At 37.4% G+C, this 144,179-nt stretch overlaps 8 protein-coding genes, 2 long non-coding RNA genes and 1 pseudogene across 16 annotated transcripts in view; 4 read left to right on the top strand and 7 right to left on the bottom strand.

The window, feature by feature from the left end:
• Positions 1 to 4,660, top strand: part of LOC131154877 (filament-like plant protein 7) — a 12,325-nt gene extending 7,665 nt beyond the window's left edge. For all 6 annotated transcript variants that reach the window (XM_058107682.1, XM_058107676.1, XM_058107678.1 and 3 more), the window contains 4 exons: positions 607 to 742; positions 889 to 3,415; positions 3,517 to 3,577; positions 3,989 to 4,660. In XM_058107682.1, the coding sequence (XP_057963665.1) occupies positions 607 to 742; positions 889 to 3,415; positions 3,517 to 3,577; positions 3,989 to 4,477 (3,213 nt within the window). In that variant the 3' untranslated portion in view covers positions 4,478 to 4,660. The remainder of the gene's footprint in view (positions 1 to 606; positions 743 to 888; positions 3,416 to 3,516; positions 3,578 to 3,988) is intronic.
• Positions 4,661 to 33,236: 28,576 nt separating this feature from the next.
• On the top strand, positions 33,237 to 36,251 carry LOC131155866 (NADPH-dependent aldehyde reductase-like protein, chloroplastic; annotated as a pseudogene).
• A 2,595-nt stretch (positions 36,252 to 38,846) lies between these two features.
• LOC131154875 (NADPH-dependent aldehyde reductase-like protein, chloroplastic) lies at positions 38,847 to 39,966 on the top strand. Its single transcript, XM_058107675.1, has one exon. The coding sequence runs from the start codon at positions 38,991 to 38,993 to the stop codon at positions 39,816 to 39,818; it is 828 nt and encodes a 275-aa protein (XP_057963658.1). The 5' UTR covers positions 38,847 to 38,990; the 3' UTR covers positions 39,819 to 39,966.
• Positions 39,967 to 46,552: 6,586 nt separating this feature from the next.
• Positions 46,553 to 47,355, bottom strand: LOC131154874 (small ribosomal subunit protein uS9-like). The gene has a single exon (XM_058107674.1). It carries the CDS (start codon positions 47,216 to 47,218, stop codon positions 46,784 to 46,786), a length of 435 nt encoding a protein of 144 aa, XP_057963657.1. The 5' UTR covers positions 47,219 to 47,355; the 3' UTR covers positions 46,553 to 46,783.
• A 13,301-nt stretch (positions 47,356 to 60,656) lies between these two features.
• On the top strand, positions 60,657 to 63,366 carry LOC131154873 (pentatricopeptide repeat-containing protein ELI1, chloroplastic-like). Of its 2 annotated transcripts, none has more exons than XM_058107673.1 (2): positions 60,657 to 61,338; positions 61,636 to 63,366. In XM_058107673.1, exons 1-2 carry the CDS (start codon positions 61,330 to 61,332, stop codon positions 62,734 to 62,736), a joined length of 1,110 nt encoding a protein of 369 aa, XP_057963656.1. In that variant the 5' UTR covers positions 60,657 to 61,329; the 3' UTR covers positions 62,737 to 63,366. The 2 variants fall into 2 exon arrangements, with proteins under 2 accessions (XP_057963656.1, XP_057963655.1); XM_058107672.1 differs by having other exon boundaries at positions 61,011 to 61,343.
• Positions 63,367 to 64,994: 1,628 nt separating this feature from the next.
• LOC131154872 (caffeoyl-CoA O-methyltransferase) lies at positions 64,995 to 66,911 on the bottom strand. Its single transcript, XM_058107671.1, has 5 exons — positions 66,427 to 66,911; positions 66,263 to 66,342; positions 65,988 to 66,132; positions 65,761 to 65,892; positions 64,995 to 65,633 (listed from the first exon to the last, which is right to left on the bottom strand). Exons 1-5 carry the CDS (start codon positions 66,508 to 66,510, stop codon positions 65,340 to 65,342), a joined length of 735 nt encoding a protein of 244 aa, XP_057963654.1. The 5' UTR covers positions 66,511 to 66,911; the 3' UTR covers positions 64,995 to 65,339.
• Positions 66,912 to 89,234: 22,323 nt separating this feature from the next.
• On the bottom strand, positions 89,235 to 90,707 carry LOC131155865 (uncharacterized). The gene is made up of 3 exons (XM_058109315.1): positions 90,459 to 90,707; positions 89,715 to 90,026; positions 89,235 to 89,666 (listed from the first exon to the last, which is right to left on the bottom strand). The coding sequence occupies exons 1-3, from the start codon at positions 90,705 to 90,707 to the stop codon at positions 89,235 to 89,237; spliced, it is 993 nt and encodes a 330-aa protein (XP_057965298.1).
• Positions 90,708 to 103,622: 12,915 nt separating this feature from the next.
• LOC131154871 (uncharacterized) lies at positions 103,623 to 110,507 on the bottom strand. The gene is made up of 3 exons (XR_009136683.1): positions 110,390 to 110,507; positions 110,167 to 110,279; positions 103,623 to 103,709 (listed from the first exon to the last, which is right to left on the bottom strand). It is a non-coding gene; the product is annotated as an uncharacterized LOC131154871 (long non-coding RNA).
• A 401-nt stretch (positions 110,508 to 110,908) lies between these two features.
• Positions 110,909 to 111,424, bottom strand: LOC131154870 (uncharacterized). The gene is made up of 3 exons (XR_009136682.1): positions 111,364 to 111,424; positions 111,086 to 111,187; positions 110,909 to 110,959 (listed from the first exon to the last, which is right to left on the bottom strand). It is a non-coding gene; the product is annotated as an uncharacterized LOC131154870 (long non-coding RNA).
• Positions 111,425 to 116,194: 4,770 nt separating this feature from the next.
• LOC131154869 (protein ALP1-like) lies at positions 116,195 to 118,004 on the bottom strand. Its single transcript, XM_058107670.1, has one exon. The coding sequence runs from the start codon at positions 117,954 to 117,956 to the stop codon at positions 116,583 to 116,585; it is 1,374 nt and encodes a 457-aa protein (XP_057963653.1). The 5' UTR covers positions 117,957 to 118,004; the 3' UTR covers positions 116,195 to 116,582.
• Positions 118,005 to 124,324: 6,320 nt separating this feature from the next.
• LOC131154868 (wax ester synthase/diacylglycerol acyltransferase 11-like) lies at positions 124,325 to 128,033 on the bottom strand. The gene is made up of 6 exons (XM_058107668.1): positions 127,072 to 128,033; positions 125,737 to 125,809; positions 125,545 to 125,612; positions 125,139 to 125,351; positions 124,802 to 124,939; positions 124,325 to 124,715 (listed from the first exon to the last, which is right to left on the bottom strand). Exons 1-6 carry the CDS (start codon positions 127,816 to 127,818, stop codon positions 124,548 to 124,550), a joined length of 1,407 nt encoding a protein of 468 aa, XP_057963651.1. The 5' UTR covers positions 127,819 to 128,033; the 3' UTR covers positions 124,325 to 124,547.
• Between the last annotated feature and the right edge of the window lie 16,146 nt (positions 128,034 to 144,179).

Raw genomic sequence — 144,179 nt, 5'->3', positions numbered from 1 at the left:
GCTGTATTGGAGTTGTGCCTACCACAATGAAGCATTGCAAATATTTTACTATATAAAATGTTTATCTATCCATATATTCAATGCATTCCTATGCATCAAGTTGTAGGAATGCAAAAGGCACCAATCCCAATGCTGAAATGGCAAAAAATATGTAATCATGTGTGTTGCCCAAGGTGTGACAGCAATTTGGCTGCATGGTAGAGGCTCAGGTATAGGTTAACTTACAATGGGAATGTGATGCTTGGGCTGCTGTAAGGTATAAAGGATTTGTGTAGCGCACTCATGATTTGCTATAGCTTTTGGTATGGTGGTAGGAGCTCAGTCCTAAATGTAGTCTACATTATAAGCTCCTTGCTTGATCCCCATCCCTTCAATTTTGTGCCTGTGTATTTGAAAAAATTAGCATTGACTATAAAACTATATCTCAGCTCATTGAGAAATGTAAAACTGTCCTAGTGAGGTTTTGTCCCAACTCATTATACATGCATTTTCTTGAAAGTTTATGCTACATGTATAAAATTGCTGATTTTCTCCATATGAACATTTAATTAATATTGGATTTGTTAAATCCGAATTGTTGCATTGATATTTTTTTATTAAACACAGGGGCTTCCAACTGTGAAAGCACCAGAGAGGTCTGTAAAAAATCTAAATGAGAAGCTGGCATCTGTTATTTGTGATTGTAATGCAAAAGACGAACTTGTCACAAAACATGCAAAAATGGCTCAGGAAGCCATTGGAGGTAATTTTCTCTTAACTTCTTTCTTTCATGATTTTTCTATTTAGGCTAAACATTCTGATATCTGCAGATTGTCCTTTTATAATTCCTATTTTTTGGAATGGTGCTCATGACTTTTCTGATCCCATAAATGAATAAATTTCTTCTAGGTCGGGAGAGAGCAGAAGCAGATGCAGTTTATCTAAACCAAGAGCTACATAAAGCTTTACAGGAGGGAGAAGCTGCAGAAGAAAGATTAACTCACTTGGATGCTGCACTAAAAAAATGTATGCAACAATTAAGCTCTGTTCAGGAAAAACAGGAGGCAAGGATCCATGATGCTGTTATGGAGAGAACAAGAGAATTTGAACAGGCACAGAAGAAGTTGGAGGAGAACTTAGCAGAAACAAGTAAAAGGCTAGCTAATTTGGCTGTTGAGAATACTCATATGAGTAAGGCTCTCCTTGTCAAAGAGAAATTGATTGAAGATCTAATTAAATGCAAGTCTCAGAGAGACGCAGAGTTCAATGCATTGATGTCTAGATTAGATTCCTCAGAAAAAGAAAATGCTTTTCTAAGATATGAGTTTCACATGCTAGAGAAGGAGCTAGAAATTCGGAATGAAGAGAGAGAATTCACCCGGCGATCTATGGAAGCATCACATCTGCAACACTTGGAGAGTGTGAAGACAATCGCAAAGTTAGAAGCAGAGTGTCAGAGATTACGCGTCCTGTTGCGAAAGCGGCTACCTGGTCCAGGTGCTTTGGCCAAGATGAAGGGTGAAACTGAAATGCTGGGAAGGGATCAGACAGAGATGAGAAGGAGAAAGCTGAATCCTTTAACAGGTGGCTTGATTGTAAGAGACCCCATGATAGAAAAATCTCCTGAAATTCCCAGCAAGAAAATCAGTTACCTTATTGAGCGTCTATGTGATGTGGAGGAAGAAAACAAGGCTCTCAAAGAAATCATAACCAGGAAAAATGATGAAATTCGTTCTTCAAGAATCATGTGTGCTCAAACAAATTCCAAATTGGCACTCATTGAGGCTCAGCTTGGGGAGCTTTCAAAGGGACAGAAGTATATGGAGTTGACAAGGTGTAGTCCTATATCCAATGAACTCTCTCTAACATCAGGTTACGATATTGGCAGTGGGGATGATATTAGCTGCTCTGGATCTTGGGCTTCTGCCTTAATGACAGAATTAGAGCATTTCAGGAATGGGAAAACTAGGAACCCATCAAATATTGAAGTGTCTGATATAAGATTAATGGATGATTTTGTTGAGATGGAGAAATTAGCAATAGTTTCTGTGGATACACCTTTTGCAAGTTCTCACGTTTCCTCAGATGCATGTAGTGCACTCAGAAATACTCCAAAAAAGGAGGCCTCTAGCTATCACCCTGAGTTGACAGGTAAGGAGCTAGTTCCAGTTGCACAAAGTCATTCTGGATTAAGTGACACAAAGCAGTGTATTCAACCAAAAGATGAACCAAATGCAAGACCTTATGATTGGATTCAGCATGTTCTGAAGGCAATCTTGGAAGAAAATCGTGTCTCAAAAAGAAGCCTTGATGAACTTCTTGAGGAGATTAGAATTGCTGTGGCTTATATAAACCATCCAAGCACCACTGAAACAGATGTGGCAGCAATCTCGGGGCATCCTAGGGAGTCTGACACTCTCGATAGTAGTGGCTACATCACTTGGAGGTCTCCAAATACTTCTCCAATGGTAAATCCTCTCAATAAAGCATCTAGCATTCACAGGTCATCTGAAGAAACGAGCAGCCAACACATTCAATCTAATTTGTGCAAGTCAATTTGTAGAATTATTGAGCTTATTGAAGGGATTTGCCTGACATCTTCAGAAGAGAATAATAATAAACAAACATGGCTGGATAGGGATCAGAACGCCTTCCCATATAAGAATTCAATGACTGCAGATTACTTGGTTCGTGTTTTCCAATGGAGAAGCTCTGAAATAAGTGTTGTTCTGCAGCAGTTCATTCAGACTTGTAATGATCTGCTGAAAGGAGAGGCTAACCTGGAAAAATTTATTGAGGAATTGACATCTGCATTGGACTGGGTTATGACCAAATGCATCACCTGTCAAGATGTTACTAGCACGAGCGATAAGATCAAGAAGCATTTTGGTTGGGAAAAATCGCTGAGTGACAATGAATTTGGAGCACGAGTATGCAACAATACACCTTTGGAATCTGATAAGACTAATCTGTCAGAAGAACATTCATCATCTCTGCCTCCAGTTGCTTCCTCAAATGGGCAAAACAGAATGATTTTAAGGGAGAAGATTCAGCCTAATCTGCAAGAAGAAAATAGGGAATTAGAGGATAAGTTGAAGGCTATGGAATCTGAGAAGAAAGATTTAGAGGCAAGGCTGCAGTTGGCTAATGATAAGAATGAGGTCTTGACTATTCAGCTTCAGGAATCTGAACAAAGCACTGGAAGCCTGCGAAGAGAACTTGAAACTTTGAAAGCATCAAGGGTTCTTATTGAGGATCAGATTGAAAATCAAAAGTTGATTAATGAAGATCTTGATACCCAGCTCTCAGTTGCAAAAGTTAAACTGAATGAGGTTCTCCAAAAGCTTTCTTCTTTGGAAGTGGAGTTGGAGGATAAGAGTAACTGCTGCGAAGAATTGGAGGCAATGTGTCTTGAGCTTCAGCTCCAGCTAGAAAGGTAAGTCATTGATCATGGTTTTTTGCTTTTTTCCTTGTATAGAAACTGAAAATGAATTTTACTGTAATAAGGGACTGATGTCTTGAATATTTAATTCCCAGCATTGCAAAGAAGGAAATCCCAAAGTACAATGTAGATCAAGAGGGAAAGCAACTTCAATCTGTAAGTTTTATGTTTTCCCTTCAAAACAATACTCTTTTGTTGACTGCCAATTCCAATATAAAACAATTGCATTCCATTGGATGAACTGAAATGTCAAAAGTATTTTGTGGTACTAATTTGTTGAGCTACGTTCTCTAAATCTGTAGCTGGATTATTGAAACCAACAATGTGTGTGCGTGTGTGTCTGTGTGCGTGTGTTTTGTTTAATACAAGTCACTTTTGGCATTGGTATTTATAACATTGCAAAACTTTTAAGAAACTGTAAAACCGAAGAAATATATTACAATTTGTTATTTAAGCTTACATAATTATATTGATTTATTCTTAGTTGTAAATAAAGAATAAAAGCATGATCGCAGAGAACAAGAACTTATAACTGCTAAACTAAGGCCAACCTTTTGATATTTGCAGGGTTTAGAGATAACAGCAGCTTCTGTAAAGTTGGCAGAGTGCCAAGAAACAATCCTTAACCTGGGGAAGCAGCTGAAGGCACTGGCCTCACCAAGGGAAGCGGCACTTTTTGACAAGGTGCTCTCAACCTCTGACACTACCAAATATAAGAACTTGAGCCATCGCTCCTCCCTGCGCGATCGGATGAAGGCTGATGATGGTAATGAGGTTCTGAAATCTTCAAAGATTATAGAAATTATAAGCACCATAGAGACGCAGAAACCACCTGGTATTGAATATGATAGCTGCCATATGGTGCCCACTTCCATTGCCCCTGAAAGACCTCCAGATGCATCCCTTGGCATAAAGCAAAGAATAGGTACACCTGCAGTTGGGACTCTAGCTGTTGTGCCAAATAAGAAACTGAGAGGAGGAGTGGGTGGGTTTGTAAGGAAGCTACTGCTAAGAAGGAAAAGAAGCAAGAAGACATCTATATCCCTTGCCCATTAGTGCTTGCAGAGTGAAGCAGCAAAGCCTGGCTGTGTTCATGGTTTGAGAGTTTCAGTGTTCGTGATTTGAGAGGGAGCGAGCTTGTATGGGATTGCAAGTAACAGTGATGTAAATATAGTTATGTGGGTGCAAAGACATTTAGAAATCTATAATAACATGAATAATTGATCAGTGAGATGCCAATTCCCGGAGCTGGTAACGAGTAGGGATCAGGGTTCATTTTGGGTAAAATACTCAAATTCAATTTAATTAAAAAATATTAAGTACAAAAATTGACTCGAACTCAATTTATTACAAAATTGTTAAATTCAAAGTTAATTCAGCTATAAATTCTTAAAATTCAAGCTTGATTCGATTATAAATTAATATTAAATATATATCATGTACATATAATATTAGATATTTTTATATAATATATTATATATATGAAAAAATAAAATTAAAAAGCTAGATTAGACTTGAATCTCCATATTTGACTTGTTAAAATATTCAAATAACTCAAATTTGACTCAAGCTTAACATCATTGACTTGTACTATAAATGGAACTATTTTAAAATATGAAACTAGTGCATTTGATTTTGTTCTATACTAATTTTAGAAATTTTGTTAAGAGGAATAGTAAGAAAATTGAGGTTTGTTATTTTTTATCTTCATTAATTTCACGATTTCTTTAATACTAGAAATTTTACACTTTTTCTTAACTAGTTCTTTGTTCATATTGCACATTTGCACTATATATATATGATACAACAACATAAAAAAAAATATAAATGTGATGTTTGGATGATAAGTATAGTACTTTTACTTTATAAGGATAAAAAAATTAAGGCTTATTATTTAGAGTGGTGGAGACCATTGGTATCAGGAGATTATTTCCTAAAACAATTACTTATTTTTAGACAATTTAAAAAATTTTAAAATTATTTGGTAGATTTAAAAATAAAATATTTTATAAAATAATTCTAAGAAGAACTTGTAAAAAAATTATAAAAATAAAATAAAAGTAGTACTATTTTTCAAAATTGAATGGACCTAATTTTTTCTCTAATAGCACGAGTCATTTTAAGCATTGTTCGTAATTTCTCTATTGAAAAATAAGGTGATATTTTTATAATTATTTTAAAAAGTTTAAAATAAAAAAAAATTATTTTACCAAAAGTCATAAAAATAAAAAATATTAACTATTTTTTATAATTTAAATAAAAATAAAAATAATATTTCAAAACTATGTAGCCCTTAATGTTTGAGTTGAACAAAATGTTATAAAACCCACATCTATAGGAGCCCACACAACTAGGATATTTTTGTTTAGCCAAGAAGTGCAATGCAGATTTTTTCTCCACACTCAGAGATTATAGCGTAAAGACGAGAAGATGGAGAACTACACTTTTGCAGTTTTGTTGACCAACAGCTTTCCCCTTCTTCATCCCCGTCATGAGTCGAGCTTATTTAAGACATTATACTTGCCTGTGATCACTTGTCTTGTGCGTTTGGGATATGTTTCTATCATGTAAATACTAGTGTAGGTTTATTTTCTACTAGTTGTTTCTCCCTATGCCAAATAAGGCATTATGACTCCTCGATCACTTTGATGTTTCATAGTGCTATGATGAGAATTGCATGTAAAGCTCTTTAGGGGAGGGTGGGTGTTCATCAATCTTGTAAAACTCACTAGTTATTGTCAACGTGTTTAGTCTGCTTGCCTTTCTTGTTAAACACACAATATTAACAAAAGTGTTGTTAATGAATTACGTTGCTTCTGTGACAACCTGCTTAATTTCCACATATTTATTTATTTTAATAAAATCAATATCACAAAACTCAGCAGGTCATAATTCACCTGAACTCGTGGGTACCAAGGATACATCAGAAACACAATGCGGAAGCCTAAGTAGCAGGAAACATACAATCATATACATCTCATTATACCATACATCACAATACCAGAGTTACTACAACCACTGTATTTATATACACACAGTACACAACCCAAAATGTATCTTAGGGCCATCCCACAATATACATCTGACCCTATCAAAACACTTACCCTTCTGGAAAGGCAGATCAACAGTACTAGATCAGCGGGGCTTTACCCGCTCTCCTATCAGGGGCTCCTGAAATGTTTATGAAATTCGAGGTGAGACACCTCTCAGTAGGGAAATAAACTAACACTAGTATGTGGCAACATGAGTATTTCTGTGGTAAACATATAATCATAATCATAACCAGTAAAACTATATATATATATATATATATATATCATTTATGGGAAAACATGTATAATCAAAACATGGTAGAACATAATGGTTTCCATAGCATAATTCATCTTATATAATAGTGATACCATCCCTGGAAGGTTAGTTGGCTATTGTCATGTATTACCCCCGCATGACTGGGTTATGTGGCCCGAAGGTGGGACCTGACAATGGCTGGCCAACCACTGCCAAGTCAAAAGTATAGTCTGTAAGTCTGATGGGTTTGCCAAACTTGGTCTGTACACCAGGGGCGCTCACACACTTCTTAAAAACCACATCGACCATCCAATCTCACACCACTCCGTACAGCGACATTAACACAAATATCATGATCATGATGACCATGGACACATAGCAACGGTACCGTGCAAGTGCTAGCCTAGACCAAGCCAACCAGGTTCTGATATCATATAACATATATTGAAACTGTGATACATGAATATCTCATATCATTAATTATCAAATTAATCATATCATTTTGCATATATACGTATATCATGAAAATCATCAGCCCGTACGCCGGTATTTCACATTTTACCATAACTCGGCCCGTACATCGGCAAATCATATCCATAGCACAGCCTGTACGTTGGAAAATCATTTCCATAGCTTGGCCCGTACGCCGGCAAATGAACTAAAAAATCACGCTTAACCCTATTTATACTGCGGGATTCATCGACGAGCCACATCATCTCGTCAACGAGGTCATGAAGACAACTCGTCAACGAGCCCTCTCTCATCGTCGACGAAATTCAGAATCCCCAAACCCCCGCTTGGTATTTTCTTGTTGACGAATCTTGTCCTCGTCGACAGCTCCTCTTATACCCTCGTCAACGAACACAAGGGATTCATTGACGAGGAGCTGAAAAATTCTCGAGGTTATTACATTCTCCCCTCCTTATAAAAATTTCTTCCTCGAAATTTACTGTTCACGTAACTCATCGTCCCTAAAAGAAAAAGGGTCTACTCATTTTATTACTTACCCTCACTTGTGGAGGAGGAATACCGTGGTTACATTCCGAGTCCTGGGAGATTACATATACAAAAGAAAAATTCTCCTAAAACTAAAATGCTACACTAATTAAACCATTACATGTACTTACAAAAGAAATATTACCTAACTACTTAAGTTTCTTGAAATAGTTGTGGGTACTTTTGCTTCATCTGCTCCTCGGTCTCCCAAGAAGTCTCTTCTATTACATGATTCCTCCACAAAATTTTTACCTGAGGAATCTCCTTGTTACGCATCTCTTGTACTTTCCTATCCTGAATCTGTACTAGCACCTCCTCATAAACCAATGAATCATTGAGTTCTAATTCACCATAACTGATGACATGAGAAGGATCTGAGACGTATTTCCTTAACATAGCAACATAGAATACGTCGTGGATCCTGGACAACACAGGTGGCAAAGCTAGCCTGTAGGCTATTGGTCCCACTTTATCTAGAATCTCAAATGGACTGATAAACCTAGGATTAAGTTTACCCTTCTTCCCAAATCGCATAACCCCTTTCAACGGAGCTATCTTCAAAAACACATGATTACCCACATCAAATTCCAGATTCCTGCGGCGATTATCAGCATAACTTTTCTGTCGGCTCTGATTTGTACTGATTCTATCTCTGATAAGTCGAACTTTATCACACGCTTTTTGTACTAGTTTAGGTCCCAAAACTCGCCGCTCACCCATCTCATCCCAAAACAAAGGAGAACAACATCTCCTACCATATAGAGCCTCAAATGGTGCCATGCCAATGCTGGTTTGATAACTGTTATTATACGCAAACTCTACCAATGACATGAACTGAGTCCAACTACCCCTAAAATCCAGTACGCACGCTCGAAGCATATCCTCCAATATCTATATCGTCCTCTCAGTCTGCCCATTTGATTGAGGATGAAATGCCGTGCTAAACGATAACTGAGACCCTAGAGTTTTGTGCAAGCTCCTCCAAAAACGTGACATAAAACGCAGGTTTCGATCTGACACAATCGATACCGACACCCCATGAGAACGAACTATCTCCTGAATGTAGAGCTCCACCAAACAGTTAAGGGAGTAACTGATCTTGATAGGTAAAAAGTGGGCGGTTTTAGTCAAACGGTCAACAATCACCCAGATGGCATTCTGACCGTGTAACACCGTCGACAGTCCTGTCACAAAATCCATAAATATATGATCCTACTTCCATTCTGGGATATATAACGACTGTAACTGCCCTGCCGGCCTCTGGTGCTCAGCCTTAACCTGCTACATCAAACACTGGATTACATACTCAACGATCTCTCTCTTCATACCTCTCCACCAGTACGACTCTCGCAGATCTCTGTACATCTTCGTACTACTTGGATGAACTGTATACAAAGATATATGAGCCTCCTCGAGAATGGTCCTACTAATATCCATATCGGCAGGAACATATAATTTGGAATGGAATAGCAAAGCGCCATCATTTGCAATGCTGAATTCCTACCCTTGACCATTTTGTACTCTATCCATCACCTCTGTTAACTCTAGGTCTTCCTACTGAGCAGTTTTAATTCTTTCTTGCAGAGTAGGCTGCACCACTAAACTGGCAATGTGAGCCTAAGAACTACTTTCAACTACCTCAATGCCCAATCTCTCCAGATCCATCATGATCGGATACTAGATCTCCATAGTTGCCAACGTAGATTCCCTGGACTTCCTACTCAACGCATCAGCTACCACATTTGCTTTTCCTGAGTGATAACTGATGGTACAATCAAAATCCTTAATTAGTTCCAACCACCTTCTTTGCCTCATTTTTAATTCCTTTTGTATGAAAAAGTGCTTCAAACTCTTGTGGTCAGAGAAGATCTCACACCGCTCACCATACAGGTAATGCCTCCAAATCTTCAATGCATGTACAACTGCAACCAACTCAAGATCATGAGTAGGGTAGTTCTTTTCATATTCTTTTAACTATCTGGAAGCATACGCCACCACCTTACCATGCTGTATTAATATACAGCCAAGTCCCCTTATGGACGCAACACTGTAGATAGTATAACCCTCACCCCCTGACAGGATGATCAACACCGGCGTTGTGACTAGCCTTTGCTTAAACTCTTAAAAACTCTACTCGCAGTTGTCGTTCCACTCAAATCTAACATTCTTCTTAGTCAGTGGTGTCAAGGGCCTTGACAAAGCTGAGAATCCCTCAACGAAACAGCGGTAATACCCAACTAGCCCCAAGATACTCTTGATCTCCTAGACATTCATCGGTTTAGCTCAATTCACTACAGCCTCAACCTTACTAGGATCCACAGAAATATCGTCTCTAGATACAACATGCCCCAAGAACACGACCATCTCAAGCCAGAACTCACATTTACTGAACTTGGCGTACAACTTCTTTTCCCGAAGCATCTATAGAACCTACCTCAAGTGTGTCTCATGCTCCTCATAGCTCCTCGAATAGACCAGTACATCATCAATAAAAATAACAACAAATTGGTCTAGGTATTGGTGGAAGACTCTATTCAACAAGTCCATAAATACCGCAAGAGCATTCGTTAGACCAAACGGCATAACAAGAAACTCGTAATGCCCGTACCTAGTCCTGAAGGCCGTCTTTGAGACGTCTTCTGCTTTTACTTTCACTTGATGACAGCTAGAGCTAAGGTCAATCTTCGAATACACCTGTGTACCCTGGAGCTGGTCAAACAAATCATCAATACGGGGTAAATGATATTTATTCTTGATTGTCACTTTATTAATCTCCCTATAGTCTATACACATCCTCATAGACCCATCTTTGTTCTTCACAAATAAAACTAAAGCTCCCCACGGAGATACACTAGGTTGTATGAAACCCTTATCAAGCAAATCTTGCAACTGATCCTTCAATTCTACCAATTCTATTGGCGCCATTCGTTAAGGTGCTTTAGAAATCGGCGTTGTACCTGGAAGTAGATTAATAGGGAAATCTACCTCACGATCAGGTGGCAAGCCTGGTATGCCATATGGGAAAACACCTGTAAATTCCTTCACTACAGGCGTGCTAGCAAGTTTCAATTCATTCTCTGACATCTCCTTTACAACTGCCATAAACCCCTGACAACCACTTAGCAATAGTCTCCTGGCCTGGATAGCTGAAACTAGCTGAGGCGAGGATTGCACCTGCGATCCTACAAACCTGAATTTCGCTTTCCTCGGAGGTCTGAATATCACTTCTCGTACTCGGCAATCTATGCTAGCAAAATTAGCTGCTGACCAATCCATGCCAAATATAACATCAAACCCGTGCATGTTTAGCACTATCATATCAACAGACAAAATTTTCCGTTGAATATCAACCGAACAACCCCAGAGTACTTTACTACATCTCACTATAGATCCAATCGGTGTAGACACTAATAGTTCAGTATTCAACAACTGTGTTTCTACCCCACATAGTTTAAAACACTCCGAAGACACGAACGAGTGTGTAGCACCAGAATCAAAGAATGCAATAACTTTAAATGAAAGCATAACAACCATACATGTCACCACGTCACCTGCCGTCTCAGCCTCACCCTGCGTCAGAGCAAACACTCTAGCTGGAGCCGTATTCCTCTGCTGGCCCCCACGTGGCACCTGATAACCTCCCTAGTATGGTCTAAGAGTTGGAACTGCATCTGGTGGGGTAGGGCAATCCTGCACCCTGTGCCCCGGTCTACCATAGTAATAGCAGACCACACCACCAACTCGACACTCTCCCTAGTACCTCCTACCACAAGTCTGACAAACTGGAGACCCTGTATTGCCTGAACCTCGCATCCTCTAGTCTCCTGCCTCCATTCTCTGCCATGATTACCTCTCCTCCACTGATTTTGTCTAGGACCTTGCTGGTAGCCCGTAGATGCAGATCTTTTCCTCTATCCCTGCTCCTCTACATTGAGACACTCACCAATCTTTGCCAAGGCTGCCCTTTTGACTAACTTAGCAAAGTCCTGGATCCGTAGCACCATCACCTGCTTAAATATACTCTGCCTTAAGCCCCTCTCAAACTTCCTCGCTTTCTTCACCTCATCAGGAACAATATACGGGGTGAAATGAGAGAGCTCGATGAAACGCGCTGCATACTGCTGGACGGATAGTTGTCCCTGCTTCAGACTCAGGAACTTTTCTACTTTAGCCTCACTGACAGTAGCTGGAAAATATCTATCAAAGAACAATTCTTTAAACCGGTCTCATGTCATGGCTATTAGAGTCACCTTCTCCTACTCCAATAGTATCACCGCAGTCCACCACCTCTCGGTCTCTCCTGTCAGTCTATAGGTGGCGAAGAGAACCTTCTGTTCTTCCGTACACTATAGTAATGCCAAAACTCTCTTAATTTCTTGTATCCAGTTCTCAGCGGCTGCAGGATCAACTCCCCCTGAGAATGTCGGAGGATTCATCTTCGTAAACTTCTTCATGGTGCACCTATGGCTAACTGACAGACCACCCTACTCCCTCGAGCTCTTAACGATCTCAGCCATAACCTGCTAAGCCACGCTACGTAATATCGCGTCAGAGTCGATCCTAACTGTGCTTGATGGCCTTACTCCATTACTGCCACTCGTATGGACACTACTTCCTCCTGGATCCATCCTGAAAACAACAAACGCAACTTAGAAATTCCATCCTTATAACTTACCCACCTAATCTCACCACTTATCTTAACATTCCTAATTTATTTCTAATCTCCAATCCTACATTCTAGGAACACAACCCGACAATAGCTTACTATGGTTTTCCTGAAATCGTCACTCCAGGAAAATTACAGAAACTACCACAGAAATCCTACCTCTAGACTGTAGAACAACCTTAGATCATTTCCTATACCCTGGTATTGTTTTCGTTGCATTTTAAAGTCTACAAAACCTAGCAACCTAGGCACTGATACCAAACTGTAACGACTTGCTTAATTTCCACATATATATATTTTTTATTAAAATCAATATTTCAAAACTCAGTAGATCATAATCTACCTGGATCCGTGGGTACCAAGGATACATCAGAAACACAATGCGGAAGACTAAGCAGCAGGAAACATACAATCATATACATCTCATTATACCATACATCACAATACCAGAGTTACTACAACCACTGTATTTATATACACACAGTACAAAACCCAAAAGGTATCTTAGGGTCATCCCACAAAATACATTTGACCCTATAAAAACACTTACCCTTCTAGAAGGGCAGATCAATAGTACTAGATTAGCGGGGCTTTACCCGCTCTCCTATCAAGGGCTTCTGAAATGTTTATGAAATTTGGGGTGAGACACCTCTCAGTAAGGGAAATAAACTAATAGTAGTGTGTGGCAACATAAGTATTTTTGTGGTAAATATAAAATCATAATCATAACCAGTAAAACTGTATATATATAATTTCTGGGAAAACATGTATAATCAAAACATGGAAGAATATAATGGTTTCCATAGCATAATTCATCTCATATAATAGTAATACCAAAAACAAACATCCCTGGAAGGTTAGTTGGCTATTGTCATGTATTACCCCTACATGACTAGGTTGTGTGGCCCGAAGGCGGGACCTGACAATGGTTGACCAACCACTGCCAAGTCAAAAGTACTGTCTGTAAGTCTGATGAGTTTGCCAGACCTGGTCAGTACACCAGGGGCGCTCACACACTTCTTAAAAACCACATCGACCATCCAATATCACACCACTTTGTACAGCGGCATTAACACAAATATCATGATCATGATAACTATGGACACATAGCAACGGTATCGTGCAAGTGCTAGCCTAGACCAAGCCAGCCGTGTGATGACCCAAAAATATATATATATGATTAAAGTACAATAATAATAAAATAATAAAAATAGTCATTAAGTTAATATCAATACAGAAGTGTTTTTCTGTAGGATCCTTGATTCCATGTTTGATGCCTAAGAAAGACCTTGTCTTAGCGAGTGCTCAGAGACCATTGCGGCTCAGTCGCTCCCTGGAGGTCAGCCTGGTCAAAATGGAATTTCATAGGATAAACAGGATAGACACTATTTGTACACGTAAATAAGTATATATACATAAAATAGTGTTTTGACAGACATAATTTGTAAAAATACATAATAAGATAATATAATATAGGTATCATATGTGGGGCCCACAAGACTATGTGGGGTCCACATGAGTCCCGGAGCCACAAGACACTGTTATATACGTAAATAAGTACATAAAATATGTTTTAACTGATAATATTTGTAGAAATATATGATAAAATAATAATAATATAGGTATCCTATGCGGGGCCCACAAGACTGTGTGGGGCCCACATGAGTCCCGAAGCCGTATGGAGGTTTTCACAAGTCTCAAAGTTATGTAGGATGCATAAAATCGTACAAGAGTTATTCGAGTTACGTAGGATCCATTCGGGTCTCGAAGTTGTGTGGGGCCCACAAGACCATGTGGGGCCCACATGAGTTTTCAAAATTCAAATTTTATTCTTATTCAAAAAATAAATAATAAAATAAATAAATACTAAAAGTAGTTTAAAATTAATAACAATGATAATAATAATGATAATAATGATTAGAAAAAAAATAATAATTAATTAACTAATTGATTATTAATTAGGTAAGTGATTAATTAAAAATTTATTTAATGGGAATGGTGGCAAGCACTCCCACATGGCCTCCATCCCCATCCCATACTCAACCCATACCTTGCCCATCCCTTGCCCATTCTTTAATTTAAAAAATTATAATTTCACCCATCTCCCCACACTTTTATAAATTCCATTTCTTCCCCAAAATTTTCCTATAAATAGGGAGCTCTCAACCTTCATTTTTCACAACAATTTTCTAAGGAAGAGAAGGATTAGTGAGTGAAAGAATTTGTGGTGGAGTGAGAATTTTGAGTAAGTTCTCAATCACCCACTTTTTCCGATCTCATTTCTTAAAGATAATTATTGTGTTCGTAGCTCACGGTAAAAGAAGAAGGTAAGTAAATTTTGATTATGTTAGTTTCTTTTTATTTTAAATTCATACCCGAGTTTATTTTGTAGGTAAATTTTAATTATCTTACTTAGTTCCACAAAATTTCCATGAGTTTATTTTTACGCATATTTAATTATACCAGTTCTATGTTTAATATACTTGCATCTATTTTTGGGTTAAGAAATGTTCCAATCACCTCGGGTAAATTTTCAGCATTTCTTTCTATTCAAAAATAAAATTATATATATTTTTAACACAAAAATTGTGTGGCATGAGTTTATTTCTACGTTGCATTTTTATGAAAATATGAGTAAAGATGAGATTTTCATGATATTATTTTTAAATTGCATAAATTATAATAAGATGATTTTAAAACCCCTTATGGCAACGAAAGTTCAAAGTTACAGATGCTCGGTACCGCAGCTTAAAGTTTATACGGATCAGAGTGCACCCACACTGTTTACAGAGTGGTTATTTATGTTAGTGGATTTCTCCTGAGTGCACACCTGGTTTAAGTCCAGGACTTAATAAGGAAAATCTCACTTAAAGTTTACGTACGTTGATTTAGTTTGGTCGGCCAGCCAGCTAAGTCCAGTCTTCGGACCGCACAACCCAGTCATGGGGGTAAACATGACTTACGGCAAACAGGCCTAAGGGTGGTTTTTACAATATATGTTTATACATATTTAATTACGTGTACAAAGTTACTGATAATTTGAAGGAAAAGTGTAAGTTTACGTGAAAAGGATCATTTTGGTGCTTATATGACGATCTAAGGAAAACGTATAAGGAAAAGTATATGTATGTTTATCATTAAATATTTTTACAGTTTTAAAGTTAAAAGTTAATAGCAGTTATAGTATATGATTTAAAAATTTACTGTTGAAATTGATGACAAAAGTTTTATGCAGAAATTATTAAATTTATGTTTATTCTAAAAGAAATCTTGAAGTTATAGTATTCATTATTGTTTTACGAAATTCTTTAAAAACTCATTTTGGCCACACACTAATAATAATCTTATTTACTTACTGAGCGTCGTCTCACCCCAATCATATTTTATTTCAGATAACTCTGAAGGACATGTCGGAAATCAGGCTTAGCAGGCATGCGGGTGGGGATTAGAAAAATAAAGATTTATTTAGAAACATTAGTATGGTTTCAGATATTTACGTTTGTGTAATTTTCTTCATTTGAAATAAGTGATTGTAACATGAATAATTAGCGCTCTGGTTTGAATAAAATTTGAGTTTATTTGCTTCCGCTGTAAATCAGTAGTAAAAAGTTAATATCCCAGGCCCCTCGGGGTCGGGGTGTTACATTTGGTATCAGAGAAATAGGTTATAGGTTCTGTAGACTTTAAAGAAATAATTTTACCAGAGCATAGGATATAGGTTCTGTATAATCTAATATATAAATTTTATCAGAGCATAGGTATAAAATATGATTTGGGTAGGATTGGGTAGTTTAGAATATTTATTGTAGTTTGTTATATTATTATACGTTAATAATAGATTTATGATTTTGAAATAACATTTGATTATTATTTAAGAATTGATCCTAAAGATAGTAGCATTGGAGGAGATGAGATTTACGTGAAGGCTCCCAAGGATAAGTAATAATTATAAATTCTCTGAGAAAAATAGTAGTATTATTGAAGACACGTTAATTAATTTAAATATATTATTTATGTTTGTAGAAACACGTACCCATATTGATAATTCATAATTAATTGTCAAATGCAATTAATAATTTAAATTTTTTTTTATATATAAATATAATAATAATATCTGAGATTTAATTATTTTTACTGTTGTTATTTTCACTAAATTTATAAGAAATAACCTATTAGACCCTACTGAATTTAGAAGTGCTACACATACAAATAGATATGAACAAACGGTTTATTATGAAATCTGAATTTACCCAAAATTTCTTTGCATGTATAAGTTGGATATGAATATGTATTTTACATTACATATTCAGTTATCAACAAAACATTCAAGCTTAATTTAGGAATATATATTTTGACAAAATCTTTAATTTTTATTTTGTATTAGTATATAAGGAATTAAATATCATTTAAATATTACTTATTATATTTAAATTCAATATATATATAATCCCTTAGCATGTGCAAGTTAAATATGTATATCTATTTTTTTTTCCCATTACATATTCAATTTCCATCAAGTATCCAAGTTTAATTTAGGAGTACAAATTTTGATGAAATTTTTAATTTTGTATAACTTTATAAAAGTTAATACAACTTAAAATTTTCTATATAAAAAAAAAATATATATATATATATATTTTTAATGAAAGCAATATAAAAATTTACTAATTTCCTTCAAATAACTAACCAATGTCAAATCATCAATCGGCTAAACATGCCCAACATTTATTTGATCTAATAATAATAATAATAATAATAATACTAATGTTAATGGAATATATATATATATATAAGGGGTACTCTTGTAGTTATAAAAAAAAAAAAAAAGGGGGCCTCATGGGTGGAAATCATCGGCTATAGCTCACTTACCCCCGAAGCAAAGTCAGGGCATGAGACCACTTGGGCGTAGTGGGGACTCGAACCCGCGATCACATGGATGCACGGCCGGTTCCTTACCACTAGGCCACCCACCCAAGTGGTGATCTAAGGATGAAATTAATTATAGTTAAAGCATTAATAAAGATGTAAAAACATAAAAAGAACCTAGAGTTTGCAAATTTTGCAATACGTGTCACTCGCTCAATTTTCGCGACACATGTCGCTATCTCTCGATTTGTGCAAAACGCGTTGCTCAATATCTGTGACACGCGTCGCTCTCTCTCGATTCTTGTGACACACGTCGTTCTCCCTCGATTTGTACAAAACGCGTTAATCGATATCTGTGACACGCGTCACCCCCTCTCGGTTCTCACGACACTCATCGTTATCCCTTGATTTGCGCAAAATGCGTTGATTGATATCCATGACACGTGTCGCCCTCTCTTGATTCTCGTGACACATATCGTTCTCTCTCGATTTGTGCAAAATGCGTTGCTCGATATCCGTGACACACGTCGCTCTCTCTCGATTTCCACAACACGCGGTCATCCCCTTATAAAAAGGGTACGCCCTCCTCGAACTCTAAGCATCACAGTTTTCTATCATCTTGAACAATCACATTTCGGTTTGTAGTGATTAGCTCTTCCCAACTTGTCTCTTAGTTGTCTCATTACTCGAAAATGTTGCCAAATCACCCAACTCCCGAAGTTGCTGAGAGCAGCACTAGATCGTTGATTCAAAGATGGAAACCCGGTAAGGCACAGCTGGAGATTCTAGAGGAGGTCTTCCACAACAGTCAAGGGGAACTCCCTTCAGTGGAGCAGACTATCTTGCTTGCAGCACAACTCCGACGGTATGGTCCAATCGAGCCGAAAAATATACGCTTTTGGTTTGAGAACCGTAGGCGTAGGCGGGGATCAGTTGGAGAAGCCACTATCTCAACTACTGCCCCAACAATTCTCCATATTACCTCCTCCGCCACTACCGACCCAAGTAGTGCCCCTGCCATTCTTCCAACCCTCTTCCCTATCGAGAATATTCCGGCTGTGAAACTTACAACTAATATCTCACCAATGAGCCATATCCCTTACAATGGCAATATCGCAGTCACCACACTAAGGGTTTCGGATAATGCTGGCCTACTTCACCATTTCAAGCAAACCCGATTCGCAATGAGACTCATATATGGGCCACCAATAACTCGGGAAGAGAGCAGCTCTTCCTCCTTCGCCGAACAAATGGGCGTCCTCTCCCTTTTTCCGACCCAAGCCGGCGACATTATAAGAGGTCAACTCTGCCAAGAAAGAACCCAAGCGGTTAGCAGTGACACCGCTAGTACTGCGATAGATGTTGACGTTGATCTAAGGCTCTAAAGGCCAGATCTCGTATATTTTTTATTTATTTATAGGACATGTATAATATATATACATATATATAATTATCCTTTTCCACATCTTCTGAATTTCTTTTCCATTTCAACCACTATTAGACCGATGATTCACACTTCAATTCCCAAAATAAAATACTTCGTCAAATTGACTCTTAATCTATTCTAAGACTTAATTAAATCATTAATCGATTTACTCTTTCTTATAGCGCAAACCAATTATACAGTACTCATTTTAAATTAGCAAATTTCGAGGACGAAATTTTTATAAGGAGGGGAGATTGTGATGACCCAAAAATATATATATATGATTAAAGTACAATAATAATAAAATAATAAAAATAGTCATTAAGTTAATATCAATACAGAAGTGTTTTTCTGTAGGATCCTTGATTCCATGTTTGATGCCTAAGAAAGACCTTGTCTTAGCGAGTGCTCAGAGACCATTGCGGCTCAGTCGCTCCCTGGAGGTCAGCCTGGTCAAAATGGAATTTCATAGGATAAACAGGATAGACACTATTTGTACACGTAAATAAGTATATATACATAAAATAGTGTTTTGACAGACATAATTTGTAGAAATATATAATAAGATAATAATAATATAGGTATCATATGTGGGGCCCACAAGACTATGTGGGGTCCACATGAGTCCCGGAGCCACAAGACACTGTTTATATACGTAAATAAGTACATAAAATAATATTTTAACTGATATAATTTGTAGAAATATATGATAAAATAATAATAATATAGGTATCCTATGCGGGGCCCACAAGACTGTGTGGGGCCCACATGAGTCCCGAAGCCGTATGGAGGTTTTCACAAGTCTCAAAGTTATGTAGGATGCATAAAATCGTACAAGAGTTATTCGAGTTACGTAGGATCCATTCGGGTCTCGAAGTTGTGTGGGGCCCACAAGACCATGTGGGGCCCACATGAGTTTTCAAAATTCAAATTTTATTCTTATTCAAAAAATAAATAATAAATAAATAAATACTAAAAGTAGTTTAAAATTAATAACAATGATAATAATAATGATAATAATGATTAGAAAAAAAAATAATAATTAATTAACTAATTGATTAATTAATTAGGTAAGTGATTAATTAAAAATTTATTTAATGGGAATGGTGGCAAGCACTCCCACATGGCCTCCATCCCCATCCCATACTCAACCCATACCTTGCCCATCCCTTGCCCATTCTTTAATTTTAAAAAAATTATAATTTCACCCATCTCCCCACACTTTTATAAATTCCATTTCTTCCCCAAAATTTTCCTATAAATAGGGAGCTCTCAACCTTCATTTTTCACAACAATTTTCTAAGGAAGAGAAGGATTAGTGAGTGAAAGAATTGTGGTGGAGTGAGAATTTTGAGTAAGTTCTCAATCACCCACTTTTTCCGATCTCATTTCTTAAAGATAATTATTGTGTTCGTAGCTCACGGTAAAAGAAGAAGGTAAGTAAATTTTGATTATGTTAGTTTCTTTTTATTTTAAATTCATACCCGAGTTTATTTTGTAGGTAAATTTTAATTATCTTACTTAGTTCCACAAAATTTCCATGAGTTTATTTTTACGCATATTTAATTATACCAGTTCTATGTTTAATATACTTGCATCTATTTTTGGGTTAAGAAATGTTCCAATCACCTCGGGTAAATTTTCAGCATTTCTTTCTATTCAAAAATAAAATTATATATATTTTTAACACAAAAATTGTGTGGCATGAGTTTATTTCTACGTTGCATTTTTATGAAAATATGAGTAAAGATGAGATTTTCATGATATTATTTTTAAATTGCATAAATTATAATAAGATGATTTTAAAACCCCTTATGGCAACGAAAGTTCAAAGTTACAGATGCTCGGTACCGCAGCTTAAAGTTTATACGGATCAGAGTGCACCCACACTGTTTACAGAGTGGTTATTTATGTTAGTGGATTTCTCCTGAGTGCACACCTGGTTAAGTCCAGGACTTAATAAGGAAAATCTCTCTTAAAGTTTACGTACGTTGATTTAGTTTGGTCGGCCAGCCAGCTAAGTCCAGTCTTCGGACCGCACAACCCAGTCATGGGGGTAACATGACTTACGGCAAACAGGCCTAAGGGTGGTTTTTACAATATATGTTTATACATATTTAATTACGTGTACAAAGTTACTGATAATTTGAAGGAAAAGTGTAAGTTTACGTGAAAAGGATCATTTTGGTGCTTATATGACGATCTAAGGAAAACGTATAAGGAAAAGTATATGTATGTTTATCATTAAATATTTTTACAGTTTTAAAGTTAAAAGTTTAATAGCAGTTATAGTATATGATTTAAAAATTTACTGTTGAAATTGATGAAAAAAGTTTTATGCAAGAAATTATTAAATTTATGTTTATTCTAAAAGAAATTTTGAAGTTATAGTATTCATTATTGTTTTACGAAATTCTTTAAAAACTCATTTTGGCCACACACTAATAATAATCTTATTTACTTACTGAGCGTCGTCTCACCCCAATCATATTTTATTTCAGATAACTCTGAAGGACATGTCGGAAATCAGGCTTAGCAGGCATGCGGGTGGGGATTAGAAAAATAAAGATTTATTTAGAAACATTAGTATGGTTTCAGATATTTACGTTTGTGTAATTTTCTTCATTTGAAATAAGTGATTGTAACATGAATAATTAGCGCTCTGGTTTGAATAAAATTTGAGTTTATTTGCTTCCGCTGTAAATCAGTAGTAAAAAGTTAATATCCCAGGCCCCTCGGGGTCGGGGTGTTACAAGCCGAGTTCTGATATCATATAACATATACTGAAATTGTGATACATGGATATCTCATATCATTAACTATCAAAATCAATCATATCATTTTGCATATATATGTATATCATGAAAATCATCAGCCTCTACGCCGGTATTTCACATTTTACCATAGCTCGGCTTGTACGCTGGCAAATAATATCCATAGCACAGCCTGTATGCTGGCAAATCATTTCCATAGCTCATCCTGTACACCGAAAAATTATATCCATAGCATAGCCCATACACTAGCAAATCATTTCCATAGCTCAGCCCATATGCTGAAAAATCATACACATAGCTCGGCCCGTACGCTGGCAAACATATATAAAAATCTTGGCCCGTACATTGGTTTTTCATTATAAAAATTTGCATCATTAACACATTCCCAGAAAACAGTATTTCATAACAATTTCTACTCATGCCACACTAAACAGGTTTTTCGTATATTTAACATACCATTATTTTCAACAGTATTTTGCCAAATATAAACATATATAAATATATTTATTTCTCTGAAATCAAATGCTATAATATTATACATACTCTTCATAAAATACTAACTTAATTTATCCCCTTACCTGATTCTTGAAAAACCCCTAAGAAAAATTGTCCTGCACCCGCAAGGTTCCCCATTCAACACCTTGAAAACGGCGTTTCCCAGAACTAAAGTTCAATATTTCTACTCATACAACACTTCCAACAACTATCAAATAGGCAAATACTGAGTAGAAAGGCTTATCCTAGAATTGGAATGTTTTCCAACTCAGCCTCGCCGACGATTCACTTCTGCAGACTTGTAGAGAACTTTCCCAGGAGCATCGTGGTGGCTTCAGATCAACGAATCAGCGGAAATCCGGGGCAAAAACTTAGAGAGAAGGGTAGGGAACCGAAGGATGAAGGAGAGAGAGATTCTACGCAGAAAATGAACTAAAAAATCACGCTTAACTCTACTTATACTGCGGGATTCGTCAACGAGCCATGTCATCTCGTAAACAAGGTCATGAAGACAACTCGTCGACGAGCCCTCTCTCTTCGTCGAAGAAATTCAGAATCCCCAAACCCCCGCTCGGTATTTTCTCGTCAACAAATCTTGTCCTCATCGATGAGCTCCTCTTATACCCTCGTCGACGAATCCCCTATGTTCGTTGACAAGGAACTGAAAAATTCCCCGGGTTATTACATTAATGTTTATTGCTTCCGTTGATATTTAAATGAATGATAATGAAAGTGTTTCATGGATGAATTGTGGTAAATGAAAGGTTGGATAGTTTAGCAAGGGTATTTTAGTTAGTGCCGCGCGGTCCTTTCACAAAGGTGTAAAAATAGTCGGCGTGCGACACCTGGTATCAGAGCTTGGTTAGTGGCAATGTGAATTCAGTTACGTTTGTTGTGGGATTGGGATAGCTTTGGTAAATAACCATGGCAACAACCAATGTTGAGAGAATTAGTATGCTAGAAGCACAGGCTGAGACAAAAGTTAACAATGTGGCTATGGAGATGGCCCAACTGAGGGGGCTTGTTGATGAAGTGATGGACGACTCAGTCTAAAAATAAGCAGCTCAGAAGTTATCCCAAGTATAGGAATTCAGCCGCGTAATAGTTAGCTCAAGGGTTAGATTGTCTCCTTAGGGAATGCAATTTAATTCTAAATTTTTTATAATTCTAAAAGAAATTAAGAAAAGACAAATTACTGAACACAGTTCAGATTCAGGTTTTAAGATGTTGATATTTTTTTTAACGACTTAAAATATCGTGAAATTTAAATTATGAATCCTAACACACACTAAATTTAACAACAAGAACTAGAAAAAGGCACAATGAAATGGACGATGACAAAATTAACTATCAAACACAACCCTATGTTTAATCAGCCAGGCAAGAAATAAATCCCACGTTTGAACTTCAGACAAAAGACTAAAGACGATAACTTTACTACGTAACTTAAGCATCCAACTCTAAAAACCTCAATCAAACACAAAAAGATAAACTTTAATACAATCAAGAACTTAAAAATTGACTCCTTAACAATAAACTAAAACATAATAAAAACTCTGACTTTAATTAATCAGAAATTAGAATAAATAGAGCCCAACAAAATTTAAATCCCAAAGAAGATTTTTTCTAAGAGACCAAATCAACCTTTAACAATGAAAAATAAAACAACCAAATATTAACTCTAACAATAATATTAAATAAGAAGAGAAAGAAAATAAATTGACTTTAATAATAATAACCTAACAAAGATTTAAAAGTTTAAAACTTTAATTGAACTTCAACTGAAAATTAACAATATTCAACCAACTATTTAAAAGAAAGAAGAGAGAGAGAGAGAGAGAGAGAGAGAGAGAGAGAGTAAGCAAGCCATCGGGTTCTCGAGTCTGGCCATAGCAGATTGAAGCTATAGCACGGCAAGGCTGTAGTTGCAGAAGGAATAGGGGGAATTCGAGAGAGAGGGAGGGAGAGCAGTAGCACTTCGGGCAGGCAGAGCAATAGCAAAACATGTGCTCAGGTCTTCCTCCAACAACAACAGTAGCTCTCGGGTCAAGAGGGGTAGTAGGATAGTTAAGAGAGGCAACAAGAGCCTCAGGTTACAACAGACAATGGAAGTGACAAGCAGCATTAAGAGAGGACTAAGAGACTGTTAGAGAGAGGGAGAGTTGAGGCCGAGAGAAAAAAAAGAAGGAAGAAGAAAGTTGAGGTGCTTAAAAAAATATAAATAGAAGAGAGAAGAGGGGGAGAGAGGAGAGCTGAAATAGGAGAGACAAAGAGGAGAGGGAGAACCGAATGAGAGAGAGCATGAGAGGAAGAGAATGAGGGGGTGAGAACTGAAAAGGGAAGGGAGGCTTGTTGAAAACAAAAAGAACCTAGCCACTAAAAGCCCTACACGGCCTAGCACACACACACACACACACACACACTGCATGGTTGGGTCACATTAACCCGGCCCAGCTCACTCACACATGCATGGAGGCCCAAAAAGGTATCTATATCTATTTATCTATCTATATATATATTCTCTCTTGTTCTTTTTTTTTTTTATTTCCCAACGCACAAGCCCTATTTTGACCTTCCTACAGCCTGTAGCTCTCAAAACTCAAAACACGAAAGTTATAGAGCATTTTCTCGGCTTTCCACAACATTTTGAATCAGCTCAATCGGACGGATGGGAGAATTATGCCCAAATTACGAAGTAATGTCGGCTTTAATATCCATAAATTACCCTACAATAATAAAATACCAAAAATTCATAAATTATTGAATAAAGCCCAAATATTATAAATAGAGCGCAATTTTAAAATATTGGGCATAATTAGGTATTTAATTAAAATGATAATCCTTAATGCATGAATTTAAATGCGTAATTACGCAGCTTTGACGCGTAATCACACCCCTAACTAAAGTTTTACTAGTCTCTAGCAAATAACGTGAATGAAATCTAGGGCAGTACCTTCAAACACCAATTTCAAAGAATATTAGATGAGTGCACATGCAATACAAATATATCATTTCACATACATGAATATCACTAGATTACACACAAGCCCATACAATTCACGTAATTCCGAAGCAAGTCATTCATGCAAGTTTCATCATTATATAGCTGATGAGAATAGTATACTCACATAAAGTGGACCAGCAATTACAATTCAAAGTTAATGTAGTCATATAAATTCGAGTATAAACAGGCGAATTCTCAAGGTATGTGTAATGTGTATGGCTTGTTACACCTAGGATACTAGTGGACACCTACATAACGGTTGTTTTGACTCGGCCTAACTGGTATACCCTTAAAAACACTCAAAAAGGATGGGTTCACTCGTCATATGTGAGGAGGAGTGTCGCGATCAAACATCCCACATATTGTAAGGAACAAACACTAAATGCATGGAGTGGACTATTCTGAAAAGGATCCAGCCTATTTGTGAGGTGTCGGGTCCTTCACCCTAGCATCTTCTCACCCACTCGCCATATCCAACCAAGACCACCCAAATCAACTTATTCACAAACCAGGCGTAATATATCTGAATCATTAAGCGGTTGAAGAGTCTTCATATGTGGAGAACATGTGTCATGTCCCTAAATTTTTGTGATAGTTATGTGGAGCAGGTATTAATCTTTCACCCCATTTTGGTGCATTTTTCGTGAACTAAGTCATCTCTAGGGGTGGCTCAGCCTTCACATCTTGAGTAGGCAACAAGACCTAGGTTTTTATCTCCTTACTAGATGTCACCTCTGGCTAGTAAGTCAAAAACAAAGACTAGTGTACAAAGAAACGTCCAGAAGAAAAGAGAACCGAGTTTTATGAATTCTGATTTTATGTTAACACTCAAAAGGATGATAAATAGCTCAAGAATACCTTACAAGGTGTCATAGTCACCACGAGTGTTCTCTCAGTGCTCACAAAGAACCCTAAGTGTTACGAATCACGTGAATATGTATATTTAGCCTCATGAGATACCATGTAAATACAAGAGTTTATATAGCCAGATTAACACGAATGAACTACCAACCAACCTTCACAGAGTTACAAAGTCATATAAAGAGAAACTACACATAAATAACTCGAGTGTGTAACTCTTAGGTTATATGCAAGTATGTGAAGGGTATAAGTCAGTGTTCATCATGACATAATCATCATCTTCAATACTTTTTTTTAATAAATAAAAAACTCATCAAGTATATGTGCACAACGTCACATGCAAAGTCTCACCCCCCCCCCCCCCAAAAAAAACTAAAGTAGAACATTGTCCTCAATGTGAAAGCATAGGGGAAATAGAAAAATTGTGCACGGGGGAAACAAGCTAATAGAAAAAACATAGAAAATCACTACCAGCTAATGCAATAGAAAAAGAAAAGAAAATTGCAAATAAATAAACAAATAAAACAAAAAGAAAAAGAAAAGTAGTAAGAGAGAAAGGTCAGAAAACTCCCCTAGGGTCTTGCAGAAGTAAGACCTCTTCATTTGGATCGAAGGGAGTCATGAAAGGTTTGAGCCGCTGTCCATTGACCATGAAGCCGTTACCATTCTTTGGATCCACAATGTCCACTGCGTTGTGAGGGTGAACATGTTTAACAATGTATGGGCCACCCCATCGAGACTTCAGCTTCCCAGGAAACATATATAATCTGGACTCGTAGAGAAGAACTTGCTAATTCGGGAAAAGGTGTTTGTCCTTGATTTTTCTGTTATGCAGCAACTTCATTTGTTCCTTCGCTAAGTGAGCATTGTCATAGGCATCCGTCCTAGATTCTTCAAGCTCACACACCTGCAAGTGAAAAGTTAATCTATTTAATAGACTATAATGTACGATGTTGAATCTCAACAGGTAAATGACATGCCTTACCGTAAACTAACCTGTAGGGAGACATCCCTAAATTTGTCTTAAAATCAGTTCGGTAGGCTCAAAGGGCATTAACCAGCTTTTCTGACCAGTCTTTTTGATTAGGACGAACCATTTTCTCAAGTATGATCTTGATCTCTCTGTTGGCTAGCTCGACTTGACCATTAGTTTGAAGGTGGTATAGAGCAGAGGTCGTATGGGTAACTCCATATTTTTGCATTAATTTTTCAAACGGTTTGTTACAAAAGTGCAACCCACCATCACTAACGATCGCTTTGGGCATGCCAAAACTTGCAAATAACTCCTTGAGAAACCTAATGACAACCTTATGATCATTTGTATTACAAGGTATAACTTCCACCCATTTTGAAACATGATCCACAACAACTAGAATATAAGAATTTCCAAAAGAGTATGGGAAAGGTCTCATAAAGTCAATTCCCCAATAGCCTTAATAGCCAACAATTTCAAGAGTCAAAATAGGAGACATAGACATTTCATTCTTTGCTGTGATTTTTCCTAGTTTCTGACAAGCCTCACAAGTTTTACAAAAAATTTCAACATCTTTGAACATAGTAGGCCAGTAGAGTCCACTTTGAAAAATTTTTAAAATAGTTTTCTTTGCAGCAAAGTGGCCTCTACATGCTCCACTATGACAAAAATACATCACATAAGTGAATTCATTATCAGACACACATTTATGAACCAACTGATCAGAGCAGTATTTAAACAAATATAGGTTATCAAAATAATAATGTCGTACTACCGTAAGGAACTTACGTTTATCTTGAGTTAACTAATGTTCTAACATTCGGTCGGTGACAAGGTAGTTCACAGTATCAGCAAACCACGAAGCGTATGACATTGCAAAAAGATGTTCATAAATAAAATCATCATTTAAAAAAGAAAGAGATACAAACACATCAGGTAGCAACAAAAAAAAAGAGATGGTCAGTTACAATATTTTCTACTCCCCTTTTATCTTGAATGGTGATGTCAAATTCCTGAAGAAGTAGAATCCATTTGATCAACCTAAGTTTAGCATCCTTCTTTGCCAACAAATATTTCAAAGCAGAGTGATTAGTAAAAATAATGACAGGTGATCCAATGATATAAGAACGAAATTTTTCTAAAGCAAATACAACAGCCAACAATTCCTTCTGAGTGGTGGTATAACTTTTCTGAGCACCATTCAAAGTACGATTCACATAATAGATGACATACGACTTGTTATTGACTCTTTGACCCAGAACGGCACCAAGAGCGAAGTCACTAGCATCAATCATGATTTCAAATGGCAAGTCCCACCGAGGAGGTTGCATAATAGGTGCAATAGTCAAATGTTTCTTCAGTTTCTCAAAAGCCTGTTGGCATTCATCAATCCACAAAAATTCAATCTCATTTTGCAATAAAGTACACAGTGGTTTAGCAATACTACTAAAGTCCTGAATGAAAGGCCTATAGAAGCCGGCATGACCAAGGAAAGAATATGTAACGACCTTCTTATCTTATCATATAATAAAGCATAAGAAGTAAAATAGTCATTCCCAAACCCGTGGATAACGGGGACACCTGTCACACATAGAGGAACCTAGGCAGCAGTAAATGTAAATCATCATTCTCATAACCACAAAATACATAACTAGAGTCAAATATAATCCAAAACACTGCGTTTATATTAAATCTCTCAAAAATACAAAAATATCTCTAGGATCCCACATCAAAATCTCCTGATCCTAGTTCAAACTTACCCTCCTAGCGGGGTAGCACAACTGACTCAACAACAGCCTCAATCTGCCGGTCTTTCTAGGTTTCTTGAAAATTATTTAAGTTCGGGGGTGAGACACTTCTCAGTTAGGAAAAATAAACTAAATACAGTTGCGTGACTACATGAATATTTGATACTATAATACATATACAGTACATTTCATATTCTGGAAAGCATTTATGATAACATATCTGTGTAATCATAGACTTTCATATTTTCTAATAAAACATACTAATCATGAAATGTCTGTTATAACTGATAATACTAAAATTTTACCTAGGATGTATAACTAGATAATGTCATGTATTACCCCCCATAACGGTTTGTGCAGCCCGAAGGCGGGATCCGACAATGGTTGGTTGACCACTACCGAGTCAAAAATGTCTGTAAGTATGATGGACCCACCACACCCTGGTCTAAACTGCCAGGTGGACGTCTACAACTCTATACTGAAAGTCACATCGACTATCCATCTCCCACCCCCTCTACTAGTAGGGGCAGTTAGCACAAGTCTAAACATAATAATCTGATCTGTATAGCTACGGTACCGTGCTCGTGGAACTGAATTGAACTAACATTCGGGTTCTGATAACATATAATACATGATAATATACTTGTCTAACATATATAGATTGATAGCATTTTCTGTAATAACATACATACATACATACATACATACATACATATTGCCTTGCGCCGATTTCTTTCATATCTGCGGCCTTGCGCTGAATATCTCTTAAAAACGGCCTTGTGCTACAATCATACATATAACATCGCCTTGCATTGGTTATCAATCATGGTCTTGCGCCAAACATTTCATACATATCATTCTGAATAAATAATTCATTTATCATGTATTTTGAAACCATAATGTACTGCATTATTTCATAATTTCTGAAAACATACTTTACTTATAAAATTGTCATAACATAATATTTTTCACATTAAATAATATTCATGTCACACAATACTGAATAAAATCATACATTCTATTCTAAAATCATATTTTATGGCATTTCATAATATATAAACATTTCAACATAATAGTAGTATTTTTCCAAATATGCATTTTTACTATATATATACACACACATAATACATGCTTCCTGAAAATTAATTTCCTAATAAATAATAATAATTTGCATGGAAAATGTCTGTTTTAGTTTATTCCCTTACTTGATTTCTGAAAAGAAACCCCCTGAAATCTATTAGTTTTGCACTCGCAAGGTTTCCCGTTCAACACCCTGAAAATGACAACTCCCAGAACTAAATTTCAGTATTTATTTATGAATAACATTTCCTATAATTATGGGAAGACCAAATTCTAAATAAATAGTCTTACCATGAATCAGGGATGAATTTCAAACTAGCCCCACCGACGATCCACTATAGTAGATATGCAGAGAACTTCCCCAGAAGTGTCATGGTGGCTTCAGATCATTGAAATGGCGTAAATCCGACCCACAAACTTAGAGAGAAGGGGGAAAGGACAAAAACCTAGAGAGAGAAGGAATTTCTCGTGTGATTTCTGCTGAAAAATCTGATTTTAGCATACTTATGCGCTGGCCTTCGTCGACGAACATTTGCTTCTCGTCGATGAAATTTAGAGATGGGCAAATAGTCTCTTGGTATTTTCTCGTCGACGAAGCACACCCTTGTCGACAAGCCCAATGTGTCACATCGTCGACGAACGCTTTGTGTTCGTCGACGAGCGTTCGTCGACGAGGACTTGTTGTGCCCCCCTTTTTAATTTCCTCTTTTCTCTTTCTTTATTATTTAAATACCATTATTTTTTGGGCCATTACAGAACATATATCCCTAACTGTCTTAAGGATAGGTAACTGGGAAATCAGCTCTACCTTGGTCCTGTCGACCTCTATACCACGCTCAGAAACCAAATGACCAAGTACTAAACCACTACTTACCATAAATTGACATTTTTACCAATTCAAAAGTAAATTATTTTCTTCACATCTTTTCAAAATAGCAGTCAAATTTTTCAGACAAATATCAAAGGACTTACCAAGCACAAAAAAGTCATCCATGAAAATTTCACACATATCATTTAACATATCAAAGAAAATACTCATTATGCAGCGCTAGAAAGTAGCAGGTGCATTGCATAATCTGAATGACATTCTGCGAAAGGCGAAAGAACCGAAGGGACAAGTGAAGGTAGTCTTCTCTTGATCCTCAAGTGGTACAACAATTGGATAATAACTAGAAAAATCCATCCAAGAAATAGTAAAAGGAATTACCAACTACTTTTTAGAGTATCTGATCAAGGAAGGGTAATGTGAAGTGATCTTTTTAGCTAATCGAATTCAATTTACAATAATCAATGCACATTCTCTAACCCATTACTTTCCTAGATGGGATCAACTCTCCATTAGCATTTTCAATGATAGCCAAACCAAATTTTTTTACAACTACCTGTGTCGGGCTTACCCACTTACTGTCGGAGATTTGATAGATGATGTCGATAGCTAATAATTTCAGCACTTCGTTTTTTACCACCTCCTTCATGGTTGGATTCAGCCTCCGCTATGCATCACAAACTAGTCTAGCGTCTCCTTCTAGGAAGATGTTGTGAGTACAAATCGAAGGGTTGATACCCTTGATATTTGCAATGGTCCATCCTATCGCTCCTCGATGCTTCCTTAGTACCTACAATAACTCAGTTTCTTGTTTAAGAGTAAGGCGAGAAGAGATTACCACCGGAAATGTGCCCTCTGCTAGACCTAGGAAAACATACTTCAGCTCTTCAGGTAATGGCTTCAACTCAAGTGTCAAAATTTCTTCTTCTGATGACTTCATAACTTCTGGCAGGTCAATAGCTTCAAATGTTGGCTAACGACAATTACTCACGTAACTCACATCCAACAAGTGAGGGGAACTATCTATCTCTGAGAACTACCCCTATGATTCTGGAAATTCTCTAATCAAAGGAGCTTTTTCATCAAATACCTCAAGTTGTTCAAAAGAATCATTTTCAAATGCACCATCAACATCAAGTACAGACAACAACTCTGAAATATTCAAATCATCTATTATATCAACTGTATATGCTTCTGCATCATTGCACCCACTCGACATCTTGTGAGCATTGAACACGTTCATCTCCAATGTCATATTTCTGAATGTGATCTTAAGCACTCCACTTTGACAATTAATCAAGGCATTCAAAGTAGCAAGGAATGGTCGCCCAAGAATAACAATGGCCTGGTATATGGTGGAGACAGGTTGCTGCATGTCTAAAACAACAAAGTCCATTGGGTAGTAAAATTTGTCAACTTGAACCAATACATCTTCAATAATGTCTCGTGGAACTTTTACTGATTTGTCAGCTAACTGTAGCATCAAGGAAGTTTTCTTCAGTTCACCTAAACCCAACTGCTCATATATAAAAAATGGGAGCAAGTTCACACTACTCCCCAAATCAAGTAAAGCTCTCCCGATATGAGATTCACCAATTATGATAGAAATAGTGGGAGAACCAGGATCTCTGAGTTTCTGAGGAGTCTGACTCAATATCAACACACTAACTTGTTCAATCAAGAAAGTATTATTATTTACGTTTAGTTTTCTCTTCACTATGCATAGGTCCTTTTGAAATTTTACATATGTAGGAACTTGCTGCATGGCATCCAAAAGCGGGATATTGATCTTCATTTGCTTGAAGCTTTCTTGAATCTCAGTGTGATACTTATTCTTCTGACCAGATGTCAACCTCTGAGGATGGGGTACCACAAGTTGATACTCCTTAATAGTCTCATCCTCCTTATTACCTGACTTCTTTGAATCTGAGCTCGCTTCATCTGATTTTTCTTTTGCCTCATCTGTCTCAGTTGCAACTTCAAGTGTTGGAGCAACTGTTTATTGATCAATAGGCATTTCAAGTCGAGAAACTTCTTTTCCTCTCCTCAAGTTAATGACTTCCTTTGTTGACTCAAAAGAATCTCCTGAAACATTATGCACTGGTTGCTATTGTTGTCAATATACTTGGGATTAGACTAAGGCTGTGCTAGAAATTTTTCTTTTTCTAAAGCATTCAATTATATACTCAACTTATTAATAGTGCCTCATAACTCATTTATGGTCTGATTGTTATTCTACATGAATTTTTGAAGAGTGTTTGCTATCTATGCCACGTCATCATCAGAAGGTTTCTTTGATGGAATAGGAGCTAAATTAGGTTGAAATCCTAGTGGTGCATAGCTCTGAGAGATATGTTGCGGCTGATACTGCTATTGAGTAACTACAACTGGATGATATAGTAGCTACGGAGGTGGTGCATAAGATTGAGGAAGTTGCTGAAATTGTGAGGAAGATGGACCAGACTGATCATTCCTCCATGAGAAGTTTGGGTGATTCCTCCATCCCAGATTATATGTGATGCCCCGAGCCCACCAGGTGGGACTCGAGTGCTATGATGTTCAATCCTCCATCTCTGATACCATAACTAACAAACACACAGTAGAACATAAATAAATTACCTTAAATAAATACCAGAGTTCTATATAACATCCCAAAAATGAAAACTACAACATCTAGATATTCGTATGTACAACCAACATTCAATGTAATACTATTTTTGGGGAGATGCTTATGTAATAATGATGATGGTTTTAGTACTCTGGTATGGTATTTGAGGTTTATTGTGTTTTCGCTGCTTGTTTTAATTTAGTTATGGAAAAGCGTATCTTGGACCCCACTGGGGTCCGGGTCGCTACAGTTGTGGTATCAGAGGTGTGTATGTTTCCGGGAGTTACAATGAAACCACTTGCTAAAGGGCCATATCGAATGGCGCCTCCAGAGCTAGCAGAATTGCGGAAACAACTTGATGAGTTGTTGGAAGCGAGATATGTTCATCCTTCCAAAGCACTGTTTGGAGCACCAGTGTTATTTCAAATGAAACATGAAGAGCATCTATGGAATGTGTTGGACAAGCTAAGGGGGAACAGTCTGTATGTGAAGAAAGCGAAGTGCTCTTTCGCTCAGTGGAACATCAAATTCCTTGGTAATGTGATTGAGTAAGGTCATATCCAAAGGGATATGAAGAAGGTAAGGGCGATTCAAGAATAGAAGATCCCCATGACAGTGAAGGAGTTGCGTTCCTTTCTTAGCCTTGCCAACTATTACAGGAAGTTCATAGAGGAGTATTCACGGAGAACGGCTCCAATGATAGAACTACTGAAGCAAATCTATTATTGGCCACACATGCGTGATGATGTGGTTCATTATACCCAAACTTGTCTCACTTGCCAACAACACAAGATGGAGCGGAGGAAGATTGCAGGGTTGCTGGAGCCCTTACCAATATCATCCAAATAGTGGGAAATGTCCCACTGAACTTCATCACCAACCTACCCCGAGTGGGAGATGTAGGGTCTATACTTGTGGTTATAGATAGGTTTTCAAAGTATGGTATGTTCATAGCCGCACCAAAGTACTGTTCGACAGAGGAGACGACACAATTGTTCTTCAAGAAAATTATGAAATATTGGGGTATTTCCTAAGACATTGTTAGTGACCGAGACTCAAGATTCACTGACAACTTCAACACAGAACTTTTTAGAATCTTCAGTTCACAATTTGAAATCTCTTCGAGTTACCATCCATAGACAGAAAGACAAACGAAGAGATTTAATGGGCTACTGGAAGAGTACTTGGCTATTTCGTCAATGCCAACTAGAAGAATTGGGTGCAACTACTTGATGTGACTTAGTTTTGTTTCAATGCCCAAAGGAGCTCAACAACCAACAAGAGCCCTTTTGAGCTTGTTATAGACCAGCAGCCGTTGTTACCTCACATAGTGGATGATTCGTACAGAGGAAAGAGTCTCAGGGCATACACCTTTAACAGACAATGAAGACAGAATGCAGAGATTGCCTGAGCCTATATAAAGAAAGCTTATAAGCAGATAAAGAAGTGTGCAAATCAAAGGAGAAGACCGCAACACTTCAACGTAGGTGACTGGGCGCCTGTTAAGATCAATCTTGAACAGATCAGGTCACTACGAGGATGAGATAGGAGACTACTTTGCAAATATGAAGGACCAGTCCCTATGTTGGCCAGAGTCGCGAAGGCCTTTTACAGAATTGACCCTCCAACTTGGATGAAAGTGCATCCTGTGTTTCACATCAGTTGCCTTAAGCCGTTCAACGCCGACACTGACAATTTAAGCAAAAATCAGTAAAACAGAGCAAAGTTGAAGACAGTGCAACATGACAATTGTGAAGCTAGAGATATCCTTGAATACAGAGAGTTCATATCCTCAGGAAAGAAGCAGCAAAAGTTCTTAGTGAAGTGGAAAGGCCTTGGTGATGAAGAAATCATTTGGATTTCTGCAGAAGATATGCAACCTTTCGTGGAAAAAGTTGAAGTGTACATAGCATCAAAGTCTCAAGGACGTCGACCGCATAAGTGGGGGACGCTAGCCGAGTTTGTTCAGGGCATTATGCTTGCCTGTAACTGCTTGTCTCGTGCGTTTGGAATAGGTTTCCATAATGTAAATATTAGTGTAGGTTTATTTTCTACTAGTTGTTTCTCCCTATGCCAAATAAGAAAGTATGGCTCCTCGTTCACTTTGATGTTTCCTACTAATAGGATGAGAGTTGCATGTAAAGCTCTTTAAGGAAGGGTGAGTGTTTATCAATCTTGTAAAACTCACTAGCTATTATCAACATATTTAGCCTACTTGCCTCCCTTGTTAAATACAAAATGTTAACGGAGGTGTTGTTAATGAATTACGTTGCCTCAATGTTTATTGCTTGTTTGCCATTGCTTTCATAATTGTTTACTGCTTCTGCTCATATTTGATTGAATGATAATAAAAGTATTTCATGGATGAACAGTGATAAATGATAAACTGGTTAGTTAAATAAGAGTGTTTTAGCTAGCATCGCACGATCCTTTCACAAAGGTGTGAAAATAGTCTGCCCATGACACTTTGCACATGGTCATGGCTCCGGAAACGCCACTGATGCGCTACTCCATGCCCCACCCACTCCTCTCCCACTCCGACATTGAGTTTCCATTGTCACCGGTGCCTCCTACGGGATAGGCCGCGCCATTGCCCTCCAACTGACCTTTCTTGGTGCCAAGCTACTCATCAATTACATTTCGGCCAACGCCACAGCCGACTTAGTCACCGCCCTCATCAACCACTCCTCTACCTCCACGGGCCATCGCCTTCCGTGCCAATGTATCCGACCCAACCCAGGTGGCCTTACGTGCCTTCGACTTGAACCCCACATCCCGGTCAACTCCGCTGGCATCCTCGACCCCAAATGGCCCACCATCGCCCACTTTGTCGTCGATGATTTCGATGGCATTTTCGCCGTAAATGCTAAGGGGTGTTCCTCTACCGCAGAGAGGCGGTGAATTGGCTGAAGCGCGGAGGCGGGGGTTGGATTATACTAGCATCATCGTCCTTGGTGGGCTCTTTGAGGCTGGGGTATGATGTACACGACGTCGAAGGCGGCGGTGGAGTTATGGTGAAAATAGTGGCGAAAGAGCTGAAGGGGATGGGGATCACCACCAACTGCACGGCGACGATGCCGATTGCAGCGGAGATGTTTTACTTAAGAATCTTTGTTCTTGTTGTGTAATGTATCTTTGTAATAATTTTTGAATATTATGTGGTTGCTAAGACATTTAGAAATCTATAATAACATGAACAATTGATCAGTGAGATGCAAATTGTAGGTGCTGGTAACAAATATAGATCAAGGTACATTTTGGGGAGGGTGGGGGGTAGGGATGTATTTGAGTCAAGTCTGACAGTAAAACGTTCAAACTCCATTCGATTCAAAAATATTAACTTTGAAACTTAAGTTGAATTCAATTGATTTCAAAATTATTAACTTCAAATTCAACTAAGCTACAAATTCTTAAAACTCGAATTTGATTTAATTATAAATTAATATTAAATATATGAATGAAGTTATATTGTGTACATATAATATTAGATATATTATATAAATATATAATATATAAATAATAAAGTTTAAAAGGTAGATTAGACTCAAATCTCGACTCGAGTATTATTATCGATCTCAAATTCATCTCATTAAAATATTCAAATAGCTCGAACTCAACTCAAATTCAAGTAGAATTGAATCGAACTAGGAGACAAATCGAATAGGAGTAATTGGCAAGTAGATTTTTAGTTACATCTCTAGTGGGGAGTAAGAAGGGAACATGCTTATGTTAATTTGACGGAAGAATCATTTGATTTTTAAGACCTACAATCATTAGCGGATCTACATTCAGCCCACTATACGCTATAGTTTCCACAAAATTGACAAAAATCTCCCTATATCATATATGTAAGAGGCTTGATAGTTAGTCTTTTGAGAATTACACCCACTTAACTTTTTTAGAATAAGGTTTATTTGTGAAAGGCTAATTTAAAATTGGAAAAAAAAAAATGAAGAAGCAAATCCAATTGAGTATAAATATAGTGAAAGATTGAGTTTACTTTTTATTTTTTATTTTTTACTAAAGCTATAATGTTAGGTCTAAATTGATATTATTATAATTTTTTTATAATTATAAATGATAATTATAGAAAAATAAATTGTTATTATTTAAAAAAAAATGATATAAAACAATAAGTATAAATGTGATGTTTGGAAGATAAGTGTTTCGCTTTTATTTTAATAAGGATAAAGAAAATTGAACTTTATTATTCAAAGGGGTAAACGCCATTGGTCTCAGGAGATCATTTCCTTAAATAATTACTTCCTTTTAGACAATTTAAAAAATTTTAAAATTATTTAGTAATTTGAAAAATAAAATATTTTATAGAACTAGAAGTAATCCATCTCTTATGAATTTATTAATCCCCTTCCATCCCTTCCAAGTAGGCGCCTCACTTAAGTCGAGTTGACATAATAAGATACTTGAACTTGAAAATTTTGAGTTTGAAAATATTTAGATCTCAATCAATCTCAAACTCGTTATTAAATTTTGATTCATCTACAAATTTGTAACACTTAGAGCTTGATTTTGTATAATATAAAAATAATAAAATCACAAAAGTTCGATTGGACTTGTGAGTAACATCACAGAACATAAATTTGATTTATGAAACTACTTGAATAATTAGATTTTGAACTTGATTGTAATTTAGTGGAGTAAGTCAAGCCTAAATAACACTCTTTCATTCATATTTTACATAATGTCACAATTGTTTTAATTCTAAATTTATGACCATTTGACTCAAAAAGCTGTCATGGGCCTCATTGGCCCTAGCCCATTTTTCTTTAAAGCTTAAAAAAAAATTTCCAACCATTATGGTCATCTTCTTATATCTCTATTCAATAAAAAATTGCTTCAAATAATAAGGTTAGGTTCATTGAATTGCATCTGAATATTATCGAACTATATGTAAGCCTTATCATATGGGATTTGACATGAGGACTATATTAGTTTTTCGGAGAATCTAAGGGTCCATTTAGTTTTGAAAAATATATTTTATTTTCAATTTTTACTTGCTCAAATAATTATAAAAAATTTAACTTATTTTTAAATTTTTTAAAGTTTACTTTAAAAAGATAGAAAATAAAGAGTTTATTTAAATGTGTAAAATAGATTTTCAGTCTTTGTTTTTAAATTTCAAGATATTCATAAGAGACAACGTATTTTCCAATTTTCTAAAATTTACATAAGGCAATAAGTAGAAGTTAGAATTATGGAGTTTTGGAATTGAATTTTGGGTATTTGGCGAATTAAGAAAAAAATTTACACATAATATACATAAATTAAAGTCTAAAATCTGAATTTCATGCTCCTATACAAAAAGTGTCATAAATTTTAAAAAATAATTAAAAAAATATTCTTTAATTTTTCAATATAAATTTGTAAAGTTAAAAAATAAGGTAACATTTTTGTAATTATTTAAAAATTTAAAAATATTACTATTTTTAGAAGTAAATAGTGCTAAAATTGTTTGTGGTTGTTTATTTATTTCATATAAATGGTGTAAAAATGAAAATTTAGCTATTTTTTAATTTTTTTGAGAAATAAATAAAAAAACTAAATAGATTCTAATTTTTTTTTCTCTAATGTCATGAGTCATTTTGAGCATTTTTTACTATTTCTCTATTGAAAAATAAGGTGATATTTTTATAATTATTTGAAAATAAAAAATAAAAAATATTTTTACAAGTAAATAATATCAACTCATAAAATAAAATATTAACTAATCTTTTTATAATTTAAATATATATATATATATATATATATATATATATATATATATATATCTCTCAAAACTAAAGAATCCAATTTAACATAAGTATAAGGGTAGTTCGGAAAAGTTGATAATTTTGAAAGATACAGAATCCAATTTATAGTATAAAGAATCAACATCTTTGGGAGCCCACTGCAGTTTTGCTGACCGCGGCAGCCTTCCACTCACTCATTCCTTTGCCCATGGCCATGGCTTCAGAAACCGCCACCGATTCGCTACTCCATGCCCCACCCACTCCTCTCCCACTCCAAGACCGAGTCGCCATCGTCACCGGCGCCTCCCGGGGGATAGGCCGCGCCATCGCCCTCCACCTGGCCTCTCTCGGCGCCAAGCTACTCATCAACTACACCTCTGACTCCGCTGCAGCCGACCAAGTTACCGCCCTCATCAACCACTCCTCCGCCCCAAACCCTCCGCCTCCGCGAGCCATCGCCTTCCAAGCCGACGTCTCCGACCCCGCTCAGGTGGCTTCCCTCTTCGACGCCGCCGAACGCGCCTTCTGCTCGACCCCCCACGTCCTGGTCAACTCCGCCGGCGCCCTCGACCCCAAATACCCCACCATCGCCCACACCGCCGTCGACGATTTCGATCGCATTTTCGCCGTCAACGCCAGGGGAGCGTTCCTCTGCTGCAGAGAGGCGGCAAATCGGCTGAAGCGCGGAGGCGGGGGTCGGATTATACTGGTATCGTCGTCCTTGGTGGGGTTTTCGAGGCCGGGGTACGGCGCGTACACGGCATCTAAGGCGGCGGTGGAGGCGATGGTGAAAATAGTGGCGAAAGAGCTGAAGGGGACGAGGATCACCGCAAACTGCGTGGCGCCGGGGCCAATCGCGACGGAGATGTTTTTCGCTGGAAAAGGGGAGGAGCAGGTGAGGAAGATCGCCGAGGAGTCTCCCATGAACCGACTCGGCGAGACCGAAGATGTTGCTCCGGTCGTTGGGTTTTTGGCCACGGACGCCGCCGAGTGGGTCAACGGTCAGGTCATTCGCGTTAATGGCGGCTACGTGTGAACTCTGAAGCCTCCGCAGTCCACTCTTGTAATCTTTCTTAGTCTGTCTCCATTATTAAGAAATTAGAAATCAATCTCTGTTCTTGTTGTGTATCTTTGTTTTAATTTTTGAATAAAATTGAAGGAGGTCGTGAAATCTTTGATACAAATTTTGGATAGGAAGTGCGGATGAGTTAGTAAGGCTAAAGTTATTTAGATGGCAATTAGGGTTTGTGGTTCATATTTTTTATTTTTCATTATAAAAATTGTAGGTAATTTTTCCACTTAATTCCTTAACATTTAAAAATTGAAGAGCAGAATATTCAATTAGAAATTTGTTGGGTAACAAAAATAGAAAATTTATCTGGCTTTGTTCATTAAATCTTGCTCAATTTTTCCTTTTATAGTGAGAGATTGAAAGTTATCCTTCTTCATGACATGCCATTTATCTATGCTCTCCATTTATCTCATAGTTTAATCAATTAGAAAACTACTAAAATGTAGTTGCCTCAGTGTTCTCCGACACCGACGAGAGACGGTGAAGAAGACAATTAGAAAGAGCTACAACTTCCGTTTTGCTTCAAGGGAACGAGTCAGATGGGAATCAATCTTTCCTCACTGGCCAGATTAAGAAGCCTCAAACAAAATCACTAAAAAAAATAAAAAAGTGGTAGTGTTGTTTCGAATATTTGCTCACAAAGGTCTAACCTTTCTAGCGATGCTGCTCACTTCCAGATGCCGAAACTAACAGATACGAAAAACAAACAGTAAGAACCCTAATTTGTGAGGAAGAAGATGGAAAGACGGGACATAAACCCTGATTTTCTCAGATCGAAGAGGAGGACTGGATCGAGATGGGCGAAGAGGGAATTTTATAGAGGCCGAGGACCGAGAGGCAGATCGGACGGTTGCGATGCTCGTCGCGCATCGGGGTAAAGCCCAAAAGAGTGAGGGCCCAATTGGTTAATTGCGTAGGATCTGTATGGACCGGACCATCTTGCACAAAATTATAGAGTGTTATGCACGTGCAAATCTCATGGTGTCATTTTTAAAAATAAAAAAAATTAATTAAAATTATATATATAAAATAAGTATCCTGTTAACTATGCATTTTTTTTTTTTAATTCCATAAGGCCACAATATTTGAATGCTTTTAGATTTAAGTACTATCCTACCTTAAATTGAATATAATTATTTTTATTTGCAATTAATTATACAGGTGCTCTTATATATAAAATAAAATAAAAAAAAGTATTTATATTTCTTGTTAAATACAAAAATGATATGATAAAAAGGTTCAATAATTACTTATTAATCTTATATTTGAAAATATTTGAATTTGAATTTGCACTGAATTTGAATAAGATGTAAAATAAAATTATATTAAAATTTATTCAAATCTACTCAAGTTTAAATTCAAAATTCGAAATACATGTCTTCAGACATTACCTAAGTCTTTTTTGTTACATTCACATTAACAACAAAGTAATGTAACCTAGTCTTCTGGATGCCTTGACAACTTTAAATTTCTTTTTTTAACAATTTGGAGACCAAAACATTGGACCACAGCTCCCAGCTGCGTCAATTGCAACGTTTCTATTGAACTAATTGATTGATTAAATCAATAAGTCCCACCCCAATTCAAACCTGAAAAAATTGAAAACAAATAAAGATGGGTGTAAGTCTAAATCAATTGAAAGGAACCCTCGAGCATGCAGTCAATTCAGAGATCAAAATTGGCCTCAACCATCCAAGGCCCCTACCATTTGAAAAATATTATCTTCATGAACAAACCAAGCTTAATTTTCGCTAAGTGGGATTGGCTATACCAATCTTTTTCGATCAATTTCTATGATCACACAATTTTCCATTTTACTCTTTAACTCTATCTATCCCATTTTCTTCAATTTTTGCTTCAACTTGCATATTAGATCTAATAACGTATCTAAGATTATGAAATCTACTAGTGCCATGAATTTTAATCTTCTCTCCAATATTTTTCTTACTATGATTGAAATTACATTTCATATATTTTGTCTTATTTTTACTTCTATATTAAAATCTCTTGATTCTAAAGTTTCTCTCTATAATCCTAATTTCAATTCTAGTGTACTTCCTAGTTCGCCAATATCTATCACTAGCAACATGCACCATGAAGATTCATTTTGAATACTCCTAGATGTACTTGGTGATCGGCCTAGCTTGCCCACGGCTGGGGATCGATTCCAACATGTGTCCTGGAATGAAGAATTGAACGAATGGCTAGCCTGGAGGCGAAAAAGCTATAAATTGCATTCGGCTTTAACATGAGGGGCACACTCTTAGGGAGGTCACTCCAGGGGGTTGGTGCCACACCAGGGGGTCCAAAGGGCTCATTAGTGGCTGGAGTCCCCACGTTATAGAAAAAGAATACATAACAAACTCTTTATGTACATGTACTTTTGTAAATCCAAAAATTATAAATCTTGATGGAATGACTCAATTCATTTTCATTTTGCTTTGTATTGTTTTCTATAATTTGGGCAAAAACTTGGTTTGTCAATTGGTTTACTTCATACTAGAAGACTTGCGAAATATTTCAAACCAGTGTACCATCAAAGAAACAAGAGAAAAATAAAACCATGTGACTAAAATTAAATATGAGTAAATTCTAATAACATGACGATGGCCTTATTTGGATAACCTAATATTGAAAACAGTTTTGAAAATCATTGCATTGCACTTATTAATTAATGTGATGCATTATTCCGATTTCAATGTGTTAATGATGCTCATGCTAAGACTATTCAATTTAAGAATTCAAAGAAACTCACTAATTACATATTTAGCACATAATTTCGTATATCTCCTTACAAAATGTGCAAATGGTTTGTCATCCTTGATGGGGAAAATTGAGATGCAATAGTTGCCTCAAGGAGCAAGCATTTGCACTCAACACCTACGTCCCAATTCATAATTGCACCCACCCATATCTCAATTATCTTTGGTAATTAGTTTTTTTTAAAAAGAAATAATTTTAAAATTTTTTATTTTATTTTATTGTTTAAAGGACTTCTTATTCTTCTTTTTGCATAATCTTCCTTATCTAATGAAATCTTCTTCTTTTGTTATCAATAAAAGTTTTTTTTAAAAAAAAGCAAATATAGCAAATTGTGAAAGAATACTTCTGGCTGTTTAAAGATCTAAAGAAATTAACATGGATAACATCTCATGAGACCTTTAGGAGTAACATCTTCTGAGCCCTAGGATTTGACTGTAGGCTTAAAAAGTCACCTACCAAACCATATGTCGGACTTCTTATATTTAAAGCGATTCGTGTTAAATTTATGTGAGATTTTAGACATCTAAGACGGTCAAATGTCATGAAAAACACCCAACCCATAAACAATCTTGTTTAGAATAACTACACATTTGATATGTAAGAATAGATTTGAATTTATCCCTGGACAAAATGTAAGAATAGATTTGAATTTATCCCTTGATTTTGTCCTGCATTCCATTTAAATTTTCATTCCATTCTGTTTTGCAAACCAAACACTACATTAAAAATGCCTAATGGGTTGGGTTGTGCTGCATTTTAGAGGAAATAATGGCTCTGCATCTTCCAATGGAGATCCTATTGCAAAGGCGGTTTTGAATTTGTCTCTGGAGATTGAGAGATTCAGATGTCAAAATTTGAATGTGCAAATTAATGATGCAAATGGAAGGATGTAATAAAAGACTGTCCACTAGCTTTTTAAGTCCAATTGAAAAATAATGATGCAATTTGGAGAGTTTAAAGTATTGTGGGTATTGGTGATGGATTAGAAAGAGAACGAGTTGACCAAGCTGCAGTCCTTCCTTGAACCATCTCCCATTGGGTTTTATGAAGGCAGAGTGGAATGCTCTTCATTTTGTAAAATGAGTTGATTCAATACGCACAAATATACTCTAAACAACCCAACTCTCTGAAATTGTAAGGATTGCAGAAGCAATGTCTTCCAAGGCAATACAATTTTTCTTGCACTTTTTATGATAAGAAAATTTGCAAGGACAGTTTCCTCAAGTCACGCCCGGTTTGTGGAACCGAATGGTTAGGAAAGGGGAAAAAAATATTGAATGTATAGCATTATAAAATAAAGTGATAAATTCAAATCTATTGTATTCATACAGTACTAAATCAACAGCATCCCTTCACATCAGTACACCTATAAAAAGAAAATCTTGTACAAATGTGTTTTTAATGCTTCACCTACTGAGAAGGAAACACAAAATGCACAAGGAACAAGTAATGTTTTTCCTACTTCTCATGCATCTGTGAGACAATTCTTATGTGCAATAAGGTTCTAATCCAAAAAGACATCCACATCCAAATGTTGCAAATATTGCCGACGACTAGTTTGAGATTGAATAGCATCAGTTTCAGACAACGTTGGCAAAAACATCAAGGTTGTGCTTAAAATTTATGCAGGTTTGGATAAAACTCCATACAATTTTCTGCAACATTTTGTCTAAACCCAAGGTCCCAAAACACCAGGGTCAAAATATGAGGAAGTTCATACTTCATATATCACTTCGTTGTTAAATATCAGCTACTGCAACAAACAATAGGGCTTACTATATTGACATTATTCTGGTCAAAACTTTGAACCATGCTAGACTCTCAATAATCAAACTTCGGGTGCTGGCAATTGCCTCCCTTTTGCAGAAATTGGAGAGACAAAGGAGATGAATACAAGAGAATTAAGAAACTAAGCATTCTGACCACTGGTAGGGAGGTGTGGAGAGAGGCCAAAAAGGAAGGGAATGTTGAGGAGACTGGATTGACAAAGAGAGAATTACATGAGAATTGAGAAACTAAGCATTCTTAACACTGTTTGGGAGGAGTGGAAGAGAGATAAGAAAAGGGAATGAAGGGAACTAGAATGAGATAGTAGATTCAACAATTAACCTACCCTAAAACCACCCCCCCCCCCCCCCAAAAAAATAAAAAAAAAACTCTCCTATTACTTTATAAAACAAAAGAGGATGGCAAATGGTATGTATCCCATCCTTCGACTTCTCCACACTATTCCCTTCTATTAAGACCCTTCATTGTAAACAGAAATAACAAATATCAAAGCAATACAGTTGCTGGTATAAATGTCAATCCCATAGCAACCAAAGCACTTAACACTATCATCACAAGAGTCTAGAAAAAACAAATTCCATATGGAATAATAAAAATTTTCACACAAACACCCCCCCAACCAAAATACCACATATCCATCAATATACCTTGGACAATCAACATAAACTTAAAACGTCCAACCACATCACAACACAAAATAACCCAAAACTGGAACAATCAAACACTAAATAGACAAAGACAAGGTACAGACATGGTAAAACAGCAACATCATTAAAACATGGAAAGGCAGTATAGACAACTCAATTATTTAACAAGAGCACGGATTTCAGTCGTTAGATTTGGATGAAATTCAATGCAATTTTGTATTGCAACTTGTCCAAATACACACACAACTAAATCCAAGTTTTGAACTCCAAGGACCAAAGCTCCCAAACAGAAGATAAAAGAGTTTTTTTTTCCTTTTGGATGTAATATATGTTATATATTGATACTACCACACATTATACAATACACAAACACATTTTAATGTAAGTAGCCGCATGATTTAATTTAAAAAATTCATAGTTTGATTGATTATTAAACAAGAAGATGAACAATTCTGCACACATTAAGATTTTTGGACACACAAGAACAGAGACAGACATGTGGAAAGATAAAATAAGATGTCTCCCATTATGGCTCTAAGCTTTGGAGTTGAAAGCATGAAACAAAAGTGATCAAAGGCAAGAGTTTATGTTCAAAGAACAGCCCAACTCAACTCCCCCTATCCCTGTCTTTTCCTTCCCTTCCCTCTTTCCACACCCCGCCCCCCCCCCCCCCCAAAAAAAAAAAAAAAAGAAACCAATCAACAAGAGAAAAGAAAAAACAAAATGCATAAGTTTGAGAAAATAAATTGTCCCAACATGTCTAAGCATGCTCCAAAGAGTCCCACAGGACAGTTGAATATCAGAAAATAAGAATTACAGTTTTATTTTCTTATCAAACACGTAATTAGACATGTGCCCAGATGTTTTGGAGAAGTGTTGATGCTCATGATGTTACCTAAAGGATTTTTGAAGTATGGGCGCTTCTTAGACCTGCTAATCCCCCTACAGTCAGTCACATGCTAAGCCGATCAATCTGGCACGTGGGCTATTAGCACCATTAATAATCCCATCATAACAATGAGATAAGCAATCCCAAGAGGGTGCAACAGCTTGAAAAACAAGATTATGTAAGACAACTAGAGAAGTATGCACAAATATCAACCAAACCAAAACAATTTATTGCAAGCACATTGAAATTAAGCTAGCATCTAAGTCCCAATAGGAAACTCAGATATTAACACAACAGAAAAATGGCTGCTTTAGTCCCCTAACCGTTAACTCCAAAAATACTATATATTCCACAAATCTAAGCCTTTTGGATGACAAAAATCTAAAGCCATACTGGTGAAAATAAATAAATACAATTAAGCTATAAAAAACACAACACGGATTTTGTCAATAATTCTTCCCACATAACCAAGAAAATATGCATACCACGGTAAAGAAAACAATATACTCATTCAGGGAAAACAATATACTCATTCAGGGAACTAATGCACAAAACATATAGCCTAAGCCACAGCAGTACTTCAAGATATATAAAAGCAGATGGTACCCGTATTTCAACTTTCAAGTCTAAAAGCAGGCTTTTCAAATGACTGAAATGAAATCATAATAATAACGGCATCCAAAATCATCTTACTTCCTACAGGAAGCACAACTAAACAGAGCCCTCTTCAAAATCCTAAAAAACACGGACTTGTTTTTCCAAAAAAACAATAACAGAACCGAAATAAAATTAGGCAGAAGCAGAAACAGAAACTCCCCATGTCGCACTTGCCTCTCCTCCGTCTAACGATAGGACTTCTGGAACCTAGCGCGCGCACCACGACCACCGAACTTCTTGGGCTCGCACCGCCGGGGATCGGCGACGAGGAGGGTGCGGTCGTAGCGGATCAAGATGTCCTTGATCTCCTTCTTGGACTGCTCGTCGACGTACTTCTGGTAGAAGGCGACGAGGGCCTTGGCGATGCTCTGGCGAATGGCGTAGATCTGGGAGGTGTGCCCTCCGCCCTTAACGCGGATGCGCATGTCGACGCCATTGAAGCGGTGGCGGCCGAGCAGGAGGATGGGTTCCACCGCCTTGTAGCGGAGAATCTCCGGCTCCACCAGCTCGATCGGACAGCCGTTGATCTTGATCAGGCCTCGGCCGCGCTTGCAGTAGGTCACGGCCACCGCCGTCTTCTTGCGCCCAAAGCACTGCACTGACTCTACCGGGGTAGCCATTGGAATCGGCAGTCGAAGCCTAAACCCTAAGCTCTACAAGTGCCGAAGGCTGAACTGGTTTTTCGGAGAGGCGGAGCGTCGTAAATATTTGGGAGAAATAGAACTAGGGTTTTGGAGGAGAGCCAAAATGGGCTTGGTGAAATGCTAAATTACAAATATGCCCCTTTGGGCTTTTACACGCAATTGGGCCTCTTTTTTCTTCTTTTTTTTCAGGGTTTGGCGTCCATTTGGGTAGTCCTTCCTATTCCATTTGCACAAGATTTTCTTTATCAAAAAAATTTTAAAAATAAAAAAACTAAAATCAAGAATGTTTAGGTTTGAATTTGAGTAAATTTGAATAAAATTTAATATAAATCCAAATTCAAAACTTCTCTCAAATTTAGGATAAGAGCACAATATTTTTAGTAATTGTAATGATTTTATTTTAAAATAATTTATAATATATTTCACTGACAATTTGAATGTGATGTTGGCTATATTTTGTATTTTATTTCATTTTAAGCTGATCGAGTTTTTTTCAATTAAATTATTTTTCATTTTTATTTTGAAATACTCAATAGTGACTAACATAATAAACTTGATAGACAAAGACATAAAAAAATCAAACTTGATATTGAAAGGTAAAGTGTAATCCCAAGAAGATGGTGGATTGAGTATTTTAAATTTTAAGTATGGAAGTTTGATCAATTTTAAACTTTATTTAACACATGGTCTAAATATTTTAACTACCACACAAATATTTTCAGCAAACGACTATACCAATTTTGATATTCCTAAATTTGAAACCAAATCATAAGATTTATAATATTTTTAGCAGATTAGTATTTAAAACACTATATTCGGTCACACAAAGGTTGATGCTAGAATTTGAATAATTAATGAATCAATGCAAACAATTCCAACAAATTAAATTTATTTTAAATTTGTAGCTACAACAGAGTTTAATTAGTGTAAGTATTCAAATCTTTCATGGCATTCACAATCTCAAGGTAAAAACATACATAGCATTCACAGCAGATATATATCAAAAAATACATATGCGTGAAAAGTAATAAGATAAGGGAAAGAACGACATCGGTATTTTTACAAGGTTCGTCAATATGCCTATGTCTTTATCTCAAGCAACTCGCTATAGGATTTTACTATACCCTTCGTTCAATAGGTAAAACACCTCTCTCATTTCACTAGGTGGGGCACCTCTCTCCGTTCAAAATGTGGAGCACTTCTCTCCTTTCGTAGGCTCTCACCTCTTAAGCAAGAACAACTCTCTTGCTTGCCAACAATTCACACTCGAACCGACAGTTCATAAATAGAACAATAGCCAATTTTGTACAAGAAGAATGCTCTCTCAGAAGGCATAACTGTACACAATAAAATTCAATGCACTCTCATAAAGGTATTGCTATGAAGCTCACAGAGACTTACTAGGTTTTCTAGGTCTTTGAAAGCTTAGAACTTAAAAAAATGAACTAGAAAATAATTTCAGCAAGGGAATGGCGCACAAGAGATTTTTCAAAGTAAAATCAATGTAAATCTCTTACCATAACATGATTAGGGTTAGCTATAAATAGTTATGTTTGAATTATTGTCGTTTTGTGCAAGTTTTCGTAACAATTTATTCAAAAATCAAAAAGATTTCAGGCCGTTTGCTAGACTTATCGCACGCTTCGATCAATTGAACCATGTGTTCGGTCACCCGAACCAATTAAAATTGAATTTTCAAAGTGGCAGTAGGCATTCGGTTGCTTGAACTCTAAGTTCGATCCCCTGAACCTCCTAGGAAATTTCAGCTGTAATTTTCCTAAACACGTTTCAGTATTTTAAGCGTAACTTTTTCTAGAAAACTCTAAAATGGGCAATCTAAGTATCAACAGAAATCTAAGAAAAAAATCCCACAACTTTTGTATTGAAGACTTTTGAAGATGAGAAGATAAAAATAAATAAAATCGCACATCAAGACGACTGCTGAAAAAAGAAGGGGATTTGAAGAATCTTGTTTGGGGTTTTTCATTCCAAAAATGATTTTAGCCTTTTGAAATAAATTTTGACCTTGTAAAAATATTTTCCAAGATATTTAAAAATGCCTAAGGTCCAACTAAGTTCCCTAAAATTTTCATAAACAAATACTAATATGAGAAGTACTTACATGAGACCTATTGTACAATATACATGGATCACTATCTAGGTCGTTCATGTGTTATTTAATTTATCAATTCCATTATATGTCCTCAAGATATGCCTGCTAAGTGTCGAGATCTTGCAATTAATCTTTTTTTTTTTTTTTTGTCTACATGAAAATTTCATAATAAATCGTAAAATCCAAATGCATGCATTATAAATCGCCATAATAAAATATTGTGGCACATAGATTATGCTTACTAGTAAGGTAATATATGCTAATTCAAAATTTCTACAATGCGTTCATCATTCCCAATATACATATGACATTATCATCAAAATTTTATTTTTTCCAAACAAATTGGATGGATCTTGATAGTTTATTTTATTTAAAAGGGTCCCTGTTATGGCCAAACTGTTAGGGATTTAGGGACAATAATCACACACACACAAGCAAAATAAGCACACAAAATAAGAACACCAGATTTACGTGGTTCAGTTTAATGTGACCTACATCCATGGAGCACACCGAATATACTATAATTTGGGAAAAAAAAAACAAGAGGATGAGACACACACTCAACTCGACTCTTCTCATACTTTTTTTTTCTCTCTCTCTCTCTCTCTCTCTCACCTTCAGCACTTTCACACTCCTCGCTCACTCACTTGCTTGCACTATTCACATAACACAAATGCTCTTATTTATATATACATAGGATAGATAGAGAAGGAAAGAAGTTATTACATTTTAATGGGATAAATGAGCACGTAATATTTAATGGAATAAATAAGCACGTGGTATTTTCATTCCAGCGCATGAGAGCTAGCTCCTCCGCAATCTACAACTCATCCTCATCAAGCCATTAAATTTCATATTTATTTCTCCTTTTCCATATTTTCTTAACAATCTCTCACTTGGATAAGGAGACACCATATCAACCAGTATATAAATAAATGATGTGCTCAAATCTGTCTTCGAATATGAAGATCAACTAAAATTGAGCACAATTTCAGCTTCTTTCCTTTGTCAACATATCTGCTAGATTCTTGCTACCTTGGATTATTTCCAATGTCAACACTCCATCCTCTGACATAGATTTGACGAAATGATAACGTAATCCAATGTGTTTAGTTCTGGAATGAAATGTTGAGTTTTTTTCCAGATGTATCGCACTCTGATTGTCGCTATGCAAAACATTCCTCTCCTGCTTTATTCTGAATTCTGTCGACAAACCTTGAAGTTAAATCATCTTTTTACTAGCTTCTGTCACTAATACATACCAAGCTTCTATAATGGATAAGACAACAATCTTCTATATTTGCGACATCCAACTAATAGCTGTTGTGCCAACTGTGAACACATATCCAGTGGTGCTTTTGTGTTAATCAATTTCACCAGCAAAATCGGCATCAACATACCCTTGAATTTTCAAGTCTCCTTTTCCGAAACATAGGTACTTATCACGTCACACCCCGAACCCAAAAATGAGACCCATGGGTGAAAATGTAAACCAACCAATCCATGTACCATACAAAACATCCAAAGATACAGGACAATGGACGAGGGTCTGACCCCGTGGGGTTCCTAGGCACCCTATACACATCCAAACATAACATAACATACGCAACGGAATAAGGTCTTACTATATACATACAATACCATACCAGAGTCTATACAAGGACAGAATCAAGGTTCCATCAAACAACATACAACTGGGTGCCCAACATATCTCAAAATGGCAACCCATAAAAAAACAAATCCTAACACTTACCCAAGCGCTACCCGCAGTACACTGGCCACTACGCTCCTGACACCAAGATGCTAGTTCTGGTTACTCGAAGGACCTATAAAAATGTACGTACAGTAGGGGTAAGACACCTCTCAGTAAGGAAGAACATAGGCTATATCGGTATGTGGCATTTGAGTGTTATCATGATGCAACATACGCGCAATTAAATGCAGTTCCAGTACTAATTTCACAACAATGCATACACGCACACACACACATGATCAGGAATCCCGGTGTTGTCACACCCATCTGCTCGAAGTCGGCCCGTGACATACGGCGTTGGCCCAAAACCAACCCGCGAACACGGCGCCATCGGCACATGGCTAGTCCCCGACTCCCATGGCATCGTACTAACGCTAAACTAGTGGATCCACACCCTTCAGCCTGATCTGCCAGAATAGGCTCACGCCCTCGGATATAGAGTCAGACACTCTGCCAATCTATGGCCAGCGATTTCATACGCCCTTGGATATAGAGCCGGACACTCTCAGTACCTGAACAATTCGAAACCGCGTTCCTACTAGCATTTCAACCAATCACACACACATGCATGCTCATATAACCAAACAACCACACAAATTTGGTAATCTAAAATCATGGTTTTTCAAACACATACAATTTAAAACAAGTCAAGGCACAACCATCCCTATAACACAGTATAAATCAACATATACGTTCGGTTTTCAACAAAACTAGGGATGCAGCCCGTCGCCCCCTTTTTCCCAAAATTGTAATCATGAAAAACCCATAGTTTTTTCCATTAGATCCCCCCAAATGAGTATCTAAAACACACATAGGACCGTGAACCACAGTTCTATCGAGTCCGATTTAAAAAATAACCGATATAAACACAATTCCCTTTACCTTTCCTCCGATTAGCAAATCCCGAACTCTAAGGCCCCTAAACACCGAACTGAGTTCCAAAACCTACAATCAATAGTACAGAAGATACTCACAAGAATGTTTCCTACAAAACTATCGGATTAGAACTGAAAACCGAGTCTTACCTTGATTTTACGCCAAAACCCGAAAATCTCTAAAACGGGATTCCGATCCGTAAGCTTTGTAGAGAATCCTTCCACGATCCTCGTGGTAACCTCAGATTAACAATTCTCACAACAAACAACGAAGAAATCTAGAGAGATGATAGGGAGAGTTCTGGAGAGATAGAGAGATAGGATTTAGTTTTCTTAGTTGAGAAGTAATGAAAACTTCTATTTATAGCCCTTTGACTCGAGCGTATTCATCGACGAAATGGTGTCCTTGTAACGACCCAAATTTAGAATGGTATTTAAATAATAAAGATAGGGAAATGGAGACCGGAAACAGAAGGAGGCCGTCGACTTCGTCGACGAAAGCTTAAGAGAATTTGTTAACGAACATAGGGGGCTTGTCGACGAGAAAATACCGAGAGGGATTTTTGAGCCGACTGAATTTCGTCGACGAGGAGTGGATTTCGTCGACGAAGGTCGGGCTCGTCGACGAATTTTGCTGTCCTATAAATATGAAAAGAATCCGGATTTAACTTCCTAATTAAGCTATTCTTCCTCTCTCTCTCTCTCTCTCGCCTTTGCTCCTCTCTATCTCTTTCATTGATTTCGGGCCAGATCTTCGCCGGATCTACAATCCGAAGTCACCACGACGCTCCTGGAGAAGTTCTCTCCAAATCTGTCGGAGCGGATCGTCGGTGAAAGTAAGGTGGAAACCATCCCAAATCCAGGGTAAGACTTTTAACTCAATATTTGGATTTGTGACAGTTGAGAAAAGTGTTATACGCTTAAAAATACTGAACTTTAATGCTAGAAATTTTCATTTTCAGGGGTGTTAGTTGGGAACATTGGGAATCATCCCTAAGTTGAGGTAAGGCTTTTTAAGCCAAATTTGACTTTGTGGTAGTTATAGAAAATATTGTACGTACGAAAATACTGAACTTTAATTCTGCAAGTTTTCATTTTTAGGGGTGTTGAGTTGAGAACCCTGCGGGTGCAGGGAAGATTTTCTTAGGGGCTTTCCAGGATTCAGGTAAGGGGATGAATTAAGCTAGTTCTTTTGAAAATTGTATGAATATATTTATAGCACTCATTTTCAGGAAAATACATATGTTTATATATATGATTTATATTTGAGAAAATCCTATTGAAAATGATGATATGCTAAATACGTGGAAAACTTGTTTAGTGTGGCACGAGTATAAAATGTATGAGAAACTGTTTTCTAGGAATGTGATTATGATATGGGTTTTTATGATAGAAAATCGGCGTACGGGCTGAGATATTTTTATATATATGTGATTTGCCGGTATACAGGTCGTGCTATGTGGATATGTTTGCCGGCGTACGGGCCGTGCTATGTGGATGAGATTTGCTAGCGTACGGGCTGTGCTATGTGATTTGCTGACGTATGGGCCGATCTATGTGATTTGCCAGCGTACGGGCTGTGCTATGTGATTTTCCGGTGTACGGGCCGAGCTATGTGATTTTCTAGCGTACAACCTGTGCTATGTGATTTTCCGGCGTACAGGCTGTGCTATGATAAAATGTGTAATACCGGTGTATGGACCGATGATTTTCATAATACACGTATATATGTGAAATGGTATGATTGATGTGAATATAAATGATATAAGATATCTATGTATCACAATTTTAGTGCATGTTATATGATATCAGAAGCTGGTTGGCTTGGTTTAGGCTAGCACTTGCACGGTACAGTTACTATGTGTCCATGGTTTTCGTGATCATGATATCTGTGTTAACGCTGCTGTACGGAGTGGTGTGAGATTGGATGGTCGATGTGATTATTTTCAAGAAGTGTGCTGTTATCGCCCCTGGTGTACGGACCAGTCTGGGTAGACCCATCGGACTTACAGACTAGACTATTGACTTGGCGGTGGTTGGCCAACCATTGTCAGGTCCCGCCTTCGGGCCACACAACCCAGTCATGTGGGGGTAATTCATGACAACAGCCAGCTAACCTACCAGGATGGTTTTTATGTTATTATTTTTATGATATGAGATGAGAAATGTTTATGAAAATGCAGTATGTTCTGCCATGTTTTGATATACATATGTTTTCCCAGATTTGATAAACAATATTGAATATGTTATGTATGGTATATGTAGAATATGGTATACTCATGTTGCCACACACTGGTATTAGTTTATTTCCCTTACTGAGAGGTGTTTCACCCCTAAATTTTACAAATTTTTCAGGAGTCCCAAATAGGAGAGCGGGAAAAGCCCCGCTGACATAGTGTGGTTTATCTACCCTTTTTGTAAGGTAAGTTTTCGGTAGGGATAGTATAGTTTTGTGGGAATTGTCCCTAGATTGCATTTTTGGGATGTATATACATGGAAGTACAGTGATTGTAGTAACTTTGGTACATTGTGATGTATGATATGATGGTATGAATATGATTGTACATTTTCTGCTGTGTAGGCTTCTACTGTATGTTCTGATATATCCCTGGTACCCATGGGTCCAGGTAGATTGTGACCTGCTGAGCTGAAATGTGAGATATGTGGTATTGATTTTATGATGATATTATTATAAAAAAAAAAATGTGGAAAAATGAGCAAGTTGTGACAGTCCTCGTCGACGAGGTCATATAGACAGCTCATTGACGAGATGGTGGATTCGTCGATGAATCCTGATATCACCTGTTTCTCGAAATCTCTCAGTTTCTTCTCGTCAACGAGCCTCTGAATTTCATCAACGAGACTTACATAGACTTTGTCGATGAATCCTGGTTTTGTCAACGAAATTTGCTAAATTCCTAATTTGCCCCTCTCTTATTTATTTAAACTCATATACCATGGTTCGGGCTCTTACATATCAATAGTGTCACGTAGATATCTCAAGATCCACTTCACTACTTCCTAGTGATTCTTCCTTGGATTTGACATAAACCTACTGACAACTCCCACTACTTGACCAATATCTGGTTTGGTATTAACCATGACATACATGAAACTTCCAATGGCTGGGGTGTAAGGTACGTTAGCCATGAATTCCTTCTCTTCATCTATCTAGGCAGCCTGATCCTTGGAGAGAAAAAAGTAACCGGCCAATGGTGTATTTACTGCTTTGGCATTGCTTATATTGAATCTCTGTAAAACACGGCTAACACACTCTGACTAAGATAGTCGCAGCGTTCCCTGTTTCTTATCTCTAGAGATCTGCATCCCAAGTATCTGTTTGGCTGAACCCAATTCCTTCATGTTAAACTCCTTTGACATTTGCTGCTTCAATTTCCTGATCTCTTCTATATCTGGTTCTGTAACTAACATGTCATCAACATATAGCAATAGAATGATATAACTAGACCGATACATGGGTCCACTTGCCACGTTAGCGTCCATGTCATCCCAAGACCCCACCTGTCATGTCAATGCCACCTCAGCAGCTAGGTAACGACATCAGCAATGGCGTCGAGAATATTCTGTTAAGTGGGAGTATATTCCGTTAAGTTTAACGAAAAATTGATCGATTTTGACTAAAAGGTTTGACTAGGTTTTCGGAGTCATTTTAGGTTTGTTTTTCAAATGAATTGAACCATTTCTAAGGTTTTCAGTTGTTTTGGATTCAACCGTGCTGTCTGTTTGAGCTGATTTCATCTCTAGATTAACGAATCAAGATGTCAAATGAAAAAAGCTCAAAAATTGAGATGTTTAATGACACCAACTTAGGTTTTTGGAAGATGCAGATTGAGAACTACTTGTTTGGTAAGGAGTTGCACTTACCATTGAAGGGAAATCCAGATTCCATGACGAAGTTGCTTGACCGAAAAACTCTCGGAGCTATCAGGATGATGCTGGCAAAGTCTATTGCCTTCAATATCAAACATATGACAACCACTAAGTCACTTATGGATGCGCTCTCTAATATGTATAAGCAACCATTAGCCGCCAATAAGGTGCACTTAATGAAGAAGTTATTTACCATGAACATATCTGCAGGTAAAAGTTTTAGTAGACATCTGAATAATTTCAATAAGTCGTCGGATCAACTCACCTCAGTTGAAATCAAGTTTGACAGTGAGATCCGCTATTTACTAATTCTTAGTCAGTTGCCTAAGAGTTGGAAAGGTGTTATTACTGTGATCAGTAGTTCCGTAGGAAAATCAAAACAGAACTTTGATGAAGTTATCGACATGATTTTTACGAAAGAGATCGGGATGCAGTCAAACAGTGCTTCCACTTCAAGTTCAGCCTTGAACGTGGAAAGCTGAGGGAAAGATTCATGGAAAGGAAGCGGGCATGGATGATCAAACAATCATGGCAGATCTAGGACCAGGCGGTCCAAATCTAGAAATCTTATAGGTTCCCAAGGCACAAAGAACATTGAGTGTTGAAACTGTGGAAAGTTCGGTCATTTTAGAAACCAATGCAAAGGTCCAATAAAGGAATATGAGGCGAAGATAGAAGCAAATATTGCTTTAGAAGAAGGTGATATGTTGATATGCTCTTTTGAGAGCAAGAAGGAGTCTTGAGTCTTTGACTCTGGAGCCTTAATTCATACCACTTGCAGTAAAGATTGCCTAGAGGAGTATATACTAGGTGATTTCGGTAAGGTATACCTTGGAAATAATCAACTTTACGACATAACCAGTAAGGGAATTGTGAAGATCAAGATGAATGGGTTAGCATGGAAGCTAAAAGATGTCAGATATATTCCAGACCTGAGAAAGAACTTGATCTCAGTTGGTCAATTGGAAAATGAGGTTACACTACAATATTCATTGACGATGAATGGAAAATATCAAAGGGTGTATTGACAATTGCACGAGGTAAGAAAAGTGGAACACTTTATGTGACTGCTAATGTCTGTATGTCTATTTTAGTTGCTACAAGAAATGTCGATAGCAACATTTGACATCAACGACTCGGTCACATGAATGAGAAGGGACTCAGGGTGAAGCTCTCAAAGGGAAAGTTGAGTGATCTACGGTCAGTAGAGATTGATTTGTGCGAGGATTGCATACTCGGGAAACAGAAGAGGGTTAGTTTCCAGACATACACCAATACCTCAAAGAAGGAGAGACTTGAACTAGTCCACTCAAATGTATGAGGATGGACTACCATCTCATCCACATGTGGAAGGAATTACTTTGTGACATTTATTGACGATAATTCTTGAAAGGTATGAGTTGGGATGATGAGGGTCAATTTCTGTAGAGATGTGATCTTTAATGAAAATATGATGTATAAAGACAGACACACAATAGAACCAACATAACCCATAGAACTAGTTCAGAATGAAACAACCTATGTAAACTTGGATGATGTCTTAGAAGGTGTCGGGACACAACACATCGAGAATCCTCAGGCAGAGGAGACACAACAACAAAATGTCGAGATTCCTTAAGCGGAGGAACCTGTGGAGCAGATTGTCGCACCACCACCTCCTACTCTAGCTCCGGAGCTTAGGAGATCTTCTCGACTTCATGTACCAAATAAGAGGTATATGAATTATTTACTTCTTATGAATGGAAGAGAACTCGAATGTTGTGATGAAGAATGTCAAACGGGAGATTCGAGCAAGTGGGAGCTTGCAATGAAGGACGAGATGAAATCCCTCAACTCTAACAAAACGTGGGAACTAGCTAAATTACCTAAAGGTAAAAAGACCCTTCATAACAAGTGGGTGTACATGATCAAAGAAAAGCATGATAAATCCAGAAGATAAATAAGCAAGTTTAATAAAATAAATAAGCATGTGGTATTTTCATTCCAGTGCATGAAAGCCGACTCCTCTGCAATCTACAACTCATCCTCATCAAGCTATTAAGTTTTATATTTATTTCTCCGTTTCCATATTTTCTTAATACAAACAGCCTATATTACTTTATTGACCCTATTTATGCACATGTTATGGAAAATTGATCGTCATTCTTAAAGAACTTTTAGCAAACATCTAATAGGCTACTATGCATTAGCATATTTTCCTTGACCACAACAAAGTTTTTGTTTTCATAGGTGTATGTGTGTGTGTATTGGTTGAAGGTGAGGCAGTAAAGCTCAGATGAGTTAAAGGCATATATCCACATTACATTTTTAGGAAGCATATAGAGTGTTCAAACACTAATAATAAAATATGAAAAAGTGAATTCTTCGTGTCTCTCTCTCTCTCTCTTTTATCTAAAATTATTTTTCAAAATCCAAATATGACCTTAAAAAGCCTCATTTTCAATCAAGTAAAAGAGGCGCAAGGCAAAATAAACCCAAGACTTCTCCGAACAATGTCTCCTCCATCTTCAAATGGCATCCCAATGTCTTCTTTAAAGGTCAAATTTCATCAAGAATTTTACTTAAAAAAATAAAAGAAGAAAAATAATAAAATTCATTTTCTACAATATTTTCTCTATATATCAAATACCACCCAAAAAATGAAAATTTGTTCTAATGTGGTTAAAAATTAACAAAAAAACCAAATATCAAGGATGTATAAAATTAAAATATTGTTAATTGATTTGGTACATTAAATATTTTCTTTTTTACTTTTCTTGATAACCAAACATAAAAAATAGAACCTTCCTATTTTCCTTTCATTTTCTCAATATTTTTCAAGTTCCAAGTTAATTTTTTTTTTGTTTCATTTCTTTTTCTTATTTAAAACAACAATGCAATGCATGAGAAAGTTCAATTTTTATGTCAATTTATAATTGTTTTGGGTTGTCTTCTTGGGCTCAAGAGAAGAAGTGTTGATGGAGTTTTTGCCATCCCATCTTAGCTTGTCACAAGGGATATGTATCATAAAATAATAATTTTTGTATTTTTCAAAATATGGCATGACTAACACAAGATAATTTATATTGTGGGTAGGTAAACTATGTTTCGGTCAAGTTTAGCATTAGGATGCCCAATATTTTAAGTTCCGCCTTTTATTTATTTATTTATTTATTTTTATTTTTTAACTTTGTTCAGCTTGTACATTTGTCAAAAACTTTTTAGGTAAAAAATATTTTAGTGCCGAGAGAATGTTTAGTGCTTATTACATATTAGGTGTGTGAAAATAGAGTGGAATTCAACAAAATGAAATTTAATCTATTACTTAACTTCTTCATTTTTTAAATCAATTTTTTTTATTTTTTTTCTTCTCTATATTATTTTATTGTGCAAACTAAACAAGATTTTATATTATAATAGTCATGAAGTACTTCTGAATTTTTAATCTTTTGTTTTAAAATAAGGCTTTCTATATTTTTACTATTATGTTGTATCTCTGTTGCTTTCTTTTTTGAAGTATAGAAGAGTAGCAATTATAGGAATATTTTGAAAATAAAAAATTACCTTAATTAAAAATATATTATATTTTAGCTATTATTTTTTTAGGCAAAAATTGATCTTCTTTAATTATGCCAATATTTTTTGTGTTGAATTCTTTTATTAGTTTGGTGAATCAATAAAATACCTATTGGTTGATACATAATAAATTGTTCTAAATGATAAATAATTAGTAGATATAAATACTAATGCCAACTCACCTTGGGCTTAGTGGTCCTATACTTGCTGTCTTAACCTTAGGTCAAGGGTTCGAGTGGGTACAGAAGCAAAACAATAATTGAGGTATTCTAAAATACCTTTATTTTTTAACCTTAATAAATAGAAAATGCTGTTTCTCATTAATGTCATTACTTTTTTACAAATTTATTTACAACTTCAAATAAACTTAGAACTAAAGTCAAAATAACACCAAAAATAAATTTCATGTCTTACAAATCATAATAGAATTATTAAAATCTAATGCAGAAAATAATCGAATTTCGGCAGACAGTATTTATCATTAACAAACATATTATCAACTCCCAAAAAAATAAAAAATAAAAAGAGCGAAAAGATTAAAAAAAAATTAATCAAATTCTTTTAGAAATTTGCTTAAAGAGTGAATTTCAAAAATCAATTTCATACTTAGAAAATCATTTCTATTACTGATTTTTGCTTGAAATAGTGACTTGAATTTTATCACAAGAAATTCTAATAATGAGCTTTTGAATATTGATTTTATGTCAAACGCTATTATGATATTTGTAGATATAAAGTATTATAATGTTAAAAATAGGATGCAGTATTATTATGTAATATCAATTTTATTATAAAGGTTTTAGTCTTGAGGTAATAACTTTTAATTTTTTAATTTGAGATTGAATTTTGTGGTTAGGTATGGACCAATTATTAAGACTATTACTCAAGTACGTAAAGTCTTTGATGCCATCGCATTAAAAAAAATTTATAATATATTGTACTATAAAATTAATATTTTAGTCGTAAAATAGAAAGTCAATACAAAGCAAAATTAAAATTGTATAATGATAAAAAATATATTCTAAAAATTATTTAAGGTCACTATAATCAAATTCTTTATATTTTTAGAATTAGCAGAATTATAATGTGATAGTTTACCAATATTATATTATATTATATTGCAAGTTATAATATATTTTATTCTATTATATTACAAAATAATATAATAATCTGTTTAAATTTATAAAATAATTCTCAAATGCTATTATTCTCCCCCCTCATACTCTCCAGAAATGTCCAATACTTTCTCTTACCATGCGTCACTCTCTTACAAATATGGAGACTCTGAAGTACCCACTTCTGTGGCTCCTACAAAGATCCAAAACTACCCCACAAATGCTTCAAATCCATGCCCAATTGATCACGACGAACCTCGTTGCTGATCCGTTTTCGGCGAGCCGGTTACTTGATTTTATAGCATCAAAATGTTTAAATCTGGGTTATGCAGAGCTTGTTTACTCTCAAATTCATAAGCCCAATACATTCATTTGCAACACAATGATCATTGGCTATGTGAAATCCTCTGACCCGCGAGCAGCCTTTCATTTTTACAACAAAATTAGACGAGAAGGCCTTCCTGGTGATAATTATACTTACCCATTTGCGCTGAAAGCTTGTGGCATGATGTTGGGGTTGGTGGAAGGGAGACTGATACATGGGGAAGTTATTAAGATGGGGTTTGAGTCTGATTTGTTTGTGGTGAATGGTTTGATTAGTATGTACTGTAGGTGTGGGGAAATGGTTGGGGCTCAATTGTTGTTTGACGGATTTCATGGGAAGGATGTGGTGACTTGGAATTCCATGCTGTTCGGGTATGTTGGTTTTAGGGATATGCAGCAGGCACAGAGGCTGTTCGATGAAATGCCTGAGAAGGATGTGTTTTCTTGGTCCATTATGATTGATGGGTACGGTAAGGTTCGCAATCCAGAATCTATTTAATAGGATTTTGTGTTTGTGTTTCCTGATGGAACTTCAACCTTCCCTGCACTCTCTCAAAAACGCCCTTGTGATTTGTTTTTGTCCTCTCCTTTTCTTCATTTTCAAAGTCCAGAAATTTTTTATACTGGTGAACATATTTTGACCTGTGCATCCGAATGGGTAATTTAGATTGTGAAGAATGCCCATTTTGTTATGTTTTTTTTTTTGTGTTTTTAGGCGGGTGTTGTGTTTGCATCATAGCTAATATTTCCATCTCCTCTATTTTCAGAAAATTGGCGATGTTGTTCATGCTCGCATGCTTTTTGATTGCATGCCAACAAGAGATCTGGTTTCTTGGAATTCTATGATTGATGTGTATGCAAAGGTTGGCGAAATGGGATCTGCTCGTCAATTATTTAATGACATGCCGGAGAAAAATGTGATCTCTTGGAGCATTATGATAGATGGCTATGCTCGGTATGGAAATCCCTTGGAAGCCTTGAATCTTTTCAGGCAGATGCTTTGCCAAGGAATGAAGCCGGATAAGGTGTCTGTGGTGGGTGCAATTTTGGCTTCTGGTCAATTGGGTGCACTTGATCAAGGAAGGTGGTTACATATGTACATGAAGAAAAACAAAATGATTATGGACATAGTTGTTGAAACTACCCTAGTGGATATGTACATGAAATGTGGTAGCCTTGATGAGGCTTGCAAGACATTCAACAACATGTCAGAGAGAAATATCATTTCTTGGAATGTGATGATTTTTGGTCTTGGTATTAATGGTTTCGGAAAGGAAGCACTGGAGTATTTAGCTCAAATGGAGATGGAAGGAGTTTCGATGGATGATTTAATCTTCCTTGGTGTTCTTACAGCTTGCAGTCATGCAGGTCTTGTGACTGAAGGTCTTCATGTATTTGACAGAATGAGAAGAGTTTACGGCATTGAACCCAAGGTTGAACACTATGGTTGTTTGGTAGATCTCTTTGGCCGGGCAGGACAACTAGATAGAGCTCAAAATGTTATAGAGACAATGCCTCTAAAACCCAATGCAGCATTATGGGGATCTCTTCTTCTGGCCTGTAGAACTCATCAAAATGTGGCTCTTGCAGAATTTATACTTGAGAGGCTTGCAGAGCTCAAAGCTGATGACTGTGGGGTTTACACTCTCATGTCAAATATCTACGCTGATGTGGGAGTTTGGGAAGGAGTGAGGAGGATAAGGAAATTGATAAGAGAGAGGAACATGAAGAAAGAAATTGGAAGGAGTGTAATGGAGATAAATGGTGGTATTGTGGAATTTGTTAGTGGGGAAAGGCCTCATGCTCAAAATGAGGAGATAGAAGCAGTTATTGGGAGCTTATTGACAATGACAGTGGTTGCAGAATAAAGATGTAAACATGTGAAGGAAGCACATTATTTCAACATTCTAGGTAAAACCATTTTGGAACTAGTAGCTCCCGGTTTTTTTGAGCAGAATGGTCCTCCGATGCGTTATTACTGCAATGAAGATACGTTTATGCATTATACGTATTCATTGGGATGACAGAACAACATTCCGTTTAAATTGGATGGAATTGAGATAATTAGCCAGATTTAGTGCATGTTATGGAGCAAATTAAAGTTTAGTGACCAATCTGATCTCAATACACAAGTTTAGCGATCAGCTGTGAAATGTATCCAAAAGGGGTCGTGCCACAATTTGATTCATTAAGCAAAATTTCTTCAATTGATCAAGCGGCGAGTCTTTGAAGTAGTATGTAGTCTTAGATGTTTTGAAAGAGGACAAGCAGAGGAGACACTGAAAGAGAAGACAAAAAGATACAGAACCAAGGTTGTATATGTTCAAAGAAAAATAACTTTAAGCATCCATCTGGGCAACATCCTGAACTATTTCACAGCAATATCAAAGCTTAAAGTCAAATGTTTCCCTCCTTCATTCCTTTATTGTTCTCCTACTTTGTACATTTATGACAATTAGCGTTGTGAAGTTAATTACAAGCTCAAGAGTTTCTCTTCACCGCGTTTCGGTCAATGACTCAAATGACATTGTGTTTTGGTGAGAAGTCTTTCTCGTGTTGGTGAATCATGCAACCTTTCTTGGGCTCCCACTGGACCAACAAATTATGTTAGAAAATTAGTATTGTTTTTATAATACTAATAAAATAAGTACAATTTCATTATTGGCCCTCATAATATAAATAATGAATTTAGATATATTAGTGCACTGATATATGATTAATTATTCCAATGTATCAAATAGGGATAATGTCGAAAAATGCATAATTTAAGTTTGCATGGTCTCGTAGCATTAAAAGAAATGCCAAGGCTTAAGCCCATGTAAGAGACTTTACAAAAAAAAGATTTTAAAAGTATTGAAGAAAAAATTGTTGAGTTAATTGGTTAAAAAAAACATCAAAATTCATGTAATAATTTTGCAGGGGGTCAAAGAAATCATAAGCAAGAAAAGGAAAAAAAAAATTGTTGCAAGCTCATGAAAAAAAAGCCATGTTAGGTTAATAAATTTAAACTAAAAATGGTTTCAATTAGGCTAGGTGTCACGGACCGCCTTAGAGAGAAGCATCTGCGCGAGCGGTGGTGGACACCTACAGGCCAAGGGATAATCTCAGGTAGACAGTTTCTATGGGGCGTAGGTCTCCCAAAGGTAACAAAGGCGTCCCTAAAATAAGATTCAATTAAGAGTTGCGTGGCATTGGACCCATCTTTTGACTTTTTTCTTATTTTCACTGAAATTATTGGTTGTCACTAAAAAAAAAAGAAAAAAAGAAAAAAGAAGTTATAACATGTGAATTAAAACAAGATATATATAAAATGCAGAAGAATGAAAGAAGTCGGACCAAAATTAGAAAGAGAGAGAACTCCACTATGAGGAAAATGAAGAGTAAAAATATAACAAGTATAGTACATGCCATTGAGGAAAGTATTCTTTCATTCCTCAAATATTTTCAATATCAACAAATTCGATACAAAATGTAGTTTTTCAATTAGAAAAGAAATTTCATGTCTAAGGCTGCAAACAAGTCAAATCACTGAATCGAGTTTTGTCTTATTGAACCTTATTTATTAATTTTTTACCCGAACTCGACCTGAATTTAAATTAAACTTTAATACACCAACTCAAACTTATTTACTATGTAAATGAATGAGCTCATGAGCCCTTATCGAGTTGAGCTACCAAGATGCTCACTAACAAGTTTGATTCTTTTGGAACCTTACATTTTAAGGGACAAAAAGTTTATTTAGACAAAAACGTAAAAACAGGTTCTTATTAACATTGCCTTAAGAGTTTCTTAGCCCCACCAAGTTTGCCTATTGGTCTTGAACATTAGTCTAAATTACTAAATTAGGGTTATAAAGTTTGAACAAAATAATTCTATACACAAGCAATACCTACTCTTAAGTCTATTATAGTCTATCAAGTGTAATCAGGCATTATTAAACTAGTTTATAAATGATTCTAATTCAAGTCTATTAAATAATTTCTGACCGCTCAGATTAATACATGATGAATAAGTTTGAAATCAAGTCAACATTAACAATTATACATGTTTAAACTAGTTTTAAAATTTAAAGAACTCTATTTACTATTTAAAAAAATTAACTTTGTCAAATATATTTGCACCGTCATTTATTCAATAAATCTCATCAAATTAATATATCAAATGCATGTCCGTTACAGAATCTCTTATTAAACAAAAAACAAAAACTCATTAATGGTCCGGTGAGGGCAATTTTTTCTCTTTTAATTTTTTTTTCGGAGATTATTACACAGTAGAAACAGGAAAATATTAAAACATCCTTCAGAAAATAAATCAAATTTAAGTACCAAATTTCTTTAACATCATTCATTCATCATTTGAAAATACAAATACACCATTTGAAAAAGGGGTAGGACCGTAGGAGCAAATCCCCCATAAAAACTTCTTTGTTGCGATTTATCGGTCAACGTCCGGTGGGTCAGTTGGCCGGCGATCAGCTGACCCGACGGCAGAGGGTGATCCCGTCACCGACCGGGAGCTGGCAGATCTCGATCCGGGGGTCGGCGGCGAGAGCCTTGTTGAGCTCCAAAACGAAGTCCCTGTAGTACCTGACATACTTCCGGAGTGGCGCGTCCGGCGGCGCCACCACCGATCCGTTCCAGAGGGTGTTGTCGTAGCCGATCACTCCCCCAACCTTCACCAGATCGATAAGCCTCTTGTGGTAGTTCAGATAGTTGTCCTTGTCCGCGTCCACGAATATGAAATCAAATGTTCCGTGATACTTGCCCTGTGATAAAAAAAAAAAACAAAAAAAAAAAAACAGTTGATTAATTCATTAATTACGTGGGAAAGAAAGAGAGAAATCTCATAACTGGAATGGGATTATGGGGGGTTTAAGGGTTTCTGATTCTTACATCTTGGATCATCTGATCGAGGACAGGCAAAGCAGGACCTTCTCTGAAGTCGATCTTGTGGGCAACGCCGGCTTTCTGGATTACAGGCAGACCCAGCTCGTAATTGTCCCGGTTGATATCCATGGCCAAAATCTGCAGCAATCGAAAACAGAGATTTTTTTTATTGAAGTCATACATATTTGATTACCGTGAATGATTGATGAATGTTCTTAGATGGGATTTCAGACCTTTCCATCATCGGGAAGAGCAAGGGCGGTGGCGAGGAGGGAATAGCCGGTGTAAACCCCAATCTCCATGGTGTTCTTGGCATTGATGAGCTTGAGAAGCATGTTCAGGAACTGCCCTTCATCCGCAGATGTAGTCATAATGTTCCTGTTCCGATCGCCATTCCAAACATCACAATTAGGGGGAAAATTAAAAAAATTAACACAAAAAAAAGAGGAAAAATGGAAAAACGCATATGAGTATCCAGAAATTTAGAGCTCTGAAAACCAAAACCCACCATGGGTGCATGGCAGTAATCTCCCGGAGCTCCTTCATGGCCTCGTGCTCTCTTGGGTACACACTGGTTTCAAGTATATACTGCAAACAAGAAATCAAAAACTTTCAGGACATAAAAATGGATCGATCACACGGAAAACATTTCTTTTCCCCCCAAATCTTCACCTGGTACAGAGCATCACTCTGCAAAAGGCTCTTGTGGCCAACCTCCTGGTGTCTCCCGGCCTGATCTTGCTCGTTGGTCGCCATTTATGTGCTTTCTGGGATATTCTGCTCTTACCCTTTGGTTCGATGCCGGAGCACTGATCGCCAATGAAGTGTCGACCTGAGATGGTAAGGTGGAAACGAAGGGGTATATAAGGGAGGGGTGGAGACCGGCTGAGCCGGTAACCTTCCGGTTCCGGGAGTAGTTGGACCGCCAGCCAACCGGTCGGTGGTTGGTGAGGTGCAGAGATCGCTATTGGTGCGAGCACGGTGGTCACTCGGACGCGGGACCCACTATGGCTCTTGTGGTTGGTGCCCACACGTCGCCTTCACCTACATGACGTCAAGATGATGGATTTAAACGGTTGGATGGCGGGGGAATGAATCCGGGAGTATGGTTGTTATGATGGAATGGGTGTATCAGATCATAAGATTGTGGGGCGACGCGGCAAGAGAAGTTGGTCAAGGGTTGGTGAAGGGCATTTGGGCTTATACAACATGGATAAAGGAGAGTTGGTGACCACTTCCAAAATAATGAGCCCTATTTCTAAGGGTACCCCTCCCACTCCCAAGCCACGCCCAGCTCTTTTTTTAAGGGAGGGTTCCTTTCAACTTCAAAGCCACTGCCCTAATGATTTTTAGGTGTCCTAAAAAAGTTTATTATTCATTTTATTAGTGAATCATATTAGTTTTGAACTAAATTATGCGTGCAAATTATTTTATTTTCATTTCCTAATTTTGACCTCACATCGGAATACAAAAAATTTTAAACTTTGATTATGAAATATTCACTAAAATATTTTAGGAGTTATTAGTAACTCAGAAACCATTAGTTACTCTTTTATATTTAGCTATCAAGCAAAGCAAAGTGACACCGAATTAAATGAATAAGATATTAAGTTTAAAAGTTACTTTTATTAATTTTAATTATATTAATTTTTTTTATTTTTTGTAATATTTGGCATAAAAATATAATAAAAACATTTTTTTCCCTAATTTACTTTTTCTTTTCTTGAACAATTTTGTAGTTTAAACGAATCCTAAAAGCTTATTATTGAAAGAAAGAAATTTAAAATCATCATTTTCATCATGTTATGACTAATGAGTGTTGAAGTGACTCAAAAGGTTTTCCCTTTTTTTAATTATCTTGTAATTGTTTTGTCTTGAGCAACAAAGATTTTAGCCTACATAGTAAAAGTGTCGTTTCACAAAAAAAAAAAAAAAAGTTGAAAATGCTTTTCCATTATCGAAATAAAATATTAGTAAAATCGACAAATTAGTGATACATATAAAACCATTGACAAAAATAGAATGTGGATTTCAAAGTATTAAATTTAAATTTGCATATATTCTAATAAAATTTAATGTAATTATATAAGCTTAAAAATCACATAAATTCAAGTTAAAAATTAATCTTCAAAATCAAAGCTTTAAAACACACGAGAAAATTTTAAGATCCTAAATTATGTAAGCACAAAGCACTATAAAATTATTCTTTAGTAAAGTGTACATAGGATCATGTAGAAGACTTCTATATTTTGGGTACTCATTTTATTTGAGTATTGAACTGATTAATTACTGACTAGCTACTATTCTATTTATAGTCCATCATGTATGTGTTATTGATATTATCCAAATCATTTTTGTTCTAATATCTTAAAGACCCTTTTATTTATAGTATATTACTATGTTTTAATTTAACAATTTAAATTTACATTTGAATTCCTTATGCACATATTTAGATTTTAATTTGCTTTAATTCTATGTTGTCTCATGTCTAAAATTCTTTTAATTTTCTTTTCTTTTTGTTCACAAGAGGAATGATGAGGATCAACATGTCTTATGTATTCCTTTTATTGATATGATGACACATGCACGACCTCCTGATGTCCACTCATTTGCTAACATGGTGACATGTGGACGACCTCCAGATGTCCACTATTGTTTATAATTATTTTGCAAGAACATATGTGAAAATCTTCTACTTTTTTTATGGAAGACTTTTTTTATGTGAAAACTTTACTAGTGTATTAATTTATATTTTTTGTGGATATGTTGTTTCAAAATTATTAGGTGTTTGAAGACCATGCTTAAAGATCCAAGTAAAGTATTGAAATAAAGTCCAACTCAAAACTCATGTGAACCCCACATGGCTTCTGGGCCCCTCATGGTTCCAATGGGTCCCACACGATTTTGGCATTTCTTTTTAGAATATGTTTAAATTTCAAATTTAAATTGTAATAATGTAAGACAACTAAACTTGACTTGTATACTTATGAGTTGGAGTTTTTTATTTTTTAGTAAGTATTAATTATGTTAGGTTAATAATTGTTGAAATTTGATAAAAGTTGTTGAGAATTATCGAGTGTTTAAAGCTTTGTCTTTCAGGCTATGCCTATAAATAGTCTTCTTATTGTAAGAACAAGATATGAAGTTGAAGTTGAATATAAAAAAAACATTTCTTTGCTTGAGCTTATAAAGTTTGTCTCTTTCTTTGTGAGTGAGTAGTGTGAGGCTACGGCGTTCTCTCTGGAGATCAAGTGGTGAGAGACCACTAAACTATCCAATGACTCCATCAACCCCTCCTCCATCTAATACTCTCATGGTCCTTATCAACACCACACAGCTAGCACCTTCATACACCCACACGACGATCATCATCTATACTTTATTGTTGCGTTCATGTTATGATTCAAAACTTGTACAAAGGACCTACAGTGTGACCTAACTATATGTGGAACAACGTCAAGTCATCCAAATCAATCTCTTGATAACTTCAGTACTTGTATTTGAATCATTTGTTATATTTTGTGAACGCTTGCTGGTAGATTAAAATCACATTTTTGAATAACCCATTTGATCCATAGATTGCAATATTGGTCATTGTTCAACAATTTTATGTTGATTTCTAAAATTAGTCACAAGATAGACACTCCACGTAGTTGGAAGATAGTGTACTTTAGTTGCCCCCACGGGCATTGTAACGACCTGCTCCTTTTTCACATATTTTTTTTTTTATATATAAATAAATTATCATCACATCATACATTCCAACTCAGTAGGTCACAATCCACCTGAGCTCGTGGGCACCAGGGATATAACAAAACATACAGCAGAAGCCTACGCAGTAGAAAGTATAAAATCATATATATCTCATCATAATGTGCATAACACATACCAGAGTCACTACAATTACTATCTCACAGTATATACATCTCAAAAATGAAATCTAGGGACAATCCCCACAAAACCTAACTGTTCTTACCAAAAACTTACCCTTCCAAAGAGGGCAAACAACTGTTCTAGATCAGCGGGGCTTTTCCCGCTCTCCTATCAGGGGCTCCTAAAAAATGTATAAGATTTAGGGGTGAGACACCTCTCAGTAAGGGAAATAAACTAATACCAGTGTGTGGCAACATGAGTATTCTGTGTTCTACATATACCATACATAACATATTCAGTACTGTTTATCAAATCTGGGAAAACATATGCATATCAAAACATGGCAGAACATACTGCATTTTCATAAACATTTCTTATCTCATATCATAATAATAATAACATAAAAACAATCCTGGTAGGTTAGCTGGCTGTTGTCATGTATTACTCCCACATGACTGGGTTGTGTGGCCCGAAGGCGGGACCTGACAATGGTTGGCCGACCACTACTAAGTCAAACAGTAGTCTGTAGGTCCGATGGGTCTACCCAGACTGGTCCGTACACCAGGGGCGATAACAGCACACTTCTTGAAAATAACCACATCGACCATCCAATCTCACACCACTCCGTACAGCGGCGTTAACACAGATATCATGATCACGAGGACCATGGACACATAGCAACGGTACCGTACAAGTGCTAGCCTAGACTAAGCCAACCAGGTTCTGATATCATATACATATACTAAAACCGTAATACATAAATATCTCATATAATTTATTTTCACATCAATCATATCATTTCACATATATACGTGTATCATGAAAATCATCGGCCCGTACGCCGGTATTACCCATTTTAACATAGCACGGCCCGTACACCGGCAAATCACATAGCATAGCCCGTACGCTGGCAAACCACATAGCACAGCCCGTACGCTGGCAAATCACATAGCACGGCCCGTACGCCGGCAAATCACATAGCATGGCCCATACGCCGGCAAATCTCAACCACATAGCACGGCCCGTATGCCGGCAAATCACATATACATATAAAAATATCTTGGCCCGTACGCCGGTTTTCCATCATAGAAATCCATATCGTCCCCATTCCAAAAAAAAAACAGTATTTCACAACATTTTTATACTCATGCCACACTAAACAAATTTTTTACGTATTCAACATATCATCTTTTAAACAGTATTTTTTCAAATATAAATCATATATATAAATATATTTATTTTTCCTGAAACCAGATGCTATATATATATATATATACATACATTTTTTCAAAACAAAACTAGTTTAGTTTATCCCCTTACCTGATTCCTGAAAAGCCCCTAAGAAAATCTTTCCCGTACCCACAAGGTTCTTAACTCAATACCCTGAAAATGAAAACTCGCAGAATTAAAGTTTAGTATTTTCGTACGTACAACATTTTCTATAACTACCACTAAGTCCAATTCGACTTAAAAAGTCCTACCTCAACTTAGGGATGATTCCCAACGTTCCCAATCAACACCATGGAACTAAAAATTTTCAGTATTAAAGTTCAGTATTTTTACGCGTATATCACTTTCTTCAACTGTCAAAAATCCAAATATTGAATATAAAGCCTTACCTTGGATTTGGGATGAAATCCAACTTCGTTTCCCTGACGATCCGCTCCGGCAGACTTGTAGAGAACTTTGTCAAGAGCGTCATGGTGGCTTCGGTTTGTCGATCCGGCATAAAACTAGCCCGGAATCGAAGAGAGAGAGTCGTAGGAGAGAGAGAGAGAGAGAGCACTTCCAAAAAATATCCAAGTAAGCTTCTTGAAGAAGCTTTCCACTTTCTATATATATATATATATCTTTAACCTTTATATTAAATACATATCATAATAACTTACTTATATATATATATATATATACACACACACACACACATATATATATATATATACATGCTTCAATATATATATATATATATATATATATATTTTCCTTATCATACTATTCATTTTACTTGTTAATTTAATTAATTAATTTTATTTTATTATTTTATTATTTTTAAATTAAATTTTATTATTATTATTATTATTTTTTTCCCGGTTACTACAGGCATGGTGCGGTGGAAAGGCGTTGACACACAAGAAGGAATATCGTGTGTTTGAAACCTGGTTGATTTACTCGTGGAGCCAGCCGTTGATGTGGAGCAACACGTGTCCTATGGATAGTAAAGCGAGATAGGTCCTAGGCTCGGATTTGACGAATGTTCAACCGGTGCTCAAGAAGTCGTGATCGCATTCAATTAACCTGGGAGACGAATCAGGGGGGAAGGCCGCCACCACGTGGGTTTGGTGTTGCATCAGGGGATTTGAAGGGTTCGTCGATCGCATGGGTTTCCATGATAATAATAAAAAAAAAAAATGTGTATTTTACCCATGCAACTTGAAAGCTTGTACCTCTCTTTCTATTTTTCATGATTTAAATAAGTTTTTAATTTATTTATATTAGTTTTAATTTTAGTATCTATTTTTTATTCATAATTTCTAGAGTGATACTAGACGATTTCAAAATTAACAAAATCTGTGAAGTTAATTAAGTGATTCATATATCTCGTGAATGCATTTTGTACCAAAAATCATTCTTATTTGACTAATCAAAATTAATTAATCAAGTTTTGAGAGAGTTTGAACACTATTGCCATTAAATAATAATAATAATATTATTATTATGGGAAGAAAGTCTCACATTACCTACCCAACCCAACCCACCTACACCTCTCTTAAACACTGCCTTATTTTATTACTTTCCAAAGTCATTAATCTCCATATTAATTAAGTAATTAAAGATCCCTTTCCTGCATTACTTCTCATTTTGATTAGGCAACTGATTAACTTTTCCATAATAGCATCTCAGAATGGAATACTAACCTTAATCATTAGCTTAATATTCGCTATAATGAAATAAAGAGAAAAAAAAATTATATGACAAATATGTAAAGTTATAAAGACGTATTCAATTCCATTCCATTCTATTATTGTATACGAAATGAGGATGGAATTGAAGTAGAATTGAGAGTGTAAGATGTGAGTACGGGATTATCATTGTATTATTTCTCGAGATGCTATTGTCAAGATATTAGAGAATATCCTTTTTTTTTTTTTTATCAATTGAAAGTCTACATCAAATTACATTTTGACAAGAATAGAATTTGTCTTGCTTAGCCCAAATTTTCTGGGCATTTTCTCATCTTTTTCTTTTTTTTTTTTCCTTTATATTTATTTAAAAATATTTTAGACTCTTTTTGTTGTGGATTTTTTTTTGGGTTTTTTTTTTTAAAGAGTTCTAGAAATTTCAATCTTATTTTTAGTTTTCTAAGATTTAGAAAATAAAGAATCTTCTTAGTTGTATTAAATAATTTTATTATTTTTAATTTTTAGATTTCAAAATAATTAGAAATAAATACAACTCGTTTTAGAATTTTTCAAAATTTATAGAAGGTTGTATTTGGTTTGCAAGATTTTTCAGGTTTTGATTTGAATTTATGTGGATTTGTAAGAGAAATTCAATACATAATTCATACAAACCAAAGTCTAAGATTCAAATTCTACGCTTTCATAACACAAAATAAGATGTTCAAAATTTTACGAAATAATGAAATGACATTTTCTAACTTTTCTATATAAATTCATAAAAAAGAATAAAAAAAAGTGACATTTTTCGTAATTATTTAAAAAATTAGAAATGAAAAAAAAAAAAAAACTTTTATTATTGTTTAGTTGTTTTACACAAGTGTTTAAAATTGAAAGTTTAAATTAAATTCTTTTGCAATTCTTTAGAAAATTAAAATAGAAAATAAAAACTATTTTTCACAATTAGAAGGTCCCTTTACTTTAACACCAACCTTCTTAATATGCAAATAATGATACTTACATACTTAATCCCTTGGTATTTCAATATAAAGATTAACGCTATAGGACTTGAATTTAGATTTGCATTAGATTTAGATAAGACTTGTATAAAATTGTATTAAACCTACACAAAAGATCCCCAAAGTGCCCCTTCCCTCGATAAATTCTACACCCACCAACCCTCTCCTACCCATACCCAAATAACCCTCAGCCACCCTAAATAAAATTTAGAGAGATCCTACCTTAGAGGAGTCAAACCCGAGTCTCCTCAATTAGGAGCCAAGAGGTTGGTCGTTACGAGTTCATTTCACCCCCATTTTTAGTTAAACATCTCTTAGAAAAATATTACTATGAATTCTTATCAAATTCACCTATGTCAAGGGAATAGATTGGGTTGATATCAAAGGGAGAAGATAAATAAGTTAGTATGAGAAACTAAGATTAGATTAGTAACTTGGAATATAAGAACTCTTATGAGAAAAACTATGGAGATAGTGATAATGTTTAGGAGGATAATACTTAATCTGCCTTCAAAAGACGAAATGGATAGGAGAGAAAGTTAGAGAAATTGAAAAATTAAGATTTAAACTTTGATGCATTGGCATAGAAAAGCATAAAAATAGGGTGGGTATTATTATAGATAAAGACCTAAAAGACAACGTAGTAGATGTTAAAAGATAGGGGATATGATCATTAAAATTGGGATAGTTTTAGGCTTGGAGATAGTGAATGTTATTAGTGTGTATGCTCTCCAAATAGAATTAACTTCTAATCTTAAAAGAAAATTTTAAGAAGATATGGATAGTATTTTAAAAGGGATACCTATGTCTGAAAAGACATTCATAGGAGCTTATTTAAATGGTTACATTGGAAATGATAATATAAGATATGAGAGGATACATGAAGGTCATGGATATGAAGATAAAAGTGACGCTAGTGATACAATCTTAAATTTTGCCATGTTTTACAATTTGATTATATTGAATACTATCTTTATAAAGAGAGAAGAACACTTACGAACCTTCAAAAGTGGGTATAACATAAGTCAAATAGATTTCTTCTTAACTAAGAACGAGGATCGTCTATCTTGTAAGGATTGTGAAATTATTTCAAATAAAAGTTTGACTACACAACATAGAATCTTAATATTAAATATACATATTAAAAAATGAATAAGAAGGAGTAGCACAAATCAATGCAAGAGAACTAAATGGTGAAACTTGAAGGGAGATAATATGGTAAAATTTAAAATAAAATGAACAAAGAGTGTGATTTGACAGTAAGGGATAAGGTTGATGCAAATACTATTTAGATTGTAAGGATAAAAAAAGAGGTTTTAAGTGAGTCCAAAAGGAAGATACTTGGATAGTAAAGAAAGTTGGTAGTGGGATTAAGAGTTCAAAAAGTCGCTAAGACAAAAAGAAATTGATATAAAATATAACAAAATTGTAGAAATCTAGGAAATCTTGAAAGATGTAAAGAAGCAAGAAAAAAATGCAAAAAAAAAAAAAAAACTAATAGTGAAGCTAAACTAGAGCTTATGATACTTTATATACTAAACTAGATACAAAAGAAGGAGAAAAAGACATTTATAAACTTACTAGAATTAGAGAAAGAAAATGCAAAGATATAGGTGATGTAAAATGTATAAAGGAGAAGAATGATAATGTATTAATTAGAAAAGAAGACATAAAAGAGAGGCGACAGAGATAATTTAATAAGTTGTTTAATGAAAAATGAAAGTTGAACTTGGGAGTGACAAATGAAGAGAAGATTAAAAATAACAGATCTATTTGCAAAATTAGAGTCCTTGAAGTTGAAATGATACTTAAAAAATTAAAAGTAAAAAATCTATAGGATCAAATAAAATACCAATTGAAGTTTGAAAATGTTTAGAGGATAAAGGAATTGTTTAAATAGCTAATATATTCAGCACTATTATAAAAACTAAGAAAATGCTAGAAGAATGGAGGAAAAGTACATTAGTACCTATATACAAAAAATAAAGGTTCTATTCAAAACTGTAATAATTATTATGAAATTAAGATTATGAGTCATACAATGAAATTATGGGAAATGATAATTGAATATAGAATAAGATTATAAATGAAGATTTCAGAAAATCAATTTAATTTTATGCGAGGGAGATCAACAAAAGAAGTTATTTATCTTTTAAGAAATTTAATGGAAAAGTTTAGGGAAATGAAGAGGGACTTGCATATGGTTTTTATTCACCTAGAGAAGATGTTTTGTAGGTGATGTGCTGTCGAGTAAAATAGAGGTCTAATTCGTATGGATAAGAAGAGTATTCCAAACTTTCGTTTTTTATTGACATCATTTGGTTCTCCTATGTTTTCCTCAAGATTTTTGTTTTGCAAGTATTTGTCATCAGTTTGCAGGTATTTTTGTTTTGTTTGTGTTTGTTTTAGTTCGGTTTTTGGGCTGTGTTCTGATAGATTTGTTTTGGTCTTGTTGTTTGAGATGGTTTTGTTAGTTTATTTGTAAATCCCTTGTGGCTTGTTTGTAACCACGGTTTTCCCCCTGCCATAAGTGAGGACTATCAATAAATTTGGGCTTTTCGTTAAAAAAGAAAATGCATACTAAGCAAGAAACCTAATTCACTGGCAGTATAAAGATGGTTATTACATCTCTTGAAAAACCAAAAACAAAAATCTCTAGCCCCTCCTAGAAATTAAAGTTGAAGAAAATGAAAATCCCGAAATTACAGTTGAAATGAACCAATAAAAAAAAAAGTTCAATAATTTGTGCTAAACTGTGGATACAATTTCATAGAATAATATCATCAGATAAGAGTACATATAATAGCCAGAATTCAATATTTACAAGCTGAAAATATCAACAGATTCCATAGGTTCAGCAGATTTAACAGTCCATATTTATTTTGAGGCACAACCCAATTTAAACACCATTAGAATACCAAGTCCAGTCTAATTGAAATAACTTAAAGTCTATAACTTAAAATGCAATCCAGATTCAACAGCATAGGGAATAAAGTGTGCTATTGAAAGATGAATTGAAGTGCAGATTTTTCCCTCTGCAACATTCAACAAAAGAACATATATCAGAAGCTTTAAAGGCAGGGTCTAAAACTTACAGCTAAGTAGGGCAAAGTTCCAAAGTTGCAGCAGGGTCTGAAAAAATATCAAGAGCTTGCAAAGTTCCAACATAAAACAAAGACCGGCAAATGGGTTCCAACAGCGCAGAGGAACATCGATGGTATGTGGCTTGTAGGTTAACGGACTTTCTAAAGCAAGAAGTATTCATGGATGAGTATGCATCAGTGCTGTTGTATAACAAGAAGCATGATTGAGCAAAAGAGTGTCACTTAAACTTAATACCAAAAAAAACCAAAATCAAAATCAAAATAATACATAAAAATAATAAAAAATAACAATTAAAAGGCATGACAAAATAATAAGGCAAAAACAACCACCATCAAATACTTGGTAGAATAACATTGCACAAAGATCCTACTCGTTACAATAAAAAATCCATCCACTATTGCACAAAAAGTTCATCTGGGAAAGCAAGAATTCAGAATCTTTTTCACTTGGGTATTGTAATTTTACCTCAATAGTTTGCCTAGTTTAATATCAACATACTATGGCAGCTGGAAGCCTACATTCAACAATGTTGAGATCAAAGTATATAACTTCTCCTCTGACATGTCTTTCAATCATTTCTTTGATGAAGCATTGTCCTTTGGTGTCCTCACTTCAACCTCACTTTAGGTTTTACAATTCCTTAAGGTAGTGTTTGGGAGTATGGATTTTGGAGTTTTGATTTGGATTTGTATGGATTTGGTAGAAACTCAATACAATTTTATGCTATGCTTTGTCCAAATCCACACAAATCCAAATCCATGATCCAAGGGTCATGTTCCCAAGTGCAGGGTAAGAGTAGGGAAGAGTTAAATGCACAACTATGTCACAGCTTGTGTACTATTGCAACTTCCCAGAATGTCAGTTGCTATGCCATCTTCACAGGGTTCTTTGGGATTTCCTGAAATGTGATGTGCATTCTCATGCTTATTTTGAAGCTGAAAAGTTATATGGTAGTAATATCACATTGCCTTGTAATCCTATAACACAAACCAAACAAAAATATTCCCCTGAAATAGACGTCTCACTTTTGAAAATAAGATTCCTCAAATGTGTTATTCTTTGGATTTTGCAAACCAAATGACACCAAATGTAAGTTATTCATTCAAGCAGTTGAAAAGAGTATAAATTTTTTTTTTTCTATGACCTCACTGGGATCTCCTGATGCTAGATTCTACTCAGCAGCAGTGTTGCAGCATTTGCGGCACTAGATAGCAGAATTCTCTACACCACAGTTAAATGGATAACTTCCTCCATTTATCTAAACTCTCTTACATCATGTTTGAGAGCTTATCCTAGGAGGGCAGATTCTATATTTCAGACCATTTCCAAGCAAGTTGAGGCTACAACTGGCAAGGCAGGTCCCTACTTTCTTCAATTAGCAGATGGCACAGTAACCTGGTTGAAGCTTGGGACGAGCTCAACCATTCAAAAAGCATAGAAAAGAATCCTAAAGACAATAAGGCATAATTAATTAAAAAAGAGAACTAATTTATGAAACATATCAAGGTAAGATGGAGAAATTGAAGAAAGATACCTGTGAGATTGCTTAATAGTTGATACCTAATAGAAATAAATACTTAAAAATTAATTAATTGAGAACAAGAGTTACAAAGAAAATTTGCAGATCTAAATACAATCATCCAAAACTTCACAAGGCATTCAAAGTTGCTGAAACATTGAACAATATAGAAAACCCCTAAAAGCTCAAAATTGATGAAGATCACATAGAGAGAGAAAGAGGAGGAAGAGAAGACGACTAATAATGATTTGGAGTTTCGTCCAAAAAATCCTCAATTAAGACTAACAATGGGATGAAATTGAAACCATTTTGGAAGTTTGGGACCGAGAGTGAAGTAAATTGAAGTTGAAACCCCCCTTGGAAGTTTAGGACTAATGGTGAGACATGTCGATAGTCAATTTTTTATCAAACAAATTTTATCCAAACGAAGATGCAAAAATCCAAGAAAAATGAAGAGAGAAGTCAATCATTGCACTAAGGGAACGTCGACCGACCATCCCTCTAAAACTAGTCATTGGCCATAACCTGTAGGCGGTCGACTAGCTTGTGACAAATTCAAATTTTTGACATGTCTTCGCGTGATTGGCTGGAATTTTGAACCAACCATGTGTCCCATTAATGTCACATGTCCAACATAGGCAGTAAATGATTGGCGGTTATTGGTAGTTATTTCGAATTCAAATTTTGAAATTCTAATTTGAAAATGGTTTTCCTCCCTCCATTAAAGGTCTATAAAAGGGCCTTTTTAGTGAGACTTTTAGGGCAGATCAAAAGGGGGGAAAAGTGTGAATTTCAAATAGGAGCTCGTTAGTCTTAAGAAGATCTTCATTCGAAGGAAAGGAAGAGAAATCACACTTCCCTTCTCTTGAAAAGAGACTTTGGTGGTGGCATTCGAAGTGACAAGTCTTCCACTTAATCTACAAAGGATTCCTCTTCAAAAAGGTCAGTGCCAAACCCTTTACTTCATTCATTTCTATGCATATAATTGATTTTGCATGTTAGGGAATATAACACATGTTTCTTTCATGTTTACATAGGAAAAAGCATGATTGGATATCAAAAATTCATTGAAGTTCTTCTTAAGGCGGTCGACCGGCTTCTCTTTCTTTTGAAATGTACCCTTTGGCTACAAGCAGTCAACCAATTTGTGCATGTGGTCGATTGCTAATTTCGAAGAGTGCATATTTTGCGTTCTTTGTTCAATTCCTTCAATGATTTCAGGCATGTTATTATCTTAACACATGGTAGAATACTCGTGATCGATGTTGGGGGATCTTTTCTTCAAAGTTTTCATGGTTTCTCCACACACACACACACACACCAATCAACTTTTTCATCAACAACCAATGGATTTGCATGATTTTTCTAAAAAAACATCAATACTTTTGCAAAGTTTTTTCAAGTCATTTGGGATCATACATCCATAAAATGGCGTGTGAGTGTTCTGCAATATTTTCATCTCAAAGACATCAATGTTTTTGAAAAATTGTTCATTTTACTTGGGATCATATACCCATGAAGCGGTGTTTGGGTGTTCTCTAATCTTTTCAAACTGACGATCAAGGCAGGTTTGTTGTTCTCCTCCCAAAAATTCATACTTTTCAAATGATTTTCATGGTCTTCCTTCAAAATAAACCAAAATTTTCTTTTAGGAAATTTACCCTTTTAATGGACCATTCGTGATGTGGTGGTTGAGTGAATTAAAAGGGTTCTTTTCTAGAAGATAAAACGGGGATTTCAAGTTGGGTTTTATGGTTTTCCTTCCAAAGAAACCAAAATCATGCAAATTCATGTTGTTTGATATCTTTTTCAAAAAAAAAAAAAATATATATTTTCAAACTATAGATGGTTTGATTCCTCTTTTGAGGATATGTAGGCAATCTACTTCGTAGATTTATCTATAACAAACAAAAAACTCAAACTCCCTTGCATTTCTCACTTGTTTGATATGCATGTGTATTCTATATGTGTTCTTGGTATTGTTTGTTTTGTTTTTGATTTAGCTTCAATGTAGTAGGATTTTCATAAATCCTATGAAAGGCCTTTTCAACGGCTGGTTCTTTGAAAAAATCATTCAAATGGGATGTACACACACTGAAAGGGTAAGCATGGCAACCATTCAAGGGAATGAGTGTTTTAGGGTGCAAACTCTTTGAATTCTCAAGAATGAGAATTTGAAGTATTACCTTCCCTATGCACAATTATGCTCCCGAACTCAATTTCTTCAAAAGGATTTCCTTTTTTTTGCCTTTTCAAAATTTTTTTAAAAAAATGACTACTCCATTTTCAAAATTTGTTTACAGTCACCAAATGTTGTCAACCCAAACTTGTCTTCAAAACCCAATGTGCCACGGACTTGGCAACTCCGCTGGGGATGCTTGAGAGTCGGGCTGCCTCTTGTACATTTGTGTGTGGTTTCTATGTATGTGTTCTTTCATGTGTTTGTTTCTTTTCATACCATGTTATGAGTACTACGTTATGTTGTTATGATATGTCATGTTGTATATGTCTTTGTCATGCCTATGCATTTGCATTCATGAGTACTTTATTCATACATCACTATGTTGCATGAGTCATACACTCGAACTCCATAGCTTGTAGGAAATAGGAGAAGGAAGAAATAGTGAGGACCTACATGGGGCATGTCTCTCGTATAGGCCTTCCGAAAATTCCTTCACCCAATTTGTTCTCTTTGAAGACAATTTGGAAACTTTTAAGAATTGTGTAATATAAAGTCATACCATGCACTACATAACTTTCATCCTTACAATAGGGTAGAAACTTTTACCTGGTGTTTGATGTTGAATAAGAATGCTAGGATACATAGAGTGATAGGCATTATCCCTAGGGCCATATCATTCATTGAATGTGTTTGTCTTCAACCTTGTAGAATTTTGTTACATAAAAGGTATAACATACCATTTGGATTGATTAAGAGGTTCTTGAACCAAACTTGCATCAAAACCAGTTGATATGTTGCACTAGTTATGCTATTGAATTCTATCCTTTTATCACTCATGCATTACCTAGTCGAATGTTTGTTTTCTCTTTATGAACCTTGATTTATACATCTTCAAATAGGATAATCAAAATTCCACCAAGAAAGAAAATCTATCTTGCTACTCGTGACCCAATCATTACTAGAGCTCGATCACAAACATGGAGTTATCAGAATCAAGTCGAAATAAAGAGAATATAGCACGAATGGAATCTCCATTGGATAAAAGGATTAGATCAATTCAAGGCATACAAGATGAAGGTGTAGGAGATTTTGAAGATCTATGTCTTCTTACTAATGTAGACATTCCAAAGAAATAAAAGTACCCTACTTTGATAAATACAGTGGAATGGGATGCCCTAGGATTTATACTTGAATGTATGCTCGCAAAATGGCTCCATATGCTGAGAACTAGAAGCTGCTGATTCATATGTTCCAAAAAAGTTTGATTGGTCCAGCTTTGAGATGGTACGCTTCACTCAACAAAAATCGAGTTAAAAAATGTTTAGACTTGGCCAATTTGTTCTTGAAGCAATGCCAGTTCAATGCTAAGGTTGCCATAGACCAAATAAGTCCTTAAAACATGAAAAAGAAGAGTGCAGAAACTTTCGAGAGAATATGCTCAAAGATGGAGAATGGCTACTGCTTAAGTAAATCCACCAATATTGAATGCCGAAATGGTTAGCACTTTCGTGGGAACACTGAAAAGTGTTTGTTGCAACGTTCCCAAATGCGAAATGGACAAGGTGGTTTTAAAAATATTTTCGTGGAAAACATGGTGTGATGGAGTTGTCACAAATCTTTTGGAGTGTGGTTAGAACACTTGATTACTACCCAATTAAAGGTAGAATTGGTCTGCGTTACCAGAGTTGGATTTAGGAGTTCGGTTACGCGAAGGGAAGGTATTAGCACCCTCTACGCGCTCGTTCTTACGAACGGTACCTAATTAATCGAAAATTATCCTACAAATTAAATTTAATAAGCCTTTAAAATTACTCCTTTCAAAAAGTGTAGAGATGTACAAAATAAAATACTATATAAGTATTTCCTCAGAACCGGAGCACACTGTACTCCAAAGAGCTCATGCCTCCCTTTAAAATCATTGGGAAGGAAAATTGAGAAAGTATGGTACAAAATAAACTCCCGGCCTTTTGAAATTTCTTAGGGTTTTTCTAAGTATGAAAATAATATTTCGGGATGTTTTGGGATTTAGTTGGGATAGAAAAGAGTGCTAAAAAAGATTTTCAAGTCTCATAATATTTTTCCTGATCTTTCTCTATTTTTCAGATTTTTTTGGAATTTTTCATATTTTTTATAATTTTGAAATAACAAAAAGTCAATTAAAGCAAAATAATGAAAATTAAATCCCAAAAATATTTTTAGAATTTTATCCTGAGTTTTTTGATTTTTTTGTGGTTTTCTAAAAATTTTTATGATTTTTTGAGAACAAAATCATTTTGCCAACCTAGAAATGTTTTTTGGGTTTTTGTAGCTTTTTCCTAATTTTTTTATGATTTTTTCAAGTACCAAAAATAATTTTCCAACCTCAAAATATTTTTAGAATTTTTCTGTAATTTTTTTGAATTTTTTTTTTTATGAATTTTCTAAATTTTTTATGATTTTTATATATTGTTGGTGAATTTTAAAACTATTAAATATAATTAAATACAAAAAAACTCACAAGAACCGGTCCAAGGCCGGTTCAGTGGACCCAAATTGGTTCGGGGAAGAACCGGTCAAAGGAGGTCAACCAAGGTAAGGCCTGATCAGGGTTAGCTGTCACACGGCAAATGGGGCTAAAGGAATGGCCCAAATTGACCACGTGGCTTCATCGTGGCCACTGACATAAGGGGGATTTGATGGCTACGGTGAAGGCACACATGCCGAGTTTTTTCCCGTTTTATTATTAATGATAAATAAAATATTAAATAATACTCTTATTGGGAAAATATTTCCCAAAATAATGCTCACGTAATCTCGCAGCTTGGTGCTGCGAGATTTAAAAATCTACCGAATAAGAAACTGACATGTGGCACGGTGGTAGAGCAAATCTCGCAGCACTAAGCTGCGAGATTTAAATGGTCAGCTAGTGAAAAGCAGACACGTGGCAAATCTCGCAGCATGATGCTGCGAGATTTAAGTGTCCTTATTTTCTTTTCTTTTTCTCCAATAAAATCCTTCTAAAATGGTAACATTAACATATTATATATATATATATATATATATAAAGAAGAAAAAAAAATGTCAAAAAATTATGAAACACTAAAATTAGATTCAAAAATAAAAATAAAATAAAATAAAATCAGTATTTTAAATAATATTTTTAAAATTAAGACAAGTTAAAATTTTAATTGAATAAATACTCATTTTTATCCTTGAATAAAAAAATAATCCTTAATATAACCCAAAAGATAAAAAATAAGGATTTAAAATAATACATATATAGATAATCTTATTGTATTAAATTTAATTCCAACTTAATTAATAAAAGGAGTTATTGATAAAAGAGATATTTTCAAGATTAAACATTTAAAATTTAACATATATCATATATTAAAATTACTAATTTATATTTAATTATTAATTAATTAGTAATTCGGGTAATTCAATTAACCAAATTAAAGACTCCCATACCTGAATCGAAAATCGAATACCCAAAATTATCTAAATCTAGAACCGAACCAAACCAATTGAACTCGATCGGTTAATTCAGTTAAACCCGAATTATGCTCACCCCTAACCATGATGCAATTTTATAATAAATAAATAAATAAATCCCCATTTTATCATCACTTATTATTATTATTATATATTATTTGAAAAAAAAAATCATTTAAAAATTATATTTTCTATTTGTCAATGTGCATGTACAATAAGATTGTTCATATATCACTAATTAAAAAGCAAGTTTTGAAATTAAATAATTTATATTCTATTAAAAATTTTATTTTTTATCTTTTGGGTTATATTAAGGATTATTTTTTTATTCAAGGATAAAAATGAACATTTATTCGATTAAAATTTTAACTTGTCTTAATTTTAAAAATATTATTTAAAATACTGATTTTATTTTATTTTATTTTATTTTTGAATCTGAATCTAGTTTTAGTGTTTCATAATTTTTTGACATTTTTTTTCTTCTTTATATATGTATATTGTTGCGGGGTAAAAAATAGCTAGGATGCTCCTTCGACTCTCGTTGACCTGAAAGAAGAAAAGAATGAAGACTTGGAGGACCCGGGGTGTACTCCAGGAGACCACTCCGATGCCTAAGTAAGAGGAAGGCCTTTAGGAAGGCTAAATGCAACAGTAGAATAGTGTTACGTCACTCACCTTTGCCTGTACTCCCAATCCCTACTTATAGGGGCTTGAGTTGACCGCTGGTTGGCTCGGATTTATTGCGTGGGGGCGCGAATCGCTCTTCGGCCATAAGTGCGTGCGCCTATTACTCGGTTTTTAAGGGCGCTGGCGTGAATCTCTCCTCCTCTTTATTAGGTCGGAGCTAATCACTCGTCAGAAAGTCAGACCTGGAGAAAGTATGAGACAGGCGTTGACCTGCCCTTATTAGCGTGATTTATTATGGGCATATCAGTTGTCCCCCCCTCAGTTTCAGATTTCTGGATAGAATTTTGAATAATTATTTGTGTTTGCATCTTTCCATTTAGAAGTTTTAACACTTCCTCGTGTTCCCCTCTTTTTCTCGATTTTTATTTATTTATTTTTTTTTTGAGAAAATAACGAGCAGCTCGTGCGGACTGTTTGCGCCGAGCTGTTTTGTGCAGAGCTGTTTTGTCCAAGCTGCTCGGGCCGAGTTCTTTTGTTCGAGCTCTTTGAAGCAGGACTCGTGCTGAGCTGTTTCTGCCGAGCTGTTCGGGCCGAGCTCTTCGAGGAAGGATTCGTGTCGAGCTCTTTTGTCCGAGCTCTTTGAAGAAGGATTCGTGCCGAGCTCTTTCTGCCTAGCTGTTCGGGCCGAGCTCTTCGAGGAAGGATTCGTGTCGAGGTCTTTTGTCCGAGCTCTTTGAAGAAGGATTCGTGTCGAACTTTTCCTGCCGAGCTCTTGAAGAGTCACTCGTGCCGAGCCGTATGAGAATGACTCGTGCAAAGCTCTTCGCGCCGAGCTCTTTGAAGAGAGAGAGAGTTCGGGCCGAGCTCTTCGCGCCGATCTCTTTGAAGAGAGACTCGGGCCGAGGTGTTTCTTCTGAGCTTTTTGAATAATCAGGCCGAGCTAACCAACCTACTCGGCTGTGTGGCATTACAAATAATGCTCGTTGCTTGGGCTTTCCGCGTGATGAGTCGTGCTCATCTGTTGGGTTGTTCTGGCCTCACGAGTCGTGCTCGTCAGTTTGGGCCATCCTTCTGATGAGTCGTGCTCATCTGTTGGGTTGTTCGGGCCTTACGAGTCGTGCTCGTCAGTTTGGGCCATCCTCCTGATGAGTCGTGCTCATTTATTGGTTGATCTGGCCTCACGAGTCGTGCTCGTCACATTTTGGGCTGTCCGCGTGATGAGTCGTGCTCATTTGTTGGGTCGTCCTTCGTGACTATCTCACTTTCCCGAGGCATCGTTGCACGCTTCTGTCCTGTGAGAGATACAAAAAAGCAGGTTTTAAATGCGTCCTACCTCGGAAAGTGAGTTGGAGAAAAGCATTATTGATGGCCATCCGTCTGACGTTGTGTCCGAGGCAACTTGGTGTTTCCGAGGTGGCGTTTGTCCTCGGGAAGCCTCGTCTGTGCACTTGTCAGAGATTTTCTGTGTCCTTTGCCTCCCTCGAGACGCAATCCTTCTCGTAAATGAAAATTCTTGAGATTCCCGCCAGAGGGATTCGTGCCCTCCTCTCTATAAAAAGGCCAGCGGACTCCTTCATTCCACACTCGTCTTCATTCCAAGAGAACTGCTTCCTTCTCTACTCTTCTCCATTCCACAAGTCCCTTATTCGGTGCTAGGTATGCTTTCCCTCTCTATAGTATTTTTGTCCTGTTGTTCTTCATGTTCTTCATTGTTTTTGCGCTAGTTTTGTATGTTTGATCTTGTCTTGTAAGATTGCTTAGTTGTTTGTGTGAAATTTTACTGTCTTGATCTGTGTTGGCCTCCTTTCTTCTTGATCTTTGCTGTTGCTTGCTCCGCTTGACCCTTAGGTTTAGGTAATGTTTCCTTCAGGCTCGTTTTTTCCTATGGAGACCTCCTCACAGCCCTTAAGGATACCTACAACAGTTCGGAGCGCTCGTTGTGAGCTCTCCTCCTCTGACCTGCAGAATGCTCGTTATTTTTTTGCTATACCATCGAATATCACTGTTAGGTTACCCTCTGCTATCGAGTCAGCTCTTGACCAAAAATCCGAGGAGCTCTGCCTCTATACCGATTATCTAGACTTGGGTCTTAGGCTCCCTTTTTCCCCTTTTGTTTCTAACGTACTACGTTTTTACCGCATAGCACCATCACAACTTGTTCCAAACTCTTATCTTTCGCTCACCTGTTTTGCTGTGCTTCTGCTCCGGTTGGGCCATCAGCCTACCGTCCCACTTTTCAGAAGTTGCTTCCAAATGCGATCTCATTCTGCAGAGAAGGAGCTATATTATTTCAACTCTCTACCAGGTTATAAACTCTTCTCACCAGGCAGTTCTTCCATCCATAATTGGAAGACCCGTTACTTCTTTGTCTCGGGAGAGTTGAATTACACAGGCTCCTTTGTCTGGTCTTCTCCTCTTGATGGTAACGTTGTTATCTTTCTCCACCCTCTTTTTCAGGGCTTACAAGTAGGTTATCCGTCTAACCCATTTTTTTCTCCTTTCACCCCTTTTTCTCTTGTAGTTCGGGTGCGCCATCTCCTCCCCAGACTTTCCCCCGAAGAGCAGGCCACCCTGAAAGAACTTCGTACCCTCGGTGAACGGGGTATTATCCCTCATGAGGAGCTGCTCCAGGAGCGTGTCCTTTTGCAATAGGGAATCAGCCCCGTTTCCTCAAGTCATTCTCTCCCCTGATTATGTGTATGTGTACGTTCAGGTGTTATCTTTACTGTGGGTGTTCTTACTCCATTTCTCTTATATACTCGCAGATATGGACTTCACTAGGTATGAATCGCTTATGGGAGAAGCTAGAAAGCAAAGGGTGAGTAGGAGTAGGAAGAAGAGAAGAGAGGTCGAAGGAGAATCCTCTCAAAGGGAAGCCCCTGCAGTAGGTGACTCCGGCGCCCTCACTGACGAGGTCCGTGCTGCTCCTCCTACGCACTCGCAGGCTCAAGTTGAAGCCATTTTTCACGAGCCGACCCGTTCTGCCTTTGCTCTTCGTCGGGCTGTGCACGCTGAGGACTTTGTGCAGGCCCAATGTACCCTTCCTGACGCTCTCTCGGCGAAAATCCGCCATACTTCGTACCAGGTGTCTACTTTACTTGCTTTATATTTTTTTTTTTACTTATGCCTACTCTTGCTAACTGTTCCATACTTTGCATTTTTCCACAGCTAGCGACGATGGCTCTGGCCCAGGAGGAGAAAGTCGTGGAGATGTATCGCCAGACACTCGATGCACGGGAAAAATATGTTCTCGCTCAGAACGAACTGCACGAGGCCGAGCTCCGCGAGCAGGCTTTGCAGGCAGAGGTCGATCGCCTTCGTAGGGAGGAACTTCCTGCCCGAGAAGCTACTGCTGCTGCTTCTGCTTCCCGAACTGCAGTGAAGAAATACAAAGACTCCAACCAATTTGTTATCGACACCTCTAAAGCTTATCGAGTTGGATTCAGGAGGTGTCGTGATCAAGTAAGGACTAAACATCCCGAGATTCCTCTTGATGGTGTAAGCTCTCATGGCTATGGCGAAGAGAGCCCCGAGTCTGCGGAGGATCTGGAAGAGGATGAAGAAGGGGAGGAGGAGGAAGTTGGAGAGGGGAGCAAAGAAAATTAGTTTGTAGGAACCGAATATGTATTTTGAATTTTTCATCCTTTATTGATGTAGTGCAACTTTTGTAAGAGACACTTTTATTACAGCGCTGCAAGAAGCGGTTCTTAAGAATAGTATTTCTTTAACATTTCAGAGTTCCATGTGTTCTTAACTTCTTTCCCCCCTACATCTTCCAACTTGTATGTTCCGGGTTTTATCTCTGTTGTGACCTTGTATGGGCCCTCCTAGTTAGGCTTTAACTTGTGCGACCCCTGCTCGGACGGGTTTATTCGCCTCTTCCTCAGGACTAAGTCTCCTGGATGGAAATTTCGTATTTTGACGCGGTTGTTGTAGTACTTTGCTACCCTCTGCTGGTACGCTGCAACTTTTAAACTCGCCTGATCCTGTCTCTCTTCCAGTAGGTCTATTTCTGACCTGAGCTCCTCACTGTTGGTCTGCTCGTTAAAGTATTTCCTTCGCCAAGAGGGTATACCCACCTCTGCTGGGATGACTGCTTCTGCGCTGAAGACAAGCATGAACGGGGTTTCCTCTATTGCTGCTCTCTTGGTGGTGTGGTACGCCCATATAAGGGAAGGGAGTTCCTCTGTCCATCTACCTTGCATGGACTCGAGTCGGGTCCTCAGTCCGTGCAGAATCGTCCAATTCATGTTCTCTACTTGTCCATTGCTCTGGGGGTGCGCCACTGACGCGAAGAGAAGCTTAATAGATAGGTCCGAACAGAACTTTTTGAAGCGGTCGTTGTCGAACTGCTTCCCGTGGTCTGTAACTATCACCGAGGGAATGCCATAGCGGCAAACCAATGAAGTCCACACGAAGCGTGTAATATTCCGCTCTGTTATGGTGGCTAGAGGTTCGGCTTCTACCCACTTAGTGAAATAATCTATTGCTACCAACAAGAATTTTTTCTGGCCAGTCGTCTATGGAAGAGGTCCGAGGATATCTATCCCCCACTGAGCAAAAGGGCAAGGACTGGTTAGAGGGGAGAGTAGGCTAGAGGGTGCGTGTGGTACCACTGCGCACCTTTGACATCTGTCACATTTTTTGACGAGCTCGACCGCGTCCTTCTTCATTGTGGGCCAGTAAAATCCCTGTCGCATAGCTTTGTGAGCTAGAGCTCTACTGGCAAGGTGGTTTCCGCATACTCCTTCGTGGATTTCCCGTAGTACGTATTCCCCTTCGTCTTAACTTAAACATCGAAGGTAGGGCAATGTCAGGGATCGCCTGTAGAGCTCCCGGCCCATCAACGTATATCTTGCCACTTTCCTCCTCACCTTTTGAGCCTCCTTATTATCTTCTGGTAAGGATCCGTCCTGGAGGTATAGGAATAAGGACGCTCTCCAATCGTCCTTGCTGAATACGGACGCCACTGAGTTGATTCTGTCCTCCTCGTACGAGGGTTTCCCTATGCGTTCAAGATAGATAGTGTCTTTCCATTCCGAACCGGTTGCTGAGGCTAACTTCGCGAGTGCGTCCGCCTTTTTATTCTCTGCTCTCGGTACGTGTTCTATGTCGAACTGGACGAATGCCTCTATGTACTCTCTTGCCTTGGAGAGATATTTCTTCATTCTTGGATCCCTAGCTTCGAATTCTCCTTTGAGTTGCTCTACCACCAGCTGGGAATCACTCAGTACTTTGATCTGTGCCACCCCTAATGCTTCTGCCAGTCGCAGGCCGGCTAAAAGGGCTTCGTACTCCGCCTCGTTGTTGGTTGCTGTGAACTCCAGTTTTAGGGCGAAGAGAGTTTCATTGCCTTCCAGGTCAGAAAGTATGAATCCGGCTCCCCCTCCAGCAGCATTAGAGGACCCATCAACGTGCAATGTCCACTCCTCCGACTTGGTGGATGACTCGGGGAGCCTTTTTGCTGTAAAATTCGCAAGTACCTGAGCCTTGACCGCGGGCCTCAGTTGATACTGTATGTCGAATTCACTTAATTCTATCGACCACCTCGTCATTCTTCCCGAACTCTCCGGTCGCTGTAGAATTTGTCTCATGGGCAGGTTTGTTAACACGACAACCCTATGGGCTTGAAAATAGGGTCTTAATTTGCGCGCTGCACAGATGATGGAGAAGGCGGCTTTTTCCACCGTACAATAGTTCTTCTCGGCGCTACTTAACACCTTACTTGTGTAATATATAGGCTGATGCTTTCTACCCTCTTCCCGGACCAAGACCGAGCTGACGGCATTCTCCGTGGAAGCTATATATAGATAGAGGTCTTCCCCATTCTTTGCTTTTGTCAAGAGAGGAGGGGATCCGAGGTATTGCTTAAGCTGCTCGAAGGCTACCTCCTAATCTTCCCCCTATTCGAATCCTCCCTTCTTCCGCAGTGCTCTAAAGAAAGGTAAGCCTTTGTCCTCTGAGCAGGAGATAAATCTACTGAGGGAGGCTATCCTTCCGGTCAGAACTTGTATCTCCTTTTTTGTCCTTGGAGCTTCCATCTCCAGCAGCGCTCGTATTTTATCTGGATTGGCTTCTATACCTCTGTGAGTCACCATAAAGCCCAGGAATTTACCTGCAGAAACGCCGAACACGCACTTCGTGGGATTCAACCTCATGTGGTACCGGCGGAGGAGCTCGAACGTTTCCCTCAGATCTTTACAATGTTGCCCTGCTTCCATGCTCTTCACCAACATATCGTCTACGTAAGCTTCCATTGTTTTTCCGAACTATTCTTTAAAAATCTTGTTCACTAGTCTCTGATATGTGGCCCCTGCATTTTTTAAGCCGAAGGGCATCACCCGGTAACAATATAAACCCCTCTCGGTGACGAAAGAAGTTTTTTCCTCATCAGCCGGACTCATAGGGATTTGGTTGTACCCCGAGTAAGCGTCCATGAAGCAGAGGAGCTCGTGTCCCGAGGTCGAATCCACTAGCTGATCAATTTGAGGGAGAGGAAAGCTGTCCTTTGGGCACACTTTATTCAAGTCCGTGAAGTCTATGCAGGTGCGCCACTTTCCATTGGGCTTCCTGACCAGGACCACATTGCTCAGCCACTCGGGGTAGTCCACTTCTCGGATGAAGTTGGCCTGCAACAGTTTCATCACCTCTTCGTCAATTATTTTGATCCGCTCCATCGCGAAGTTCCTTTTTTTCTGTTTTACAGGTCGGTAGTTGGGGTTGACCTGCAACCTGTGCTCTATAACAGCAGGGTCGATGTCGGGCATGTCTGCTGCCGACCATGCGAACAAATTAGAGAATTCATCCAAGAGTTCAGTCAACTCCGCTTTCAAGGTGTCGGGCAAGTGATTCCCGATCTGTATACTTCTCTCCTGATGGCCTTGCAGTGGTATGTGGTTGATATCTTCGTGTAATGTACTGATCTGGGGATACTCTCCTCTGACCTCCAGGTCTTCCACCGTTAGAGCCTCTTTGGCCTCCATCTTCCCTTTCAAGGCCATTACATAGCAACTCCGGGCCGCGGCCTGATCTCCTTTGGCATATCCTATCCCTTGTGGTGTAGGGAACTTAACTTTGAGGTGGTATGTTGATGTTACCGCTCGAACTGCGTTAAGGAAAGGACGACCCAAGATGACGTTGTACACCGAAGGTCGGTCAACCACCAGGATCTCTGTCAACGTTGTTACCTGCTGCGGGGTCGTCCCTATTGTCACCGGTAACGTGATGGTTCCCAAGGGGTGAACAGTGTCTCCCCCAAATCCTACCAAGGGGGTCGAGACGGGCTTCAGTCGTTCCTTGCCGATCTTCATCCCTACCAAGACCGACTAGAACATGATGTTAGCCGAGCTCCCGTTGTCTATCAGTATACGTCTAACCAGGTAATTGGCTACGAGTAGGGAGAGCACTAGTGCATCATCATGCGGCTGGTGCACTCCCTCTTCATCTCCGCTATCAAAGGTTATGGCGTCACCTTTCTTGTTTCATTTTCTACTGGTTTCCCCCTTTTCCATCGTCAGCACCTGTTTAGCATATCTTTTGCGTGCAGTCCCACTATCTCCTCCATTGGCGGATCCTCTGAAGATCACCGCAATTTCCCCAATAGCTTGCTCTTCCTTCTCTTTTGCGCCATGCCTCCTCTGCTTGAGTGGTTCCCTTTGTGGATTTTCTTTCTTGACAAATCTTGACAGATGTCCCCTTCTTATCAGGACTTCGATTTCTTTCTTCAGCTGAATGCATTCTTCTGTGTCGTGGCCGTGATCCCTATGGAATGCGCAGAACTTGGACATGTTCCGCTTATGTAGAGGCGTTCGCATAGGTTCAGGCCATGAGACGTAGTCCTTCTTTTTGATCTGCATCAGCAACTCTGAGCGCGGTACATTTAGAGGTGTGTAGGTGGAGAACTTGTTGTGCTGTCCTCTATTCTTTTGACCTGTTTGCAGCGCACTAGTTTCGTGCCTTTTTATAGATCTATACGTGTCTCCAGGCTCTCTGCTGTTGTTTCTCCTTTTCCGCTCTAGACGATTTCCTCTCGTGTCCATCATCTCCTCCAGGTTTATGTATTTCTCTGCTCGAATCATTAACTCCCCCATGTCCACTGGCGGTTTTTTTCCAAGGGAGTATAAGAAACTTCCGGGTTGGAGAGCCGTTGTCAGGGCAGCCAAGGCTACCCCCATGTCCAAGTTGCGGATTTCTAGGGTCGCTGTGTTGAAACGGTGCATGAAGTTCTTTAAAGTCTCCCGGTCCCCTTGCACCATACTCATTAGATGGCCTGTTGTTTTGGCCACTCTCCGGCTACTAAGGAAGTGGCCGATGAACATTTGCTCCATCCCTTGGAAGGAACCAACAGATCTTGGTCGCAGGGTTTGGTACCAGTCTCTGGCGGTACCCTTAAGGGTGGTAGCAAACGCTCGGCACATGATGGCGTCAGGAGCCCCTTGCAGCTGCATTAACATTTTGAAATTTTCCAGGTGATCAATGAGGTCAGACAAACCTTCGTATCTCTCAAAGGTGGGCATCTTGAATCTGTTGGGCAATGGAGCTTCCATGATCTCTTTGCTGAACGGAGACTCCGCGCACTTTAGGGATGTTTCCCCATAGTAGGGCTTGGTTCTGCCCTCTTTCATCATCTTCTCTATGTAATCTATCTTCTTTATTCTTTCCTCGAGCTCGGTGGATCTTTGTTGGTTGACATCCACGCTATTTGCATCTTCTACCTTCTTACTGGGGTGAGTTTTCTCTTCCTTCTCCCTTAGTTCGTCTGTTTGTTTGTCTGCGCTGGGTTTCTCTTGCGGTTGGGGAAGGACGTGCCCTTCTTGACTCTTCTGCTGTAAGAGTTGGTTTAGCATGTCCTTCATTTCCTTCTGGAAGGCAAGGAACTCATCCCTACTGACACCAGATGAGTCGGAGGTCCATTGGATGGATTGGGATGGTTCTTTGTTATCAGGGAAGGAGGTAGAATTGCGTGAGGTTGGCATTGCTTGAATGTTTGAAAGTCAAGAGCAAGATAATATCGCCTCCTAAAAGTAATTTCCCATAGACGGCGCCAACTGTTGTGGGGTAAAAAATAGCTGGGATGCTCCTTCGACTCTCGTTGACCTGAAAGAAGAAAAGAATGAAGACTTGGAGGACCCGGGGTGTACTCCAGGGGACCACTCCGATGCCTAAGTAAGAGGAAGGCTTTTAGGAAGGCTAAATGCAACAGTAGAATAGTGTTACGTCACTCACCTTTGCCTGTACTCCCAATCCCTACTTATAGGGGCTTGAGTTGACCGCTGGTTGGCTCGGATTTATTGCGTGGGGACGCGAATCGCTCTTCGGCCATAAGTGCGTGCGCCTATTACTCGGTTTTTAAGGGCGCTGGCGTGAATCTCTCCTCCTCTTTATTAGGTCGGAGCTAATCACTCGTCAGAAAGTCAGACCTGGAGAAAGTATGAGACAGGCGTTGACCTGCCCTTATTAGCGTGATTTATTATGGGCATATCAGTATATATATATATATATATATATATATATATATATAAATATATAATATGTTAATGTTACCTTTTTAAAAGGATTTTATTGGAGAAAAAGGAAAGAAAATAAAGACACTTAAATCTCGCAGCATGATACTGCTAGATTTGCCACGTGTCTGCTTTTCACTCGCTGGCCATTTAAATATCGCAGCTTGGTGCTGCGAGATTTGCTCTATCACCGTGCCACATGTCAGTTTCTTATTCGCTAGATTTTTAAATCTTGCAGCACCAAGCTGCGAGATTACGTGAACATCATTTTGGGAAATATTTTCCCAGTAAGAGTATTATTTAATATTTTATTTAATTTTAATAATAAAACGGGAAAAAACTCCACACATGCCCCTGTGTGCGTGGGGAACATGTGACCCACGTGTCACCTAGCGTGTGGAGGAGCGGAGTCCGAAGAGTCGCCCAGGCCGGGGCAATCTTGGCCGTCGCTAGAAGCAAAGATCTGATGGCGTGGACTTGTGCACGCACGGATTGGTGACGTGGCCTCATCTGGTGTGCTGAGAGAAAACACACATCTAACGGTTCCTAGGAGGCCACGTGGTCTCTTGATCGAATGGGCAATGACAGGCCACGTGTAAGAATCCTATGGTCCCGGGGCGTACGATACTTAAACTGAATTTTTTTTTTTTTCATTTTTCATACATCCTCTTCACAGACTCTTCCTCTCTCCCTCTTCTCCCCGTCTCACTTCTCTTTTTGTTCTTCCTTTTGAACGAACCCTAGGGTTTCTTCGTCTTCTTCCTTCGAGCAAACCCTAATCTCTATCTTAGATGGCTCACTCTCTTCCCCCTCTTCTCCTTCTACAAATCCCTTTCTCTCATTTCTCCTTCTATCTTGTAAACGATCTTAGAATCCCTAATCTACCTCTTTCTTCCATCCTCTAAAACCCTAAAAATCAAAACCTAGCTTCTTTGGAAGTCCTCCCTAACTCGTCTCCCTTTCAAGCTCTCTCTTCTCTGTCCTTTCTCCAAGGCAAAGACGCCCGAGGACCCTACCTCTCACCCTTTCCCTTTAGTCACAAACCCATGCTCACTCTCACAAGCCTTTTACCAACCTCGCTCTTTCTTGCTACTCCATCCCCCAAATCAGAAAACCCTAGTTCTCCATCAGCGAAGAGCCATGAGGTACCCTAACCCCCACTGAGTGGTTCATCTTGAAAAACCCGAGAAGGGTTTGGTCGGGATTTGGTCATAAGGTGATGTTTGAGCTAACACCGGTTTACAAATAAGTATCTCTGTTTCTCTCTTTTTCCTTTTGTTTTGTTTATAGGATTGTGTGGGTGTGGTTTGAGTGTGATTACTCTGGTGTCTCAAATGTTGTTGTGTTCACGATTTGTTGCTTCAGTGATGGTCCTGGTTTGAAAGTTAGGGCTAGGGCTTCGAACGTCGGGTAAGGTTTCAGGTCCGGGTTCAAGGACAAGCTTGACTCGTTCGAACTTGGTGAGTGAGGAACTCGGGCAATCCCGGGTGAGTCATGCATGTGTGCGAGTATCGGGTAAAATGGACTTGGCCCGGGTCAATTTTAAAAACAAAATGGGCTTCTGAGTGATTTTAAAAACTGGCTGGGTTTATGGGCTTTGTGGTTTTTTTTTAAAAAAGGTATGGGCCAGGTGGATTTCCAAAATGGGCTTGAGTTATTTTCAATAGGCCTGGGGTTAAAAGTGAGCATGGGCTGTGAGTGCTTTAGACGGGAATGGGCTTCAAGGTCAAAATCTTACAGTGGGCTTGGGGCATTTTTTAAATGGGCTTGGGGTTAGTGTTGTAAAAGAATTGGGCCTTGGGTTTAAATACAAATGGGTTGGACTTAATTTTTTTTAAAACACATGGGCTGGTTTAGTTTTAAAAACCGAATTTGGGCTTTGGTGAGTTTTAAAAAAAATTGGGCCTTGGGCTTAAAACAAACGGGCTGGACTTAAATTTTAAAACACGTGGGCTGGTTTAGTTTTCAAAAATGAATTTGGGCTTTGTTGAGTTTAAAATGAAAAAAAAAAATGACCCGGGCCGGGTTTTTTGGAAATGGAACTGGGCTTTGGGTAATTTAGAATGGGGTTGGGGCTTTGGTCTGAAGGGTTTGAAACCGAGTTCGGGTTAAAGTTTGGGTCAAAGTCTGAGAGGTTAAATGGGTCAAGGGTTTCAAGTGGTTTCTCAAAACGGGTTCAAACCAAAATTCAGATTCGGGTCAGGGGCTCAGGTTTGAAACTGAGACTCATGAGAGGGGGGAAAACCTGCAAATCATGTTCTGCATTCACAATTATCATATGGATTTGAACAATTTAAGAGAGAGAGAGAGAGATAGAGCTTTTTATTTTTACCCTTTTCTTTCATCTCCCGGTCTTCTTCTCCTTCCTCGATTTGTCTGGGTGTCTGGTTGAGAGGGTGTGGACTAGAATTGGGTTCTGGTCCGCTCAGTTTCTGCCATCTGCTCTTTGTACTGTAGAGCTTCTGCTGCTCTCTTGTTCTCTCTCAGTCTCTGCAGAGTTTCTGCAGAGCTCCCTACTTGTAATGCTCTCGGGTTCTCCCTATTTCTGCAAAGTTTTTCTATGCTCTCTGCCTCTTTTTTTCCTCTCAATTTCTGCAGGGTTTCTTTGATGCTCTCACTTCAGTCCTTCTTGCTACAGTGCAGGACTCCAATTTATAGGGAGCCCAGGGACCTAATTGGCGCCAAAAGCCCTAACAGAATTCCCCTCCAGCCAACTTGGCAAGGAATATTTCATTCTCTCCATGTAAATTTCTGCTGATTGCATTTTCTTTTTATTTTGTGAATTTTCAGCTAACAGACTAATTCCCACATTCTCTTGTGAGCAGGTAACTTGAGGAACACCTCCAATTTGGCCAGGTGGCAGCCCAGGAGTGAAGGGCTTGTATTTTTGTATTTTACATTTTCTTCTTTTTTTTGTAATTTTTATGTATATGTATGTAACCCTGTACCGTTATTCCCTGCAACTATTCTTTGTACTCTCTCGTGTATTTATCTGTATTTCTTTACCTGTATGTATGTCATGTTAATTCTTTGTACGCACATCACTCTGTTTTCTGCACTGCACGTGTGTACCCGCACTATAATTGGACACGTATCCCCCTCCCCTTTCAATAAAATGTGACATCCTTTTTCTAATTTTGATCACAATCTCAGAGTTGACCCATTTGCCTGACGGTCTATAAAACATGACCTTAACACCCTAAACAAATACCCGGTTTTAAAATTAAAATCCAATTTAAAATTAAAAGGCTGAATTCAAAGACTTTGAAAGGCTCAACTCGATTTAAAAACTCAATTCAAAATTTCGAAGGACTCAAATAAAAAATCCTAGAAATGTAAGAGGACCAAATTTTGAAATTCAGAGAACTCAACTAAGGAGTTCAAAGAACACAGTTTCAAAACTAAAATTAAGGACTCAAATTTTGGGATTTCAAGACTTAAACCACCATACCTAGCCTAATAAGGGAAATTGGTTTTGAAATTATGGGACCTTGACCAATGAAAAAAATTAATTTTGCAACTAAAAGAAAATCAAGAAGATTCAATTTAAAAATCTAACTACTATGGTTTGAAAACTTAAGAGACTCTATTGTGGAAAATCAAGGACTCAAATGAAAACTACAAAACTTGGTTTCAATTCAATCAATTTGTTTTTTGAAATTTTTAAGGAACTTGACTAACTGAAATTAAAAGGACTCAAATATTTGAAAATTATGGGAACTCAGGATCTTAATTTTAAATCTCGGGGTTATTTAGGATTCAAAGTCAAACTTTATTACGCTGGGTCTTCTTAGGTGGGCTGGTTAAAATTGGGGTGTCTACAGTGTTTATTTTGAAAAATTGATTCCACAAAGTCTCTCCAACTTTGCAACAATTGTGACTATCGGGGAAAGATTGAAAGCAGTCTGAAGTCAAGGACCTAACTGATTGCACTACTTCAAAATCAGTTGAACTAATTGTTGGGAAGAAAATTTTGTCAAGAAGGAGAAGTGAATGCAATTTCCAAGAACAAGACACAAAATCCAAATCCAACTCAGGCCATATGCACTTATACCACCTAATCTGTCATTAACTCACAACCAAATCAAGTCAACCCTAATCCGAGACCAAGGAGAGAATTCACTACTCTTCCAATTCCTTTAGTTGACTTACACCATCAACTGCTAGCTTAAGGAAAAATTGTGTCAGTACTCATGAGATCAGGGCAGAATTTGAAATTCTATGATTCGAAACAGAATGTGAATATCATATGAATGCACCTAGTCATGCTACTAACAATCACGTAGCTCTGAAACACCAAGTTCAAGACTCTATCGATACCAATACCCTGAAACTCCAGCAAGTCAAAAATCCTTCAAATCCCAAAGTGAAAACAAATCTATTGCCAAGTCATGGTAGCAGAGCCATCAATTATTTTGAAGCATGTGAAATCCAAGGCATCAATAGGTCCAAACATTCTACTTCTCCCATTATCATCAACTTCAGCCCAACGATCATCCAATACAAAACCATTAGTCATATCCAACATTAAATCCTTGATTCTCAAACCACCTACCCCGTTTCCATATTCTTCAAATAAATTTGTGCCTTGGAAGTATGAAACAGAGTGGTGAAAGCAAGTTATTAGAAGTGGCTAACCTATCTGGTATCGGTGGTATGACAAGAAATGGTTGTTACAACATTCTAGAAGACTTGGAAAGAAGAAGAAAAGGTATAGAGAAAATGAATGAAGAGAAAGAAAATAAGGCAAACACGGAGAAGAGCAAAGAGGTTGATGATGAAGAGCTTCAAAAGTTTCAACAGCAACTCATGATCAATGACTACAACATTGTAGAGGAATGGAAAATAACTCCAGCAAGGATCTCCATACTCAACTTGCTCGCAGCTTCAGAGGATCACAGGAATGTCTTACTAAAAGTGTTGAAGAAAACTCATGTACCTTAGAAAGTATCAATGGAACAGTTTGAAAACATTGTCAATGCTAAGCTAGCATAAACAATGTTGTTTACACAGATGATAAAATTCCACCAGATGGAAGAGGTTATGTGAATGCTTTACACATAACCGTAAAGCATGGACAAAAGATCATACCACAAATGTTGGTTGATGGTGGTTCACTATTTAATATATGCCCATACTCAACATTGGTGAAATTGGGAATAGACAAGTCTTCACTAAGAGAAAGTGACACAACAGTTAAGGCTTTTAATAGAACCATGCAAGGAGTTGTAGGAGAGACTGATCTTGACATTCAACTTGGTCCTCGTATCTTCATAATTGAATTCCAAGTCTTGCAAATTTTGTCTTCCTTCAATTTGTTAGTGTGTAGGCAATGGGTTCATATAGCCAAGGCAGCGTCATCTTCATTGCACCAAAAGTTGAAGTTCATTCATAGTGATCATTTGACTATTGTGATACGAGACGAGAACATTAGGGCAATTCAACCAAATGTAATACCCTACATTGAATCCAAGCTAATGAACTACTAAAAAGATGCTGGAACAAGAAGGTGAAACAAAAGGAAAAACCTTGTATGAGTTTGGACTAGAGATTTCAAACATTCGCTACAATTTTCCTAACCCACCACATGTTATGAGACATGGATTGAGGACTGCACCAAAAGAAGACGTTAAGCACGAGAAGTTTGTTGGATTGTTCGAAAGTAAGCCATTAATTGATCCAGGGTGGCATCTGTTGAATGTTCCTATGCATAAGTGATTTGCTAAGCACTTACCTTTCTTTGGTTTGACTTGTAGCCAAAGAATAGGTCATCTTTGTAAATAGGCTTATCCCTTCTAATTTCCCTCGTGTTTGTACCATCACCATTCCTTTGCGCCATTCTTTGAATCCGAAGACATTGTCGATTGCAATAAGAAAGTCTTATCTAGTCCTAATGAAAGAAATAAGATATTAGAGACATAAAAAAGCTTTTGAAGATAATTGAAGCATGAAGATCAAACATATGGAAGACACGAAAAGAAGATTCAAGGAAAAAGACGACATTTGGTATCTCATCAAATCAAAAGTGATGGGGTTCAAAGTTGCATTTATTTGATCAAGCCAAAAAGGAGGTTGAAGATGACAACGACATCAACAAAAAAAGGATTTACACCGCCAAGGGCCTTGTGTATCGAAGATCAATGTTTTAAAAGGCGAAGGCGTAAGGCGAGGTGTTTTACCCTTCTTGAGGCGAGGCGTTTAACCCTTCTTGAGGGGAGGCGTAAGCCTCAAGGTGTTGAGGCATAAGCATTTTGGGACTGTATTTTTTTTAAATAATTAATAAATAAAATCAATTTATATATAGTAAAAAAATGAGAAAAAATTTAGAATAATGGAGAAAAAAATAAAAATATAATTTTTAAATATTATATAAGCCAATTTTAGATAACAAACACAAATAATACATGTTAAAAAATAAGCATGAGCCACATTACCAAAAGAATAGAAAAATCCAAATTAAAGCATCATCTAAAAGTATAGAAAAAGCCAAATTAAAGCATCATCCACTAATTTTTTAAGAATATAAAACTAAATGAACAAAGTTCAGAGGTAGATCAAATTGGATGGGTCCACGACTCATCGGAGAGAGACGAGAAGCTTGGAGGAATCATCAGAGATGGAGAAGGAGCTAGAAGAAAGCTACGGAAGCTTCGTCGACTCGTTGGAGAGGGAGAAGGAGCTTGAGGAAAGCTATGGAAGCTTTGTCGACTCGTTGGAGAAGATTGGAGGCCTTGCCAAGAGATCTAAAGCTTCGTTGAGAGAGGAGAAGATTGGAGGCATCGTCAAGAGGAATTGTCGATAGAGGAAAAGAATGGAGGCTTCGAAGAGAGAGCAGAGGCTATCGTCGAGGAGAAGACTCGCTGGAGGCCTCGTCGAGGCTTCGTTCAAAGAGCATAAGAGAATAAGCTTTGTGAGAGAGAGGGAGGAAAGGGTTTTAGATGCACTTGGGGTTCTGTCTTTTTTAATTTATATTTTACAGAAAGAAGCCCAAAAGGCGTACGCCTTGACATTTGAGGCATAAAAATGCGAGTTGTTACATCTGAGGCGTGCGCCTTCTCCCCTGAGGCATACACCATTTTGGAATTACGCATTTCCACCTGTGCCTTAGGGCATTTTAGGCCCAAATCGCCTTAAGACCTCAATAACGCCTTTTAAAACACTGTGGAAGATAAACAAAAGAGTTTAAGTCTTAGAGTTTTGTTCTCAAAATGATGACCTTTTGACAAGTAATAAAATTCAAGTTTTCACCTCAATATGTCTTCAAGTTCATTGTGACTTCATTATTATTTACGGGAGATTATCATGAAAAAAAGGGGGAAAAAAAGAAAGAAAAAGGAAAAAAAAAAAAAAAGATGTGATTATTTTCAAAAGAAAGATTTTATCAAACATTTGGAATTCTGAACTCGCTATGTTTACAAAGTGTTTAGCAAAGTCTGTGATGCCAAGAAATCAAATGCTGAAGATGTCTTGGGGAAGTATTTAAGAAGAATGGGGAGATACGAATTAGTTTAGACAGTTTTGAAATTTTCATAAAGGTGCTTGGCCAAATTAAATATTAAGTCATAAAGGAGAAATATATACATTCCTCGCATTGGAGTTTGGTCAAAAATGACATTTTAATCTTTTTTTAACACCTTAATTCAAAGATGTTAGTAAAAGAGGAGCAGCTGTAAATAGTCAATTTTTGACCAAAGTCACCAAACACATTCTATCCAAATTAAAATGCAAAAATTCAGGAAGAATGAAGAAAAAAAGCCAAACGTTGCACTGGGCAAGGCCAGTTGACCGGCCTTCCCTCTAAACTAGTTGTTGGCCTGAACCTGTAGGCAATAAATCAGCCAACAACAAATTCAAATTTTTGACATATTCTCGCATGATTGGCTAGAGATTTTGGACCAACCACGTGTCCCATTAATGTCACATGTCAACTTCCAACATAAGTAATTAATGATTGGTGGTTATTAGTAGTTATTTTCAAATTCGAATTTTTAAACTTGAATTGGAAAGCGGTTTTCCCTCCCTTCGTTAAATTTCTATAAAAAGGCCTTCTCGAGGAGACTTTATGTAGAGACCTGGGAAATAAAATAATAAAAAAAGAAGAAGAGAAAAATAGATTTTTGGCAAAGTGGGGAGAAAACCGGCGATCGTTTTCTAAAGGAGTCAGAAAATCGGCAATGGTTTTCAGTTTTAACCGCAGGAAGGTAAAGGTAAAATGGTAATTCTAGAGCCGGTTAATAGAAAATCGGCGACGGTTTTCTGGACAGTGCTGAAGAATATAAAAGAATCGAGAGCTTCATTTTTCATCAAATTAAATTCACTCTTTCTCTCCTTTCTCAACCCACGAAACCCATCCCCTTCTCTTTATAAATTCTACTCCGTTAAGCCTCGTTTCAACGATCAGGAACCACCACAGGGTTCTTGGGAAGATTCTCTACAACGTAGGGAGAGCAAAATTTCAGTTTGGGGTTTTGGGGCCCCATTCCAAAACTGAGGTAAGAGTGTTATTTGAGTATTTATGGGTTGTTTATATGAATTATGGAATGAATAGACTTAAAAATGTGAATATACATATGGTTTTGGAATTGAACTACGGAATTGGGAATTTGTGAAATGCAGGGTTATGGTGTCAATGCTGCAGGCAGGAGCTAGAGTTTCGGCGGGCATTTTTCAAAAAATAGGGTAAAGATAATAATGCTTGTCTGGTTTGATATTTTACAGATAAACAGGAATATGTGGATTTGTAGAGATATATGAATATTATAGTTATTCTGGAAAATTTAGTTGATGGATAGGAATATATTCATATGTGTGTAATTTCAGGGTTTGGAATTATGAATGCCGCAGAGGTGTGAGTTAGAAAATTAGTGAACGAGTTCAGGTGATCAGGTAAGGGGAAATACATGTTATGTCAGCTTTATTAGAAACTTTACCAGTAAAGTATAGAATTTGATCATGAGTATTAAAATATGATTTTTGAACATATCAGAGCTTGAAAATTATACAGTTTTACAGAGTATGTTTATAGAATTTTTATTTAGTTGAGTGGTATGAGAAATACTGAATTATTATAGAAAATTCATACAGAGTTTCAGAATCATGTTTATATAGTTTCTACAGAAATACGTTATATGGATTTACAGAAAGATGGTTATATAGTTTTTACAGAATTATGATGTATAGCTTATACAATTTTTATTTACAGAGCTACGGCTATACAGTGTTTTACAGAATTACAGTTTATATGGTCATACAGAATTATAATATACAGTATTTTACAGAATCATGTTTATACAGTATGTTATAGAATCATGATTACACAGTGTATTATAGACCATGATTATACAGTGTTTTTATAACCATGATTATACAAAATTATGTAGAACCATGATTATACAGAATTTTATAGAATCATGATATACAGAGCATAGAGCCATGACATACAGAATTACATAATTACAGAATATACATATATACAGTTGTTATAGTGTCATGGCTATACAGAAAATTACAGAATCATGATTAATACAGCTGATATAGAATCATGGTTAAACAGATAGATGTTATATAGAGATATTATTATATGGTATCAAACCCTGATGGAACAGAGCAGTATACAGAACAGTATATAGAGCACGGTACCGTTGCTATACAGAGTGCATCCATACGTCTCAGATAGAGTATGGTATTGCCGATTGTGCCCACAGGTAGAGTTGAGAGCTCCCTGGCGTCCGGACTAGGTGGAGCAGGTCTTTCATGCTATAGGCATTCAAATATGCATACAGTTAGGCTAGCACTGGAGGGCCAACCAGTGTTTAGCCCTGCCTACGAGCCACACAACCCTATCATGAGGGTTTAAATCATAACATACAGCCATCCAGGGAAGTTTTTAGAGTTATATATGTACTACAACATTCACAGAAAACAGATATTACTTATTATAGATAGAACTATGATTGAATAGATAACTCAGAAAATAATGTATGTTAAATGACACAGATGTGGATTGTTATACTTATGTTTTTACATGATATCCTATTTACAGTTTTAATTTAAGAGTATAATTTATGTACAAACTCATATGCCACACACTAGTAATAACATGCTTTCTTCTTATTGAGAGGTGTCTCACCCCCAACATTATAAATATTTCAGGTAACCCAAAGAGGCGATCAGGGCCGATTCAGAGGTAGAGGAGGTGACTAAGTCGGCATAGTTTTGGGGTGAGTCTTGGGCTGGATAGTAGAGCCCACAGTATTTTGGGATTTTTGGAAATGATGTATATGAGTGTATGTATATACAGGTGGGTCTATAGAACTCTGGTATTGTGTATTTTGGGTTATGTATTGGATGTAATGTTTTTCCCACTGCATAGGTAAAATACAGGGAATGCACAGGTTACCACGGCGCCTACTCTGGGCCGTGAAGATGATAGATGTTTACTTACAAGGTATCAGAGGTTATGTTTTATAGCTTGACAGATTTTAAAAAAAAAAAATGGATAGAAATTTTGGTTCGTTGCACTTTAGGATAGATATAAAAAGGGGCAAAGTGAGAATTTCAAAGAGGAATTCATGAGTTTTAAGAGGATCTTCATTCGAAGGAGAGAAAAAATAGAAATCACACTTCTCTTCTATTGCAGGAGACTTTGATGGTGTCATTCGAAGTGAGGGATCTTCCACTTGATCTACAGAAGGTTCTACTTTAAAAAAGGTCAATGGAAAACCCTTTACTTCATTCATTTCCATGCATATGAATGATTTTGACATGTAGAAGCATGTGTGCATTTCTTTGAATGTTATAATTCATATTTCATGATTTTGTCCAAATTGTATGTAGGGATCATAATACATGTTTCTTTCATGTTTGCCTTGGAAAGAGCATGATAGGATGTCAAAAATTGCATGTGTGCATTGAAGTTCTTTTTCAAGCGGTCGACTGACCACACCAAGTGGTCGACGAATTCCTTCTTTTGAAAATGTAGCCATTGGCTACAGGCAGTCTGCTGACCCCTGCTTGTGATCAACCGCTAATTCGCAAGAGTGTATATTTTGCATTCTCCCTTTGATTTCTTGGATAATTTCAAGTATGTTATTGTCTCTACACATGGTAGAGTACTTGTGATTGATGTTGGGGATCTTTTCTTCAAAGTTATCATGGTTTCTCTACAAAAAAGGAAAAATAAAAAAATTAGCTTTTTCATCAACAACCAATGGATTTGCATGAGTTTTCTTTAAAACATCAGTATTCTTGCAAATTTTTTTCAAGTCATTTGGGATTATACATCCATTAAGTGGTGTTTGGGTTTTCTCCAAATCTTTTCATCTCAAAGACACTAGCATTTTTTGCAAAATTTTTAATTTTACTTGGGGTCATAGACCTGTGAAGTGGTGTTTGTGTGTTCTCTATTATTTTCAAACTGGTAGTAAAGGTGGGTTTGTGGTTCACCTCCCAAAAATCTACACTTTTCAAATGGTTTTCATGGCTTTCCTTCAAAATAAATCAAATTTGTCTTTTAGGAAATTTACCCTTTTAATAGACCATTTATGATGTGGCAATTGAGTGGATTAAAAGACCTATTTTCTAGAGGATAAAGCAAGGATTTCAAGTTGTATTTTATGGTTTTCCTCCCCAAGAAACCAAAATCATGCAAATTCATGTTTGATATCTTTTTCAAAAAGAAAATTATTTTTTCGAACTACAAATGACTTGATTCCTCTTTTGAGGATATGTAAACAATCTACTTTGTAGATTCTACCATAACAAACAAAAAACTCAAATCCCCTTGCATTTTTCACTTGTTTGATATGCATGTATATTATATGTGTGCTCTTTCTATTGTGTGTTTTGTTTTTGATTTGGTTTCAAAGTAGTAGGATTTTCATAAATCCTATGAAAGCCTTTTCAAGGATTGGTTCTTTCAAAAATATCATTCAAATGAGATATACACACACACAAGGTAAGCATGGCAACCATTCAAAGGAATGGGTTTTTTAGGATGCTAACTCATTGAATTCTCAAGAATGGGGATTTGAAGTGTTACTTTCCCTATGCACAATTGTACTCTCAAACTCAATTTGTTCAAAAGGTTTTCCTTTATTTTGCCTTTTCAAAAATAAAATTAAGAGACAACTACAACAAAACCAAGCCTTAGTCCCACTAAGTGGGGTTGGCTATATGAATCCTTTTCCGCCAATTTATGCGATCATGGACCATTTCTTTTGATAGATTCAAAGACATTAAATCCTTACTCACTATCTCCTCCCAAGTTATTTTAGGTCTACCCCTACCCCTTCTACTGCCCCCCACAGTAACTAAGTCACTCTTCCTCACAGGTGCACTATAAGGCCTACGATGCAAGTGTCCATACCATCTGAGTCGTCCTTCCCTTATCTTATCTTCTATAGGAGCTACACCTAACTTACCACGAATATGTTCATTCCTTAATTTATCTTTTAATGTTATATCACTTATCCATCTAAGCATCCTCATCTCGGCAACTTTTACTTTTTGGATATTATATTTCTTCGTTGCCCAACTCCGTTTTCAAAATTTGCTAACGGTCACCAAATGTTGGCAACCCAAACGGGTCTTCAAAACCAGATGTCGACGAGACAAATTTAAGTTTGGGAACAAGTATGTGTTAGCACTAGGAGTCTTATGAACTGACTTGATATAAATGAGTGAGCACTAACTTGACCCAAAAATTTAATTTAATAAATCTTGTACTCATCCATATGCATAACACTCATTCTCTACTCAATTTTCTTATGTGGGACATGTAAAATTTCTATTCTAACAATATCTAGTATTAAGCACTCCCCTTTGAGAGAGAATTTTCTCCCTTTAGAACCCATCCCAATTCTCAAATAGTTCGTCAAGTGAACCTTGCCACCATGACTTAGATACCTCAAATTGCATTACTTAATCCTAACACCTATGTTTTGACCCTATTTTAATCCATCTACCCACTTCGATGACCCTTTTATCCTCGATCAAACACTTGTTCCTCTAACTATCAACATGTTAGGAGAATTAACTCTTCTCGCCTCAATTTGACATTGCCACTCGCCTAGAGTTTCAAACCAGCTCTAATATCACTTGTTAGCGCTAGGAGAGTCCTTATGAGCAAGTTTGATATACATAATGGAGCATAAATTTGACCCAAAAGTTTCAATCTATCTTGAGCCAAACCATATATGTAGGCCACCCATTCCCTACACAATTTTAAGTCCATGAAACATAGGTGATGCAGGGCAGCATCATTTATTTGTAGCCATGAGAAGATGTAAGAGAGGAGAAGGGAAGAAGAAGAGAGAAGACTGGTAATGATGAAAGACAGGGACAGAAAGTCAGAAATAAAGGGAGAGAAATGAAGAGAATTAAGAAGAAGAAGAAGAAGAAGAAGAAGAAGAAAACATAAAAAAAAAAAATTAAGACAGAAGAGGGGAGAATTTAAGAGAATAAAGGGATAAAATTAGAATTAGAGAGAGTATCAGAAATCAGAGAGAAAGAGAGTCATGGGAAATAATTAGAAATAAGAGGGGAAGATAAAAGAAGGAGAAGAGAAGCAGAGAAGAAGAGAGAGGGCAAAATGCTGCTGGGCAGCAAGGGATTAGGGACAGAGCAGGATAGTAGAACAGAGAAAGAAGGAAGAAGAATGATTAAAGGACAATGGGGGACTGAGAATGGAAGAAGAAGAAGAGACACGAGGAAAATCACACGTTCACTTCTTAAATTAAAATTCAATTACACCTGCATGGAATTCACACTATTTATCAGAAAGCTTCTAGAAGAAGAAGAAGAAGAAGAAGAGGATACAAGAGGAAAATCACACGTTCACTTCTTAATTCGACTTCAAATAACCCTACCCCTACGTAGCTTTAACACACATGAAATTACAAATATACTCCCAAAAAATTACAAGAAATTACAAACATACCCCTATAACGCACAAATATTACAATCAAGCCCCCAAATAGGCAAAACACATAATATCATATTAAACTAAAGACACATAATAAACTAATTAATTAAAGTATTAAGCACAACAACACTTGTCCAAATCTTCTCCATTAGTCTCCAACAAGAGCCAACCCATGGTCCAACTTCTTGTCATAGTTGAGAACTATTAGGAGTGGCAGAAACGGCCAAGGAGGCCAAGGTATATATGAAAAATGAATATTGGAAAAAAGGTTTCCCAGCTAAAATTATCCACTATATCAACATTAATGAATAACAAAAAGAGAAGTTTTATTAATTAGAATCATGAGTTTTAATAATTAGAATCATGAGTAAATATATCCCAGCCATCAATGTTACAGAAGAGTCAAAAATTACATACATCACTATAAGCACAATGAATTATTCAAAAAATATATATTGCTAAAAGATCAACTTTAAACCAATAATCCAACTTGAATAATATTTTTATAATTGTGTTCACGCTCCTTCATGGCATAAAACTTAAATGTGTAAATTTTTAAAAAAGAAATGCAACACAAACTTAGATTGATTTTTTTCTAAATCCACAAATTTAAATTCAAGGCTCAAAATTCACTCCCAAATACAACTTCAAAATATTTTACATGCAGAGCATAGAGTATGGTTCAAAAAGTCAATATTTGGAGTCTAGACTTCAAAAGTTAGATGTGAAATTAGGGGGAAAAAATGCAACACGAACTTATATTGATTTTTGTCCAAATTTATAAATTTAGATTCAAGGCTTGAAATTTGCTCCCAAATACAATTTCAGAATATTTTACATAAGAACATACTAGCATAGGAAATTTTCTCAAGAGCCAAATACATTCTAGGCTTGACACTTGGATGAGGTATGATGTGAGGTTGAGAAGGCAAGGCTGCAATAGAATAGAGCTTTGTTCTCTCAAGTTGAAGGGGGGAACTAAAAGAAATGGAAGGGTAAGAGGGAGGGGGGCTAGACCTGGTTGGGGTGGGGGGCAATGGGATCACACACTAAAGTAAAACTAAAATTTTTTCAAGAGCTTTTCATGTGTGTGTGTGTGTTGGGCGAGGGGAAAGAAGGGGGAGGGGGGGGGGGGAGCCAGGGCTTCGCATCCTCCACTGACTCTAGGGCAATGTACCTAAAAATATAAAAGTTACATTATTGTCAACAATATTTTATCCAATAAATAAATTTTGTATAATCCACACACACAAAAATTAGTGATGTGAACTTTTTTGATTTAATTAACAAAACGTTATAAATGATGTAGAACTTCATTCATGATTAAATTACCCTTTTTCTTTCCTAAGTTCGACATGGATTAAATAAGAAATAAAAAAGCAGCTAAGTCTCCTCATAAAAAAACTTAAAATGTCATTTAAGATATAATTTAAGAGTATTTTGGTCTAAAAATAACATATACTATTCCTACTTTTACGTATACTCATAAAGTATAAATTTAAGAACTATTATCATTGAAATGATTCGAGCTATTCGTTAAGTATATGTCCTTTCAATCTCTTCAAACTAAAGCATAACACAACTTTGACTCATGTAGGGTGGTGAGATGTGGTGTACTAAGCCAAGCCATCTCCATTTGTTTTCTCTGATCTTGTTCCCAATTTGCTAACACTCACTATCATCTCAATTAATCAATTCGTTTCAATTCTGTACCCACTTTCAATTATCCCATTTCAATACCTACCCATAAGTATAGTCCAAAAGACAACTAGTCAAATGTTGGCAATTTTATATTTAATTGCTTTCATACATTGTTTCATAGGAAGATAGTGTAAAGGTGCAAGACCACCGATGTGAATCAAGGAGAGCTTGGATTATACCTTGAGAACAGTTATGCCCATTTTTGGAACATAGAAAATGCTAGGAAAAGGAAAGGAAAGGAAAATATGAAAGAATCCATTTTATCATGTTTGGTTATGAGAAATAAGACAAAAAGTATATCAAATTAATGGACAAATTTTTTATTTTGCAAACAATTAACATTTTATTAACGAATTTTCATTTTTAGTAGTATTTGGTATAGACAGAAAATATGATGAAAAATGAGTTTCCTTGTCATTTTCCTTTCCTTTCCTTTTCTTTTCCCAACCTAAAACTTTGATCCAAATGGACCCTTAAAATTTACCAGTTTTTGCTTGTACTCAGATGGTCATGTAAGATTAACAAGATCCACAAATATCCACGAATACATATCACAGATACTGTCAGTAGAAGAAAAGCATTTCTCACCTGACAGGAAAAGAAGTCTGTGTCGAATCATTTAACCTCAGGCACTACTTTGAAATATTTCTGACGTCCTATAAAGCACCCAAAGAATGAGAAAATATATCCAGCTTCTACCCCTGTTGATGAAACAATGACAATATTGAAGTAAAAATGGTAAAGTGAACTATGTAACAGCAAGCGTCAACAAACAGAAAGCATCAACACTACTAATGACTACATTCCTAACCTTGACACTTTCTTCACAACATCGTCGCTAGCACGATAGCCTGTGAAAGACCCCCTTCCCAAGGCTTGCACCATGAGATTAAACACTGCCAAAGAAAGAGGCTGCTAGTCTGTAGGTTCTCTAGAACTGCAGAAAAAGTGAATCTAATCCGAAAATACTGAAAATACACTAAATGCATATACTACAGTAACCATTAGAACCAATTTTCCTTTTAAGTTGTCCTCAAACTGTGAAATGAAACCTGTTTTTAACTATAGGGACTGGCTACGCAAAGTCATGAATCTTTTTTTCTTCCTTTCTACTTCATGAGTTTTGTTTAATAGTAGGTCATCATGCCTTTTCCTACAGCATCATAAATTTAGATGACCATCCAAGAAGATAACCAAGTGATTAAATGCAGGTCAGAAGCCCTGTTAAGCAAAATATATATATGGGCTGTTTTTTTGCATGGATTTGCACACAGATACCATCGCACAGAAGAAAAAAGGAGGGAGGGGGTGGAGTGTTGGGGGTCCTCACACAAGTCCATCAATCTGTTCTGGTATCTGCCATTAAGTTACTGTCCTATCACTGTAAAAGAAACACAATAAAAATAAAAACAAGACACATAAATTTAGATGACAATCAACAAGAAGACCAAGTAAATAAATTCAGATCAAAAGCACAGTTAAGGAATATATAACAGCTGTTTATTACATGGATTTGCACACAAAAGGCCATTACACCGAAGAGGGGGGGTCCTTGCCCATGTCCATCAACCTGTTATGATGCCTGCCATTAAGATACCATGCTATTTCACTGCAAAACAAACACAATAAAAATAAAAACAAGACACACAAACAAAAAAAAATTAAAAAAAGAAAAGAAAAGAAAGAAGGTTTTGTTTTGGGGGCATTCTTTGGTTGGTACTGGATATGTTTGGGAGCTTACAGCAATGAGTAGAAACTAGAAACCAGGTAAATAATGTGACTTACAGGAAGCCCAACATTTAAACATATTCCAGGATCAATGAAAGTACTTCTGCTCGATCTCTACTCACTGTCTCCCTTATCTCCCCCCCAATCACCTCCCCCCCCCCCCCCCCCCCCCCCCGGGGGGGAGCAAATATGGACTCTGTCAAGTCCCATCTCATCTTTCTGAAATTACATTATCCACTTAGGTTTTTGTTACTTCATAAATTTTACTCACCATACAAATGATTATCCCAAATTTGTCACTGTGGCAGTTACTATCTTTCCCAAAGAAGTAAGCATTAAATATAGAAGCAGATCAGTAGGCAGTCACATTTAGTCCCCTCTATTACAATAGTTCTCTTCAACTTTCCCAGAGACAAACAACCTACAATCACATCAAAATGAATTCCGTTTCCAATTCAGTTCAGAATCACACTGAACATTTTCAAAAAGCTTCAGATCCCTTAAACTCCAAATATGGCAGCAGCTGCCTAAAACAGTCTACAGAGGTAAGAGAGAAGGTTGTTGGAGATAACCCCAATAAAACCCCAATAATCCAGTTCATATTCCCATATGGCATTCCTTTCATTCAGAAAGCAGCAAGTAGCAATTTGCTGCAAAAATCAATGAAAATTTGCATGAAGAGAATATGATTCTTAGTTTCATTTTCAGCAACACAAAGTGAGCACATAAGGAACCTCTCAATTCCCATCAACCAAGCTTATCAAGGGCAGATATCTTAGCAAGAATAATCAGTCATAAAAGCATGTTTGAAATGTTCACTTTGAACCAAATAAAAATTTTTCCATTGATCCAGTGGAGCTTTGACCTTCAAAAAGTTCCAAGCAAATTTAAGAGTGAATGCACCTGATGGATCAGCTCTCCATTAAATCTTATCCTCTGCATTAGCATCAGGGACAAGTTCAGAGTAGAAATCCTGAATAACAGGGAAAGAAGAATAAGCCTTGGCCATTTATTATCAGCAACCTTAGCTCCTTTCTGCAGGCCAAAGTCTTGAACGGTCACCATATTTTGAAATAATGACCCAATAGGATACCAATTATTAAAGAACAGAAAAGATTCATTCCATTTCCAAAAAATGCTCAATACAAGAAAATATTCGTCCTTAGCTTTTAAAATTTTCCTCCTTGTCCAAGACTGAGGAACATTTCCCACAAAATGCTCCAAGTCTGCCATTGCTGTTGTCAGCTGTCACTACTTTGTTCTATGTCATTTTCGGACAGTTGATGTCATCTGATTATACTAAGGATTTTTCCCAATTTTCTGTGGCAGTATCAGTCTAGATTGCCTCCAAGAATGATATCCAGAATTTGACTTTTGGAGGTGAAACTCTCTCACCCACCCCTGTTTACAATTACTCTTTTCTCCAATGTTTATGCCCCTGCATGCACGCGCCTGCATAGCTAAGTGATAATTTTTTGTATACAATTATTTCAAGTGGTTAATCCAAAATGGATTGCAAATTTCAATTCTCCCTTACATTGAAGCTCAAATATCTATAATATATTGATTTTTTTTATAAAAATCTATATCTATAATACGTTGACAATTAAAAGTTAGAACAGTTGTGTATTATAATACTTATAAAAGAGAGTTCAAACTGTTAGTCCAAGGTTTCATTAACCATGTTTCAATGATAACTAACTATTTTAATCTAATGGCTTTGTATTAAAAGATGTGATTATGCAGGTTTAAGCCATTTAGAGTTGAAGAATTGAGAGAAGATTTTGAATTCACTTGTTTAATTTGTATTCTATTCTCTCTATTGTATTGAGCATTACCATGTAAATCTCTAAGAATAAAAAGGACATGGAACTAATGGACTAAAACTGACAAAATATCATCAAAAGGAGACTATTCCAAGCTATTCAACCTGGGCAGTCGACCAATCCCTAGGGGCGGTCGAATGGTCCATCCAGTTTTGGTTACAATGGCCTATTTTTTCTTTAACGGCTAGTGTCAGGCCAACTAGCCTCTATTAATGGTCGAACGGCTTGACCTATAATAGACCCCAATGGACAGAAAATGACTAGTTTTTCCCTAAACTCTATATATACGCCCATTTAAGCCTAAGGAGCGTTAGTCAAGCATTCTAAACTGATTTATTAAGTGTCAAAACTCTTTCACTCTCAAAAATTATCCTTGCGCTCTAATTTTCTCATCCTTGAGAGAAACTCTAGAAAACTCAAAGTGTCATTTCTTTATTTATTCTTTGAGAGTTTTCTTTTGAGCTTAAAACTGTAAATCCTTCCTTGTGAGGAAAATCTCAAGTATATTTAAATCTTTCCTAAATTGGTGACCTTGCCTCCATGAAAACAAGGAGATTGTAAGTGGTGTCCTTGCCGCTGTTCAAGCAAGGAATATAGTAGAACCTCAAGGTGGTTGACCTTGAGAGAGTGGACATAGATTGGGCTGCTGAACCACTATAAAAGTGTTTGAATCCTCTTTTATCTACTCTCCTTTATTTAAATTGCTCTTTATTTGTGTGTTTGCTGGGTTTGTTTAGATTGCTTTAAATTTTGTGATCAAGCACATTATTTTTTATTAAACCCAATTCACCCCACTCTTGGGTTGCCTTTGGGCCAACAATTGGTATTAGAGCAAGGGCTCTATTTTTGTGGATTTAACCGTCTTAGAGGTAATCCATGGCAACCAACTCCCCTTCTCTTGGTTTTGAAAGGACTTCCACCACTAGAATACCATTTTTTTTATGGAAGCAATTATCCTTTTTGGAAAATTGACATGAAAAAGTATATTCGATCTACCGATTGTGAAATTTGGAATATTATTGAAATTGGATATACTCTTCCAACCATGGTGGAAAATGGTGACACAATATCTAAACCTAGAAAAATGTGGGACACCGATAAGAGGCGTTTGCATACCATGAATGCAAGGGGAACGCTCTTTTTATATAGTGTCTTAGACCATAGTGAATTTAATAAAATATCTATTTATGATATGGCGAAGGATATTTGACATGCTCTTGAAATGTTATAAGATTAAAGACATTATGAAATTGTACACTAGCTTGTTCATCAGTGTAACATGGCAATGGAGGCAAAAGAGAAGGAAGATGAGAGAATTAAAATCATTGCTTCATTGTCTTTGAAGTAAAATAAGAAACAAGAGACAAGAAAAATCAAGTTAAAAATGCTAGTGCAAGATGGGAGGACTAGTAACTCTAACACAGACTCCAATTTTGACAACGGAGAAACCAATATTTGCCTCATGACTATTGAGGACAAAGAAGAGGTTAGTGAACCAAATTTTGATGAAAAACCCTCATATGATGAATTATATGGTGCTTTAAATGAAATGCATGATGACTTAGAATGTATTGGTCTAAAGTACAATGAGCTCAAAAACAAGTTAAATCTTTTGGTAAATGAAAATGAGCTTTTGAAAAAGGAAAAAAAAAAAATGATTTAAAAGCTAAGGTAGCATCTAGTTCTACCACAAATAACTGAAAATTGGAAAATGAAAGTTGAAAATCTCAATCACACTCTTCTAAAAATTGCACAAGTAAACAAAAGTTTTAACGAAATTCTAACCAATCAAAATAGTGTTTTTGAGGAGCCCAATAAGAGGCATTACCCATTCAAAAGAAATTGAAGTGTTCCTATTAAATGGATATTGGTGCCAAAAGGGACAAATACAATTGCACATAATAATACTCTACAATTTGGAACATAATTTAATAGCTTTTCAAAATAAAAAACATTGGGTCTTTTTTCAAACTTTAGAACTTGTTGTTTTCAAAATATTTGATTTGCCCAAAGTTTCATTCTACAAAAGAGAACATTTTTTTAAAACTTGTGCTGTAAAATTGTGTATATGTGACATATTTTCTTGTATGATTTTTTGTGCATATCTAGTGCTAGCATTTGATTTTGAGATGAGATGCATCAATTTTTTATATCATGACCAAATATGAATGAATAGAACTTATGACATATCCAAAGCATGCTTGAATGAATATCATTGTCTTTATTGAGTTCACAAAATTCTATGACAATCATATTGAATTTGAATTCCCTAAAATTTTGACCATGATTAAGTCTCTAATGAGAATTGAACATATCTTTGTGAAAATTAAGCTCACGGAATACTTGACTCTTGTTGATATTATTTGAATATTGTGCTTATTGATGAATATCTTGCAAACTTGTGTTTAACAAACTCAAAAATGTCCTTTTAATTGAAGATGAATAATGGAAATTGAGCTTATTGCATATCTTTTTGCCTTTGAAAGTTTGAGCTTATTGAAAATCATGAAAACTTGTATTTGATGATGATTTTTGGGCATTGAAAATCATATTTAAATAATTGTCAGCCCACCGTTTCATTAAAATGAAATTTTCTGGAATTGATGACACTTGAATAAGTTCGATTAAATACTCTTTGAAAGTTTGTCATCTTATTGTCATGCTCTTTTGTTAAAAATTTGAAATTTGTGATAATTAAGATTTTTGAAAAGGGGGATAAAATTTTGATGACCCTCCAACAAAATGACCAAATAATTAATCTAAAAGCCCCAGTAACCATTAAGGATCATGCTTATAGCTACCTGCAAGTACTTTGTTTTGGAAAAAGGGGGAAGATCCCCTCCCAAACAAAACACCAACCCATCATAAATTTAAATACAACAAAAGAAGAATCCACATTCAACCAAAAAATTATAAAAGAAACATGTGTATAGCTATCTGCAAGTAAGATTCATAGGATTCCCTCAAGAAAAAACATACGCCTTCTATAAATCAATGTAATGAAAATACTATTAACATTCTAATATTAATACCTGCAGAAAGCTAAGTAGGATATCTAGGGTGAGCAGCTTTATTCGAATTAGGAGGGAAAAAAATATATCACTATTAGGAAAGAAACAACGCCACAGATAGCATTTACAATTTCAACAGGAAAAAAAAAACCCATTTCGTTGCATTCTAATAATAAAAAAAAAAATGCTAATTTGGGTACATCTTCCAAAACCAATTCAAAAGCAAGAAAAAATCGTTGCCTAACTCAAAAAATGTCAAGAAAAATCTTTAGTCAGAAGGACCATAGTGACTGTCAAAAGAAATTACTAAGCTACCTACCTCAGAAATGTTAAAGAAAGCCAGAACAGCTTCATCATTTGAAACCTACAAAAAGCAATCACTTAGTTGGGCTGCAATCTCTTGCCGCAAAAATCCAGGAGTCATATGAAGCTTTAAATTTTAAAACACTCTTGCCCTTGTAGCCAATGCATTTCTTATGGCAGAAGCCTTCTTCTCCATCAAATTCCCCTCCAAGCTAGTATCCCTGTAGTAACAGGACTGAGAGCTCTGATCATGAAATGGGTAATCTTCCAAAGCCGAATTGTCATCCCTCATTAGCAAAACATTATGAAGAATCGAGCAAGCACCAATATATGCGACGGCTGTCTTGAACTCCTCCTGCATCGGACGGCTCAGAACGCCCCAGTTCTTCAAACTCCCCAAAGTTCGAATAGCCGAAAGCCGCATTGCATTATGTGCAGCATTGAAATTTTCTTCGCACGATCCAGCGACGGGAGCAACAAATGGAACCATTAACCAAGGAAGCAAAGGGTACCCTCCATTTCCGACCAAGTATTGATCTATCGCAATCCGATTCACAAAAACCGACGGACCATTCAATAAGCTGCCTCCTTGGATGTCTTTATACAGAGTCGACGACTTCAGAACCCGTGAATTGCCCTTTTCGCCGCGATAACCCGCAATAATGCTCAGAATTCTTGACGACGAATCGACCACAATTTGAGCAGCGATAGTCTCTTCGAAAAATTGATCTTCCTTTTCCGACGACAATCTATGCCCACTACTTCTAAGGATCTTAAACCTTGTACATTCAATTACACCACAACAATTGGGCATTCCGGTGAGATTTTCAAACTCAGCCGACGCGGATTCAAGATCTGCGGGGCCCGGAAAGGCGACCCAGAACCGGAAATTTGTACAGAGAACGCGGCACAACTGCTTGGCACAAAACCGGGTCACGGACTCGGAAACCCCAAACCGCCGAGCTAGTTCCGGGTAATCAGACCCGGTGGCCAGCCGAAAAAGCCCGATGCCGAGTCGAATCTGGCATGAAAGATTCAGCGGCAACCCAACCGGGTCACGACACTCGAGCAATGGCTCCAGCAGGCCGGAGAGCCACTCGAACGTGGAGGAAGTCATTCTGAAACAGAGCTTGAACGAGTCGGGACTCCGAGCTAGACTCAGCTGCGCCCAGGCATCGCCGCCGAGTCGAATCCCAGGTTCGGTCTCTTTCTCTTCATCCCCGGAATCAGAATCGGATTCTGGGTCATGGGTTCTCTTCCGTTTCTTGGAAACGGCGAGCAGTGCAAGAGAGGCAGCGACTTCGGAGGAGGAGAGGAAATACTGGATCAGATGGAAAAGATTTGCGCCGGAATTGGGAGTGGGGGGATCGGAATTATTGGAATTAGAATTGGAATTGGAATTGAAATTGGCGGTGATGGAGAGAGGAGTTGAAGGGAAAAGGAGCAACAGCAGCAGGACAAGTTCAGAGACAAGGGAAGAAAGTAAAGCTGCCAAAGCCCGAGAATCCATTTTCTTTTTCCCTCTCTCTCTCTCTCTCTCTCTCTCTTTTGTCGCGAAACGGGAATTGGATTTCCTGGCGATCAATCTGCAAAAGAATAACTGACTCAGAGACACTAGGCCGTAAAATTTTGATAAAGGCACGTGGGAAATTAAATCTGACCGTACGCGTGGCACGGTTTAAGGGAACCCAGAATCCAGTCTGGGACCCACCAATCATAGTCAAACGAAATTTTTTGGACAAATTGTTTTTAAAATAGCCCAATTTGGTCATGGAGTGCGTGCCACTTGTTTTGTGGGATACCAAAATTATGAGGCATAATTGCTCGCTTCCCTCACCCCCATAATAAGGGTTGACTTTTTTCCTAAAATGGGCTATGATGGTTATGATGTTATTTCAACTAGGTTAGTGGAAAAAATTTGAATGATTATTTCATGTAATTTTGTCATCAACACTCCTCTCTTCCATCCATTTAACTGATTAAGAATATTCTCCTATATTAAATCAATTGTTGTTAAATTCTTTCTCACTGTCTCATTTTGAATTATTTTATGTCTATTCCTATCTTTTTTTATGTCATATATAATTTCTTCACACAAGTTTTCTATTAGACGTACATTTTAAATATAGAAATTATTTAAGTTATCATTCTCTTATTTTATTTTGAGTCTATCTTATGCCTAAATTATTACATATGCGTTCATTTTTTACTCTATTTTTAATATTAAATCACTCATCCATCTTAACATTTGCATCTCAGCAAATTTTAACTTTTGTATATGTTGTTTCTTTATTACCCAACATTCTAGACCATATAGCATAGTGGCCTTTTGGTCGTCTTATAAAATTTTCTTTTTAATTTTAAGGGTATTCTACAATCACATAACACACCCGACGCACTCCTTTATTTTACCCAACTTATTTAAAATTATGTATTCTATCATGAATTTTCTCTAGATCAATGAAAATCATATCCAAGTCCCTCTTTTTTTCCTAAATTTTTCTATTATACTTCTTAAAAGATAAATAGCTTATGTCATTGATATCCTAAGTACAAAACCAAATTGATTTTCTAAAATCTTCATTTATAATCTTATTCTATATTCAATTACCATTTTTCATAATTTCATCGTATAAATCATATTCTTGATTTCACGACGGTTATTATAGTTTTGAATATTACCTTTATTTTTTTACGAAGATACTAACGTACTTTTTCTTCTATTCTTCTAAATTTTTTTATTTTTATAATAGCATTGAATAGATTAAATAATTAAATAATATCTTTATCCCTAAAACATTTCCAAACTTCAATTGATTTTTTTAGCTAATTCTATAGATTTCCCACTTTTCATCTTGTTTAATGTCTTTTTAACTTCAAGGTCTCTAATTTTTCAAATCTCCTATTTTTAGTCTTCTCCTTATTTGTTATTTTCAAATTCAATCTTTCATTTTGATTTTCATTAAACAACTTATCAAAATATCTCCGCCACCTCTCCTTACATGTTATTCTATAATTAAGACATTATCGTACTCAACATATTATACATTTTACATTGCTTAAATCTTTGCATTTTTGTTCTCTAACTTTAACAAGTTTATATCCATCTTTTTTCTCTTTTCTTTTAAATATAATCTAGTATATAAAGTGTCATAAACTTTATGTTTAGCTTCATTCTAATAATCTTTTTTGCATTTTTCTTACTTCTTTATATTTTTCTGGATTTTCTATATTTCTAAATTTTTACCATATTTTATGTAAGAACCCGAACTATGATAACTGGGTTTAAATAAATAAGAGAGGGACAAATTGGGAATTTGGCAGATTTCGTCGATGAAGCCTTTGTTCTTCTCGTCGATGAAATTCATAGACTCGTCAACGAGGAGTCTTGGGAAAACCGGAGATGCCAGATTCGTCGACGAGGCCATTGATTTGTCAACGAATTCAGTGAAGGATTCATCAACGAGAACACCATTTCGTCGACAAAATTGCCCGGGTCAAAGGGTTATAAAAGGAAATTTCCATTACTTCTTCACTAAGTAACTTCAAGAAAATCTCTCTCTCTAAACCTCTCCCTACTCTCTCTCTCTAGATCTCTTCACCGATCGTTGATGGAATCAAGAATCTGAAGTTACCATGAGGATCGTGGAAGGATTCTCTACAATTTCTACGGATCGGAATCTCGTTTTGGAGATTTTTGGGTTTTGGCAAAAAATCGAGGTAAGACTCAATTTTTAATTCTGATCCGGTAGCTTTGTAGGTAACTGTCTTGTGAGCATATTCTATACTGTGATTTGTAGGTTTTGGAACTCGGTTCGCTGTTTAGGGGCCTTGGAGTTATGGATTTGCTATACGGGGTTAAGGTAAGGGGAACTATGTTTATATTGGTTATTTTTGAAATCGGACTCGGTGGAACTTTGGTTTACGGTCCTATGTGTGTTTTGGATACTCATTTGGGGGGATCTAACGGGAAAAACTATGAATTTTTCATTATTACAGTTTTGGGAAAAAGGGGGCGACAAGCTGATCTCGGGTTTTGTTGAAAACTGAGTATATGTGTGATTTATACTATGATATTGGGATGGCCGTGCCTTGACTTGTTTAAACTGTATTTGTTTGAAAAACCATGATTTAGATTACCAAATGGGTGTGGTTTGTTTGGTTATATGAGCATGCATGTGTGTATGATATGTTGAAATGCTAGTAGGAACTAGGTTTCGAAATTGTTCCAGGTACTGAGAATGCCCGACTCTATATCCAAGGGCGTGAGCCTATACCGGTAGATCAGGCCGAAGCGTGTGGATCCACTAGTTATGCGCCTTACGATGCCATGGGAGTCGGGGACTAGCCATGTGTCGGTGGCGCCGTGCTTCGCGGGTTGGTCGGGCCAACATCGGATTGTCGCGGACCGGCTTCGGGCCAAAGAGTGTGACGACACTGTGGATTACTGATCATGTGTATGTGTATGGGTGCTTGTATGCACTGTGTGAAATTAGTACTGGAATGCATTTAACTACGTGAATGTTGTATCATGATAACACTAAAATGCCACACACCGATATAACATGTGTTCTTCCTTACTGAGAGGTGTCTCACCCCTACTGTACGTACATTTTTACAGGTCCTTCGAGTAACCGGAACTAGCGTCCTGGTGTAGGGAGCATAGTGGCCGGTGTACTGCGGTTAGCACTTGGGTAAGTGTTAGGACTGTAATTTTGGTGAGTTGTCATTCTGAGATGTATTTGGGCACCCGTTTGTATGTTTTGATAGAGCCTGTTTCTGCTCTTGTATAGACTCTGGTATGGTACTGCATATGTTGATATAGAATGACTTTTTCGCTGTGTATATGATTGTGTTGGATGCTGTTTCGGGTGCTTGGGAACCCCACGGGGTTGGACCCTCATCCATTAGTACTGTATCTGTGATGATTGGTATAATACAGGGACAGGTTAGATTCCATTATCACCCTCGGGTCCCATTTCCGGGTTCGGGGCGTGACATTTTATACTTATTTTTTTTTTCTTAACGTTTTTAAACTTCTTGATCTTATCACCAACTTTCTTTACTACCATGACTTGCTAATAAAAATAAAATTTTTTCCCCTATTTTGGTTTCAAATAGTAACCTAAACAGCGGAAAGCCACATACATAAACATAACCACATATATTACAATACCAGAGTGTCAAAATATCCCATATTTTATACATATATCACTGTTCTCCTCAAAACTATTCCCTACTAAAGTCAAGGCATACAAAAATTCTACCCAAAAATACTACTCACCCTCAACAGGGTAGTCTAACAGCCCCTCTACTTGTGAGTCTGATCCACTCGCCTAACTGGTTCACCTGAAAAATAATTCAACACTGGGGTGAGACGACGCTCAGTAAGACGAAACATGCTATTACTAGTGTGTGGCTACTGAGTTATATTTCTGTATAAATAATCTGATTTAAAGAAATATCATGGATAATTGAAACTGTAAATACTGGTATAAATAACATATATTAAAACTATATAAATTTACTTTTCATAATATTACTAGTATTTCTAGAAATCTATTTATACTTATAATATTTGAGAAAATTTCCCTATATGACTGTATGTCATGATTTAACCCCTCATGATAGGGTTGTGCGGCTCTAAAGCGGGACCTATCCTGGCTGGCCTACCAGGGTAAGTCAACTGAACTCCAACAGTCTGATCGGCCCCCTCAATCCATGTCTGATGGAGAGCCTGTCCCGACGTGGGCACGATCGACCTTATACCACTTACTATCTAAGTAAAGTGGTTGCATTATGAACTGAATGTATGTAGCTACGGTACCGTACTCTGCTGAATCTGATCCATCAGGGTCTGATACTATATAGGTAGCTAATATCTTTAACATACTTTTTTTACCAAGATTTCTAAAATAATCATAACCCCATAGAATTTATCTGAAATTCTAAATTAACTGACTGAAAATCTGATTTCTGTATAACTGAATTATTATCTGTATAACTGAATATCAGGGCGTTATGGTACTGAAAAATTGATTATTCTGAAATTAATGGAAATACATTTTTCTGAGCATACTGTATACTGAAAGTCTTTTATTCTATAAGCATGTAAATATCATGGTATTTCTGTTCATACAGTTTAAACATGGTATTCATAGTTCGTATAAATACGGTACTGTACTATGATCAACTCAAGTCACACTAATAAATATTATTATAATCAGACTATAAAAACTGTATATATAATTTGAATAATAATTTGATAACAACCTATATTTTGTACTGAAATCATAATGAAGTTTCCTAACATAGCATGTTTCCCTTACTTGACTACTGGAAAGCCCCTACTGAATATCGGTCCTACACTCGCAGGGTTTTCCACTCAATTCCCTGAAAACAACATTCACCAGAACAGAACATCATTTTTTTTCCGTCTACTTCATTTCTAACAACTGCTGAAAAGCCTAATTTTGAGCAAAAGACCTTACCTTGAACCTTGGGAGAAATTCAACTCGATCCCACAGACGATCTGCCCAAGTAAACTTGGAGAGAATTTCGTCAGGAGCATCGTGGTGGCCTCAGATCGTCGATCCGGCGATTGACAGGGCCAAAATCGAAGAGAGAGAAGGGAGAGACCAAAGAGAGAGAAAAGAGAGGGTTTTTGTGAGTTTTCTGAGTTTAGCACTATTTATATTGCGGGATTCGTCGACGAGCCACATCACCTCCCCGACGAGTCCTGTAGAAAATTCATCAACGAATGTGCAGGTTCATCGACGAATTTCAGACTTCCCAATAATCCTCTCTCGGTATCTTCTCGTCAACGAGATCCTAAAGAAACCTCGTCGACGAAACCAATGTGTTCGTTGACAAGACCTGGAAAAATTTCTTGAGTTACTACATCTCAAAGTGCAACGTTGTCGACGAATTGGCTGCCTCCTTCTATTACTGTTTCCATTTACCTTTTTCTTTATTATTTAAATACTATTATTCTTCGGGTCGTTACACCGAGTATCTTCCTTTAGACTCCTAAAACCTCTTGTTATGCTTACGATGGAATTTGTCATTTTATTCAAAACAACATTTGCATCCAATCACAATCTTTATTTATTTTATCTTTAAATTTTACTATATTATCTCCAAACCCCTAAATCATGCAGTCAAATCAAGATCAATGTTTCTATGAACCATCCAAGGCCTCAATGATATGCCTATTAGAAAGAAAAAAAAAAAATACATGTAGTTTGGAAGAACCTATGGATGTTGATCTTAATCTTCTTTAGTTCTAATGAATGAATACTTGGATTTAATTATTTTCCTTCGTGATGTTTTTTTTTATAAATTTTGTGCAAAAACTTTGGCCGATCAACTCAAAAACTGTCTATCTTGTATTATAGAACTTTATGAAAATGCTTTTGTATTAGGGAACCATGTTAAAATTATTGTTTTGGTTGCTTTCGAACTAGGTACTATCTCAAAAATAAGAGAAAAATAAAAGCATACTACATTGAAATTAGATATGAGTAAAGATAGCTGTGACATTGTTTGGAGAATAAAAAAATCTTGAAAGTTGTACAATTTCGCTTACGTACGGCTTCATATAAGGGTAGGTGTCAGAAAACAAATTGATACCCAACAGTGATAGTGACATGTTACTCGCCTATTTAAACCGGATTGTTATGATATTAGCTAAAGATATTTCTTAAGGGCCGTCATTACCCATCTTTATTGAGTTCTATTTTCTAAATTATTTCTTCTATCCAAAAAAGTGAAGTTGAAATTCAAGAACATATATAAGATGAGCAAGTTTATGAAATGATGTAATAGAGAAAGACTAACCATTCAGTTAACTTGCATTTAAGGGCAAACCAGAAACTATTCAAGTAACCCACAAAGTAAAATTGGATGGAACAAAGTTTACAATTGTGAAATCAGATGCAAAGCAATGAACGAAGATATCGATTGTTGAGTATAGTATTTACACTTCTTTCAAAATAAAATTACATTATAATTGGCGTAACAATCCATATTTCTCCTATAATTTGCTAGGTACCTGTGCAAATCTACTCTTCACTTAATCAAAATTCAAAAACTTACCCTTCTACATTTTGGCAGCGCCAGCGGCGGCGGTGGTGACAGCTTCCTTCATTTCTAGCAAGGCCTCTTCAAAGCACGCGGCGAGATATTGGGGCTCCGGGATGATGTCTTTGGCCACCAGAATCTGCATGTCAGCTCTCCCTGCATAGCTCAACATGTGCATTGTAATTGCCTGCACATGCCACAAACATATGCATGTTCATTCAGCTTCAACTGTAATAATTTCATAAGGAAGATGGTTTCTGTTAAGAAATTTACATGGGGTAAGCTAGAGGAGTTAGCCCTCAGGAATGTGACAGGGCTGCCTGTCAGCAAAATTTCTTCGGATGGGCCGACCACGTTTGAGATCGTGAACGTCGTGTTACACAAAATCCTGTAATTCAGCGAGCTAGCAATCTGCAACATGATCATAAAGACGAGACAAGTAGCATTAGCAAAATTTGTCATGGGTATCCATCCTGTAACTAATAGGATACTATGTTATCCATCAATCACGCGATGTCATGTCACTTGTAATAATTTCTCGAATGCCCTATAATAAACAAGAGTGTGAATTGTGACGACGGTATAGACTTTGGATTTGGCTGAATTTCACCTTCGGTCCGAAGCACGACATCACAAAATCCCCAATTCTGTAAGAGAATTGGGCCTCTAATGATTGTTTCTTAAGGTCAAGCATAGCCTTGGCTCTCTTGAGACACTGCAAGGGGTTGGCACCTCCCCTGTTGTAGTACAGAGGTAGGAGGAACATGCCAAACTTGTTGCCCCATCCTGATCCTGAATTCTGCCTCATTAAATTCGACATATCCTGATTAAAAAAGTCACCCGTTTCAATCCAACTCGATGCATCAAATTTCAATATATATAGAAAATACTATTATCCCGCATATGGTATTTTAAGTCGTGTCCCGAAAAAACACAGTATACCCTGTGTCTCTTTGCGACACAACCCAAAATACCACACCCTGAGTTAATCAACATAACGTAATACATAGACGAACCTGGAATCCTGATTGTTTTCTCAAGTTAACCATTGCGACCCCGGTAATTTGGAGGCCCTCTTGCAGAGCTAATAATAGAGAATATCGTATGTAATTTAATCACAATGGTTTAATTTTAAATTGACTTCGAGTTTAATTTTGAAAATTCAAAAGTAATTTGTAATTTTCTCGGTAAGAGAGTGAGGTTTTTACCGTTGGGGGATCTGAAATCGCAGTATTTTGAAAGCCCAGATGAAATAACCCCAAAAAGAACATCATTAATGGTCTGCATTGAAGCATGATGTTAGACAAAGAGAACACATGTCTTAAGAAAAACATTAATATTCGAGAAATTTCAATGATCAAAACTTGGTACTTTAATATTTAATAATCTTAAGACATGAGATTAGTACAGGAGAGATGGGTTGCGGCCTATTAACCTAGTTATTTTATTCAATATGTAATAAGAAAAGAATTGACATTCTCATCATGAAATTTGAGAATAGTTATTTCTTATCTATTTCGTATTATAGAATCATAAAATTTTTCGTACTTTTATTTGCTTTATAATAAAAACACAATTTCTTGTATAACTAATTACAATTAACTTATTAAAACTAATCTATTTCTAAGAATAGACATTTCGCAAATCAATCGTAACTTAAATCCTTGGAGAGGAAGTAAATATTTGTTTAATTAAGGAAAAGAGTTTTCGTTTCTATTTCTAATTTTTCAAAATGTAAAAAACTCTAGCTTAGTTTTTATTTTGTAGCATTTGTATAAAAAAAAATTTAAAATAATAAAAGTTTGGATACTAGTCATTTGTTGAAAATGGTTTTACTTTTTATTTTTAATTTTTTTTTAAATTTATATGGAAAATAGTAAAAATGACACGTTATTAAAATTTTTAAAAAGATTTTTTTTATTATTTTATAAAGTTTTAATTTTTTATATAACTTTTAAAAATTTAAAATATAGTGCAATTTTATAATTATTTAAAATTTTAGCAATAAAAATAAAAATTAATTTTCACAATTTGCAAACCCTTTTTTCTTTAATCTCTCCCATAGAAATGTCTGAAAAGAAAAAAATAAATTAAATTTTTTATAATTTAATAAAATTACTTTACACAACCAAAGAGGCTTCACTGTCTCTTATTATTTTAAAAAATAATTTGCTTTTCAATTGAATGGACTTAATATTTAGGGCAAAAGAGATTTACCATTTTTAGCTTCAACGAAAAGATTTCAAAATTTTTATTAATCTCATAAACTTTTTTAAAAATTTGTCAAAAAAATATAAATCTTTCCTTATAAATATTTTTTTAATATATATATATATGTATATTGTCAAAATTTTAAAGAAGATTTTAAAAATTCCTAAAATATTAAAAGGTCCTAAAAATTTTTAAGTTCACAGAAATATCAATGGTTGAGAATGACTGTTTTTTGCCCTAATTTTTATACGACATAAAGTTGGTGTTCGGCCCACGCAGAGTATATTACTTTCCCAAATTACAAACAGTAAACAAATAACCGTTGAACTTACCACATTAGGAATTGCCTTCTTCACGGCTTTCATGTCATCCAGCCGGAACCTCGCCGTCGCCAGCTTCCTCGGCCAGAGCTCCACCCCCGCGCCTCCTCGCAGCACTGTTCTCCGGTCTCTCACCCATAAACTCCTCCCTATGAACTCCAAAACAAACACCAAACTGAACCAAAACACCTTCACCGCCGCCCACAATTTCGCCCCCAGCCCACTCCCCCGCCCGCCGACCCTCCGCTCCCGCCGGCCCTCCAACCCCACCGTCGGCGGCCTATCCGGGTCGTCGGCCCTCCGGCAGCAAGTCAGAAAGAGCGCCATCAGAGAAACCCCATCTCCCAGCGCGTGGTGAACCCTCAAAACGACGCAGTTGTGGGCCCTCAGAAGGTGCACTTCCCATAATGGCTTGTCCGTACAGAGAGGGGAAGAAACCGCCAGATCCGCGAGGTAGTCGTTCACCGCCTGCTCGCCGTCGCCGTCGAGGGGGTCGTCCCGGACGATGAGGTGGCGATCGACGTCCACCTGGGTTCTCCGCCAGTGCTCCCGGCCCTGGCGGTCGCGGACGAGGAGGCTGCAGAACCTGGGGTGGGTGACCATGGCGGAGTGAGCGATCTCGTAGCGCACGGCGGCGACGTCGAAGGGGCGTTTGACGCCGATGGCACAGTTGATGACCTGGTCTAGCTCCGGGCGGAGGAAGAGGCGGCCGGCGGGAGTGAGGGGCTCGTCCCTCAGGTCGGTTTCCGGCGGGCCCATGGGAGGGGATGGAGGGGTGTTTGGTGACGAGCGATTCCTCGCCTTACAAAGATGATATCCTAATCTCTCTTCTTTTGGGGTTTAGGTCAAATATATCACAATTAATAATACAAAGTAAAGAAAGGAGTTAGTCGAGGAAAGCAAAACAAAAAGTGATACTATGTTAGAGAGAAAACCTCTCATCCATCTCTAGGAGAGATGCTCGTCTATGAATTGAGCTGGTTGATATCTTGATTGAATTTTCTTCTTGATTTTGAAGGGTTGATTTGGTAGTGGTAAGATGCAATTTCCAAGTTTGAATGAACCTCAATATGTCCTAAATTTGATTTGCAATCATGGAGGCAATTGGGATTTTGGGGCAGAAAGAGTACGAAGCAAATTCTTGCGGAGGCTACGAGGCTTTCTGCAAATGCAAATCGATTTTCACCATTGCAAGAATCAGAAAATGAAGGTGAAAATGGTCTAAATTTCATTGTGAATCAAGGGGGAAATCCTTGTGTCTGGGCTAAGAAGAGTCTACCTCAGATTCGTGAGGAGGTTTCGAGGCTTAAAATTTTGGCCAAGAACAAACTATCACGAGAACATAATGCTACCCTTGATGGTATGAATGATAAATCTACTATTTCTAGGTGGCGAATGCATATTGCCTCAACTTCCAGTAGTAGATCTGTGGAGGGTGAGGACGATTGTGGTTCGTCTTCTACAGAATCTGATAGTGACGAAGAAGAAAATCTAGAAAACTCAAAGGTGAGTGATCCTTCCTTTCCAGAAGATGATGAATGTCCCGTGTCGGAATCATTGGGTACAAAGGATATGATTGAGGTGGAGGATGATACTAGCTGTGATGAGTTTGCTAGATTGGTGGGTAACAGTGCACGAATTGTTGTTAACTCAGTTGATGATGAAGCTTGCATGCAAGGTACTTGATAATATGTCTCAACGGACATATATGAGATAGATGGGGATCAAAGGGCAAATACGAGTGTTGATGCTGGAGATTGCACTCAAGGTGCTCGATTAAATGTCTCAAGGGGCATTCATGGGAAAGGTAGGCAACGATGGGCAGTAAAAGATTCAGGGCGTTACTCTGAAGGTGATGTATTGCTAAGGACTGCAAAGGAAGATGATAACACTACCTGCACTCAAGGTGTTCAACATAATCCCACAAAGGAGCAAAATAAGTTCTTTATGAAAGGGGACAAGAAGGTGTCAGGGGCTAATTTATTTGCTAAGAACAGGCACCAATAGAACTGTTGAGCTATCCCTAGTTTTGTTTGAGATGGTTCAAGAGCTCAATTTGAAGCTGCTGAACAATGGAAGAACTGCTTGGTTGGTTGCTTCATAGGTAAGTTCCCAAGTAAAGCAACCCTTGATTTTATTGTTGGAAAATGGAAGGTTAAGGTTAAAATCTTTCACCATGAGAGTGGTTGGATTGTCTTCAAACTGGGAAAGGAGGAGGAACTGATCCATGTGCTGCAAGGTGGCACTTATCATGCATGGACGACTTCTTATGCTCAAAAGGATTTCAAATTTTTTCCAATTTGAGAAAGAGAGTTTTAGTATTTGTCCAATTTGGATTAAGCTTAAAGATATGCCCCTTGAATTTTGGTCTCCATATGCTTTGGGAAAAATTTGTTCTGAGTTGGGTAGGCCCGTGTGCGCCGATAAACTCACCCCTAATATGGAGAGATTATCTTATGCTAGAGCCTTGGTTGAGATAGATATTGGCGCAAAGATTAAAGGCTCCATCAAGATCATGCTTCCTAATGAATAGTTAATTTCTTAGGAGGTTATTTATGAGCAATTGCCTAGTTTCTACAAAATTTGTTCGAGTATGGGCCATGTTGAAGAGAACAATACTACTAATGAACAAGTTTAGAGCAAGTTGAATGAAGAACAAGCAGGTGTCATTCTTATTGACTTTCCTTCCTGCAATGCCAAGACAATCTAGGGTAAGGAATTACATGGGCAGGGAGATCTAATTGTGGCAGAGAGAGTTGTTCATAATAATATGAGTGCTGCACAGGGAGAGAAGTTTGGTGAATTTGAAGTCACTAAGGCAGCTATGGCTCAGAGCATTCAGTCAGGTAGTGTTGTAGTCAACCTGAGTCCTCCTATCGTTGCTGCAAAAGCTTCTGCAATGGATGGTGGTACTGATAAAATATTTGTTGTTCCAGTGGATAAAGGAAAAGCTCCTTTTTTTTTTTTTTTTTTATCAGTAAAGGTAAATGTATAAATCAAAATGAGTATTTACAACATTCACTGGGCATACCCAGGCATACATGGGAAACCAAGCCGCAATCACAATTGCAAAGCAATACAGTCAAAAGGCAAGGCCAAATGGTCTCCCTAACCAAACTCAGTTACATGAAAACCCTCACAACCTCATCTCCCATACTGAATAAGATATGGGAATTTATCATACAATATTCTATAAACATATATCTGTATAGATTTGAAGATAGCTTCAGTCGGTGTATCTATTTTCTCAAACTTTCTTTTGTTTCTAAAGTGCCATAAACAATAAATTGTTGTAGTCAGGCAAGCTCTTTTAGCCACTGTTTGAGCACTTGTCCCTCTAGTTCCTTTTTTAGGACACTTGAGAGCAGCTTTCAATGTTGCCATGGATCTATTCCATCCAAGCCATCCTTTCATATAATTCCAAACCTCTGCAGCAACCCTACATTTGAAAAAAAGATGGTTCACTGTTTCAACTTCAAAGTTACATAAGGCACATGACTTTTCTCTATCAGCACTCGAGAGCTTATCATTTGTCAATAATTTATCTTTAGCACTGAGCCATAAAATGAATGAATGCTTTGGTGTGCACCCACTCTTCGACACCAAGTGGTTCCAAGGCTTTTTTATACCTTTCAATCTCCAAAAATCATAAGCTTTAGAGCAGCACAAATGGCCCCCAGAAGTCCATAAACTTTGTTGTTGTTCTGCATTCTGCCAGCTTCCACACTACTGAATTAACATGTTCTTAATTTCCACAACTTTCTTAAGTAAGGGGGAATGCTCATGTTTTCTCATGGCATCCCATATACTCACATTTTTTAGGTACACCTGATTAATCCATTTTGACCATAGTGAATCTTTATTCTTATGAATATTCCACAGAGTCTTCGTAAGAAGGGCCCTGTTCTAGGTTCTCAAATCAAACACACCAAGACCTCCTTCATTCTTGGGTAGAAAAATATCCTTCCAAGCTACCAAGGGCTTAGCTCTGCGTCCTCTTGTTTGCACTAGGAGTGGCCTAAATCACGGAGAGGGTAGCCAAACTGAAATTAGGAAGACGGTGTAGGGTCAGATTGTACTAGCCTTGACTACACCTACAACGAGTAATGTAAGAACCAAACCCGAGAATTCTAAATTAAATAAATAAGAAAGAAGGAAGAAAATTAAAACGGGAAAACTAGTGGGACTCGTCGACGAGGCTCCTTTGCTCATCGACGAGGTCCCTTCTATAGTTCGGCGACGAAATTCAGAGGTTCGTCGACGAGAGGATGCCGGGGGATTTTGGGAAATTTTGAAATCTCAAGCTCATCGACGAGGCAACTCCATCATCGACGAACTCCCTTCCTATGCTCGTTGACAAGGAAGCTGTCTTGTCAACGAGGTTGGCTGGGTCAACCAAGTTATAAATATCTATTCATTTCTTAGTTGAGAAGAAAACCCAAAATCTCTCCCCCTCTCTCTAGAACTCGAATCTCTTTCTCTCTCTCTCTAGAGATTCGGGCTATCTGTTACCTGAATCGACGATCCAACATTACCACGTGGATCAGGAAGGGAATCTCTATGTTTATAGCGGATCAGAATTTCGTTTTGAGGATTTTCGGGTTTTGATCCAAAATCGAGTTAAGAATTCAATTTTGTTTCTAGTTCGGTAAATCCATAGTAGTAGTAAATATATTGAAGTATTGTTCTTCGATTTTTAGGTTTTGGGGGTCCCGTGTCATTGTTTTGGACCGATTAAGTTCGTGTTTCAGTTTGCGGGAAAGGTAAGAGGTTTCTGTTTATATTAGTTGTTTTTGTAATATGAATCGGTAAAACTGTAGTTTACGATTCTGTGGATGTTTTGGTTACTTATTTGGGAAAATCTATCGAGTGAAATTATGAAATTTTTGGTTTATCGTTTTTGGGAAAAATTAGGGGTTTCGGGTATCATCTCCGTTTTTGTTGGAAAACTTTATATTGGTATAAACTGTGATATAGAGATGACCATGCCTTTGATTATTTTAAATTGTACCTTTAGAACACCTGATATGTGATGGTTTGTTTACCCAAATGAGTGTAGAATGAGATGGTAAATTTGAGTAATGTATATTGTAGTAAAGCATGCCGGTTAACAACCGTAGGTTGTGGATTATTCAAATGAGATATAGGGACGTGAGTTCCACAATGTTCCAAGTTTTTTGAAAACGTGTTGGCGGGATAATACTGGTGGGAATATATCAAATCGGGCTGGAAGAAAACGTTCTAGGCTGTAATATTGAACCGAACCAAAATAAGACCGCAGGTTTTGTAGTCCGGCTTTTGCCGAAGGGTATGTAATACCACCAGATCGGCCAATTTTTACCGAAGGGTGTGTGAACACCAGATCTACACTGGTTCAACACTGTGGGGGCTTATGCTATGCCAGGTTACTAGGTGCACCGGCTTTGGCCAAAGGGTGTGAAATACCACCAGATCGTCCGGCTTTGCGGAAGGGTGTGAAATACCACCAAACAATCCGGCTTAGGCCGAAGGGTGTGACGACACCAAATCGTATTGCTTTCGTATGTATGTATACTGGAACTGTATTTGTGAAAATACTGTATTGTGAAATGTATGTTTTGCTGTTGAAATAGCACTAATGTATCCACGCACTGATATAACCTGTTTCTCCTTTACTTAGAGGTGTCTCACCCCTATCATACAAATATATTTTTCAGGTCTTTCAAGTAGCCGATACTAGCATCCTAACATATTAGGAACATGGTGGTTGATTAGCTGTGTAGGAGTACTTCTGTAAGTACTGTTTTTGGCTGGATTGTCATTTTGGGTTATGTAGACACCCATGGTATGTATTGTATTTTGGGAGTTAGATCTTGTTTTTTATAGAATCTGGTATGGTTTTATAAATGTATTAGGCTGAACAAGGTATCATGGACGATCGTATGATATAGGGACAGGTTAGGTTACTAAATCACACCTTGGGGCCCATTTTCGAGTTCAGGGCGTGACTACTTGGTATCATAGCTAACCAGGTTATTAGGTTTTATAGAGTTGGTTAGGCATAGTTTTGTGAACATACTAGAGTATAGGATGTAGGAAATGGGTGAGTAGGTCGAGGGTTGTCTTGTAACTAGACAAGGATTCATTGGCGGTATTATGTGTTTTTCCTAGAATGAAGATTTCAATAAAATCACAGCAAACCATTGATGGTTTTGTTTTTGTGCGGTAGGGCAGACCTGGACCTAAGAGTCTAGAGTTTAACATGATTATTTTGTAAATAATTGTGTTAACTGTGCTATGATATAGGAATGCTAATTTATTCCTATACTATTTTCAGTATGGAGCCCAAAGATAGCAACTAGGATAGTAGCTCGGAGGGGACTGCGAGTAAAGGGTCACCTTCCGTGCCTCGGGGTTTGACCAGACATATCAAGGGAGAGATCGGGCGAAGTGTTAGGGGATGGGAGCATCCACCTACAGCTGCGGGTTGCACCATTGAGAAGTTCACCCGTATGCATCCTCCGACATTTACTGGAGGATCCGACCCGATTGTCGCGAAAAATTGGGTGCAAAAGATAGAAAAGATATTGAAAGTTTTACACTGCACCAACGAGAAGAAGGTTCTCTACTCTATATTTTAGATGATAGGAGAATGTAAGAGGTGGTAGGTGGGTATAAGTCTGCTCAAGGAGCAGAGAGTCGATTCATCTGGGATGATGTGGGGTTGCTTTAAGGAGGTATTCTTCGAGAGATACTTCCCGACTTCCGTCCGTGATGCGAAGGCAAACAAGTTCTCGAGTCTGACTCAGGGGACCCTAACAATGTAGAGTTACACTGGTAGATACATTGAATTGTCTTGCTTTGCACCAGGTATGATCTCGAACGAGTACGAAAAGGCTCGGAGGTTCGAGAAGGGCCTGAGGAAGGACATTTGTAGGCTGGTGGGAATGTTGCAGATTCGGGAGTTTTCTATTCTAGTGGAGAAGGTCATCGTAGTTGAGGCTAGTCTCTGGGAGGATGAGGTGACACAGGATCAGAAGAAGAGATCGGTACCTTCTGGTTCTTAGACTAGTTCTAGATAGGGACAGTGGAAGAAGAGGAACTATGGTACAGGAATCGCCAGAATACGGAACGGCAGGGTTCGCAGGGGGATCCATCTAGTGAGTGTTGTACCAAGTGTCGTAAGTGGCATGACGGGGAGTTTTGGCCATTCATGGGCAACTGTTACCGTTGTGGCGAACCAGGCTATGTGTCCAGGAACTGTCCTACACCGATGATTGGTATGGTTGCACGAAGTCAGAATCGGGGACAGAACTAGGTGCCTCAGGGAAACACAGCTTAGGCAAAAGTGTACTCGCTTACTCCAGCGGATGCAGATCATGCTGGCAATGTGGTGATAGGTACCATGTTACTTCTTTTAAATAAAGTTGTTGTTTTATTTGATTTAGGAGCAACCCACTCCTTTATATCTGCAAATTTTGTGAAACAATGTGGGGTTGAAACCCAAGTAATGGATAAGGGGTTGTCTGTGACTACGCCGTCTGGGAGTGTGATGATATGTAGGAAGATGTGAGGGAACTGTCCAGTGGTAATTCAGGGAAGATCGCTATTGGTGAATCTGGTAGTACACGATATGTACGGGTTTGATGTTATACTAGGGATGGATTGGTTATCCTCTAGTTTTGCGGTGATTGACTGTCGTAGAAAAGTGGTGGTGTTCAAACCTCCTGGGGAACAGGAATATGAGTTCTTGGGATTGTGTGTGCGTTCAACGCCACGGATTCTATCGGCTATGTAGGCAAGAAGGTTTCTCTTGGACGATTGTCAGGGGTACCTAGCTTGTGTGAAGGAACCACCACGGGATGATCTGAAGCTTGAAGATATCTGAGTGGTTAATGAATTTTTAGATGTATTCCCGGAAGACTTGTCCAGTTTACCTCCTAATCATGAGGTGGAGTTCACTATTGAATTGCTGTCAGGCAAGGCACCGATTTCTAAAGCTCCATACCAGATGGCTCTAGCTGAAATTAAAGAGTTGAAGGAGCAGTTGCAGGAACTACTGGATAAGGTCTTTATCAAACCTAGTGTTTCGCCCTAGGGAGTTCTAGTATTTTTCATGAAGAAGAAGGACAGGTCGATGCGAATGTGCATTGATTACCACGAGATTAACAAGGTAACAATGAAGAACCGATACCCACTGTCTCGTATAGATGACCTGTTTAACCAACGGCAGAGAATGCATGTCTTTTCAAAGATTAATCTACGGTTATGGTATCATCAGGTGAAAGTTAGGATTAAGAATGTTGTGAAGACTGCTTTTCGAACCAGATGCAGTCACTACGAATTTCTGGTAATGCCTTCTGGGTTGACTAATGCCCCGACGGTAATTATGGACCTAATGAACAGGGTTTTCCATGAGTACTTAGATCAGTTCATGGTGATATTCATTGATGATATTCTGGTATATTCTAAGAGTTTGGAAGAGCACGAAAACCATTTGAGGTTGGTGCTTCAGGTTCTACGAGAAAAGAAGTAGTAGTCCAAGTTGAAGAAATGTGAGTTCTGGTTGAAGCAGGTCACATTTCTTAGCCATGTCGTGTTGGGAGGTGGTATCTCAATTGATCCAGGTAAGATAGAAGCAGTGGTTGACTGGGTGAAACCAAAGAACGCGCAAGATGTTTGGAGTTTCCTAGGACTTTCTGGGTATTACCAGCGGTTCGTGGAGGGATTCTCTAAGTTATCTGGCCCTTTGACACGATTGACAATGAAGGGTAAGAGATTTGATTGGACTGACGAGTGTGAGCAGAGTTTCTAAGAGTTGAAACACCGAATGGTCACTGCTCCGGTTTTAACCATCCCATTTGGGAACGGTGGTTTTGTGATTTACAGCAACGTATCACTGAAGGGGTTGGGATGTGAGCTGATTCAACAAGGAAAGTAATTGCTTATGTTTCTCGGGAACTCAAGGAGTACGAGAAGAATTACCCCACACATGATCTGGAGTTGGCGATAGTAGTATATGCATTGAAGATCTGGAGACACTACTTATACAGTGAACAGTGTGAGATCTTTACGGACCACAAGAGCCTCAAATACTTTTTCACGTAGAAAGAGTTGAATATGAGGCAGAGAAGGTGGCTGGAACTGATCAAGGACTATAATTACACCATTAGCTATCATCTAGGGAAAGCTAATACGGTAGCTGATGCATTAAGTAGGAAGTCAGAGCACGCATCAGTATCTGCAGTAGTAGGTCGGCATCATATTAGACGGGATCTGAAGAGTCTTGGCATGGAGATGGTGGATGGTAATCATCAGGATTTTATTACTAGCTTGGTGATCCAGACGACATTATTAGAGAAGATTAAAGCGTAGGCTAATGATGCGGAGTTAGTCGAGGTTGTAGAGAAGGTGCTGCAAGGGCTGGCTGTAGATTTTAACATCTCCATGGGAGGTGTATTGAGGTTTGGAAACAGACTATGCGTTCTAAACGACAAGGGGATAAGGAGGACGATTATAGAGGAGGCGCATCGTTCTTTGTATATGGTACATCCGGGCAGCACGAAGATGTATCGGGATTTGCATGAATCTTTCTAGTGGAGTGGCATGAAAGGAGAGATTGCTCGATTTGTGGAGCGATGTCTAACGTGTCAGCAGGTAAAGGTTGAACATTAGAGGCTAGTTGGGCCGTTGCAGCCATTGAGCATCCTGGAGTGGAAATGGGAGCACATCTTCATAGACTTCGTCATTGGGTTACCACCAGCAGTTCATGAGCGGAACCCAATATGGGTAATCATGGACAAGTTGACTAAATTTTCTTACTTTGTACTAATAAAGGTTAGCTACTTCTTGAGTAGGCTAGAAGATCTATACATGCAGGAGATAGTCAAAATGCACGGGGTACTGGTGTCCATTATTTCAGATTGAGACCCGAGGTTCACTTCTCGATTCTGGAAGAGCTTATAGGAAGTACTGGGGACGAAGCTTACTTTCAGTACGACGTCCCACCCCTAGGCTGATGGACAGTTAGAGAAGATGATACAGATCTTTGAGGATATGTTACAGGCTTGCATGTTAGATTTTGGCGGTAGTTGGATTCAGTTTCTACCGTTAGTAGAATTTGCCTATAACAATAGCTTCCAAGCTAGTATCGGTATGGTCTCGTTTGAAGCACTGTATGGTCGGAGATGCAAGTCTCCTTTGTATTGGGATGAGGTTGGTGAACGACAGATATTGGGTCCCGAAATCGTACAGCAGGCTTTTGAGAAAGTCAGATTGATCAGGGATAGAATTGAATCAGCTTAGAGTTGGTAGAAAAGTTACACGGATGTTCTCCATTGTGAGTTGGAATTCAAGGTAGGGGGTAAGATATTTCTGAGAATGAAAGGGGTGATGAGATTCGGAAAGAAGGGCAAGTTGAGCCTGAGGTATATTGGATCATTCGAGGTACTTGAACGAGTGGGTTCGATAGCCTATAGAATTGCACTACCTCCAGCGCTCTCTCAAATCCACGATGTGTTCCACATATCCATGTTGAGAAGATACGTGCCGAATCTGTCACATGTGATTAGTTACGAATCCTTAGAGATTGGGGATGCTTTGGCGTATAAAGAGATACCTGTTCAAATTCTAGACCAGAAAGTTTAGAAGTTGCGTACCAAGAAGATACCATTAGTGAAAGTGTTGTGGCGGAATCACGCGGTTGAGGAAGTTTCTTGAGAATTAGAGATGAAAATATGTCGTAAATATCCTCATTTGTTATGAGGAGTAATGTTTACATTACAGTTAGGTAAGTATGTGATGTATCTGTTGTTTAGAGTGTTAATGTGTGGTTAGAGGATATCCTAGTAGTGAGAGATTTTCTTGATGTATTCCCCAAGGATTTGTTGGGACCACCTTCTGATTGTGAGGTAGAGGTTACTATTGATCTAGTTATGGGGACAACGCTGATTTTTAAAGCGCTGTATAGAATGACACCGGTAGAATTGAAAGAGTTAAAGGAACAGATACAAGAATTATTATATAAGGGTTTATTAGGCCCAGCGTGTAACCCTGAGAAGCGTCGGTATTGTTTGTGAAAAAGAAAGATGGGTCGATGAGAATGTGCATCAACTACATATTTTCATATTTCCATAAGTCGACCAAAATAGTAGGGACAATTTACTCCTAAAATTAAGATGCCCATAAGAATGTAAGATACTAAGTGGACAACAATTGGACTCCTATGTTTTGGGAAAATTCTTTATTCCCTGGGAAGTTGTGTTATCGCCATAACCTAAAAATAAACATGAGAACAAGATGTCATGGGCATCACATTGCCAAGTAACCCGAAAAAACCTGTGAACCAGATAACATGTAATGGAATCATCTTTAGTAATTTACCTAGAAGAAAAAATCATAATGATACTCAGAGCTTTAGCAAACTACTATTCAGAAGGAAAACCATACATGCTAGGACCTAAAACTTTATCTTTTTGCTCTATCTTGTGCGAATCCTACTTGGCAATGCGACACTAATTTAATCGCTTAGGCATCGGTTCGGTTGGGATTTGATTCGTATACAACTTAAAGTGAAATCTTTTGTGGTGATCTACAGTTGATTGTAGCTTTTGAAGCCATCTTCAAAATCTGATCCTTCTACCGTTAGCAACTCTTTAGTACAAATAAATGTCACCCTTTCTTTCTAGGTTCATTTCACATAAGATTCATGATACCAGATAATTTCCATCACTGATCATATCTAGAAAAACAACTTCATTAGTATTGTATTTTGTACCAAGAACCAAGACACGTGTTTATTGCATATTGTCCAGTCACTGGAGCCAAATCAGGGTTGGCTTGAGTCAGTATACCAGGACTTAGTCTTGCTATAATTGCAATTCATATTTTTCATTGAGGATATTTTCCAACTATACTCAATGTTGGCTAACATAGGTTGGAATTTGAATCTTAAAAGCTGACTGAAGCAAGTGAATACATTTTTATGTTATTGCAATCTACGAGACAAATGATAATGTATGTTATTGGTGACATTTAATTAGAAAATCATTATCTTAAGGTTTAATGTAACGAGCCAAAAAATAATGATATTTAAATAATAAAGAGAGAGGGAAATAGAATCGGTAACAAAAGGAGGCAGCCGACTTCGTCGACGAATGCTTTGGAGGTGATAATTCTAAGAAATTTCCCCAGGCCTCGTAAAAACACAGGGGTTTCGTCGACGAGGGTTCTTCAGGACCTCGTTGACGAGGTCCCGTCTTCGTCGACGAGAAGATACCGAGAGGGGTTTTTGGGACAGACTGAAATTTGTCGACGAAGGAGGAAGTTCATCGACGAAATTATTGAAGGACTCGTCGACTGGGTGACGTGGCTCATCGACAAATCCCGCAGTATAAATAGTGCTTAAACTCAGTTTTACGTAGAATTTCAACGCCGTTCTCTTCTCTCTCTCTCTCTCTCTCTCTCTCTCTCTCTCTCTCTCTCTCCTACGGCCTCTCCCTCTTCTCTCTTCGATTTCAGCCCCATCAGTCACCGGATCGACAATCTGAGGCCACCACAACGCTCCTGGCGGAGTTCTCTCCAAGTCTACCAGAGCGGATCGTCGATGGAACGAAGTTGAGATTCATCCCAAATCCAGGGTAAGGTCTTTTATTTAGAATTTGAGTTTCTAGCAGTTGTAATAAATGTAATAGACTTAGAAATAGTAATGTTTTGTTCTGAGATTCATGGTTTTCAGGGTATTGAGTGGAGAACCCTGCGGGTGTTGGACCCGTTATAGTAAGGGATTTTAGCAGAAATCAGGTAAGGGAAATATGCTATGCTAGGTTCTTTGAGTATGATTTCAGTATAAAATTATAAATGTTCTACTAGAGTATTATTCACAACAGAGATTTATACAGTTTATCTAGTATGATTAATATGTTTTTGAATTACTGTGTGGCTTGAGAATATAGATATAGTACAGAAATATGTTTTATAGTATTTTCCTAAGTTATGTTTTACCAAATACACAGACAGTGAATATATTTTACAGCAATTATAGAAATACCATGACTATACAGTTTTACAGTACATGACATACAGATTTACAGTTAATTACAGAAACACAGTTGATATAGATACAGTTTTGTACAACATCATGGTTTATACAGTTATTACAGAATCATGGTAAAACAGATAGTTGTATATGGAGATGTATTATATAGTATCAGACCCTGTTGGACCATACAGTTACAGAGCACGATACCGTAGCTACATACAGTTTATAGAGTGCGACCACCTATTCAGATAATACGTGGTATAAAGGTTGATCGCATAAAGCCCACGAGTGGATAGGCTCCCTATCAGATATGATTTGAGGAGGGCTTATCAAACTATGGAGTATAGTTATTTATTCCTGGTTGGCTAGCCAGGGTAAATCCCGCCTACGAGCCGCACAACCCTGTCATAAGGGGTTAAATCATGACACACAGTTATCCACAGGGAAGTTTACTGTTATAACTATGTTTATACAGGTTTACAGAAACAGAAAATATATATATATATATATATATTTATGTTAGCATTATTTTGAGTAGAAACCTAAAGTACAGAAATGTTTAGCAACAAGTAAAAGATGAAAATTTATATTACTGGTATTGTACTTTCCAGATTCAGTGATACATGACTATATAGTAATAGATTTTCATAGTATTGTAACTCATTTGCCACACACTAGCAATATCATATTTCGTCTTACTGAGCGTTAGCTCATCCCAATTACTTTAACATTTTTCAGGTGATCCAAGTAGGCGAGCAGATTAGGCTCGCAGATAGAGGGGCCTTGGTATTGCCCTGACAGTAGTGTGAGTATTTTTAAGAGTATTTTTATATAGCCCTAGTCAGTTGAGGGTATTCTGGAAAACAGACATACATGTATATTTTGGGAAACACTTTAGCACTCTGGTATTGTATATAACAACGTATGGTTATGTTTATTTGATTTCTGCTTCTTGTTGTTTAGGTTGATGATTGGATTTAATCCAGCGTGGTATCAGAGCATTGTAAATGTTATAGTATAAAAAATAAAAATAAAAAACCCAGTTAAATAGCAGGTCGTTACAATTTGGTATCAGAGCCTAGGTTGCCAGGTTCTGTAGACTTTATAGTACAGCAGAAGCAATACCAGAGTATAGGAAAAGAATTTGAGGTTTGTTCGATTGTCTTGATACAAGATTTCCATGGTGGTTTCTGTGTTTTTCCTGGGGTGACAATTTTAGGCAAACCATAGTAAACTATTGTCGGGTCGTGTGTCTAGGTGACAGAACTGGATATTGAGTTAAGGTCGAGGAAGGCAGTTAATTTTGAATTGGTATATGATAGGTCAGTATAGGAGATAAAGTGCTTAAGTGTGTTTCTTGTTTTCAGGATGGACCAAGGAAGCAGTGGCACGAATGTTGGGGAGGATACGCCAGGACCTTCCAGCATAGGTGGAGGAGATACAGATGTTGTACTGCGTAGTGTTACTCAGCAGGTGATGATTGAGATGGCCAGGAGCTCTGGGGAGCGTAGTTGTTCGATCGAGCAGTTTACGCGGATGAAGCCCCCATCCTTTGCTGGAGGAGATGACCCGATTGTAGCTGAGAATTGGGTCCACAATATCGAAGAGACATTGGCGGTGCTTCCATGTACAGATGAGTAGAATGTGGCATTTGCAGCATTTAAGTTGACAGGGGAGGCGAAGCGCTGGTGGAGAGCAGGGCGATTGATAGAGGAGCAGAGGCCGGTTCCAGTGCCAGTGACTTGGGATCGATTCAAGGAGCTATTCTTTGAGTGATATTTTCCTTTTGTCATTCGGAGCGTGAAGGCAACAAAGTTTCTGCACCTAGTATAGGGGCAGATGACCGTATCTTAGTATGCAGCTCAGTTTATCGAGTTGTCGCGTTTTGCTCCACATCTAGCACCTGATGAAGAGAAAAAGGCAAGGAAGTTTAAGGAGGGACTGAGGCAGAATTTTTTTGAGCAGGTGATTGGCTTCAGAGCTCAGACATTTGCGGAGATTGTAGACAAAGCTGCGATTATTGAGAGTGGTATTCAGAGGGGTATAGCGGCTCGGAGTCAGAGGAAGAGGCTTGCGCCTCAGGGCTTTAGGTTGGCTCCAGTAGGGGTTCATGGAGAGGAGGTCGTGATAGGGGAGACCAGAGGCAGATGGCGAGACCTCAAGGAAATCAGGGTGAGCCGATCATCCCAGTATGTCAAACGTGCGGGAGATGTCATCCGGGGGAATGCCGAGTAGGGAGCAATGTATGCTATCGATGTGGGAGGCTCGACCACATGGCACGTGCATGTCTAGGTCCGCCAGACCAGGTCCCAGCTCCCAGACCCTATCGGGGAGGATATCAGATAGTTCGTGGTGGATATCAGGCTCCTCGTGATGGCCAGCAAAGGAATGTGGCCCCAGCAAGAGTATACGCTCTGACGCCAGGTGATGCTGAGGCTGCTGTAGATGTGGTGACAAGTACATTTACTGTTTTATCATATCCAGTCATTGTTCTTTTTAACTCAGGTGCTACTCATTCTTTCATCTTTGCATCTTATGTTAAATTATCTGAGAGTGAGACCCAATTATTAGATATAACATTGTCAGTAGCTACACCATCAGGGTCTGTGATCAAATGTCAGAGGGTACTTAAGGGCTATCTGATAGAAATTTAGGGGAAAGTGTTACCAGTTGATTTGATTGTGTTTGATATGTGTGGGTTTGATATAATACTAGGTATGGACTGGTTGGCTGCCAATCACGCCAGCATTGATTGTCGTCGGAAAGAGGTAATTTTCAAACCCCCTGATACGTAAGAATTCAGATTCGTTGGTTCACGGGTACGTACTCCAATGCAGTTGGTGTCAGCCGTGCAGGCGAGCAGATTACTCCTAGATGGAGATCAGGGGTTTATAGCGTTTGTGAAAGAAGTATCCAAAAATGAATTAAAGATTGACAGCACCCCAGTGGTACGAGAATTTCCAAATGTTTTTTCAGAAGAGTTACCTGGGTTGCCTCCTGTGAGCGAGGTGGATTTTCCTATAGATTTACCTCCAGGGACCGCGTCGATTTCTAAGGTTCCTTACCATATGACTCCAGCTGAATTGGGAGAATTAAAGGAACAGTTGCAAGGCTTGCTGGACAAGGGGTTTATACGACCCAGTGTGTCATCGTGGGGAGCTCCAGTGTTGTTCGTAAAGAAGAAAGATGGGTCTATGAGAATGTGTATCGATTATAGAGAAATCAACAAGGTTGCTATTAAGAATAAATATCCTCTACCCAGTATAGACGATTTGTTTGATCAGCTCCAGGGTACACGGGTATATTTCAAGATTGACCTCAGATCCGGGTATCATCAAGTGAGAGTAAAAGTAGAGGACGTCGCGAAGACAGCCTTCAGGACCAGGTATGAGCATTACGAGTTTCTCGTTATGCCGTTTGGTCTGACGAATGCCCCAGCCGTGTTCATGGACTTGATGAACAAAGTTTTTCACCAATATCTAGATCAGTTTGTAGTAGTTTTCATTAATGATATACTGGTGTACTCAAGGAGTTTTGAGGATCATGAGGTGCATTTGAGGCAGGTGCTGCAGACACTCAGAGCGGAGAAGCTCTATGCCAAGTTTAGAAAGTGTGAGTTTAGGCTTGACAAGGTTGCATTTTTAAGCCACGTGATCTCAGGGGACGGTATTTCAGTGGAACCCAGCAAGATCGATGCGGTGGTAAGTTGGGCCAATTCGAGGAATGTGTAGGAAGTCAGGAGTTTCTTGGGACTGGTGGGTTATTACCGAAGATTCGTTGAGGGGTTTTCAGCTTTATTAGGACCTCTCACGCGTTTAACCAGGAAGAATGCCAGGTTTATATGGGATGAAGAATGTGAGTAGAGCTTCCAGGAATTAAAGCAGCGGCTCGTCACTGCACCAATACTGACGATTCCATCGGGAGGTGATGGTTATGTCATCTACAGTGATGCGTCTTTGAAAGGGCTTGGTTGTGTGCTGATACAGCATGGAAGGGTGGTGCGTATGTGTCTAGGCAGTTGAAAGAATATGAAAAGAATTACCCTACTCACGATCTGGAATTGGTTGCAGTGGTGCACGCACTAAAGATCTGGAGATATTAC

This window comes from Malania oleifera, chromosome 5 (genome assembly GCF_029873635.1).
Source record: "Malania oleifera isolate guangnan ecotype guangnan chromosome 5, ASM2987363v1, whole genome shotgun sequence".
Classification (NCBI taxonomy): domain Eukaryota; kingdom Viridiplantae; phylum Streptophyta; class Magnoliopsida; order Santalales; family Ximeniaceae; genus Malania; species Malania oleifera.
Note: the sequence above shows the minus strand (reverse complement) of the source record. Positions and strands in the feature narration are given on the sequence as shown.

Excerpts from the sequence above, each read along its gene's own strand:
- LOC131154875 (XM_058107675.1), top strand. The coding sequence starts at position 38,991 with ATGGCCATGGCTTCAGAAACCGCCACCGATTCGCTACTCCATGCCCCA.
- LOC131155865 (XM_058109315.1), bottom strand. The coding sequence starts at position 90,707 with ATGGAAGCTTACGTAGACGATATGTTGGTGAAGAGCATGGAAGCAGGG. Across the intron at positions 90,027-90,458 it reads GGACAAAAAAGGAGATACAA|CGACCGGAGAGTTCGGGAAG; the intron begins GTTCTGACCGGA and ends CAAATTCTACAG. Across the intron at positions 89,667-89,714 it reads TTTTAGCCGGCCTGCGACTG|CTGGTGGTAGAGCAACTCAA; the intron begins GCAGAAGCATTA and ends AGTGATTCCCAG.
- LOC131154869 (XM_058107670.1), bottom strand. The coding sequence starts at position 117,956 with ATGGATTCTCGGGCTTTGGCAGCTTTACTTTCTTCCCTTGTCTCTGAA.
- LOC131154874 (XM_058107674.1), bottom strand. The coding sequence starts at position 47,218 with ATGGCTACCCCGGTAGAGTCAGTGCAGTGCTTTGGGCGCAAGAAGACG.
- LOC131154873 (XM_058107672.1), top strand. The coding sequence starts at position 61,050 with ATGATGTTGGGGTTGGTGGAAGGGAGACTGATACATGGGGAAGTTATT. Across the intron at positions 61,344-61,635 it reads TGATTGATGGGTACGGTAAG|AAAATTGGCGATGTTGTTCA; the intron begins GTTCGCAATCCA and ends CTCTATTTTCAG.
- LOC131154868 (XM_058107668.1), bottom strand. The coding sequence starts at position 127,818 with ATGGGCCCGCCGGAAACCGACCTGAGGGACGAGCCCCTCACTCCCGCC. Across the intron at positions 125,613-125,736 it reads CGATTTCAGATCCCCCAACG|CTCTGCAAGAGGGCCTCCAA; the intron begins GTAAAAACCTCA and ends CTCTATTATTAG. Across the intron at positions 125,352-125,544 it reads GAAAACAATCAGGATTCCAG|GATATGTCGAATTTAATGAG; the intron begins GTTCGTCTATGT and ends TTTTTTAATCAG.
- LOC131154872 (XM_058107671.1), bottom strand. The coding sequence starts at position 66,510 with ATGGCGACCAACGAGCAAGATCAGGCCGGGAGACACCAGGAGGTTGGC. Across the intron at positions 66,133-66,262 it reads ATTACTGCCATGCACCCATG|GAACATTATGACTACATCTG; the intron begins GTGGGTTTTGGT and ends CGATCGGAACAG. Across the intron at positions 65,634-65,760 it reads TCGATCAGATGATCCAAGAT|GGCAAGTATCACGGAACATT; the intron begins GTAAGAATCAGA and ends TTTTTATCACAG.